Below are 124,834 nucleotides of genomic sequence, written 5' to 3' on the forward strand. Positions count from 1 at the left end.
ATAATAAATAAAGAAGAAAGTTAAAGTGAAATACTGTACATTGTATAATGGAAAGATACTGTGACATAAACGGTATGTTATATATAGACAGACACATTAACAAGAACAAGCTAATGAAAAGGCCAGTGGGTGGCTCAGCAGATTAGGATGCTGTGATCAGAAGGTTACTGGTTCATATCCTGGGGTGGGAAGACTGTTGACACCGGGGGACCCAGAGCAAGGCCCTTTATACTGGTTGCTCCCAGTGTTCTCAGAAATATGTCTGTTGTTTCATGTAAAAGCATCTGCTAACAAAATAAGAGCTGCATAACCTGTATGTTATATGCAGAGAATCACACTATCATACACTTTGCAGTGAGAGCTACTCTGACCAAACTGTATTGTCACTGTCCAATGAAAAATACGTATCTCCAAAAATCCATAATTTCAGGAGCAAGAAAAGATGCGCAGAAACTGCTAAAAAAATACACAGAAAATAATGTAATAAGAAACCATTAGCACCACAAAGGGAACGCTATCTTTACACAGCCATCAACGAATGGTTTAATGTCTTAAATGGACTTCAGTGGATTGTTGTTCGTGAGGCAAATATGTCAATACCAACAAGATACGAAATAATCTCGCTTTATATTCCCAGTTAAGGATGATGTAATCAATATAAACAACCATTCCGAGTGCAATAAATAAAAAATAAAAAATGACTTCATAAAACATCTTTTCATTGGTCAGTTAGATGTCAAATGTGATTGGTTGGGGTATTTCAAAAAGTCACCACCACACGTAGTTTTTATCAGACAGCGACAATATGCTATATAAGGAAAATGACGTGATCACGCACTGTTTCATGAGAGTTGCTCAATCACAGAGTGCACACCATCCTAGGGAGGCTACACTGGCAGTGGGGGCTGCACTGGCAGTGGGGGATGCTGTTGCAAAGTCCCCGAGGAAGTTATCGGGTAAAAGCAGGACAGACTCCACATTTTTGCCTGCTGCTTCCATGTAAGCTGGGACTCTTGGTACATCCTGTCACCCGAGGTTTAGAAAGCGTACCTCTACATGACTCATGGTGTACTTTCACGTCCTCGCCCCCTTCCCACTTATGACTTATACCTGAGCTGCCCACCAGCTCTTGACCACCATCAGGGAAACTTCTGTAAACATGTCAAACCAGACAAAATGTCCCAACGCCACATTCAAAACAGTAGCATGAAGGCAAACCACTGCCTGCAATTTAGCCCAAAATTGATCCCAGCCGAGAGGGAGGATGCAGTGTTTGAACCGATGGGGAATGCTTTGACCAGACAGTCCACTTCCTTGCTCTTATGCCAGTTGTTTGTATATGTTTACATACGTGACAGAAGGGAGGAGACTATGAGGAGGAGGGGGTGCGGGTGGGAGGGGGGGGGGCGGTAAACTGCAAATGACAGAAAAAAACCTTCATGTCTTGTGTGTGGGTTGGCTTTACTGCTTTTGAAAGGGCCTCGACAGGAAGCCTGAGTGAAGAAAGGCCACTAACTATCTCACAGAACGATCATTCCACCAACCGCCAACTAGGTTTCTATAACAAGGCTGGACCACCCAGTCAGAAATGGAAGAGTGGAGGTTGAAGTAAAGGGAGGAGGACTGGGATGGAGAGAAGACTGAGTACAGTTACAATGCGCTGAAATCACATTCGTTCATCCATGTGTTCGTTCATCCATTCATTCAATTTATACTGCATACCGAAGTGATTGAATTTTATACATATTGAGACTTTTTATTGAACATTTTTATTGAAGAAATTCAGTGTAACTTGAAAAAAGACATTTTTAGCTAAACGACTCGTTATTCTGAGCAGGTTTGAAAGGACTGGGGCTTTATGTCACTATGTAACTATTATAGCTTCAACGTCATATTTGGTCGTCGTTTATTGGTTTGACAGGGGTGTGTGTCTGTGTTTGTGGGGTGAGACGGAACTTGGTGAGCTGTTCTCACTCAAGGAATTTTCAATTATTTGAAACTTGCAATGGAAAAACATGAAAAGAATAAAGACAAGTGACCGTAGGGAGGAATGGAGGGAAAAAAAGAAATTGGCAGAAAATGAGCCAGTCAAATGCCGACAAATGTTTGATATAAAGTGGGTAATTAAACATTGTGCACATTATCTGAAGGAAACGGCCCGCACCACAAGATTAATCTGGAGCCGGGCCCAAACACTTGCTCTTTTATCACAGCTAGTGGTGGTTCTGGCTTTCGCTTGCAATTCCCCGATGTTCATGCTGTTTGTTGTCTATGGACACTCCATCAGATCACTGGGGGTATTTTTGCAAGACGGGGAAGTATTATGAGAGAATTTGTGTGATATCGTCGTGGGTGATATCTAGAAGGTTTTGGGATTGCCACCAAAGTCTTGTTAAATTTCAGGTATGCAAAAATAGGTTATTTCTTGTTGAAAAGGCCATCACTTGTAGACTAGAACAGACTAGAACAAAGAACCAGCTTAATGGCAACGGCCCCTGTTTTTTGTCATGGCATGTATCAGGTTATATAGGTGAAACTAATATATAATGTATACCGGTATCATATTTACGTGCGTGCGTATTTTGTGTTTGCTTCTACACGTATGTCAGTGTGTATTTATATGGGGGGTTGTGGATAGCTGTTCCTGTGTACGAGAGAGAGAATCCATCCTCGCTCTCTCTGGTCAGGCCCTGAATGGATGGTACAGGAGCGAGCTATGCTTTCTTAGCCCAGTTCCTTTGTGTGTGAGCGGCTGAGGGAGAAGCAAAGCAGTCTGATCCACACATGTGGCTGGCAGGCCGGATTCTGTCAAAAACATTGCCGCAAGTCTGACACCAGCCCACTTAGCCATATGTCCCAGCATGTGTGTGTTTCACCGACAGGCAAAAGACAGTTTCCCTGTGTTTCTTTGTGTCTGTGTTCTTGTTTGTGCATAAGGAGTTATGGGATATGATAACATACATTCAGAGGTGGACATTTCAGGTCCAAAGAGTAAAAATCTAGAACAAGATTTTGTTTCAACCAAACAGTTGATTATAAAAATTCACAGTCACAGAGTACTCAACTAGTTGGTTGAACCAAAATCTTGTTCTGGAGTTTTACTTTCAGGACCTGAAATGTCCATCTCTTCATATGCTGTGTGTGTGTGTGTGTGTGGGTGTGTGGGTGGGTGTGTGGGTGGCTGGGTGGGTGGGGGGGTTTGCATAGATCACATTTGGTGACCAAAATGTCCCCAAAGTGTGATAAAACCTGAAACTTCTTTACATTCTATAAGCTCAATTTTCTAAAAATCTGTGAATACGATCGAAAACAAGCCAAAGGTCTTGTATTTAGTTTGATTACTTTTGGTTAAGGTGGATAGGGGTTAAGGGTGTAGTGATTGGAATTTCACCCCTCGAAATGAATGGAGGGTCTCCACAAAGATATGAATACAGGTCTGTGTGTGTGAGAGAGGAGCACAGGAGCTCATGTGTAGAGATCAGACGGGATGTAGTGGGAATCATATCAGCAGAGCTGCACAGCGCTCCTTGGTGACATTGCCATACCATCCATTTCTTTACAGCAGGTCAAGATCAAATAGGAGGAGCTACTGGAAGCCACTCATAGACTTCCTGGAAGACATGATTACTCCATACTTGTTTACTATTATTTTGAGGCATTTTATTTCCTTAATTTACTAGTGATATGGCCAGAAAGACCTGTTAACATGGCCACTATAAGGAAATGTATAAGGGAATGTTATAACTCTCCAAAGAAGGTCATTAGTGGGGGGGCATATATCACACAAGGTAGTAGATTCTAAGAATGCAATTTCTGGAGATGAAATTGCTTTATATTTCTAAGCGTCAGATGCCCAGCCATTTAAAAACAGCGACTTTCTAGTTGTCTGGTCCCCAGAAGCATACTGCTGTTGTACTCTTGCGCAGGGGACTTCCAGAGGGAAAATCAATCTGTAACAATGATTTATGGAAATTTATGACTGTACAACACTCATTAAAGATGGCTTTGGTCCTTAGTATTCAGCCTGCCTGCCCGGAGAGCCGACTCTTGCCTCCAGCTTCAGACAGGGAAGTTGGGGTTTATGGGGGTAGCAGAGTGAGGAACGAGCTGGAAAGTCCCACTGTCTCCATCAGGCCGCCCCCTTACTGCTCTGAGGGCTTATTTCCAGCTCCCGAAGTCTGAGTCAGGCCACCATCATGCACCCAGACAAGCAGTCAGGTGATAGCTGGAAGCAGAGCTATACTCTCCCAGCTCCTCACCCTTCCTCACGCCTGACACTCAGGCAGACGGGGAAGAAGCCATGTTCCTTTGACATACTGTTTGAAAACAAGGGAACCGTTTTGCTCCCCAAGGTACAAACAACATTAATGTGCCTCTCAATGGTACAGACATGTTCCTCAGAGTCAATTTCTGCACCACAAAAAGCGCATTTATCTACAGCTAGGGTACAAATGGCAGACCCTTGAGGGTATAGCCCCAGTGACAAGTAATTGTACCCTCAAGGGCACAGATTGGTCCTTTTTTTCTGACAGTGTATACTGCCGTCTCTTTTGTACAATTGTCATCTATAACATGGTTTAACCATGACTCTATGCACAACAGAGTATATCAAGATTGTTTTGTTTACCATAGCCCTCCGTCATGTGTTCTATAGGCCGCACCAGGGATTCATTGAACCCCTTAGCAGTGTGTTCTTGAGCAGTGTTTCTCAGTCTGGTCCTCCAGGACCCACAGACAGTCTACTTTCTTCCTCCCTCCCAGCTGCCTGCCAGACAATCCACATTTTTGCTCCCTCCCAGCTCCTGTTTATGTTTTGCTCCCTCCTTTGGGGGTCCCTGAGGACCGGGTTAAGAAACATTGCTCTAGAACCTACATCCTGCTTGTCCTGTTCATCATACCTGTGTTTCGCAGTCTGCATTGTGTCATTGAACTGTTTATGCTCGTACCGTGTTTGTTTATCAAGCACTCCAGGTATGAGCTTTAGGTCATAGGTATCTTTTACTTCATATATGATGCGGATTTCCTCATTTGCAATCTGTATCTGTGACTGTCCTTTATATTATGGTTCAGAGTGATATATAAGACATTCAAGACTCTAGACAAGACTGAAAATCCACTGCAGTGTACGATGCAAATGACTACCTGTAGTGGCAACCTGTTGCTCCATTATGCCATAAAGTAGCTTTCATTATGTATTTCTAGTGATTTGTACTCAGAAGCTCCTGTTTCAAGATTTAAGCCAGCATCCTTTCATCCTTTCCAAGTTCAGCTTCTTAACTTGTGTATTAATGTTCTGTGGGGAGTCAGGTAACTAAGAATATTGTGTTTTGCACACAACCCTTATTTGACTGGCACGATAAAACAGTTCTGCCCCTCACCCCAAAATAAAGTCATCCATTTCCGGATGTCTAGCTATTTCTTATCACTGAGATTCTTGAAATCAGCACCCATACCCAGGATGTGTGCTCTTATTTTGTTTTTATGTTCCACTGCTGTTTTATGTTAATCCTGTTGTGTTCCACCCCTGTAATCCTGAAAGGAGAATCCCTTTCTCTAATACATCGTTACATTGTTCTGTCTGCCATCTTGACTGGAGCTATTTTGACACTCAGGCATATTGTTTCTGTGATGAATGTAACTAGTCAACAGTTCCCCTATTGAAAAACAAATAGGTTCTTTTGTGTCAAATTTGTTTAACCAGTCAGAAGCGAAGCATCTCCAAAACAGGTAGCCTATCAGAGGAGGCCCCTCTGGTTAGCTCATCGTACCATTTGTGTGGTGACACATCCCAGCATGCACAGGGCCCAGGAGGGATTACCACCCGAGTCGTTTCTCCCCTTGGGCGAGCCGACACTGGGCGTTTGCCAACACTCTGGTACTGTTGAGTTTCGTCACGCTTTATGGGCTGACGAGTGAAAACTAAAGGGTTCCTCGATGCGTATGGCCTGTCGCAGGTGTGGGACCCCTGGAAGCTGTGAAATAGGCTGTGATGCGAGTTCTCAATGTGCCCATCCTGCTTGGGAAACCTTGCCTGAAAATGAAGCAAATCTAATACGTGAGTCAGGCTTCTAGCAGTGTTTCCTCCAAGTTGTAATGCCAAAACTTAGTTGCAATCGGCGATATCTTATGATTGCTTCTGATGTAAAGAAACAAGTTGCGACACAATTAAGCGAGACGCAGTCAAGCATTCCGTCTGAGAGCATGTCAACATCAAGTCTTGAAGTGAAAATTCGTTCCTTGTTTGTTCTGTCGGGAGGCAATATTTTGAGGCTTAGCTGCCACTGTTGCGCAGTTACGCGTATGAATGCTTTAATGCCTCTCAGTTTATACGCAATATAAAGGCACAAAAGCAGGAAAGTACCGGGACGATGCCGTCACCCACTGACATGACCCACCGTGATGCTGAGGATCTTACATGTTTTTTTGAAAGTGAAGGAAATCAATTCTCTAGGCAAAGATTCTGAAATGATAAAGAATTTAAAAATGGGTTTTCTTGGAAATTACCATTGAGCGCAATACGTAGGTTTCCATAGTAAAATCAGCTGAAGGTGGCTTATTCTAACATCCAGTTGATGGGTAACAGTGTGACGACCTTTAAGAGAGGTCACATCACCTTAGCGAGTATGATGTCCTCAAAATCAACCAGACTGAGGTATTTTCCATAAATTAAAAAAGGCTGGAAACGATCCATTTGCACTGGAATACGGAGTAAGTTATGGGCTGGAATTCACCTGAACTGGTTTTTGTTGGAAGTTGGCCTTCAGGTGCTAACGTGTTCGTTCACTCCTGTTACAGCTGTGCTCGTTCTTCTTGTACTTTGATATCTGTCCGTGTGGATGAGCAGCTTCACTACTGAGTTTTGTGACTCGCATATCTACGTATTCTCAAAATCACCGGAGTTTCAATTCCAGCGTCATTAAAATTTGAGCCACTAAGAAATTAACAGCTGTACCACAGGTTGTTTCTGACAAGTTGGCAGAGAGGAGCGTTTTGTCTACGTGTGTATTGTCAATTGTTTTGATCAATGGCTTTAAAAAAAATATGTGTTGAGTACATATGGGTTTAAATCTTCTGAATCATTTTCAGACAACTGAAGGTGGGATGTGTTATTCATCTTGGGAAATCAAATTATAACTGAATAAGTGACACATGTGGTTGCAAAGCATAGGAGTGGTAAATTTCCTGGAACAGAACAGTACAGCTATGTAAATGGTGCATTCAATTGTTAACCTTATTCATTTATTAACATATGTACTAATCAAGACCTATACCTACATATTTGTTGGTTTGTTTAACCAGCACATACCCTCACAACACATTTCACCCTAATAATTACTCTGTACTGTCCCATCCTCTGAAATAAACATGACTGCACCTCGCAAGTCCAAAAAAGAAGACTTCCGTTTCTTGAATATAATTATGTTTTAAAAAATAATAATTCATCACTTGAAAAACATTTAAATGAAATGAAAGACACCTGTATGTTTCAGAGGTTGCCTTACTCGGAACTATAAAACAATACGCGCGAGAATTTGCCACAGTATTTAGAAAGCCACATATAGGCATTCGCTCATTTGTAACACGGCTCACGTTTCATATCGCTTGTTAAATAGTTCGGTTTGCTATGAAACTCAACATCCACCCTTCGCGAGACAGTGTGCGTGCCGCGCAGCACCTGATCCAGTGCCAGCTGGAGTGTGTCACTGCGCTGGGGCAGTGGCCTTCTGGGCTTTCGTTGCTTTTTTCTCTGTTTGGGAGGACAGGGAGGCGCTCGCCTCGTGACAGCCGCTCACCGTTCAGGAATGTAGACGGCGGTGTCACAAGTGAAACTGCTGCTTCTCCAGGAGAAGGTGCTGGCAGCAAGGAATTCGCCCCAGGTAATGATGTTTGCAGAACGCGGGTAGAATGTTCACCTGCACAACTGGGTGAAATAAAAACATATAAACATGTATTAGGAGAGATTTAGAGATGATTCTGTGGCTGGAACAGGTTCCTGACGGTCTCTCGGCATGAGTTAAAAAAGAGAGGGTGGTGGGGGGGGGGCGGGGGGGGGGGGGGCGGGTTGTGATTGTTTGACTTCCGAAATCAGGCATCAAACTATTCAAGTGATGTCAAGTTATGCCTTTTAATCAATCAACATAACCAGAAATGAGTTGGCTGTACCTTTGAAGACTCTGTAGAACTTAAATGAGCACCACATTTCAGTCGGCTCGGGCCATGCACACTTTGGAAGGACTGTTGTCATTTTTTGTAGGTGGAACCAGCTCCCTGTTACTTAACAAAATCCCCCGAACAATGGGTGTTTTCCAATAATGGATTCATGGACTGCCGCCCTACCTCAAAACACATAGACTCTTAGCTATTATCAACACTGAGTAATTGTGCCTGAAAGAGCACAACACTCACTGTGTTTGTTGACTATGTTTGCTCATTTCATTTGTTGTTGGGAAGTTTTAGAGCGCAGGCCTGGCAACCGTTACAACGAGAAATTAAACAATCACATTGCATTCCAAAACAGGCCTTTATGTCACTTATTAACACTTTCATCCAAAGACACTTATGACGCATAATTGTGCTCTCTACCTGGAGCTTTTGTTCAAAGTTCTTACAAATTGACCAATTTATACTAGAGAAATTTAAGTTAAACATCTGGCTCAAGGGTACAAGAGCAATACTTGTCTTTGTTATGTTTTTTACATCCTTAATTATCATGCTATTATTGCAATATGGATGTAAATGCCGTTTTCAGCATTTATTTAATTGTATAAATAATGCCAAAGACTTTAGTAGCTTTCGTCAGGTTCGTTCATAGGTCTCCGTAGCTCATGGACAATTTTTTGTGCATGTCTTTCTGCCTGGACGTGTGCGGCCACTACAGTGTTCTGACTTAATGACAATACTATGTATTAGCTTGGCGCATTGGAAGCTTTTGTTCAGCTTTTGTGAGTTCCGGAAACGTGCATGTATTTTATGTACCCAGCAATCAATCAGTGAAACAATTAATCAGCAGATAAGCAGCTAGATAAATGTGATATCATTTAGAGGGGATAATTGTGGCCCTAGTCTGTCACCTTGGCAGCAGTTCACCACATTGCAGGTTTTCCTTCCTCTGTGTAATGCAAACCTCCTTTCCCTTTTCATAGGAAGTGTGGAAGGTTCAACAACTGGAACATGAATCCATTGAGAGCAATGTGACTGACTAGCCCCAACATGTCAGAGAGTTCAACAGCCAAAGATGGGATGGAACAGGTTCTGTGATGTAGTATTTGGTATATAAGGGCTACATGTTTTGTGCTGTATTCATGTCTAAGACCTCTTGGTGTGGGTTATCCATGGATTGGGTCTCTCTGACTTAGGTGTCATGGGATTAGGCAAATATTTTCTTTTATGAAACGTGCACTACCATGCTTACCATTTGCATAAAGCTATGATCTGTCACATACAGACAGCCATCATCCACAGATGGCTTATGAATCCAGAATTTGCAGCACCAGCTGTGAGCTGAAGTTCCAAAGAAGAGTAACAGGTATACGATAACCTCCGACACGCGAAGGTGACGCACCTGCATTCAGGAGCCTCTCCATCTGACTGGAGGCCCGCCATCTGTACTGACGTACTTCTGTGTCACGGGCTCCTGCTGTGCTCGTGTCGCGAGTCTCTCAGAAGCTCTAGAAAGTTCCCCCTCTCTTATTTGTTGTGTCTTGTCCCAACTGTGCAATTAAGGAGCCACCTCTTTCATCCTCAGAGAAGGTGTATTGAGGCTGGCGTCTCTCCGAAAAACACCAGGCGCACCTGTATCTTAAATTACGGGTGTCGTCTTGTGCCCCCCTCCCCCCCGCCCACTGCAGCCCCGCACGCTTCCGCTCCTACTTCAAAGCGCACAAATCAAACACGCCAGACAATGTGGCCTTTTGTCGCGGGAAGACAAAATATAGTTTACTCCAAAGAGACGAGTTTTCTGTCCCTCACCAGGAGGCTGGATTATCACTGTCATCTCCGTTCGTACCTGTGGGACTTCCCGCAAGATACTGGCCCACACTTACAGCCTCTGAACGAAGGAATCGATGAGTGAATCAATCAGCCAACAAACTGACGAGCGACAGGATGACCCAGTCAATTTGTTGCAGAATAAAAATATGAAAGTGTTCCCCTAGAAATTCAGATTTGGCTGTACGACTCACATTCCTTCTCAGTTTTATTACTGAAGGCCATTTTCATCATATGTGGGAGTTTTATGTGTAACTTCCTTCAGATCGCATTACAGGTGAGGTTCGCCAACTCAGCTGAAACGATCATAACCGTAAGCGTTCATCAGCATTGTGCTTAAAACACGCCAGCTAATTAACGACCATCAGCATTTAACCTAATAAATTAAATAAAATCAAAATCACCTGACAACTTACCCTTAACTGCAGATTTTACTCAGCTTTTATAGTTTATATAATCAGAACGGTGACAATATTTCGGCATTTTATGGGGCTACCACCTCTCTGAGGCTAGATTGCATCATGTGTTTGCATCGTATTCTGAGGTGAAGCCTGCTGTTTACCACGTGCTGATGAGTGATATAGGAGGAGCTGCTTCACTAGTGAAATGTGGTTCAAATGCATTGTCAAGGAGGACAATAACTTTTTGAAATAATAGACCCATATATGGCATGACATCAATGAGCAGACACACCATGCGCGTGCATGAACTTTAGCTTGCGAGGTCCCACCTGGACGTTCACAGTTAGCAAGGTACATGAGCAAGGAGGGGTGGATGAATTCTCAAGAAAGGTCATGGCCCCTTTAAGAAGAACACTTTTGGGTCAAAGTTCAGAACACTCTCCTTCACATTGACAGTGTGCCATAAAACTACCCATAAGCACCGTAAAACAGTCAATAAACCTTCCTATAATTCAACATAATTACTTACTACTGCTACACAAGTCCTAAAATTTGGATTGTCTGCTAAAATAGTAACCTGTAAACACTGTACCCCAAATACGTCAGAAAGTCACCATGAAGAACAACATGTACCCATTATTATGAGAAACACAATACTTATTATAATCAGATTTATCATCATGACTATGAGTATAGACAAAAGATAGAACATTTATAAACAACAGAAGAATGAATGCAACTCTCTGAAGTGGTTATAAATAATCGCATGAATTGACACTGACCTTCAATAAAATCAGGCACGGTCATTTTACAAACAGGCATCAGTGATTATATCGAGCTGAAAAGCATGACCTAACTTGCATAACAAAACCTCAGTCAAACTAGTGACAAGCACGCAATGTCACCACAAAACAGACTCTGTCTCATGTTTCTAAATCACAGTTATGGAAATGTGATGTTTGTGATGTCAGCACTGTTTGGTGAGTGGTAGTCACAATGCACATCGCCGCTACAGGTTTCATTAAGGATCAGGTCATGCAGGCTGTCCAATAAAATTGCTATTTTGGATCCGCTTAGATATTTCTCAATTCGGGCTTGAATGGAAGGGTTAAAAAGTGTGTCAAAACATATTATTTGTTAGGGCAGACGGCTTCAGCACTACAGGCAACATACTAATTCCGGAAGAAGATTTCAGACAAATGAGTGATTGGTGATAACAGGCTTGGGGCATAATTAATGTCATTTTGGAACAGGCGGCAAATCGTTTCTAAAAAGCCTTCGGTTTTTTGCGAGTCTTTCTTTCTCCTTTCTTGCTGCTGTTGTTGTGTTCACTGGAAACGGTGCTGTTATAAAAGGATGGAGTTTACAACTGTAAATTACTTCTCTTAAGTGATTCAGAGCTCGCCGATGACATCGTCAGGTGCCACGGAGTCTGGGTCGCTGAGATGTCAGTCTTGGTTGTTACCTGTCGCTCATTTATGGTGGGACGGACCCTACCAGCCTTGCCACACCCTCCCCTTTCTGTCGCTTTGCTTCCTTTATTGTCTGTCCCTACTCATTAGTCTGGCCCCAGAGACAACTACATGTATCTCACCTGAAGATTAGAGAGCCCAGACACTCTCCCCTTTGCCCCCCCCCCCCCCTCGGCCTCTCTTCCCAGCCTCACCCCTGAGGCATCCTTGCATGATACACACATAGGAAGCGAACGCTGTATGACAGCATAGTGGCTAAGGATGACCCACAGTTCAAGTACTGACTATTCCAGTGTCTTTTCTTCAGTGATTTGTCTACTGATTACTCCAGCAAAGCATGCAGGATGGGCTAAAAACCAATGAACGCTCTTATTGTGTGCTGTGTGTCCCGTTACTGTCTGCAGGGGCAACGCGCTGTCGGAAGAAGAACTCAAAATTGGCGAGGGAAAGAAAATGAAAGTTGGAAACGAGCTTGTGCAATACAGTCAGTATAATTTATTACAACAGCATTTTCCTGTGTGCGTGCCTGCTCAGCGGCTTGCTGTGAAGGCTGAACTTGGAAATAAAATATAGCTGGTTGAAAGCGACAATCGGCAAGGCAAATAAATAACAGTTTTGCTGGAGGCAACTGTTCAAAGCCCTGTTCCTTTTCCCTCACAAAACCTCCAAACAGGCAAAAAAAAAAATTTTCTCCAGAGTAGTGATTCCCAACCCGGTCCTCTGGGACCCACGGATAGTCCACGTTTTTGCTCCATCCCAGCTCCCTGCCAGACAGTCCACCCAACTGGAATGGGAAACACTACTCTACAGCTTGGGATGTCTGGCACCTGGAAGATTCACACAAGCAAGATAATCTTCCTAGTGGGTCAGTATGTCTGTATGTGAATGCAGTGCAGAAATGGGTCTATTGCATTCCCTGGGAGAGAGCAAAAACGTGGACCGGTGTGGGACCCAAGGACTGGGTTGGGAAACATTGATCTACTGGAATTTTAATCTGTTACTCAATAGTTTTGAACCTGGATGTATTAAACCGGAGATGTATACATACATAGTCATCCAAAAATGGACACATACACTAATAGTCATGTGCACTGTATGAAGAGCAAATTTTCAAAATTCACTCAGTTCAAGGGATACATGGTCGGGTAAGTTTGTAAGTAAGTACAGTAAATTGGAAATTTAATGAAAGTTCTTTGTTTGGATTACATGAGTAAGTTTTCATTCCCAATATTAAAATGTTGAAGAACCTCAGCTTTAGGTAATTTGATGGTCACATCTCAGAAAGAACAAAAATGGAAGTTTACTCTTCAGATTTTTATAATCCCTGACACTTTATTCAGACACTATCCGTGGCCTGTTGATGAATCAAAGTTGCATGAATTAATGGCCAGTGCTACTTGAAGGATGTCCTGTTAGGGCTGGAAAGTGTGTCGTGTGTGATGATGATGATGATGATGATGATGGCGTGCTTTTGCGTAACTCCAGTCCGGCATTAGACTCCTTCATGATCACGTCTGTTTTGGCCCATCAATTATCAGTGTCTCTGAGCTGAGAGCAGTGGTGGCAAGGCCTGTAATTGGTCATGGTGTGGGTTAGGGGCAGGATGTCTGTGAGACGCTTCCTGGAGCTCACCTAGAGGTGCTGATGGGTGCGGAGATGAAGATATGCTGGCTGGAGGCCTGGGGCACAGAGGAATGACAGGCTCCTCGAGAAACTGCGTGCGTATGTGTGTTCACCTGTGTTTACGACAGCGTGTCCGTGCCCACATATGCATTTGGTTGATTGTGTGTATTTGTTTACGTTCATATAAGTATTTGTGGCATTGAGGTTGTTTTTCTGCAAATGCTTGGGTGTAACGCTGGGACATACTTTGCATGTTGCTTCACCAGAGATTCATTGCTGTTTCCTATATGTTGAACTCGAAGTGCCCTCACAATACAAAGGGTAGAGAGCAGCATAAGGATATGAAAATTATGGGTTCAAGTCCCACAGAAAGAGTCCTGCTCTAGGACTCTCTGTGATAAAGTTTTTAACTGAATTTGCTCTTGGAAAATGTCCGGCTATATAAATGTGTAAAATGTGTAAAACTGACAGAAGGCTCTGAGATGTCTACACACATATACAGATATAACCACACACACACACACACACACACACACACACACACACAGAAGGACACAAGACAGCACGTTACATATTCACACATCTCCTCACAATCGCTGTCCTTCCTCAGTCGTTTCTGATGACACAACTGTCACGTGGATCTAGCGGATAACACTCAGACCTCAGGGGATTTGTCTGCCCAGGATTCATTTCCATCTGGGGAGACTACTTCCTGTTTTATTCTGCATTTCCACCCTGGTTTAAACATATTCAAGGTTCAAATAATTCAGTAAAAATTACATAAACTATGAATATATCTTATATAGACAACAGCCTGCCCATTATCTGGTGTCCATAAAAGGCAATGCAAATTGTTAAAAAGCAATATATAGACAGCAGGCTATTCCTGTGTGTATCTTCTGCCTCAGAGTTATAAATAGTTTGTGTTTCATTCTATAAATAAAATTAAATAAAGGGGTGGGGAGGGGTTTAACACAGTAAAGACAGCAGTCATTAAAGACAGCAGTCATTCTCTGTGGCCTAGCTCACCATTGTGCTCCCGATGCAGGAAAAAGCTGTGGGGTCCGGATGTATGGAGAGAAAATTCCACAGCTCTGCACCCCCCACTGGGTGGCCACGGCCTTTGGCTATGGGCTCATTTAGAGTGGCTGTAGCTTTGCAAATATGATGATGATGATGATAATGATGATGATAATCCCCGCCCCCAATGACAAAACAATAAGTGAGTCGCTTTCAAGAAGCTTAATTCAAACTGCATATGTAAGTCAAAAAAGATGAGTTTTAACTTATCGAGTCACATTGACATTTATAATATGGGGGGGGGGAGGGGGGTTCATGTGGGACAAGGCCGTGCCCGTGATGTAGGACTTACTGTCCAAAGTCTAGGACGGAAAGTGGACCTGCTGATGAGGATCGGAGGGAATATCTCTGCCAGAACACCTGTGTGTGTGAACGGGTACACCTTACCTTATGGGGACACAATGTCCCCACAACGTGTTGAATACCCTTTATGTGGACCAGTTATATTTTATAAAAATCTGTGACTGTAATGAAAAAACTAAAAATGTAAAAACTCTTGTATTTTGCTTGGTTACTTATGGTTATGGTTTGGGCTGGATAGGGGTTAAGGTTGTCATAGTTAGCATTAGCATTTTTCCCATAGAAATGAATGAGTGGTCCCCATAAAGATATGTTTACCTGACATGTGTGTGTGTGTGTGTCTGTTTGAGTGTGCGCTCACGCGCGCACGCACGTGTTTGTGCATGTGTTACATAAGTGCAAGTGTGCGAAACTATTCAGCTACAAAGCAGTTATGCAATAAGTAGAAAGACAGCACCAGCGTCATTCCAAAGTAAATGAAGTTTAAATTGAAAATGAATCAGGGCAGAAGAGTAATAAAAGTATGACAGAAGAAAACAAACATTCTCATTACCTATGATTACCTGCATACTTCAATCACCTGTGATACTACAGCTCCAAAAGGCAATGCTGTCATCTTTAATTACAACAGCAAGCAGGAGGACATAGCAGCGCAGAAAATCTGTATAAATCTTCATGGATTAGATGAATAGGAGACATGAAGTGAGTTGCTATAGATTTTATGCGGTAGTGAGACGGTCCCACGTTCGTATAATTATTTCTGGGTATTATTGGTACTTAACAAACTCTAGGCAGGGCATTGCCATCTTACAGAAACCAGTACCATGTGAAGAAGGACACGGATAATTTAACCTATGATCTCCAGGCGAACTGCCAAGTCTCTAAGAAAGAATGCCTCAGTTGTTGTTTTTTTCTTTTGCTTTTCCTATGAAGAAAAATTGATTGATGGCAGTATTAAACGTATTGTTTGAAATGCTTCCCAGGAAATGTTTGTTTATTCTTTTATTTTGGGTAAATTGCAATTCGTTTCTACATGCAGGCATGTCGTTTGAAAAAAGTTTGTACCCAAAATGCCCGAAAGTTTAAGCTGCGAAGAACATTCCGGGGCTGTTTCAGTACCACTGTGTTTGAAGCTGGGTTCTCCCAGTATGTCTGTGTTGGAGCTTACCTGTTCCACTGGGCTTAGAGTTTGAGACATGGCATCAAAACTATATTTTCCAGCATCTGCCTGGTGACTGCTACTCATACGTAGCATCCCTGTCCCCAAAGCAGTCAAGGAAATGTATGGGCACTCCTGGGAAGCAGGTTACCGATGGCCAGGCAGTAGCATTTTGCAGGATGCATTTTCCCCTTGAGTTAGCTAATAATTGAGTTAGATATTCTAAATTTAAAATGCTTCGATGTGGATTTCTACCCATTGTGCTTAAATCTCTGAAGTTTCTAGAAATAGCTGCTTCATAAATAATCAGAATGAGAATAGTTTTTTAAAAAAAAAAAAAAAAAAAAGGTGTGACGAGAAAATGCGTGTGGAATCCATGGTGACTGAACATGATATTTACATCTTCTTGGGGGATTTCATGCCAGTTTCAGTCGCGGTCACATGATGGACCCTGAAATGGACTGTTGTTCAGGTCTTGCTGAGTAAGGTGATCAAGATGAAAGAACGATATTTCATCACCAATGAAAAACAAGCAACAGTGGAACAGTTAACTGCCCCAGCGGTTCATATAATAACCTCAAACTCTGTTATTGGAAAATAGATGTGTCCGCCTCCATGTTGCTCTCAGTTTTCACATTCCACGTTGTGCTAATGTTTCCATCTGTCATATGAACATGAGCCCGAGAAGAAACGTAGCTCAACAAATGATTCTTTCATATATAGGCTTTTTTTTTTGCGATATTGCCTGTCCGTCACTGGGATACGTGCTGCTTTAACTGTATCCCCCTGTTGCTGTGACTAGCGCTGCGTTTATTGTCTTCAGAGAATAACATAGTGGGCAATAAGTAGGACACAGCGCCATCTGTATTGTCGCCGTGTGTCCCCGACGGAATGACAGAGCCCTCTGACTATAGGAGTAGGCATCCTTCTAAATAACAGGACACCACACTGTCTTTGTTTCTGATTAAATAGCTGTCACGCAAATGTTCCGCTACACTTCGCCTTTGATGTTGGAGTTACTGTTTGTGTCTGCCCTGGGAGGGGCTCTGTCAATGGGAGACCAGGCATCCAGAAACTGCTAATTCCATAGCATGGAAGAATAAACTTTAGCAGAGAGGCAGGCAACACAAATGCCTGTGGCAGAAAGCGTTAAGTAACTGGACATACCTGAACTTTAAATTGATCCTATTCAGTTTTAAAGGAACTTAAGTCTCAGAAGTAGTACTTCAGCAGTGTCCTTGAGGACACTCTTCCTGAGGGCTATGGAATACATTCAGCGTGGGAAATTTGTGAATGAAAGCCTGGAATTGCTAAGCAAAACGGCCATGTCTGGGAGACTCCCTTTAGAGACATGGAATGTTGATGCTGATGATGATAGGGGAGATGGCTCAAAATTCACAGGAAGCTCTAGAAAGCAACTGTGCGTGTATCCTGCAAAAAAAACAGTCAAGCACTGCAACAATTGCCATTTGATTCAGATCGATGGAACTTCAGACTGCTACATTCCTGAGGGACACTGACACTCTGTGATTAACAGGAAAAACATGTGATGTCACAAGTGATGACCATCAAAAAGAGCGCATGATCTTCTGGGTGATTGCCTTAGACTAGCTAACGACATATCAGTGAATAGCCTAACCACACATGCTTGAAACCCTGGAGTTTAAATAGCTGGATGGTGTAAACAGTCATGTTTTTTCCAGTCGTGTATGTTTGGTCTACAGAGTATTTGTGGTCTACAGCACAGCTGTGTTTGGGGGGGGAGGGGGTTTAGTTCCACTATGCATAATACTTTACAGTCCATCATTTCGAAAGACAGTGTCTCTGAGCAGGTCTGGGCATGGAGTGGACCCCGTTGATAAGTCATACGAGTATATTAAGCAGTTCTGGTCCCTCTAATGACTGTTGTGTGTAGAAATATGTCAGACTGACGTCATTTTCTGAAGTAACTCAAAGTTGTCCTCTTCCAGACAGTCTTTTATAGCAAAATGTCCACCTCACTATATTTGTTCAATAATGTTTTCATCACTTGTTAATGCTTATTGCCTTATATTAAAGGGGCCTGTATAGAACAGGAGAATGACGGTGCTGCAGGTCATTACAATATAGTAACCAAACCATAATCGCCTTTACCAAGATCTCATTCGTCATAGACCATTATACACAACACTGAAAGCAACAGGAGACTGGATGTGGAATCTTCCGACAAAGGAAACCTTTGATCTTTGATCTTCTACCCAAAATTAACGGATGTTATACCACAGACTACGTTCCTCAACTTGCATGACTCTGGACTTGGGTGAGTAGGACAGTCAGATCTGGTCTCCAGAGAGCCATTGCTGTTCTCTTTTAAGGAATGGAAAACCTGGAGTGAGCAGATTACCGTATTTTATCCAGTAGTTTAGTAACAATGACTGATGTGCTCATTGGACATTTGCGGATTGCTCATGACAAGCTGGTCACTACACATGACCTGAAAGTGACGTTTCTGTGTTATTTATGGCATAATAATTTCTGTTTCTACTGCAGTGTGAGAAAATCCGGTGAAATACTACATGTAGCAGTGATACAATATCTCCATTGTTTCCTGTAAAAAGCCGACATCCTTCCTGGTCTTATTCTTCTCATGAATAAAGGGAGATTGGCTGCAGGAGCATGGCCTGGAAATAGTCTTGAGTGGGGAGAAAGTCCTCGAGTGGCCCAGCAGAAGGCAGTACTACTGGCATTTCATGGAAGGTTCATCTACCATTTTGTTTGATTTGTGGACTGAGACAGAAGGTCCAGTTGTGAAACCTGACTAAGAGAGTCTCTGATAGGCTGACCATCGGCATAAGTCTAAAGAGGAGGACACCTGTAACCAGAGGAGGACCAAGAATCAAAAAGGAGGACATCTGTGTCCAAAAATGAAGATTAGAGGTCAAAAAAAAAACACCTGTTTTCAAAAAAGGAGGACTAGGGGTCAAAAAGGAGGACCAAGGGTCAAAACACAGGAGGTCTGTGTCCAAAAAGGAGGACTACGTGTCAAAAAGGAGGACCAAGGGTCACAAAGCAGGAGGTCTATGCCCAAAAAGAAGGACTACATGACAAAAAGGAGGACGAAGGGTCACAAAGCAGGATGTCTGTGTCCAAGAAGGAGGACTACATGTCAAAAATGAGGACCAAGGGTAAAAAATCAGGAGGTCTCTGTCCAAAAAGGAGGACTACGTGTCAAAAAGGAGGACCAAGGGTCAAAACACAGGAGGTCTGTGTCCAAAAAGGAGGACTACGTGTCAAAAAGGAGGACCCCTGTGGAGTGAAAATAGGACCAAGGGTCACAAAGGATGATGCCCAAGTTAAAAAAAGTCTTGGTCCAAGGTCCAAGGATCAAAAAACAGGATGCCTGTGTACAAAAAGGAGGACCAAGGGTCAAACAGGAGGATACCTGTGTCCAAAAATGAGGACCAGGGTTTAAAAAGGAGGACACCTGTGTCCAAAAAGGAGGTGCAAATATCAAACAGCAGGAGACCTGTGTCCAAAATGGAGGATCCAGGGGCTCAAAAGTAAGACACCTGTGTCCAAAAAGAAGGACATCCATTACATCCATCACACACACTACAGAAGTCAAGAATTATCTCATCATCCCGATAACGGCATAACAAAAAAATTATAATTGCAAGCATGGCTTGGCTTCTGTAGTCTGCGCTTACTCTTCCAGGGAATTAAATTTGCTTCTAATTCATTACACTTAAGAACAGAAGATGAGGGAGTGAATGAGGCTATTGAGTTGTAAGCTGAAAATGGCTCTAATACCAGTAGGACATCTACAGAAGCACCTATGAACCAGTAATTCAACCCAAATAGTTTCATCTCTATACATGGATAACAATTCTGAATGTACACAGGATGTCCCGAAACCTCCACAGCTCGTCTGGCACCAGAGTCTGATGGATTTTAATTGAAAGACTTATTCATTGTTTAAGTTTATTTGTGATTAGCAGTTGTTTTGAGATCAGGGCACAATAGAATTTAAAAGGGTAAAAACCTTATAATCTGGCAAATGATACGACAGACTCTTGGTCTGATATAAAGTCACCCCCCCCCGCCCTGAGTGTGTATTTTAAAACTTTTCTCTGAAGTTCTAGAGCTATTTTGGAAAAAAATATATACTCTGACACATGGACTGTGACATCATAATGTCACAGATACACAATATCCATATATCACTTTAGGGTGGGATATGCACTGGGAGTGTCCCTTTATGAGAACCACAGCCTTATCCAATTGTGGTGAAATCTGAAAATAACACAATGATCCGAGCTGAATGTTTTGGTGATGCAGTTACCTGCATGCAGTTTCAGTTACAGTAAGGGTTCATGGGGTTTGGTGAACAGTACCTCAGGGCAGAATTTATGTTGAGATAATTCGTCCAGCCAGCGGAAACCGCAGTGACTCACCTGTAATTACCAGTGTCCCAAAACGCAATTCTCAAGAAATCGTACCTGGAAAGGGCCGGGTAAAACCCCACACTGTCTCCACCCAAACCTGAGCCACGCTATTGCTTAGCGCGTCGGGCACAAGCCAAGAATTAATCAGCCTGGTGGAACAAATCACTCATGCATTATAATCAACCAGTGCTGCTCATCTTCTATCTGTCCTTATTTATCGGTAAGACTAGAAGAGCCAGTGATTTTACACCAAGCACAGCTATTAGCTATAATGTTGTCATTAGCATTATAAAGTCTGTCAAATCTGTCGTTCAGCTGCCTAATTTAAACTTAATGATTTGTAAATGTGAGTTTGTGGGAAAAATTGCAGAATACAGACCACTTAGATTTAAGTAATAGTTTCTGAATATAGTATGATGCATATTTTGACTTGTTCAGTGATTGTTGCACTGGGCTGCTGCTGTGTTTTTATTCATTTCTGCTGATTAAAATCCAAGGGCGAATTATACTGACATGTCTTAGGGGGTATATTTGTGTCGTAGTTCTATAAGAAAAATGTAAAAGAGTTGACGTAACTGTATTGTGGTACATTATGACAGGACAGGTGCTGTGTGTATGCATGCTCTGAAGGTCACTGGTTTGAATCCCGTGACTAGTAAAATGATTCCACTGTTGGGTCCCAAAACAAGGCCCTTTAAGCCCTAATTGCTCCAGGAATGCCTGCTGGTGCTGCTCTCATAAATGCACATCACTTTGGACAAAAGCCTCCGTTAAATAATGATACACACCCTTAAATTGCTGAATGGTAGATACTGCTCACATATGAACCAAGGTGATGCATTTGATATTTATTCAATAAATTTCATAATTGCTTCCAAAAGATCTGTCACTTGATGTTCGAACATGTACAGTATAGTATATCATGTCAATCAAATCGTGCTAAAAACTGTATTCATATAAAGGTTGTTACTAAATGCAATATACACCTGTGATTTTTGTCATTCTTGAACCACGTTTTATTAAATTTGTCATTTTTTCTGTGGGTAATACTAGTATATAGATAGTATGTAAGAAATAAAAGGTTCATACATCTACAATAGAATTTAATTATGGTCAACTTAAGTAAAAAAAAAAGAAAACTAATCTAATCAATTCTGAATAACCTGAGTTATTGATGTCTATTACTGTCCTATCAGCACCCAAATTGCTGTAACACTTGCATTCACAAATACAGCTTATAACAGCATTCAGTCTCACAGACCCTATTTGTCACAGATACTTAGAAATCTGGAACCTATTTGCCTTCTCATCAACTTCGTATTGTAATACACCTTCAATTCACAAGCACCGATCAGGCTCAGTCCCTGCCTTGTCCTGTCCTGCCTGTTTCTCTATTTGGCCAGCAGGTGTCGCAGGCCATCCTGTTCCTTCCTCAGTGTTGTAGCTCCTTTCTTAGTTCCTGGTATGTTCTTTAGCTCCCTGGACTGTTGTGTTGCTGGATAGGCTAAGTGAACAGCCAAGAACCAGGCAGCTCCCCTATCTTGGGCTCAAGGCTGGACACAACTGGATACTTTGGATAGACGGCTCATGGAAAATCTTGAGGCATTTGCTTGTGTAAAAATGTTGCAAATTTATTGGTTTCATAACAAAAGCCCATTGATAAGCAATGTTTAACATCTTAAGCACATATTTTCTGCACAGACATTTTATTTTTGTTAAGTGCCATGATTTTTTAACTACTGTCATTTTGCTATTAATTGCAATTGTAGTCACTGGCTTCAAAGGGATACTAAATACAAATGTTTGGAGTTTAATGTTATTGCAAAGGTGTCACTAATTAAAAAGCACCCAATAAGACTGCTTGTCAAGGAACTTTTTAAATCGGAACAACTATTTTAGAACAATAATTTTGGTAATTAATGTTTTATTTAAAACTACTGGTTGTTTGTAATGTGGTATATATTTTTAAAAACAAGTGAATAAAGTAATGTTTTTTATTATAAAGCCAATAAATTTTCAATATCTTTTACTAAATTAAGGAAGCATCTCAAGGCTTTCTGTGAGCACAGTACCTTGATAACTGGGGTCTTAAATTTTTGTAGGATCCCTGTTCTTGTACCTTTGTAGTTATCCCTGTTTACATCTAGTTTTATGATCGTTTCAACTTAATTCCCTAAGGCTCCAGTGCAGCGCCGGTGCCTAGTATTTGATTGTAACTACCCACACCTGTTTCTTATTACCCATAATTCATAGTGTTTGGTTACTTGTGAATGGTTCTCACCTGTCTCTCGTCTAATCTTGTTATCTGTGTATATATGTGCCTGGCCAAAATCAGTTGGTCATTGTATGTGCTGTTTGTGTTACCTGCCTGTGTATTAGTTGTAGATGATCTATGTGTTTAATATTTGTTATTTGTTTGGTCCTGCTGTTTCCCTGATTTGAGCCTGTATGTTTCCTCGTGTTTGGTTTGACTTTGTTTTAGTCCTTGATTGCTGCTGTGTTTAGACCCCTCATGCTCCTTTTGTTCCTTGTTACTTTTGCATTTAACTTATAATAACTTCAGATGCTTTTTTTTTTGCCTGTAAGTCGTCCCACCGATTGTCATCTGTCATGCCCTGCTGCAACAGCATCACAAATATCCAGCACTATTATGGTAGCCAAGTTTATTTGTGCATCGCCTTGCAAGTCCTTATGTAGACCAAAATACAAATTCATAGCATCTGTAATCCATATATTTTACTGTAGGTTGCAGGTAACTCTTATAGATGAATGTACCAAAGGAAGACGCTTGTGCTGTAAAACAATATGTCACTAGTGCATCGCATACCCTGCAGGTATCATGCACAGGTTAAAAATGCTTTTAAAATGTAAGTCTTTTCATGATGCTATTAAATAAACACGTCTGATTAAGTTTAAGTCAAGAGATCTGTTGTGTTCTTGGACGCCACCAAAGCTATGCTAGTATACTTCTACAGTACGTGTCTCAATGAAGCACAAACATACATGTACAGGCTTGTGATCTTGGCTTGCACATATTTCAACATGATGACATCAAGCTTCCCAGAGAGCCAGAAAGTGGATTGACTGCAGTGGGTGTTGTACACAAGATCCCGTAACTCGCTCCGCTTGATAACCCGAGGGGTCTATGTCTGTTTCATTCATGTGCTTCCCACGATGTCTATGCCTTCCAGTAAGCAGGCTCTGCAGATGTTCCACTCAGTTCCGGTGCAACTCCAGGTCTCACATTGTATTTATTTGTTTACTACCCTCAGTGACACAAAGCACCTGCTTTCCATCCGCCTGGGTCAGACAGCAGACACATTCATCAAATTTCTATTCTCCTGCAAAGTGCAGGAGTCGGGACTGATTCCGCCTTCCTTGTGTCTCTATTTATTAGTGCGGCGTGCTGCTCTGTGTCTTTATTAACTTGCATGAAACAGTGTTTCACAATCTTGTCCTCGAGGGCTGACAGACAGTTCACGTTTTTGCTCCCTCCTACTGGGAGCTGGGAGGGAGCAAAAACATGGACCGGCTGTGGGTCCCCAAGAACCAGATTGTGACACAGCATAAAAGAATGCACATCTGCATATTACAAAATACTCATGCTCCTTTAGCACGCAAAGATAAAAACAGTCTTGCTATTTTGGCACTGTAACTGTCTTCCTGATAGGGAAGATTTAGTAATTAGCGCAAACTATCTACAGTTCCTGCTTTGATTTTCACATGTCCTGTGCCAACCCAGCTTGAAGGCACCAAAGCAACAGACTTTTTTGTTCTGTTTTTGAAAATGTCTCCACTGCCTTGTACTGGATAATATGCGTTTCGGGCTTTCTATTAACTATCTGAAGTTTTAAGCTGCTCTTTAACGTGCAGAGTACCTGAGACATGTCTGTAACTCTATCCCAGTGTACCAATAACTTAATAAAACGGAGATGTCTGGATAACAATGTCTGATGAGTAAATGCAATGGAATGTAAATATAAATGCTATTGTAAATTTTATGGCTGTTTTGCTTAAGTCCTGACTAAGCTTACCCTGTGTTATTTTCCCATGATGCACTGGTAGACATCCGGCTTAGAGCCAACCATCAGTGTAGCCCAGGTCATTTGATGGCCACCACAACAACGTGGTCATTCTTCTGCTCGCTCTTTGCTTTCCCTGAACCATGGGAGACAGGCTGACCTCATGTTCTCTGAAAGTGTTCCTTATTTTTCCATCCACACCCATCACGCCGTGACTCAGACGTGCTCTGAGTGCTTGTGTGTATCAGCTTGTAGGCATAATCACCTGGCTCTGTGTGAGGATCACAACAAGAGTGTGGTTGATGAGAGGCGTGAAGGTCGGACCTGTTTAGCTGCGGGGTTCCGCTGTCATGCTTGCTAATTTCCTCGCTCAGTGACGCAAGTAAAAACATCCCGTCCTGTTTGTTGGCTGAGGAGAAAGATGTGCGAGTCCAAACTGTCACACAGCACGTAGTGACCACACGGGGGGGTTGGGGGCGAGCTCCCAATGCGTTTTCGCATTCTGTCCTCTCTCAACCCTGCCACCTCCACCCTAAAAACTCGCCCTCTCTCCCTCTCTCTCCCTCCGTCGTCTCCTTGTTGTCTAATGAAGAGTCCTAAAATAGCATCTGAGGGAGAGAGGCTGAAATGGGGGAGAGGATTTTTGTTGTGGTTTTTTGTTTTGTCGCGCAAAAATCCTGCAGACACAAACAGCTCTCCAGGCAGTGCTTCATCCCTCTCTGGACCGTAACGGGATCGCCGAGGTCCGTGAGGCAGCCAGACCCCCAGCCTGGATGGCCTTTAAGTCTCATAGGTGACCTGTGGAGAGGCTGAGAGTGGGATGTCCAAAACAAGTTTAATTTGAGGGTGTTGCTTGCAGGCCCTGGGGTCCGCAGACTCCTTTCCTCTTCCCGCTGGTTCTTGAAGAGAAGTCCTGCTGATGGAGCAGCAGAGCTGCCAAAGGCCTCGTTTGGGTTCATCTGAAGAAAACTGTCAGGGGGGAGGACCAAGGAAAGGAGAGAGCTGCCAGCAGCGGTGCGGCATGCACAGTGACGCAGCTCCGCAGGCTGCCCGTTTGTTTGTTTTGCTTTTAGTTGTCATTGCGGACGATCTCGCCGCATCTCGGCGCCCTGGCGCTAACGTTCACACGAGTGACCTCATGCCTGGAGGATCTGGCCCCAAAGGCCGCGGCCAAACTCCGCCATACCCTAAGCCCCGCTGCGCTAAGCCGCGCTGACCACGCCAGAAAGTACAGCGACGGAGAAAAACAGCTTAAGTGTAATCGTGAGAACAGCGAACTGCAGCGCTGCAGCCAGCTTTTCTTCAAAGATGTACAGTCGCTCTGTGTAGCTTTTCATTTTTTGATAGGGCAGCCAGATGAAAAGCCGGCTGACATCTTCAAATCTCACCCAGTCTGGGCTCCATTTATGTACTAAGCTCAGTGCTGAATCTTTGAGGTAAACAGGTTTTATTTTAAGGGATGGAAAGGCTGACAGTATCGGGACTCCAGCATGATCTGTAACTAAAAGTATGTTCAGATCCTTAAGCTTGTAATGCAATGCATCCCAGTACTGCCTATGCTGGTTTTCGGTCCAAATGAGCTATTAAATGACAAGACTTAACCAAATGACTAAACTTACATTTCAGATTTTAAATGCTTATTTATTTAAATTCTTGCAAAATCAATTAGCTGTGAACTCACCAGATTGCTGTTGGGAAATGTAATGTTGAAGAAATTACCAGATAATTACCAGACAATTATGGGTTTTTCTCTTTAAAACTATTAATAGAGTGTTTATTGATTTTAAATGAGTGAATTATCAATCTCTTTCAGCCCTAAATAACAATGAAATAAAGGACTGATCACGTGAATCAAATAATAAATTTATTCTCTTTTCTGCATATTCAGTCTTATGATAATGGAAACCTTTAATGCAAATTTAATTTCATTTCATTTCATTTAACAATTTTATAAAAATAAATGCAATCATTTGAGTTAATCTAGTATACAGTATAAATAAAATTTATAGCAAGTCCTCGAGTAACTTTTTCAGTCACATGATTTTAAGTTTGCAAAGCATTCGGTTAATAGCTTGAAACAAGTCTAATTATTGAAGGGCTCAGCTAGAACAGAAATCAGAACACACAATGGGTCAGGAGGACCAGGGCTAAGAAGCGTCATTGTATGGAAAGTGCCTTGAGGAATTCAGCTATTCCACAGCATTCTGAGAGGGTGAATAGCCTGTATCCAGGCTGCCCTTAGTCCTGGTTTGCTTTGGGTTGTTCATAGCCTGAAGGTGCCCTCACACGCCTGCATTTTCATTCTGAGAGCTCAGGGATGGCTCTCCGTCCCCTGTGGAGGAACTGTGGCCTGGAGGCAGGGGTCAGTGGGCGGCCAGGAGACCCAGGGTGGCTAGAAACAGCTCAATGGCCTAAGGCAGAGGGGGCAGTCCAGCTCTCTATCTGAAGGACAGCGGGACACACACCGGTGTAGGAAGCGTACCGTTAATCTGCAGAGTTAACTGCTTCAGATCCAAAAAGAGAAATGATGAATATGCTCTTAAAGCATTTGGCTCGGATATAAGCAGCTGCTAAGCATTATAATGACAACATAATTCCAATATAATAGTAATAACAATGATAATAATTCACTGCAGTGGTCCGTAAGCCAGGAAGTGCAGATCCGCTGGAAAGAAGGGAGACTGGCGGGAGGGGGGGGTTGTGTGTAAGACAATCGGCCAGAGATCTATGTCCCAGCCTTGTAAACAGGAAGAGATAGGAGAAGGTTCCAGAAGGGGGTTCCCAGCAGTGGGCCACGGGTTGCACACTTCCACCGGGAAGACAGAAACACTTTCGTCAGCTCCAGAAGGCGGCTGAACAATCAGGTTCTGCTTGCCACATCCTATGATTGTGAGTGAGAAAGCGAGCCCTGGACGTTTCTCAATCCGCCGCACACCTGTCCCTGCCGCTGTGTCCTGGTGAATTTCCACACTGCTCCGAGTCACCAGGGCCGCCGACTCACACCCTCCATCCCGAGAACACTTACGATTAAACAGGCTCAATTAATTACTCAGTCCAGGATAAGTTATTAAAATAAAATAAAATGATTAGTTTCAATAGGGTTGGCAGGTGAATGAATGAATAGATCAAAAGAGTAAAGGTTCAAATCACAGGAACTTCTATTCTATTGTAAGAACAGACTTTGTTTTTTTCAGCTTCCTTCAATAGATGATCCTATGCCATAATGCATTATAGTGTAAAAAAGGCCCTTTGGAAAACCAAAGGCAAAACAAGGCAGTAATATCTATCATTTTTGTTGACAGAAAGCCAATATTTTTAATTTCAAATAAATATTCTGAACAGGTTTAGAACAGAATGTCTAGCTCAGCTGTGTTCAGTTAAATGCCTTTGTAGTCAGCTAGCCTGTCCTTTCTTATCTTCTGAATTTGAACAATTTATTTTAAGCTTACCTTACCTTAAGTGGCCCCAACAATCATCGACCAATGAGTGCAGAACTGTGCAATTTCAGGCTCGGTGCTGTTCTATCTTTGCTGGATTTTAAAAACTAACAGCCTCACCATGAACAAATTATTTACTTGGTTAGACTATGCCACTGGAACGATGCAGGCTAGAACCCCCCTGCATTTCCTTCTGGGTGTGCTAGGGGGCGATACTTGCCTTGGTGAGCACATTTAATTAATGTAAAATGTCTAATTAATCCTTTGTGAATGCTTAATGAAACAATATTGGTATAATCCGCCTAGAGCTCAATAAACATTCACAGCATAATATAATCATGGGCTTTAATGAGTGGTCCAGTTAATTAACCGGTATTACACGTCTGCTGTTTTCTCGGACGTGTTGATTGTGGCACTGGTGGGTCCACGCATGTCGTCTCTGTTGCTACAGAAGCATTCAGAGGGCTGAAGGCATAGGCCAGTCACAGCCGGGGGGGGGGGGGGGGGGGGGGGGGGGGTTGACGAAAACAAGCTGGAGGATGCTCAAAATAGGCCCCCGTGGAAGGGGAAGTCTAAATCAAGCCCGGGCAGGAAGAAAAGTGTGTGAGCCATGTAAACAAATCAGGATATCCTACTGTTGTGAAAGGCCTCACATCCCAGCCCTGAGTTTACACGCTCACCAACTTCAGAATGCATTTATTGTGTAGTTTACTTGTCAACAAATAAGAGATAAATGACACTAATATGACGGAATTTCAAATTAGATCAATTCAATTCGATTCGATTCCATTGTTATCGCGTATTTCAGACTCCATTATTAACAAAAAGGTGATGCCAGGCCATGCAGCGGAATAGTGAAAGTGACGCGTTGTGGAGACATTAAAAAGCGAAGGAGGGTAAGGACATGGTCAAAGGGCTTAGAATATCACTACATCTTGATTTACATAAACTGAAGGTGATGAGGGATGAAGAACCAGAGCAGGTGCAAATGCCTGGGGGGTGCCTGACCATCCCGTGTGAGCTCCCAACGCGAAAGTCAATTGTATGAGCCAGTTATTAAAAGTTCATATTAAGGCATGTTACCATGGTGATCTGGATCCCACCTGAGACACTGGAGAGTGCCGAACGTCGTTCTTTCCCAGGAAGGCAGAGTGACAGCTCCGGATCCTGGTGCCCACGTTGGGGCAATGTTCTGGGCCCAGATGTGGCCCTTTTGGATGTGGACAGGAAACAGGTGCCTTTTCTCAGCTACTCTCCCTCCGTCACGCTCTCTCTCTTTTTTCCTCCCTCCTCTCCATAAGGCAGCTGGCTTTCTGCACCTCGCTTGTGTGACACCTGCATTGCCCCATTTGTGGTTCTTCCTCAGCCTTCCGGCCACAGCCGAGTGTGAGGCCATTGTTCCCGGCCGGGGGATTCAACTTGTTCCCCTTCTCCCACCACAAAAATCTCCATTCACCTGCGGACCCGAGCCCCCTCGATTCCTCCAATGAGGGCCGCTCTTCAAATGGGCTTCGATTTCCCCTACAAATGTCTCTATATCCTTTGTTTCCTCAGCCTCCAAGCCCATTGTGATTTCAAATGGAAACCTTTAATTTACAATCACAGCACATATTATGTTCACATTGTGATGTATTCTCCTCTGGCTGCTTCAGAAAATCCCTCATAGAGCAGTTGCCTGGCAGAACCAGAATCCTCTGGTGGTGCTGAATACTGGCTGAATTAACAGGGTTAAATAAGAAGCACCCTAATGGGTATAAATTGCATAACGTATCAACTGGTTTGGGACAGTTAAACTGCTCTGCATTACTTAACTGGTTAATCCATGTCTATGGCTACTCTTTCGAACTGAAATCTGTACTGATATTTAATGCAAACCATTTAGCCCAAGTAAAAGCTAATGCATATTCTTTAAGGTTTCCAACCCCAAATTAATTAAATTACCAGACTGTTCTTCAATGAATGGTGTGTTTGTTCTGTGTCTACATTTTGTTCCACTAATGATATCGAGAGGGTGTTTCATTATGGGTGGTTGCTCTTTTTGATCTATTTCTGACTTGAATGACCTACCCCTTGGTTGTTTGTGACCATAGTTCGGTATTCTGTTCTTCTCTTGCTTTATTGATTGTGATTGTTCTTTAAGGCAAAAGATATACATACGTGGCTTTGGAATTTTTTTGGTGTTTAAGGGAATAAGTTACATTGTCATTCGGTGTTTTTGTTTTTTACTTCTTCTGCACTGCTTTGGTGAAAATGGGCTCCCTATCTATGACTCTGTGACGGTAAATTGCAATTGATATAAATACTTTTCCCAGCTTTGAATAGAGATGAAGGGATTCAAAATCAAAGTGCTTTATGTGAAAATGGCAAATGCTAAACACACATTCCCACACAGATGCATTTTCTCATAGAATATAGAGATATGCATATAATATATATATTTTTCTGTTTCTATAATTTATGAAAGCAATAATAACTAAATCATGTCACTTGTGTAGAAATTTTTCCCAACTTGTTGCCACCTATTGGTCAGATGTGTGCATTGCAAGACCCAAGACAGCAGCACTAAGTCACACAAAGCTTCCCTACCTTCACAGGTTCTCCTGACCTACTGCGGTCACCACATCTTCTCAGGCTGCTGAGCCCCACCGATGATCTGCTACCGAAATGGAGAGCAAATGCAATAGCAGCCTGGAGCTCTGGTAAATTAGGCAAAGACACTTCCATTCACTCTGAGGCCAGTACAGTACCAAGAAAAAAAATAAGAAACAGCCTCTTTAAAAAGTGAATGTTTACGCCTCTGACAGAGTCCATGGCCTTTCTGGACATCCGTCAGGGTGTTTAGGAGCAGTAGGTTCTATATTCATCAGCATGCCTTCAAAACCCAGATACATGACTTTCCTGGCAATTTGTCTCATCTCAAGAGCGGGTGGCCCCTAAAGGTTGTAAAGGTGACAGGATGGGCCAACACCAGCTCACATCAGCACAAGCCATTCATCAAACTTTACCGCCGCTGACTTTATTAGAAGGAAGCAATTACGACAAAGCTGGCCTCTCCTTGACCTCACAACTCAGATTAAATTGTTGTCAAAGGTCAGGGTGGAGCCTTCGCTTTTCAGCGCCGAGTTTCAGCACCCATGCACTCCTCAGGACTCTGCGCAAGGCGGACTTGAGGGTACAACTGAGGTTTGCAGTTCAGGCGTCCATGTGCTTCAACATATGTGCACGTTATGAGTTTGAGGCCAAGGTGACATCATCTGCCCATCCATTTTCAGTGACAGTTTATCCAGTTACGGTCATGTGATCTTATCCTGGGAAACCCTGGACTTACGGCTTTGTGCCAGTCTGTGGCAGGGCACTAACACAACAGATGCGAGTCACTGGTTCGCTTGAACTGCATGTCTTTGGAGTGTGAGAGGAAATGTGCCAAAACACAGGGAGCACAGGCTTCAGACTGCGGGCTTGGCCTGAAATGGAACTAGCAACGCTGGAGGTGACAGGACAATGCTGTCTAATGAGCCCGTGTGTCACCAGCGAAATCATGATTTATTAACAGATAATGGTAGTCATCTATTTCCACAGAGGTGGAATACAAAGGAGGAATAGTATACGCAGAGATCCTTACGCCCCTATGGATCCATTATAACAACAACACTACAGAAAGACCTCAGACTCAGAGGCGGGTGCGCTCAGAAATAGCCTATAAATTAAGCAAATTTCAAACGCCCTATTTTGGTGATGGGGGGATTTAGCATGAAAGCCTGTCTGCTCTTTTACAGTGTGCTTCTTTCATCATATCTACTTCACTGTTGTGACAATCCCCTCTCAACCAATGACATCACAAGACCCAATATTTACAGTTCAAAGACTTCAAGCCAAAGTATCAAAGGGGAAGAACGGCGGAGGCAAAAAGAGGCGACTCCTCTTCGGTTGTGTTTGCGAAAGACCCTTCGACGTCCTGACCTCCTGACCTTCTGGTACCTGAAATGCTGATGTGATCCCACCAGCTTTTAAATTCCATTTAAACTGGTTTATTTAATTTGATTTTAACTCAAATGAGTTTGTGCGATGTTATCACGTAAACAGGCAGCACACAGGGTTTAGTTTGTTCTGTGGCATGATGTTTGTGTGGGGTGTAAGCCAGCAATGTGTGGGAGATGCAGAGTAGCGACTGATTTTGAGCTGGAGGTCGATCCACGGTTAAGAGGAACCGACCCCTGAGGCAATGGACCTGGGTGAATGGGGGTGGGGGGCTAAGGTGATGATGCTAGGATCCGGCCTGCTGCCCATCTGCCCTCCTGCCCATGCTGCCCCATCATGTGGTGACCCAAAGTTGCAGTTGGGACAGACCTGTGGATGCTTAATGACCGAACTCTGACCCTTCGCCCTCAGAAACTCGATACCCTTTCAGAGACGAACCTCGCAGTCATGGAGAGATTATGTTCGGGGGAGAGTGCATGAACAGGAGCACCCTCACCTCGCCCCCTAGTGGCGAGTTCTTGGATGTACAGCTCAGCCCATGCCCGTAGCTTTTCAGCAAGACGAGATGAAACCGGTCTCATCAATACGCTCTTTTGTTTCCTGGTGCTCATTAGAACCCGTCCCAGTTCCAGTCAAACCTTTCTGGCAGAGAAAGGTAAGATCCTCAACAAAGACATCTAGGAGCAGTCTGATGCTGTCGTGATGCTATGCTTTGCTTTGAGACATATTAAACCTGTTCAGTGCTTTGTAATTTAATGCCGGTTGAGTAACTTTAGGCAAAGTTTCATCAACATTTGTTTTTCTGAGCGTGGCTTTTTTTTCGCCCTGCCTCATTAGTGCAGGAGTGTGGCAGTTTGATGACGCATGATTCCCTTTATTTGTTATTCCATTCCTGCGTTCCTCTACTAATTCATCGGCTGCAGGTTCTGTTACATTCCCCATCTTACGAAATGCTGGATGCCGATCCCAAGACCCAACGAAAGGGAGAAAAGGATGAAGAAAAGGGGAGAAAGCTCAATGTGAGAAAGGAAAAGAGGGAAAAAGAGTGGAAAGGAACAGAGAGAGGGCAGGATGGAGAAAGGTAGAGAGGGATGGAGAGAGAGAGACAGGCAGAGGGAGGGAGACAGGGGCAAGGGATAAGGGAAGACAAAGAGATTCTGTGTGGTTATATGCAGCCTTGGGGGGCAGCGGGACAGCAAGGCTATTTTCTGTGGGTCCACAGTTGCTACCCCCCTCACCTTGCATTCCTGCTCTCCTGAGCTGGCCATTGTCTGCATTCTTGGCGGTGGGGGTGGAGGGGGGGCAAATGGAACATCGTTGTTCCAACTGTTGGTGTAAATTCTTCGGGGACAAGCTGCACCCCCCCATCTCCAACAGCCCTTAGGGCTCAGATGTATCAGGGCCTGTGTGGGGTACAACTCAGTGAAGGCTTCCTTACTTTCCTGAAGTAAATAGAAATCTGCTCATTAATTAAACATTAACCACACCCTGATTTTACTGCCTGAGTTATGTCACGGTGGAGAGAAGATTAAAATACTTCGCTTCAGAAAGGAAGGGTGGACAGACGGAAAGAGACAGAAAGAGAGGATGGACAGAGGGAAAGCGAGTTGGAAAGAGAAGATGAACAGAGGGAAAGTGAAACAGAAAGAGAGGATGAGGAGAGGGAAAGCAAGACTGAAAGAGAAGATGGACAGAGTGCAAGAGAGATGGAAAGAGGATGGGTTACACTCAGCTTTCAGGAAAAAAAAGTTGTAGACTCCGTCAAGCTGCTTTATGAGTTATTAGCTATGAGTGTCCCAGCACAGTGACTCTGGGTGGAGGGATAAATATTTTCCAGCTTCCTTCTCATCCAATAGGAGCTCCTCTCCCTTCCGTGAGTGGCTGCTTTAATGCCCCTTTCAGGTTCTCTGTTCCAGGAGGCCCTTGAGTACAGAGTGTATATAGATGCCTCTATTGTGGAAACTGACAGACCTCTGGATCAGACACTAGTTATGTCTTGGATCAGCCTGATCTCTTATTAAAGGCCTTTTATACTGCATATCCCTAAGTAAAAAAAATGTTTGACCTTTGATCTTTGTCCATCCTTTTCTTCCAGTCAAATTTCAAATGTATTGATGAATGTATCCGGTTTCAGTCTAATTCTGCTGTAGTAAAAGGTAGAAACTTCAGTAGAGAGAACATTGGTGGAGAGATCCTGATTGCTGAGAGTGTGTATCTATGGGGATTGGGGGGGGCTGTTTGGCCATGATGAATGGAGCTGGTGACGGAGCTTCCTGATGGTACTGATAGCCCCTGTGGCAGGGGTGGGCAGGAGGGCCCAGGACACTGGGGTCCCTGTGAGGACAAGAGGAAGGGCCCATGAAAGAGAAAAAGAGAGGGAGAGAAGCGCTGAGAGATGGATCACAGCCTGGGGGTGGGACAGAGGCGCCTGAGTGACCGAGGAAGACGAAGATGCTGCTGAATTTCCCTGAGATGGCATCGTTGATGCTCAGAGACCCATGACCTTTCACCTCCTACAGTACAACCCAGCCTAACAGATGGACAGCCAAGGGGCGAGCGACGTATGTAGAGATACAGGAAGGAGTAGGGGGGCTTACCCTACTTTCAATTTACCTCAGAGGTCAAAAGTCTGAGCTGGGAATGACGTCACACCACAGTTAACCGTGATCCAGTACAAGAAGTCAGAGAGCCGTTTAGCAATACCAGGGACCTGTTTTCAAAAAGCAGGATTTCTTGCTTAGCCAGACAACTTGCTGAATTTAAGGTACCCCGGTTTAAATCTCCCTTATCTTCCTATACTTACATTTAGCCCAGACTACCTTAAATCCAACAAGTTATCCAGCTAAGCAAGAAATCCTGCTGTCTGAAACAGGCCCCAGTTCTAACCCGCGTAATTGTGAGCCATTGTCAGCAATATCAGTTGTATTTGTATTTTGAGCATACAAACACCATAGCAGCACATCCACAAATAGCGGTCGGACAGTTCTATGTCTATGGCCAATTTAATGAGAAACAAATAAGACATAAGTGTTAATAAACAGTTTGACACTACAGCTTTCACTTCTACTGATAAAGTCATCATGAATTCTGAGGTGAGGGCTGCAGAGGTTCCTCTGACTTTCCGAGTCGAAATTCCAACTTCGAAGTGCAGAAGGAATGCAGTGTAAAAGTTCAAGAAGCATGATTCATTTTTCAGAAATGAACGCAGGTATTAGAAAGTTAGAACGGTAGGGAGTCACCACCCAAAGCATGCAAATACAGATACTGCATGGAATACATAGAGTCGTAAGAACATAAGGTCTCTGTATTCCATGCAATATCTATGCCAAAAAGTGAGGTCTGACTGCTCACACATGTACAAGCAGGCTGTAGCTGGTTCTGAGCAGGCCACAGTAACTGGTGTTCATCGCACAGTGCATGGCTCTCTGACGCTGCCACAACCGAGAAGCAGGCTCTCTGCATGCGAGCGGTGAAAGAGAACCTCCAGAAGAAAGGAAACTGTGCTACGATGATAAGAAAAGTGATAAACAAACAGCCGCATGACTCTGACTGCTGCTGAGCGCTGACAAGGCCCCCTCCGAAAGCGAATGCAAACAAGGGACTTGTGCAGCGTCGACATCCACGAACTGGGGTTCTGTGGGGCACCAGGAGGCCCTTCCGCGATGTGGGAGAGTCATGGGGGCTGAGGGGGATATTAAACAGGGAATAGCAGGCAAAAAAGGATCAATACATCGAAGGTTCCATGAGAAAGCCGACGGTACGCATTCTGGGGCCACTCATATTTAAAACATCCACCCAGTGATGTTTAATAGCTGTAACAGCTTGTTACCCAGATCATGGGGAATGCATTCAAGAGCCACCTTTCATATTTCAAGTCTCAACTCTTGTTTCATCCCATTAATAATTAGGCAGCCACCTCACAATGGTATTCAAAACGTCTATGACCAAAGGGGACACCACTGTCTTAGAGTTGCCACTATTTTGGTTCAGTGTGGTTACACTGTATGACAAAGGGTGTATTTTCTTTGATCTTGAACTAATGCTGGCTCCTAAGGGGTGAGTGTTGAATGAGCAAGCTCTCAAATCTCAATGAAATTTCATTAAATTATGCTACTGTGAGCCGACCTACCTGGATGCTTACTGGATCAATCTGAGAGACCCGTTGGCACCCCTGCGTGTTGCAACACAATGCTGACTCCCACATGTTTTTGTCTGATTTCAAAACCCCAAATGTCCACTCCCCGCAAATGCAGAATGGCTCTGCACTCAGCTGATCTCTAGCAAGAGTTCAAGTAATGCGACCAGTTTTAAAATCCCATAATGTGAAATGCTGTCACACTTAGACAAAAAGACCCAAGTTAATGTGTAGTTGTGTGTTTAGAGTTTATGACGGCAGCATTGCCTGTTTGTTTATCATGGTGTTGGGGGGGGGGAGACTTTGGTCAGGGTCGTGCACAGATAGGGGTACTTAAATACCACTTTATTATAGAATAACGTTTTTCCCTGCACTAACCACACGGGAGACACACATATCAGTCATATTTCACCAGGGAATCAATTCAGTTTCAGGTGGATGCTGTTGTTTGCATAAAACACATATCCAGTTCCTCTTTATTTTTAATACAACAACATGACGGGCTGTCATTCTTTATAATCCCTTTCGGTATTTCTCTGTCTGCAGAAGACATTCGTTATGAAGCGAATGAATAACAGCGTGTATTCATTAGTTATATACTTATATAAGTCAAGTATTTCATTATGTACTGTATTATTGTATATCGTTGGAACGACAATAAAAGCCACTTGGCTTGTATTTATATAACTTATCAAAATATATTACGCAAACAATGACATTCATGAACAATACCAAAATGAAAAAATCCTTCTAACCGCGCGCCGCGTACGCTGTTTACGTAAGTGATTTTATCCAGGAAAACGCATTGGCTCCATCTTGTGGTGCTATGTCACTTCATAAATTAATTTCAGATTTAACGTTTTTGTATAGTTCTTCACCTTTCAATACATGTTTAATATATGTTGACTGACTGATAAAAAAAACTGTATATTTTCGAATCGAACAGTCCGTAGTTAAAGTGGATATGAATATTGCTACTAAGATGACATCAAAATAAAATCTACAGAAATAAAAATGTATTAATTTCGACATTTTTCATAGAATTAATTAAAACAGATAATCTTCCCCTTTTTTGTAGTGCCTGGTTGGACACATCTCAACTTCAGTATCAATAAAGTTAAATGATTATATATGCAGTACTACAACCGTTGTTTCGTTATTTTAGTTCTTGATGTTATTTATATAGTTTTATGTTTATGTTCGTGCCTTTCTCTATTTACGATCATTTCCACTTATGTCATACTCGTCGTGGGCATAATTTGAGTCTCGTTTAGGACGTTTGATAAGCTGGCGAATAAAGTGCTGTGAGGTTACACCGATAGGGGGCGCTGTTACATTCCAGGAGAGTTTTTGTCCGTCAGGAACTCGTCTTGGTCGCACTCGCTGACTCCTGTCCCCCGGCAGGTCCTTGTCATACTCGCTGAGCGGCTCCAGGGGCTCGAAGGAACCCGAAATTTTACTGTACACGTTGTTCACGTCCGGTTATTGCTTAGTCCACTTCACCGGATCCCGTTTTTGCTTGTAACATGGCTTTCCAATACCCAGACGTATACCGTGATGAGTCCGTAGTAAGTAGCAGCCCTCTCCTGCTCGGTTGGCTGCAAGTCGGCAGATGTGAGAGTGACTCATTTGCTTTGTTTCCATTTCATTACCAGCCATGAACACTGGTTACTGCGGCAGTTTATACAAAAACCGGGGTGTAGCTCACACGCAACAGTTAATGTTTGCGTCCTTTCGGCATTTTCTAAATTCAAATTTTAAAAAGACCAAATATGTAACATGTTATTTGAACCCTTTTAATGAATTTTGTATTTGATCAGGAACGCATGACTCGTTACTTAACATGTTGTTCATGTCATTGAGTTTTTCGGTAACACAGTTATCTTTAACGGTGTATATGTGGCAAATTTGACAATTTATTTGTGGTAATTATTCAGTTTTCAGTCTAGTTAAAGTTCAAATACAGAATCACCATGTTAATTGGCCAAGAAAATCCATGCATGTTGACTTATCTGAAGTAATGCCTCTGCGGTGTTTTGGGGAACTATGTATGGTATTTAGGGTATTGTGGATGTAACAATTGACTACAAGCTATTAACCCTAGCGGGGGCTGTGAGACAATGAAATCGTAGACTCTGCGGGGACCGGATCGAGAAACACTAACCTAGACGTTCAGGACACCTAAACTGTTTACCCGATGCACCGTATCACACAAACGTAGAAGAGAGAGAGATGAAAACCTGAGAGATTTATCACTTGGACTGTCCCAGGTGGATGACTACCATGGAGAGAAGATAGCTGACCCCTATTGCTGGCTGGAAGACCCTGACAGTGAGAAGACACAGGTGAGAGGATGCGGCACCATGTGGCTGTCTGCCTCTAGGAGGCGTTCTACCTGCTATAAGCGGTCATGCTGATCATGCTTTTACAGAACACTCGTAAATGTTCATTATGGTTCTGTGTTTTGAGCAGGACTATTCTTTTAATAAAACCACCTTGAATCTCAGTTGGTTGTATGTGATTGGTTAATACAGTAAATCAGTGGTGTTGCGTAGCAGTGTTTAGTTTTTTGTGGGCTGCTGCTCTTGAATTTTTTTTTCGTTCTAGGACTTTGTGAACTCTCAGAACCAGCTGACCGTGCCGTTCCTCGAAGGCTCCTCTGTCAGGGAACTGTTCAAGGAACGCATGACTGAGCTGTATGACTACCCCAAGTACAGCTGCCCTTTCAAGAGGGGGAGCCGGTGAGACTGGCAGGCCTAGGATTGACGGCTGCGTGTTGTGGGAGTACCTGCAGCTGTGTGCACTCGGCTGTTGTTGGCTGTGTATAGGGCTGCATGATATGCCAATGTAATCGCAATTATATGGCACATGCGCAATAATCACCAGGGCTTCAGATGATGGGCATAAACATTTGTCCGGACACTGGCTTTTCAGTGCTATATGGACATTTACTTACAGTCACAATTTGGTAGGCAGATTAGTTGTACGCCAAAAATATTAATGAATGGCATATCGTGACGCCCAAAAGTTAGTAATCTTTATGAATTGGCATATCCTTGTGTTTATTAAATTCAGTTAGTGGAGCACGCCACATACTACTTTTTGGGTAAATCATGGAAGCAATAAGCTCTGAGTTGGCGGTGAAGAAAGGGAGAGCTCACCAGCCACAACACCTTTTAAAGGAGCAGATATTGTGGATAAACAAGGTGTGGTAGTACTTTTTTCAGTTTAAAGTCAGACACATTTATTAAACATAAAGATATGCCGTATTTACACAGATTACTAGCTTTTGAGTGTCACAATACGGCTCTCATTGATATTTTAGGCATACTATTAAACTGCTTAACAAATTGTGGGCGTAAGTAAATGTCCGTGGAGTACCGAAAAGCCAGCATTTGGACGAATGTTTAACAGCCTTCATCTGAAGCCTTGGTGATTTTTGTGCATGCTCCATGTGATGGCCATGTGATATCATGCAGCCCTAGCTGTGCTGATGTCAGATCTAGACAAAGTTCATGTAGTGAAATGCTTTCCTGTTCTGGTAGAGAGCCTCCATATAGGCATGCTTTATGTTGAAATGCTGGGGGTTGAAGCCTGTTCTCTAACTCTAGTTTTCAGTGTGAGAGTTCAGGCATTTTTATAATATGATGCCCTCTAGGTATTCAGTAAGCCCAGCTGACTGACTTAACACTGAAACGGCTTCCCAACACAGGTATTTCCATTTCTACAACACGGGCCTGCAGAATCAGAGTGTGATGTATGTGCAGCAGTCTCTGGAGGAAGAACCTGCAGTGTTCCTTGACCCAAACACCTTTTCAGAGGATGGCACTGTAGCTCTGAGAGGTTAGTAGTTCCTGGGAAGGAACATCAGACCATTTGTACCCCACTTCAGGCCCGACACTTCTCTCTGACTATCACAGCTGCAATTGCTAGGGTAAGGCTGGCTTTTGTACGTGCCCATCAGTCTTGCTTTGTCCACAGGATGGCATCATATGATGTTCCTTGGGCATTGGGCATTTTCTCGGGCAGTGTTTCCCAGCCCCATCCTTGGTGACCCACAGATAATCCACATTCTTCGTCCCTCCCAGCTCTCTGTCAGACAGTCCACATTTTTGCCCCCTCCTAGCTTCTGGGTATATTGCGTGGAGGTCCTTCTGGTGTTTCACCTTCCTCCTGCAGAACAAGCACATGCACTTAGTTCAGTAGTTCTCAGTCCTGTTCCTGGAGGACCCCCCTGCCAGACTGTTTTCATTATAGCCCCACCTTAATCGGGCTTATATGGTCTTCAATAGGCTAATAGTGAATGTGGCAGGTTGAAAGCAGTGTGGGTTGTAATGAAAATATTCGGGCAAGAAGCGTGCCAGGAACAGGATTGAGAACCAAGTAGTCACTCTAAATTGTACGTAGAGTATAACTGTGTCAGTGTATGTATGTATGTGCCCTGGCATCCCATCCTGGGTGTTCTCCTTTGTGCCCTGTGCTGCCTGGAATGGAATGCAGGGCCTTTCTGACAGATGAGTGGATGTATTGACCAAAGTTTTAGAAATTTTGGCATATTGAAATTTTGGCATGTTATCTGTTGTTATGATATTAAGTTGTGTGTTCTCTTTATGCTAAATTAATGTGTGTATTTTTTTGCACTATTTGAGATGATGCAGCACCCCCTGGTGGTGGTTTTGTGCATGCTCTTGTCACTTAGGTTATGCATTCTCTGAGGACGGTGAGTACTTTGCTTATGGGATCAGTGCCAGCGGTTCTGATTGGGTGGAGATCCGGTTCCTGCGTGTGGACGGAGCCGTGCTATTGGAGGACCATCTCAAACGGGTAAAGTTCAGCTGCATGTCATGGACCCATGATGGGAAAGGGCTCTTCTACAACTCCTACCCCACCCAGGAGGGCAAGAGTGACGGTGAGGGGGGGTGACGTCCTCAGCTCCTACAGTTTGACTCACCAGCTGCACTTTAACTATAGAGACATTCATCAATGACAACATTTCAGTTCAAAATTGATAGTTAGTCTGTGTCTTCACATGATGTGAATGCTTTTCTAAAATGAATTTTTGCAGTATTGTCACCAGGTCTTGCGTGCATTGCTCTTTATCTTCAGTGCCAGCTTTTATCTATTCAGGAATTTTACCTCTTACTTCAAACCATTCCTAACAGCAACAAAGCGCTTAACAAAGATTTAAGAAATGGAGTCACTTGCTGCCATTTAAACAGCTTAGAGGACAATAGTAAAAAAATAAAAAGTATTAAAAGCCAGAACACAATAGAGGAGAGGAATGAGAACATTGATTATAGGGAGAAAACCTCTGGTTGTCCAAGGTTAAATATCTACCTAACACCCCTTGGTCAGGCTACACGTTATTTAGATCAGAAGGGTGTTTGTAACTGAAGGTATTGCATCTTCTGCAGGTCAGGACAGTCTTCAGCTCATTATCGCCCAGTAGTTCAGCCGGGGGGTGTTCTATATTTGTATTATCAATTCCATCTTGTTAGTGATGCTGAAGTGGTTGCTGGACTCCTTAATCAATTACGTATATCTAATGTCTGAGTGTCTGTCTGTCTTGTGCATTAGGTACTGAGACGTCCACGAACCTGCATCAGAAACTATACTATCATGTTCTGGGAACCCCCCAGAGCCAGGATGTCCTTTGTGCAGAGTTCCCAGATCACCCCAAGTGGATGAGTGGTGCTGAGGTGGGGTGTGCCCTGGTTGCCTGTTTGTTAGCCTGTTTATTAGCCAACGGGATCTTCATGAACCATTTGCGATATGTTTTGACGCCACTAGGTGGCAGTCTTGGTTTCCATTGGGGCATGACTAGGGCCTTTTATTAACCCATCTAGTGGGGCCATCACCGCTGTTTATGTGGACAGCCGTCAGAATGGTGGCTCCTAATGTCCTCCAGCATGTCTTAATAACCAGAAGTTGTTACTATTTCCTTCTTACTCAGTATCCCAATTCTGTATGGAGCCAGTAGAGACCGCTTAATTTCTCCTGCCTGTAATGATGGCCAAAATTACACTTCAAGAAACATTTGCTATTTTTTTTTACCACACTAGATGGTGCTTTCTGTTCAGAAAGGGGCTTAAAGCAAACTAAGAGCACCATGTAGTGTGGTGAAAAAATACAACAAATGCTTCATGAAGTGATGTTTTGGCCATCACTAATGAACTGTGTACACTACTTTCAAAATGTTCTGGTACAGTGGACCAGAACCACTCTTTAGTTTCTGCCAGAGGATAAGCCAGTTACCCCATCAACATTTGAGAATGAAATCTAGTTTGAATAACATTAAGTTTATATTCTGTTGAATCCATGGTGCTTGGTGGTACCTTATTATGGCTTATGTTTTTGACGATGGAGTTGTTAAAAAGTTTAAAGAATAATAGTCCTCTAGTATGTGGTCAGCCGGTTCAGTGTTTGTCACTGGTTCCTATTTACAGTTAAGATAACTAATTTTTTCATTGACCTATGATTGATATATGAAAAGAATGTGCATTAGTTTAGTTTGTTAATAGAGCTGTACTACTACATAAACAGTTACAGTGTCCAATTGAGAGGGTAATAATTACAGTAATTTGTGTAGGAAATAATTGACGCAGGTGTGTGTGATTTCTGTTTCTACAAATTGTTGATGTCAGCACCAGGGAAGCAAATATGAAAGGGAGCAGAATCGAGGAAACTGTATTAGGACAGAGTTTTGGTGTTCCAGCAGCATTCCAGTGTTGTGTGCTGCCATTTTGATTATTATTGCTCTCGGATGTATGAGGGAAGGTTTGTTTGTCGTGTGTTGTAAGCCAGCTGTGTCACCTCTTGGCAGATGAGAGGGAGTCAGCCGCTGTTGGGGGCACCTCTGACCCCAGTCTACCTTTCTCAGGTGTCGGATGATGGGCGCTACGTGCTGTTGTCCATCCACGAAGGCTGTGACCCCGTCAACAGGCTCTGGTACTGTGACCTCCAGGACGTTCCACAGGGCATCACAGGTACCGTCACCTCCTTCTTGATACGGCCTCTTCAGGTTTGCCTCGCTTTAATTGTGAAGGCTATTAATGTTATAAAAAATGATAGATGATCAATTTCTTGTTGTTCCTCTTGGCAAAGCTTAATTGTCCTTATTGTATAAGACATTGTTTGTGTACTGATATTAGATTACAATCTTACTATTTTTTTAAATCGAATTTAATTGAATGGACTGCTATGTAATATTCAGTGCAATTATACTTGTATAATGACTTCCTCAATAATGTCTAGGGTGCAATTGGGCTGTACGACCATCCAATAAACAGGCAACATACCTTCAAAAAAGTGAAACTGTGCAGGAAACTGTTTAATGTGAGCTCCTTGAAACCTGTATGATAAACATCGTTATGCGGCAAAGGACTTGGTGGATTTTGAGGCTGCATTATCTGTGGGTGTGTGGTGGTGCTTGGCTTGCGGATTGAGGGCCCTTGACTTCCGTGGGATTGACTCTCCGCCTGGGACCGGCTTCTTCGTGTCACTTGAACGCTGTTCTCAGGCGTCACTGTGGGGACGAGGGCCTTGTTAATTTTCATGCTGCACTCAGAACTTGGTCAGAAACAAGGCCTCCCCCCCATCTCGCAGATAATTACAGCTATGACTTAGTCCTGCTCATTAGATATGCACATCTTTGATTTCACTTGCCACGAATTAAGGACATGCTTCGTGATTATTGGAGCGCGAGCTTCCTCCTGGCTCATGCACGGCTAAACTAATCATGTTTTTGAACTTTCCCCTTGAAAGCATTTTGTATTCCGCCTTCTTTCCGGCCATTGCTGGTGTGAAGGCTGTTTAGTCACACTGGAAGGAGAATGGGTCATGATGTGTGGTAGGGGGATCCATCTTCCTACTTTCATCCTAAAAGTTAGCATGTTCCTGTTATCCTAACTGCTGTTTTTCAGCAGCCACTGAATAGTCAGGTCAGGAATTGTTAGAATAACAGATCATGGCAAATAAATGCTTAAAGAACGTATTGTGAGTCAATGGGCACTTTAGCTGTTGTGTTGTTCTGTGATCCTATATGGAAAGCACATGTACGTACATCTAAACAGTTTGTCCTGTTAGCTATGGGGCAAGTTTCGCTGGGTTTTGGTGGCATACATGCTGTTTAGCCAACTTCTAAAGTTAGCTTGTTATGTGGCTATTATATGCCATTAAATTAGGCTTGATTACTTAACTTGTTTGTTTACTGCAGCTACCTTTGGTCCTCAACAACATTGGCTGTCTAGCTAGTGATTTCCTCATTGTGTTTGGACAGGTGGCACCTCTGTGCTTATTGGCCTGTGCCTTCATTGCCCTGACTGTCCATCTTTGGCTGAGTGCCCCGTGAGCTGTTCTACTGTGTGCTATTCCCATCACCTGACGAATGTCGGCCTTTGTGTAATTTGTCTCGCCACTTGTGGGGACAGGTTTGTTGCCATGGGTGAAGCTGATTGACAACTTTGACGCGGAGTATGAGTATGTGACGAACGAAGGGACTGTCTTCACGTTCAAGACCAACTTGGACTCTCCTCGGTATCGCCTCATCAACGTGGACTTCAGCAACCCTGATATGGGCAACTGGATGGAGCTGATCCCCCAACACGAGAAGGATGTCATTGGTGAGCCAGACTGTCGGCGGCCCGCTTTACCCCACTCTGTCATGAATAACACAGCTGATTCCTGCCCTGCCGCTCTCTCTTGACTTTGCATGTTCTCTCTCTGTGCATGCAAGTCTCCTCCATCCAGTGACATGCAGTGAGGTGGATTAGCGTTTCTGTAATGTGTGCCCTGCAGTGGAGTGGCATACTCGCCAAAGCACTCACTTTTTTCCTGGGGTGGACTCCAGATTTGGCACAATCCCGCCATCGAGTAAATACAGCTAGCAGAACAAGCTAATGTAGAAAATTGTTTTTTTTTTCGAAATACATCTGCAGAGGTGTATGTTTTATATAATTATATGCTGATAAGTTATTTTTTACAGTAATGTTTTTCATTTTAACATAGAATAAATAGTGTTGCATGTCAGACGTGGGTTTCAGTATGAACGTGCTGTCTGGGCTTTGTGCTGTACTGGGCATATGGACAGTCTTACTTTTTCACTTGGATCAAGAAGAGTTTTTTTAGCCTTAAACTCAACTCGGAGATAGTTTTCCGGATTTTGTGTCACTTGTAGTAATCAAATGCTGCATAAATACAGAAAGTGTCGACTGCACTGATAAGCGCCCTGGGGTATAAATGTAACGTAATCGCTTACAAAGATGCTGAACGGCCAGTGATTACTGGGTTATATTTTGCTGATGAAATTGAAACGGGAGAATTTCAGAAGAGAAACTGGCCGTTGGAAAATTGCCCTTAGTTCTTAGTATCATTGTGGTGTTTCTAACTAATGCTCAAGTAGCCTTTCCACCACATTGCAGAAATATAATATTTTATTAGTTATTGTTGTTGATGAGGGGTGGCACGGTGGTGCAGTGGTTAGCACTGTTACCCCACACCTCTGGAATCTGGGTTCGAGTCTTCACCAGGATTCCATGTGTGTGGAGTTTGCATGTTTTCCCCGTGTCATTGTGGGGGTCCCTCTGGGTACTCCGGTTTCCCCCCACAGTCCAAACACATGCTGAGGCTAATTGAGGTTTCCAAATGGCCCATAGGTAAGTATGGGTAAGTGGATGGTGTGTGTGAGTGTGCCCTGCAAAGGGCTGGCACCCCCATCCTGGGTTGTTCCCAGCCTTGCGCCTATAGCCTCTGGGATGGGCTCTGCACCCCCCACAAGCCTGAACAAGATAAACAGTTTCAGAAAATGGATGGATGTTGTTATCTCATCGTGTTTATAAATTAAGCTCTATCATAGGTATGTACGTACACGAAAAACAATTATATATGATATTTGCTACTATCGCTGGACAGGGGTAGGTCTTGCAGTGTGTCCCTTGCAGATACAGGGACACTACTGTGTATGTAAATATGATGCATGATTATCATTCCTTTATAACTGTTGTCTTGGTCCCTGCTCCTTTTCTCTCTCTTGCTCAGTAATTCTTTATTCGTTATTCTTTTCTGACCAGTACTTTTGGCTAAACTGGCCACTGCTTCATATCTGCCTTCTAATGCAAGCATCGGGTAAAGATGCCCTTTTTTCGGACAAGGGATGCCAGGAAAGGCTAAAGGGACCGGAAACGGGATTTTATCAGCTTGTTACAGAGCGAACCAAAGTTTCCCTGACTCTCCTGTTGGACCGTGCGTCTGTGAAATCTCCTGCAATATAGAGGGTTATTTTTCTAAGTGCATTCTTTATATGCAAAACACAAAGCAACCGGGGATTTAACCTGCCTACAACTTCAGAGCTTATCTGGAATCAGGATTCACGTTTATAGGTCAGAATGATATGGTTGTATTCAGAGAGGAATGTTTCTGTTCGGTATTCTTTATTCAGCTTTGAGCAGCCATTGCCTGGGTGAAGCCCGTCTTAGTTAAATACTCTGACTTTTCCTGCTATAGTGATTCCTCTTTGTTCTTCAGCTTAAACTGAATATTGATTAAGCCCTATTTTTGGTGTAGTTTGATCTGTCACCCAGGGGGAATAAGTGTCTGTTAAATTCAGCTGTTTTGCTTGGGTCCTCCAGAGGAGGAGCTTCTTTCCTCCACTTATTTTCTTCATCTTCATTTGTTTGTCAGGTGCTTCTGTAATGATTTGTACGGATGTTGCTGCAATTACCCAAAAAATAGTAATATATGATTTTTTTTTGTGAGGGTAATTTTAGGCAGTTGTGTTTACGTCACGTTCTTTTTGTCATGCCCAAATGTCAGTTAATCCATGGAACACTTACTTTACAGAGGACGCACAGACCTTTCGTTAAGAACTATCGAGGAGGATATCACCATGGGAACAGAATACGGTGCAATACAATGGGGGTCTACCGGCTGCTAAATCTGTGCTCCAGTGTTGCGCTTCTTGTCTAGGGCCATGTTTGATGGCTTGCTCTGGTACACTTGGCTGTGTTTTCCTGGTGAGTCAGCTCTGTTGTGACAGCTTCTGTCCTGCGGGTAGCAGTCATCCAAAAGGAGCACGCACTTAGTCAGATTTACCACCTCGGGGCTCGGCTTACATGTACCACTCTGTGGAGTCCCTTAAAATACAAAGCTGTCCCTCTTAAGTAATGTCATGGTCTTCAGGGATGATCTCCAGTACCTTTCAAAGGGTTAATTATTTATATTCTTAAGTTATTTAGAATATTATTTAAACCCTGTTTTTCTCAGTCCCTGTTTTGGTCAAGTAACGGTGATGCTGTACATGTAAAATAGTGATGTTAATTGATATTTGAGAGCAGTTTTGATGTTTGCTCCCCTGTCTCTCTCTCTCCTCAGTGTTTGCCACCTGTGCTTATTCCACCTGCCTGTTTGTCTGCTTCCTGCACGACGTGAAGAATGTCCTGAAGATGTATCGCTTAGGCACGGGCCAGGAACTGCGTACTTTTCCCCTGGACGTGGGCTCTGTGGTCGGCTTCACAGGACGCAAACGCGACTCCGAGGTCTTCTATTACTTCACCTCCTTCCTCTCTCCAGGTAGGAGATCATGACTTCCTGTGCATCATAAAGTCTGGTTGTGTTCCTGAGGTCACATGCAAACCTTACACAAACCAATTCTGCTCACCCTTCCTGGAATTCACATCCTCAGGATCTCATGTTCGTGCTATTGTTTTGTCATGGAGATCTAAAAACACGCACGTATGCATATAGATAATAGCTAAATCATAGACCCAGATCAGGTTGCTTATTCGTACAATTCTAGTCAAAAATTTGGACATGGAAAGCCTCCTACAAATGAGAGTGATCGTGTCGTATCACATGACCCGGCCACCTGAACTAAACACCTCATAAAAATGGCTTAGAAGAGAATATAGTGCCAAGGGCCTTGCACAAGGACCCAATGGTGAGATCACTCTGCCGAACCAGGGATTTGAACCAGCAACCTTCTGAGTCCCAACCCACAGAGCTACAAATTTAGAGAATAGTGCAAACAAGCCTTTCTATGGGTAAGTACGTCCAAACAAAGGTGATTATGATTTCAGAAGTGTTCAGTTGGAGGTGAACATGGACACCTGCTGGAGTGTAGTGGCAATCCTGAGCAGTCCTTGATGCAGCACTTGACACTACAGCAGCTGCTTTCTCAACAAACGACACTACATCCCTTTGCCATGTTCTCCATCCTTACCTGCTGCACCACCCACACCACATCTTCTGTGCTGTGGCAACATCATTCTGTTTCTGACAGCACTGCTCAGCTAAAGAGAATCTTGGGTTCTGGCCAGTGTCTCAGTAGACCTGCTGTTAGTGGGTGGGAATCTTCGAAGTGTAAGGAAAAAAATTAGGTGATCTCTACTGGGATACCATCAACCTGCAGGCTTTGAACAAGAGCTCCTCCAACAGCAATGAATCATCTAAAACCTGTGGGAATCTTACTCTACTTGAAAATACACTTGAACCATAGGTACTGAACAAGTAACTGCTTCTCATGTAGCACATGACAAATTTCAGTAGCTTCATGTTACCATGAAATCAGATTTATCCTCATCATGATTGTTTGCCATAATTTTCCTGCTGCTTTTTCTGACTTGTGGGTGAGGGTTGTGGTAGCAGCATACTGAGATATCCATGGCCACAGACTCTAGCTCATTCTGCAGGATACCTAGATAAAATCCCTTCAGTCTGTCCTGGGTCTGCCTCACGGCTTCCGTCTAGTGGGATGATCCTGCAAAAGCTCCCTTGGGAGTCGTCCAGAGAGCATCCTTATAAGATGTCCGTGCCACATCAGCTGATTCCTTTCGATCCAAAGGAGCTGCTGCTCTATTTTAAGATCTCACAAGGTCTCTGAACTTCCACCATGTGATGGACAGTGACTCCAGGAACCCGGTGGCGTAACCTTGTTTTGACTGCTCATGCTCATATTTGTTCATATGGTCATAAACTACAGTTGGCGACCATAATGGAGCATAGGGATGTAGATTGACTGATAAACCATGGTTTAACTTCTGCTTCACTACTGACCATTACTCACAAAAAAGTTTCCTAAGAGCAATCCAGTGTTTTCTGAGAGAGTACCGAAGCCTCATATTTGGATGTGCCAATTCTCATCCCTGCTTCTTCACACTGACCATCGACTAATTCAAGTACAAGTTGAAGGTTGTGGTCAGCCGAGATACCTTCTGGCTGCAACTCTTTGCAGCTGCAGCAACAACTGTCTATTCGTCTGGGTCATCCTCTTCCGTCTGGCCTCCTCCCCGAATGTCTAACCCAACTCCTTACCAAATGGTGATTGATTGATAGCTCTGCCACTCTCGTCACTTGAATGTCCAAAACATATGACATCAATTCAGATGAGATGACTGTAACACTAGTCTTTCAATTACTATGATGTACACTTATGAACATCCAAACATGCTGTTCATCATGGATAACTTGTGGCTTGCACAAAAGTCAAATAAGAATTTGCTACCGAGGTTTAGATCTGGGATGCCGTTCTTCCCAAAGACACCCATCTTGGTATCACCATGATTTCCCATATCAACACTGAAGTCTGCCAGTAGGATCGTGGAGTCTGTCAGCAGTTCCCTTTAGATCACCTCTCCCACTTTGTCTAAGTTGGATTCTTCAAATTAGTGACTTATGGAGGTGCCCCCCTTGTTCACTGGGGGAAAACTCCTGTTCAGACTTATGTGAATATCCCCACTCCAGCTTGAGGCCTTTCGACATGAGGAACTCCAGAGTAGAAACACTCCCCCTGTGCTTATTACTTGGTACTGCACCTCGCCTTGGCCTTCCTTCTTGTGGATTGTAAGCCTGTAAGATGGCTCTGCATACCCATTCTAGGTTAGCTCCAGCCAGGCCCGCCTCTAGGGGTGGCTCCCGGTAACTTCTCTTTTTGGTACCTTTCATTGGGGGTCTTTATTGAATAATAGTTTGACTGGCATGTCCCCACAGATATGCTCACCTTGGGATGTCCTACCTGCATCTTAAAATCCAGATGCAATAGCTATGGACTTTAAGGCACACAGTCCCAGGGGCGCCGCTAGCAATTTTGGGCCCTATGACAAAATATGAGGTTGGGCCCCCCTACCACACCCATTCAGATCTCTGGGGGCCCCTAAAGGGCGTGGGCCCTTAGAATTGTCCCAACTTTCCCCCCCTTAGCGGCGCCCCTGCACAGTCCCCTCCACTATGTTGTCATTATACTTGCAAGGGAAGTTGGATTTCTATCCATGATCTCTGAACATTAAAACATAGTAATCTATCTTTTTTACAACAAGATTTATCATTATTTTTGTTCTCTATGTGTACATCTATGTCACCTTGGTAATGAACAGGTGTCTGCGTGAATGTGCTTTAAAAAAACAGCCTCCTTGTTTTAGAAGTGGTCTAGCACATTTGCAGGTAAAGTGACAGGTTGGCAAATGGAAGCTATCTTTGTCAACAAAGGTGTTGCATTAATTAGACTCCAGCAAGGTCTCGTGAGGCAGATCTATCCTGCATCTGACCCCTCCACCCATGCCTGTGGGGGCGTTGCACACTTCTCAATCGATCTTTAAGATCTCGATGGCTGGTATGAGTACAAGTCAACAATATTGCTGTCTCTTTTTTCTTGGCTAATTTTTTTTAGTGTGCATCAAATAATTTTGAGCTTGGCTGTTCGAGGGTAATTGCAGTAAAATCACTCCAGCGTATTTATTTCCAGAGAGAACTTAATTTCAGGTCATCCTTACCAAAGAACGATCTTTTCTTCCTCATTCGTTACGGTCTGCGTTTCTCGTTCTGTCTGGATGTGGAGCCCTAGTTTCAGCACTCGCCTCTGGGGAGGTCGTAACAGCATGATGCAGACGCCTGGGTGGCCAGCACTGGCTCTTCTGGCACCTCTACTCCTGGCTCGGTTTCCACTTCCTGCTACCTTCTGTCCAGAAATTAAGCTCTTGAGCCCCTCTTTAAAAAAAAAAAAACTACGGCGATGCTAATCAACAACTTGGAGAACTATGGCATAAATACATCGGCAGGTATTAACGGTTTTGAATTTTAATCGTGGATGGATAAGGCGGAGCTCCCTCTCAGATTAGGTGTCTTTTTCATTGATGGTTTATTTCTGTCCACATCATCATCTGGGCTCAGAGTCAATGCTGAAGGCCAGCGAAAGCACGCCAGGTGACAGTGGGTTCAGGTCCCTGTGCGAGACACGACAGCTGCGTCCTCTGTTTTCCAACCTCTCCAGCCTGACCAGGCCAGATGTCCCAAAGCCTCAGGTGTTGGTTGCCATGAGCCACACAAATGTCAGCCCGTTGGGTTCCCATGTCCCACCATGCATTTCTGCCACATGTTATATACTGGTCGTAATGGTGAAAGGGGTTTCATCATTTCCTGTCCTTTCCTTCATCGTCTCCCCCTTTTCCTGCCTCTTCCTCCAGCCATCATCTACCACTGTGACCTCACTAAGGAGCCATTGGAGCCACGCATCTTCCGAGAGGTTACAGTCAAGGGGTTCAACCCTGCTGACTACCAGACGACGCAGGTATGCCACCCTCCCCTTTGCACCGTCCCTGGCCCTCAAGGATGCAGGATGTAGGACAGGCAGGGGGTGCTGCCGTCGTTTTTGTCGCACGTGCAGGAAAGCGAAAGCCTCCGTTGCGGTGTGACTGTTACCGCAGAAGGAGGGCAGGTTGGCCATGTGGATGACGCCTGAATGTACAGTATATCTGTATGCTTTTACTATTGAGTTGTCCTCCTACCTGACTTGCTGGTATTAGCTTTACCATTAAAAGGTTCTCCCTAGAAGAGTTTCTTGGTGATATAGTCCAGTAGGGCTGCATAATATTGAAGTTCACATCATTATAGTTGAAATTTTTGTAAAATTTATAATCAGAATGGCAGCTGAAAATGTACCCAAAATAAACTATAGCAATACAGAACTTATCTACAAATAGTCTGTCAAATAAGTTGTAGGTGATTCAGTGAATTGTGCCAACATAAAGCTGTGGTGGCAAATCATGGAATGCAAAATATTTCCATACAGAGAAAGGTCAATGTCTTTAGATGATCAGTTCTTGTTCAGTTTTCTCCTCCTCACAATTTTTTGTTAAATTTCTCTCAAATGCACCACACAATCTATGAATAGGTCCAGCAGAAATGGTTACGATTGGCTCAGAGTGCATGCACAGCTCATGCCAAAGCAGGCAGTAAATGTAAACTTCATTTTTAACATGCTAGACAATCATTAATTCTGAAAAAGTTTGCTAAGCTTTGTTTGTTTGTTTGTGTGTTTGTTTGTGTGTTTTTGTGTGTGTGCGTGCGTGCGTGCGTGAGAGAATTATTTTTATATTACATTTTGGGGACCAAATGTCTCCCACAGTGTTATAAAAACCTGCTATTTTCACATTGCAGGGAACATTTTTCATATCCCCACAAAGGTCTGTGAATGCAATCTAAAAGAAATTACGAAAGTCTCGTATTTTGCTTGGTTATCTATGGGTAGGGTTAGGATTAGGGTTAGGGTTTGGGCTGCGTAGGAGTTAGGGTTGTCATGTTGAGATTTGAGCTTTCCCCATAGAAATGAATGGAGACTCCCTACAAAGATATTATTACACACTGTGTGTGTGGTCTCAGCCCAGCTGAATATTGCTGTCCTTGTGTTGTGACAATTGCATGTACTGAACATGCGATGTCGAAATTAAAATCACATATTGTGCAAGCCTACATTCCAGGAGAAGATACAGATTACCATATAAATTTCAGTTACTTAACAGATGCCCTTGACTAAAATGACTAAATTAAAACTTGACCTATTTTCACACCTGTATTGTTGCAGAAAAGAATTGAGTTGCTCACCCCTCATGGGATTTGATTTTGACCTCGTCCTTGTAGAGTGTGACTGCAGCTGTGCTTTTAACTATACTTCCGGTGTAGGTGTAGGTAGGCATGTAGACATACTGATGGGTTGTTTGTGAGCATTCACTGCTGTGTGTGTGTGTGTGTGTGTGTGTGTGTGTGTGTGTGTTAGTACAGTGTGTGATGTGTTAGTATAGTGTGTGTGTTAGTACAGAGTGTGATGTGTGTTAGTATAGTGTGTGTGTTAGTACAGTGTGTGATGTGTGTTAGTATAGTGTGTGTGTTAGTACAGTGTGTGATGTGTGCTGTGGTTGTGTTGAAAAGTGTCCTCCTGACATCCCATTTGCCAATCTCTACATCTTTTGCCACTAATATGTTACCACTTTGTTTCTGGAAAAACCTTTATAAAAAAATAAATAAAAAATCACCAAAATCCATGTTTCAATACCAACCTAAAAACCCCAAACAGTATTCGCAAATATGACAAGAACGATGAAAAAAACACATACATGTCTACACATACGTATGTGACGCGTGTTTCACCAAAACATGGCTCAGTTCTCATATTTATTTCATGTGACATTCTTTGACTGTAAACCAGGGGTGGCCAGTCTTGTCCGCAAAGGGCCGGTGTGTATGCGGGTTTTTGGGGTAACCCTTAGGTCAGCTGTTCACACCCAGGTGTGATGCCTTTTCAGCCAATCAGTCCTCTAATTAATAATCTAATTAGGGAGTCGCAGCAAAAACACACACACACACACACACACACACACACACACACACACACACACACAGCGGCCCTTTCTGGGTAAGACTGCCCCCACCCCCCCCCCCCCCCCCACCCCCCGCTGTAAACAGTTGCGCTTAGAAAACCGGGACACAATATATTTATTTAAAATTTTGTTGAAACCAAAATTACCCTGTTAATCCAAATTCCAATATTAAAATGGGAGCCCGTCATGGAGAAGCAACATTTTTATAAAAAATATTGCTGTAGTTGTCTTTTGCTGATTTTAGTTTATATCTACACATCTATATTTTTCCGGGAGATGCTTTTGGCTCAGAGTGATTTGAAGGCCAAGATGTGCTACACATGTAAATCAAACCTACCTGAGATACAACATTGTTACTTTGTATTGTGAGTCCATCATGGAGGTGTAAATGAAGTGTCTGGTTATATCTGCCAGTTGCTTTTACTGGCGTTTGTTTTCATAATTGGTCAGTTCAGCGCTACCGTGCCAGTGGTGGGTCCCAGGCGATTTTAACTGTAGAGGCACCTTCTGGGGCCTGTGAACAAAAATAAGGGAGAATAAGCCCAGCCCAGATGGTTCTGCTGGCGTGCAACCTTCCTCTCTCCCTATCCGTCTCCTGGGAAGAGCTAAGAATAACAGCAGCCTGTCTGTGACACGGACTTTTGCATCAGGAAGATCGGACCCCTTACCCACGAGGGACGAGAGTGGGTGTCTCTAATTGGCTTATTGCATGAGTGAACCTGTGATGGACTTGGGGGAAGGGGGGGGGGGCTCTCAGTTCAAGGTTGTTCTTTGTTCCACAGCTTCAGCTTCCACTCCGACTCTCTTTCTCCCTCTCTCTCTCATTATCATAGTCGGGATGAAAGCTGTCGCGAGCCTTCTGATGTGGTCTGAGAGTGGATCTGTCAGGCATGCATAGCCTCTCTTGCACTTCATCACCTTGGAGTCACAAAACTGGCCACAGATAAGCAGCAGCAGCTGATTAGGCAGGGAGGTGTCACAGAAAATGGGATATACACAGATCTTGAGGAAGGTGTGTGGAGGTTTGTGCGCACTGCATTGTGGGTCATCATAGTTGGAATTAGGGTTATGCCCATAGCAATGAATGGAGAATCCCCACCGTGTGTGTGTGTGGGGGTCATGTATATATTTCACTGTTGGTTTGTCACCACAGTGACATAAAAAAAATTAAAATCTGATAAAAATCTGCTATTTTGACGTGGTGGGAACCATTTTTTCAGTCCCCACAAACTGAATTTTATGAAAATCTGTGATTTCAATGAAAAAAATACAAAACTTTTGGCATTTTTATTTAGTTTGGTAACTATGGTTAAGGTTAGCGGTCAAGGTTGTCATTGTTGGGATTAGGGTTTGTTTGTGTGTGTGTGTGTGTGTGTGTGTGTGTGTGTGTGTGGAGAGATGGAAGCCCTTTTCTAAATATGGATGACATACAGTTCTGGCTCATGCTGTTTGCTGTTTTTTTGTAACAGACATGGTTTTCTCTTGCTGGCCATCCTGCAGTGTGGCAGGCTGTACAATCTGCTCGCGGTGCCCCTGCACGCTATACACTGTTACAGGATTCTTCACCCCCGCAGCTACCCCCGGGTCTCCTGTTGGGGGGGGAGCTGCTGTCCTTGGAGGCTGAGTGACTGGTGATGTCAGGGACAGAGCCAGCATTAGCAGGGTCTGCTCCCGGTGATGCCCCAAAAGCTGAAGGAGAAACGGAGCGTGGTGCCGTTTTTCCCCCACAGCTCATTTACCAGCTTGTCCTTGAGATCAGTACTATAGGGGCCAGTCAGACCCCGTGTGTGGCGTAGCTCTGTACAGTCACCGCCTCTCACCCCACTCTGTGGGTTTGCCCCCCTCCCTTTTTTTTAAAGAAATGCTCCAGTTTCAAGAAAGTTCAGAAAAATGTGCTGGGTGTTTGTGTGTCGGGGTGTTTGTGTGTGTGTTTATAATGTCATTTTTAGAGTAACCCTTAACCCAATAAGAGCAACAGAAGGTGGAACTTTATGGATGAATAGAATGATGGTAATCATTATCATAATAGCGGAAATAATGTATCCTCCATGATCTTTTTGGATCAGGTACCTGATTCACCGTTTCTCTGTGAACGTTATGTCAGGAGCGCTGACCACGCTTGTCCTTCCATCGCACATTGGAAAACATTTCATTTCCTTAGCCCTAAGAATCCAGCCCCAGCTGTTTTCTATGGATTAATCTGGAACACGTGTCGCCTGTTTGCTTACATTTCCCCAGGTGTTCTACCCAAGTACGGATGGCACCGAGATTCCTATGTTCATCGTCCACAAGAAGGGTATCAAGCTGGATGGATCTCATCCGGGATTTCTCTATGGATACGGCGGATTCAACATCTCCATAACACCTAGCTATTGGTATAACCTTATTTTTCATAGTCATGCATATTTCATAACTCCTTGCCACAGTATAGCTGGTCATACCGAGTGGTTATTTTGTCGCTCTTAACTATACATTCTTATACAACAGTTAGAAATCTGCGGCACTCCTGTATAACTGCACTTGGACATTTTACATCAGATGTATCACTCCGCTTGAGTGCTAAACGTACAAATGCATTTAAAAGATGCAAAGTAGTTGGGAACGAGTGAGCTGTGCTGCATTGGAATGTTTGTGTTGCTCGGCAACAGTCAAGTTCTTTTATTTCCCCCTTTTTCACTGAGGCCCATAATCGTTTAAGGAAATAATCAAGCAAAGTATTATCTGTTGTAGCTTATTACTGTTAACTTATAAATGCTGCTTGATGAACTGCTGTGTAAGAGCAATAACATACTCAAAGTTGTGCAGTTGTACTCCAATATATCACGGCTGTGGTTATCTTCGGCACTCGGCTTGTAGACTCATGCCTACGACTGAATCAGCCGTGATATGTTGGAGTACAATCTCACACCATCGTGTATATTATTGCTTAAATGATTACACCCATAATATAATAATAATCCTTTATTCACCATTGCACAAGTATGAGTGCAGGTACATCGGAATGTCCCTCTTTGCCTACCCTATCTTGCTCCTCATGGCTCAGAGGTCACATGACAGGGTCAGCCAATGTGCAGCACCCCTGGAGCTGGGGGTTAAGGGCTTTGCTCAAGGGCCCATGGACATGTGACTCTTCTGTGGGCTGAGGCTCGAACCAGTGACTTTCTGATCACGGACACAGAGGCTTAGTACGCCGAGCCACTCATCACCCCTAGCTACAGATCTTCTTTGCTTTTAACTGCAGACGATATTTGGATTTTTCCATAAAATCCACTATATTCATTCTAGCTGCGAGGTCACCCAGGTGACGTCAATAACAGTAACATATAATCGCATCTGGCTGAAGGTACAGAGAGGCTCATTGTGTCACCTGCCCTAAAACACACAGTGGCAGATGCTTTCCTTACACAAATGCCAATAAAGGTAAGATGTTCGGTTTTGCTGCCTTCAGGTGACGTTTCCTGGCCTCAATCTTTCACTCAGCTTTGGTGTTTTTTTCCAATAGCTTCAAATGTCACCTTCAAAGGCGACAGAGTAGGGAAAGTCCCCTATGACATTACAGCCCTGCAAACCACTTCTTATCGCCTGGTACTGTCAAGTTGAGGCTGACTGTCGGCCACCATATAGATAGTAATGTACAGCACTTTGTGTCAGCTATGGTTGATTTAAAGTGCTTTATAAATGAAGATAGTATGGTATTCTTCTAAAACAGGGGGGTCTCAGTCTGGACCTCGGTCTGGATGTGGATCCAGATGCAAGTTGATCTGGACCCAGCCCATAATGCACCTTATGAATCAATATGGTTAACATAAAAAGACTGAATGTGGTTTGATGTACAGAAATGCAGTGTGGAACTACCAAATTTCACGTACACGTAATTTGTGGTGTGTCCCCCCCCCTCCCCCCAATTCCAAGTGATTAGCAAACATTAAGAAGGTCCCATTATTGGTATATCATGATGTCTTTATTGAAAATTATTGCTAATTCAGTAAAGTTCATGAAATGCTATTTTGTAATTGAAAATATTTCCGGACCTCTGACCTTGAGCAAAAATCTGATGCAGACCTTTGATCAAAAAGTTTGAGATCTCCTGCTCAAGAATATCTAGGCACAACACCACCTACATAATGAATATTTAAAGATGGCATTTAGTTCCTGGTTCGACGGCCGGTGTCATAGAGGCAGCCCATAGGTTCCTTAATTGATGTACATGCTTCTCTAATCCAGACCGCGGTGCCCCCATCTCTCTCTACCCCGGAGGGGGACTTCCCTGTTACCTGTGTGTGTGTTGAATGGATGTTCCAGGTTGCCATGGTTATAGGTGTCCATGACCCCGTTTTTGTTTCAGTGTTTCACAGCTCATCTTCATCAGGCATCTCGGTGGATTTCTAGCTGTGGCTAATATCCGAGGAGGTGGCGAGTACGGGGAAACTTGGCATAAAGGTAAAATGGACATGCCTAGTGCTTATACAGAGCTGAGGTCTGCTCACTTGCAGGTTAAAACGTCCTAGTGCAGAAGCTAATGTAGCCTAGCTTCCACCCACCCTTTACACGCAGTGACACCTGAGTATTAAACCGCAAATACACTTTGGCCACTTTATTTGGGACACCCTTCTAATAGTGGGCGGGACCGGCTCCCACTTTGCTGTCAGAACAGCCTGCGTTCTCCATGGCATGGACCTCCACAAGGTCTTGGAAACATTACAGGGAAATTCTGCTCCATGTTGACATGATTATGTTATGTCAGTTGACCATTGATGTAGTGAATCTCCTGCTTCACTTCGTCCCAGCGGTGCATCGTTGGGTCGAGATCTGACGACTGGGGAAGCTGTTGAAGTTCACTGAACTCATTATCTTGTTCATGGAACCAGACTGAAATGACTTTGTAACATGGTGCATTATCCTGCTGGGTGCAGCCATTAGAACATCGTAAATTGCGCCCATGGGATGCATACGGTCAGTGTGCAATGCTTAGACAGGCAGTGGCATTTAACTGGTGTTCGATTAATATTATGGGGCCCAATGTTTGCCAAGACAACATTCTCCACTGCATAATTCCATTGCTGCCATTCTGGACTGTTGACCCGAGGCAGGCTAAATTCATGTATCGTGCTGTTCATGACAAATTTTGACCCTGTTTTCTGTTTGTCACAACAGAAATTGAGGTTCATCAGACCAGGCAATATTTTTCAAATCTTCACTTGTCCAGATTTGGTGAATCAGTTTGCTATTCTTAGCTGTCAGGAGTGAAATCTAATGAGGTCTACTGTTTTTGTAGCCTGTCCACCTCAAAATTTGACGTTTTTGCAGTCAGAGATGCTTTTCTGCTCATCACTGTATTAAGGAGCCGTTGATAGAATTATTGTAGCCTAGCTGTCAGCTTGAACCTATTTGGCCATTGTCTTTTGACCTCATGCACAAGGCCTTTCCATCCACAAAACTGCTGCTCGCTGGAAGTTTTTTGCACCATTCTGTGTAGAAACACTGCACTAAGAACTCCAGAGACTTGTGTGTGAAAATCCAAAGAGATCAGCAGTTTCTGAAATATTCAAGCCACCCCATCTGACACCAACAAGCCACGGTCAAAGTCACTGATACTTTTCTCCTATTCTGATGTTTGATCTGACCATTAACTGAAGCTCTTGTACAAAATCATGCAGACATGGACCATTAAGTTGCTTACATGTGATTGGTTGTTTAGATTAGATTGCATGAATAAGGTGTATAGATGTTCCTAATATAGTGGCCGCTGTTTGTGTATCCAACGTGTACAACCTGTATGACTGTAATAAACATTCTCACATTCCCGTATGAACCCTGCTATTCTCCTGCCCCATTCTCTAAACTCCCTGCTTGTAGGCGGAATGCTGGCCAACAAGCAAAACTGCTTCACGGATTTCCAGTGCGCAGCCGAATTCCTCATCAAGGAAGGTTACACGTCACCCTCCAAGCTCACCATCAACGGGGCATCCAACGGTGGCCTTCTTGTGGGTAGGTCAAAAAGCCCCCCCGGTCTCTTTTAGATGTCCGACAACATTGACATACTCACCTTACAGTTTGGCCATTCCTGATCGATCCAAGATGGCTGACATCACAAGGGTTCAAAAACGGCACATTGTACATATGCTGCCCAGTTAGTAAGGTAGTGTGTGAAAAGCAGGAGTATGGTTCCTGTTTGTGTCGTGGGTCCTGGATGCCATATTTCATTTACTGGAGTGGATATTATTTCCTGTCTTGAGGATTTAGCAGTACAATAGTTTTAGCTGCTGTCCACATTCAGTGATCAGCTGTAGCCTTCATTATACACGGGTGACCTTTGTGTGATAATAGTTTAGTTGGTTGAAAAGCTAAATTTTTGCTTGACACTCATTGACAGCTTATGTTTGGTAGGGGGCGGTTGCCTAAACATAAGCAGTAACTGAGCCGAGTTAGAAAACCACATAAATAATCCAGGTTAGTATTCGCTAATGTTAATGTAGAAGCCTTTTAAACTCAGTGCATGGGCCAAAAAGACCCTGCATGAACTTGAAATATTTTATTACCATCAATTTGTAACAGACTATAGTGGAAAAACTGCCAACATATTATTTTACAGAAACACTTTGAATTGTAGGGAGTTACTTTGGAACGCAACTAAGGAAACTTACTTGCTCCTATTAGCTAACCATTGGATTGCAGTTAAGAATAAAATTACTACTAAGGAAAATGTTCTGTTATTTTTGACCTGGTCTGTACAGTAAGTACTCTGACTGGGGTCCAGACAAGTCTGCTGTTTTATATTGCCCTCAGCCAGCTGTTATTAAGTCCATACGCCAGCCTGTCACTGGTGTGATCTGAGTAATCTCAACAGCTCCGTTGAATCAGTTTTCATTACCAGCGTTCAAGGTTCATCATCTCTGCATCTCCTCTCCTCCCTCCCTCCACCATACCCTCCCCTCAGCGGCTTGTGTTAACCAACGACCGGAGCTGTTTGGCTGCGCTGTAGCCCAGGTGGGGGTCATGGATATGCTGAAGTTCCACAAGTTCACAATCGGGCACGCCTGGACCAGCGACTTTGGCTGCGCTGAGGTCAAAGAGCAATACGAATGGCTAAAGAAGTGAGTCGACCCTGCCTGGTCAATGTAGAAGGTCACACAGTAAACAGACATTGCTGTAGAGTACTTCAGTATGACATTTTCCAATACAGTTTCATAGCGCAATTTGAGCTATTAAGACTTATATGAATTTCATTACTGTGGTTGTTTGTTTCTTGTACTTTGTTTTTGCTTTTAGTTAGCATTCGCACGTAAACTTTTCCTGCACAATGTCTTAGTGTTGCGTGCAAACCTGTTTATGTTCATATGTGGACACATTTTCTTTTATGTCTATATACAGTCAACCATTTCACATTGTACACGGGCCCCAGGCGATCCAAAAAAACGTGTGAAATTTTTTTTGCTCCCCTTGGTAAGAGGAGGGGAGCGAAAAGATACGAGAAACATGAGATACAAAAATGACTGAGATTTCACATGAGAGGATGCTATAAACATGCTTTGCATCCTCCACGCCAGCGCCGTACATGTTTTATGTATTTGAGTTATTAAACCTTTTGTCGTCTGCTAGCCTTCGCGTGTCTATGCCTTTCGCAAAACTCCCAAGAACTCCCAAAAAGTTCTTGTTGAATTTCTTATGCTGAAACCGCAATGAGGAGAGTCACGATGCAGAAGGGTCGACTGCGTACAGCTGTGCGTGTTTTCCTTCCCCTGACCCGGTAACCTGCATCCCTCCAGGTACTCCCCACTCCACAATATCTGCACCCCTGAAACGGACGACGTTCAGTACCCAGCAATGCTCCTGCTGACCGCCGACCATGACGACCGGGTGGTTCCTCTACACTCTCTGAAGTACATCGCGGCCCTGCAGCATGCCGTCGGCCACTCATCCAAGCAGACCAACCCCCTGTTCATTTACGTGGACACCAAGTCTGGCCATGGGGCGGGGAAGCCCACCAGCAAGGTCATACAGGAAGTAGCAGACATGTATGCCTTCATAGCGCGCTGCCTGGGCCTCTCCTGGATCAAATAGTGTTCTGGCCGTATTTCTCTTCTCACCCCACAACCCTCCTCCTCTGGCTCTCATCTTTTTCCTGACTTTCTTCCTGCCCACCTCTCCCTCCCTCAAGATACAGAAATAAAAACGTTACCACACTCTACATTATGCTACCTGTTCAGCAGTAGGATTCAGAGGTAATTCAGTGTATTTCCGCTGCTTTGGCCTAGTGGGCTGTTCCAGCAATGGCCCATTCGGGTCTTTTGTACTTACACATAACCCTCATTTTTTTATTTTTCTTTGCTGACTCTTGGACATTGCCCCCCACTCGTGCTCTTCCTTGATTTATTTCATATGATGAGACTGAAAGGAATTTTTTTAATCCATCCTAGGGCAGCCCAGGCCCGTGATCCAGTGAAAACATCCAGAATTATTAGCTAGTAATGACTAATTAGTTAATTATTGGCTAGTAAGGACTATTGTAATTCGTTTAATCTGTCCAGTAGCCTGAACCAGTTACATGATGCCACTGTGCTTTGGCAATTTTAGGACTTTCCTGATGGCCAGGCTTTTCGCAGCATTGTGTGTTTTCCACTGCGTGTGTGACACTGCAGTAAATCCAGTGTTGCAGAGAGAACCTGTAAATTACCTCTCACTAGTAGTATTTTTCTCACAAAGAGCATCACTTGCATGTTCCACAGTTTAAGTGTAGGGAGATTCAGCTTTTATGGAGATCAGCGTTAGTGATTAGGTGCATGTCTGTGTGTGTGTGTGTGTGTGTGTGTGTGTGTGTGTGTGTGTGTGTGTGTGTGTGTGTTTGAGATGTGGATGGTCACGTGGAAGAAATAACCTGTTAACATTCAACCATTTGCAACAGTACCTGGATAAAAATGAGGAGCCATTACATACCTCTGCCATCAGTTAATATCTGGCTATGTGTGAATTTTTTTCCCTCATTAAATCAACAGGTTGGGTTTCATAAAAGTTTCTACCTCTGGAAGTCTCTGTTCATTTATTAATAGTAAAAACTTACCTAATAAAAAGGCCGCGTTTCAACAGATGTTATACTAGTGTTTTAATAAGCGAAAAATTTCTTATCTCCAATAAGACATTTTAGTGAGTCTCACAATGTAAAACTGTATTTATAAAGAGAAAAATTGTACGCTAAAAAATTACAACTTAAGATTCAGACAGCTTATGGAAAGCCAAAAAGATGATTTCGTTTATGCGTCATTTCGTACAATATAAAAGGGAACGACATACTATACAGGATTATATTCTATTACGTAGACGTTTATAGGTCGAAATCTGATACGAATAAAGTAACATAGATCAAGATGTGATTGCCGATCAGCGAGGGTAGAACCGGTGAATTTCTAAATACAACCAAGTGCGTGACGTTTGCCGAATATCAGGAAGAGTATTTCTAAGAGAAAACTAATTTATTGGAACCATCATTTTCTCTATATCGTGTCCCGTTCATCCTTCGGGCATAAGGACCAGGCGGAGCGTCTGGCAATGCGTAGATGGTATTTTAGAGGAGGATAAGAATCGCAAACGCGTGACATTACATGTCAGGTTCGGGGTAGGCTGTCACATTTTAACTGGTCCCGAAGATAGACTGCTCGGTTCTGAGCTTCATGTAGAGAATGCTAATCCACTCGGTATCTGCTGTCCTCATTTGACTAGAACCTAAATATTACTTTAACCATGGATCCTCCGGACTATTTCCAGCTGGAGAACTTAACTTTGGACAGGGGAGCAATCACATATCCTGTCTGCATGGAATGGAAAGAGAAACCGGAGGGATCACTGTTTCATCTCGCCAATATATTCTTGGTTCTGGGTTTTATGGGCGGGAGTGGATTTTACGGCTCGCTGTATTTGTTCTCCTTCCTGGGGCTTGGTTTCTTTTGTTCCTCCATTTGGGCTTGGTCGGACGCCTGCACCACCGACACCTTCTCCTGGAGCTTTGCCCTCTTCGCCATCTGTGTCCTCCAGATCGTCCACGTCGCCTACAGGCTGCGAAGTGTCACGTTTGATAAAGAATACCAGGATCTCTATAACTACATGTTCAAGAGACTCGGGGTGTCACTGACCCACTACGGGATGGTGGTGGCGTGCAGCGACGGGGTGATACACACTATAGAAAACGACCACTGCTTCGCAATGGAGGGCAAGACGCCAATCGATAAACTTTCCATTCTCCTCTCCGGCAGGTACGTGAACGTCAGGCAATTAACAATTTTCCTCTAAAGAAAAGAAGCCAATGAAGTGTTATCTTTCCTTTTCTACAGAGTTCGGGTGACTGTAAATGGGGAGTTTTTGCACGACATTCACCCCTACCAGTTTCTCGAATCGCCCGAATGGGATTCCCTTCGGCCTGCAGAAGAAGGAATCTTTCAGGTGTGGTTTCTTATCCCTTGATGAATGGGATAACTGTGAGACGCATATCTCGTATATACAAATACTGGCAAATCAAAAACCTAATTTCCTGTTGTCTTTTTAGGTGACGCTGCGAGCCGAAAACTCCTGTAAATACGTCTGCTGGCGGCGCAAGAAACTTTATTTACTTTTCGCCAAGCATCGCTACATCGCAAAGGTGTTCGCCCTCCTGGTCAGAAACGACATCGCGGAAAAATTATTCTCCCTTAACGATAAAGCCGTGGGCGGCTGCGGGTTTCGTTACGATCTACGGTTACCCAGCTTCTGTTATGTCGCCCCCCCTGAATCAGAGCCGACAGACGTGTATTTACGGGTCCCGGAGAAACGCACCCACCCACCGCAAACACCAACATGAAGGACTTGTAGTCTTTAACTATAATTTTGTTTTGTTTATTTTAGCGTTCCCTTGAAAAGCCACGTTTTTCTTATTTTTTTCCAATTTTTTAGATTCCGTTTTATTTACAAATTTTCCCCAGAATTTTTATGATTGTAAATAAATTTTGTATTTAGATATTAATAACAGCGTAATAAATGTGAACACGGGGTTGTTAGGACTGTATAAACACTACATCCTTACTTAAACTTTGTGTGTGTCATTCGGTCGCAATAGATCTGCACTGCGTGAAAATCGACACTCCGCAACCAGGGGCAAATTTAGCTGCAGAACCAACTTTTTGTTACCAGTTGGTCGTATTGTCGTCCACAGAAGCATTGGAACTTGTATATAAACATCGTTTCCTTTCAGATCAGTGACTACCACAGCATTTCACAAGAAATCGTCGGTGGGGAAAAAATATGTCCCCTTTGTGTCAGGACCCTGAAGGGCAAAGCTCGCACTTATACATTCTCATGCCCCCATATTAGTGGTATCTCTATTTATAGAGTAGCTGAAACTGGCAGCAAACTATAACAGCTGCTGTTCTTGCTGTCCCATACACAGCTCCCATGTCGTTAACACATCAAATGACCGCAAACACTCCTTGTGACAATCTTCGCACGGACAGATTTATCTAAAATGCTTAAGAATTACGTGCTTAATTTGTTGTAGACTTTATTGTATATAGGCAACATACATTGTAATTTACGTTTTTAATTATTTTGGGTGGTATTTATATTAATAAGAGCCTAAATGCAGGGTTTATCCTGGAGCCACTCAATTTGTTTACATTCGTTTGTTTAGTTGTTCAGCCGCACACGATGTACCTTCTGAAGTGCTGTAACTATTTGTTTTTTATAAATACACGACGCAGAACTTTAAATATGTGCATTTTGTTTTTATATTCATTTATTCCCCGAAATAAACTCACATGCAATCCACATTTCCCTTAGAAAAGCTAATGCTGTCCATAACGCTACAGCACGCTTGCCGCTCTGCCCCCTCCAGAGGCACCACCACCCCCCCCCCCCCCCCCCCCCCTCACAGTCTCTGAGCCCAATCGTCCGAGCCCTGGTCTGGTTCTGTGGTTGAGTGCAGGGGTTTCTCCAAATGGCTCAACCGAGCCAAGGTATTCCCAGACGTTGCTGTCATGTGAGAAGTTGTACCCTATACAGCAGAAATGCAGTTTAGAATGTTCACCTGGTGCTGTCCACGGTGCTGACTGGAATGTCGTAACCTGTCTTGCGTAGCAGACATTAAAAAAATACGATGGCTGATTTAAACCTGATACTTCCTGCCGAAATAATTGCTGCCATGGGAGCAGTCGGGCTGGGGGGGGGGGCTCTTTGCACGTTTGCATAAGCGATTTGTTTGGTATCCCATAGGTAGACGAAATTGGAATTGCCAACTTTCGTCAGCTACCTGGAGTGAGATCTTCACACACATGCACACAAATTTATCTAAACGTAGCACTTTTATAACTTTGTAAATAGTGTGAGTGGTTTGAAAAGTGCTCCAATGCTTTTGATGTAGCTATTTTTAGGGTCATCATTGAAAAATACAGATTTGCCGTAAGATTTCTTGCGTGAGCATGAACGCCTGCAAGTGTGAGAGTCACGCCAGATACGTGCGAGCTGGCAACCATGCAAAAAATTAAGTGTGCATCAGTGCCTGCTTTAACACGTCAGGTAAGCAAGATGGAGTTTTTATCCCCCCCCCCTCCCCGAACCGAAGCAATAACATTAAAGCTTATGACTGCTGCTCTCACTGTACAAATGAAGCCCATGAGATACATAATTTGTACAATGACGTCCACACTTAAAATTTCTTCTTTCGTATCTGCTCATTTAACAGTAAATGCCGGGTTTCACAAGTAGCATGATTTTTACAACTGTCATCAGGAAAAACTAAATTTATATCGATTAGCTGTCAAACGAGGTTTTATCTCACTACTTACCCAAATAGCCTTATTTAAATAAAACGAATTAGGGCTATCGCAACTATACAACCCATAGACAGGACATGTACGATCTTATTACTTACTATGATCAATATTTTTCTTTAAATTATTTATTGGATCTAGTACATATTGCAGCCTCCAACGGCTTTACAAGTTATTGTCGATAAACATTATTCCAGGCGAGCAAATTTTGTTAATTTTTGTTTCGAGAAATGCATAAAGTATTGTTTTCCACAGATATGTGAACATGTTATCAATATTTGACTTTTCATTAACGCTACACTATCAATAAAGAGTATTGCGGAGTTCGCTGCCAAATAGATCATACGTTCTCTTTGAACACTTTAATGATAAGTGTTATCTGGCAATTTGTGCAGCAACCACCGAGAATAAAGGCCCATTGAACTTTCCCTTCCATAGCCACCCAAACCCCCGCGTTCCGGGTCTTACAGTCCCCATCCTCCACAATCATTCGGCCCACTAGCAAGACGACCGAGAAGAGCAACAACAATAGCAGCCACGACAAGGGAATATTTACAATAAAACTACACTACCTTCCCGAAACCGGGACAGTACAATGTTCAGCCCGTACCGCGTCGGCGCAGTACCTCTGTCGCCCCCTGGTGTCGCTGACTGATAGCGCAAGTGGCTTGGGCGGCGCTCGCGTGAAGCCCCCGCTTTCTTGCCCATTTTAGTCGATGCCTGTCAGCTCGCTGGAATGCGCGGCTCACACTGAGCAGCCCAGGCACTCACCGATTTACATTTATAGCTCTGAAATCCTGGACCAGAACTTTTCTCTTTTAATAACAACATCTGTCTTGTGATTTCCAAGGAGAGTCCACATTTATTTTCTACCTGTGAACGGTAAGTTTAAAGTCTTTAACATTTTGTCGATCTATTGCTTTACAAGGTCGTAGACAAGTGTTTCTGAACTGAAAATAAAAAGTTGTTGCTTAAGTTTATCTCGTAGTCCTTATTCAAGACGTGGTAAACATGTCTGATCCCCCCAAAAATACGCAGAAGCAGAGAGAAGTTGTTTAGAAATGAATCTAGTATAATGCACATTATGTATATGTGATATTTAAGTTTAACGATAATATTTGAAGTGAGTGAATTGAGATTTATTTAAACACTGGTTTAGTGTAGTTGCATAGGGTTTTCAGATGCCGATGAAGAGCGGCTGGGATTGAAGGTGCGCCCGATGTCCTCGGCATGTGGGGCTCAGGCGTGCGCTGTTGGGGCGACAGTATGTCGCTTTTCATTTCCATGCCTAGTTGAAAACATCCGAGCTCATATCTTGCCTACGTGTTGTTCGGGCTACTTGAAAATGCAACGGACGGGCTGCTGATCCTTTTATAAATAATGGTTGTCTTTCTGTCACTTTATTAGAACAACATGTTCATTGTCCTAACGTCAAAAGAATTAATGTTAATGCCATAAAAATACGTTTATCCGAAATAAATTTTACATAATAACACTAAATAACAATAAAATAATTTTTATTGTCGCATAAATATCAAACACCATGTAAGACAATAAAGGTTATAAAACGTGCACAATTTAAGACATCATATATTATAATTGTTTTTTTACCTCTTCTCAAAGATAAGGTTCTGTCTAAATAGTATGTTTTGATAAAGTGTGTTATCAGAGTTTGACTGGCCTGGGTGATGCTGAGTGAAAGATACAAGCGGCATGCATAATTACAATTTAAAAATAATTCTGTTTACTAACTAAAATTACAAACCCAGCAGAAAACTTAGCATCTTGCTTAACAATAAACCTTCTGCTGGACTATTACTTCATATGTTTACATATATATCCTAATTAAAATATAAAAAATAACAACAACAATATCAATGAAAGTAATATATTCAATATTGCCAATATCTTTGCTGTTCTGTTCTGTTTGGCATATTCAGCAGGATTACAACAATTGAAAAGACATAATCACCTTTTATATTTATAGGAATTCAGGAATTCAACTTGCAGACCCATTTTAGGAGTTTAACCTCTAACTCTTCCCATCGTCCCTATTGCGAGGTTCAGACTTTTCACAGTGTTCATACATTGACATTTTTACATTGATTACAGTACACTTTTGTCCAAAGTGATGTACAAATGAGGCAAATAGCAGATGTTGACTAGCCATGACTGCAGCTAGGCTGAGCTTCCAATAAAAGCGCAGGTACAACGTCTAAACAAAGTGAGAAGCTAGTAAGACTACTGTTCAGTTGGGGGGGGGGGGGGGTGCAGATCATTCAGGGAACATACTGACACACATACTGACCACATACTGTGCTAGCAGGTCTTCCTCAGGTCAACTCCAAAGAGTGGGTGGTTATCATGGGCTGTTCAGCTGGGGATATTATATTCTATTATTTTTGGGAATGTTTATGAGGTGGGCAGGGTGACCCAGCGGAGGCACTGTTGCCTCATGCTGCCAGGGTAAGGTGTTAGTGGTTAGCGGGCTGTTTTAAGCCTCACTATTCTGGCTGTGAGGTACTTGAGATACAGTGTTTGTGCGTTGGATGAGCCTCTTCTGCAGGCCAGAGGCGTGCATTTAGGCTAAAGGGCATCTGTTAGGGTGTGTGATCTCCAGTCTGTACCCCAGCCTTGTGCCCTGTGCTGCATGGGACAGGCTCCAGGCCCTTCATGACCCTGACCAGGTTCAGCAGCTGAAAGACAGATGGATTGTTTTCTTATTTGGGACATTATTTTTCTGACCGAAGACATTATCCCTTAAGCTTGTCTTCTGCTTTGTGGTATAATCTGATTGCCCATTTTTCTTGCAGTCTCAGAATCACCCATCTGTCTGTTTTCCTGACTGTTTATTCATTGCATCCTAGTGACCTGACACAAGGCACAAAGTGATTTCCGCACTTCAGTTTACCTAAATCACATACTTTTGGGCTGTATGAGGAAGCCTGCAGAATGGTGAGGCTCATTCACACACAGAGAGGACATGCAGAACGCATGAACTCCAAAGAGAAGGGCAATCGACCCTACAACCCTTTAGCTGGCAGGTCACTGTTCTCCTATGGATGACATTATCTTTTAAAACAAAAATATTAATGTGACAAGTGGCACAGTGGTCTGGGCTTTGGATCCCACCGCGGGGTCTGTGTGTGTGGAATCTTCAGGTTCGCCTTGCATATGGGTGCTCCGGTGCACTGGTTGGATGGATGGATGGATGGATGTACAGTTGGATGAGATAAGGCTTGGACAAGTCTGCAGATTTTTTGTGCTATATCTGTACCTTAGGTGGTGGGAGCAGCAGCAACAATACAACAAGAACATTAACAACAAAAGAGATCAACCCAAGGTCAGGCATTGACAGCTAGTAGTGCCTTTCCATCTTTCTCCACATCTCCTCTCACTCGCTCTTTTCACCGTGGGTTGAGTATTTGCAGCAGGGTCCCTTGGTTAGCCACCAGCTGTGGCACGTGTAGCCACGACCTGCACGGTTGTCAGTTACCTGCATGGCGCTGACTGTTACACTCAGTTGAAATTAGCATGTTGCACTTTTTTTCTGAGATATTTTCATGGGGAACTGCTTGTCTTATGTATAATTCATTTTGCCGATGCTTTGATCCAGTGTCACAGGCAGAGAGTAGCTTACATACTTGTAGACTTTGAATTGCTTGAGATGTGTGATGGCTGCCACTCGACCCACCTGACGGTCTGCTGATGGTCCTCTCTGACTCCAGATGCGTGAGGTAACATTCCAGCAGAGACTGGCACAGAGGTTTAGCGTCACACCAATGTGCAGTTTCCTCCCTCCCTTGTCCACAGACAAAACTAAACTGAATATTCTGTTGTAGTAGCTGTGCTTCCACATCTCAATGAAAAATCTTTCAAGACTGCAAAGATCTTATTTGTATTCTTGACAAGAGCAGTCTTGCTAACTTGCCTCCCAAAAATGAACTTAGGATGCAATGAATCATGGGATTTGTTGTTGTCGGTAACGATGCACCTAATGTATCCTTGATATCTGGAGCGGGGAAAAAATGACATCCAGGGATTCTTACTGTCCTCCGTAGTTCTGTTTCTGAGTATTGGAACAACACTTCGGCAATGGGAAATGATGTCAAACAGCTATGTGAGAACATCGGAGGAATCAAGTATGCATATTGATAAACACCCTTTGTTTCTCTGTCTGTGAGCACAGGCAAGTACACAGCAAGACGATGACCCCCCTGGACGCGACCACATCATTCGACATGCTGGCGCCACGAATCCAACATGCTGCACATGATCTGGGCTTGGAGGAAAATGTCACTTCTTGCAAGGCCTGGGAGGAGACCCACCACCTGGTGTTCCACCTGGCCAATGCATGCCTGGCCCTGGGCATTGCCATCCCTACCACGCTCGGCCTGCACATGATCCTCTTAAGGATATTGCTGATAACCGGTTAGTCCACAGCACCCTCTAGTGACTGCATGCCTTCCATTTAAACAGCAAATTTAGAAAAATACAGTGTTTGGGAGGGATTTTTGCAACTCTTGCTATACACAGGCAAGTAAAATTTATATCAGAACACTGGGTAACTTCTTGGAAATGTTTCAGCCTGCTTGCAGTGTTTTACAGTACGTGGTGTATGTGCATATTTGTATTTATGTATTGTATGAATTTGTATGTATGAATTTGTATTTGTGTAGGAAGATCCTGACTCCGATTGGTTTACAGATATATATATATATATATATATATATATATATATATATAAATTATTTTTAATAATTGAATATGTTAGCATAAATAATTAGCACAATTAATATTGTAATGATTATAGATCTTGTTTTATTCATTTAGCCTGTCGTCTACCACGAAACATATCTAAACTCCAGCATAATGTCATTGTTTATGATAGTGGAAGTTATTATTATTGATCTGACAAAAGGTAACTTTGCATGGATTGCTATACGGGTGGCGCTGAATTTAAAGTTAAGAGTTCTTAGGGAACCTCTGAGACGGACTAACTTTTACCTCTAGTATTTGTTTTTCTGTGGACTAATCTGTGAATTAGAATCACAAGATAATCTTTTTGTTGTTACAATTGTACAGAAAGGAACGTAAAATAAAATGCATCAGTGAGTATCTCCTTTTTCACCGTCCTTAACAAGGTCTAGCTGTTTGTCCTCAGCAAATAGGCACTAGCGATATATGTGATGGGTGTTAGTGCCCCGCTGTTGTCACTAGGATACCTGTATTTGTCTCCTTCTGTGCTGCACCAAGGAGCTGCCATGAACATCTCGCTAACATCTCATCCTGCTTCCTCTTTCCCTTTGCCAGGATGCTCCCTCTTCATTGCCTGGGCAACGCTGCATAGGTGTGCTCTGGACATTATGCTGTGGAATGTGGTGTTCCTCATCATCAACACATTGCATCTCTTATATCTGCTGTACAAAAGGAGACCGGTGCGTAATGAGAGATCATTTTCCTCTCATAAGGGGCTTCAGCACATATGTAGTCATTCTCTCTGTCTATTTGTCACGCTGTGACTAATTGAGGGAGGGGGGTTGATTACGACTCTGCTGGGGCCTAGAAAAATATCCCATTCAGTTTTCTAAATTGTAACATTCCTTCTACTGCTTACAATGAGCTCTCACTGCCTGTATTAAAAAATATCTTCCCTTCTCGTCAAAACAACACTAGATCATGCTGTTATGTTTTTAGTTAGCAGTTGTTATGTTCACTAGTTATCGCCTTGATGTATGGGGCAGTAGGAGAAAAGTCTTTTTCATAACAGCATAGTATTTTCTGAAAGCTGTTTGTAATTATTGTTTTATTCTCATTATTACTACTGGATTATCCTCGACACTTTAAATGTTACTTTGCAGCAAAGCAATATAATTCTTATGTTGTATCACTGAAATGAGTTTTTGTATTGTGTTTTTGTAGTGTAATTGTTTTTTGATGTGGTCAGTTGTTTCAATAATAATAATATTAAATGGACACTTATCTAGGACCTGGTAGGATCTGTGTTTCCCTCCAGAAACACTTTGATGTAGATTGTGTTGTGTAAGCAGAGTTGCATTTCTACATAACTTTGGACTTGTGGCCATTTTGTGAGCTGTAACAAATCTGACCATTATTGTCTAACCTTTCTAACAAGAGCAGTGTTTTTGACAACAGAGTTTTCTGAGGTATTAGAACCACCATGCATAACACCAGCAATCATACTACATTCAAAACAGTCTAAGTCATTCTAATAGTCAGTCAAACAGTAAGAGAACCTCTTGACTCTGGCTGAATACAGCATGTATTAGATTACAGCCACATGACTGTTTGGAGACTGTTAAATAATAACTGTTATATAAAGTATATATTCTTACTAAACTGGAATGATTCTGGACAAATTGACCATCATTTTTATTTGATTCCATGAACATTCCCAAAAACTAAATGGTACTTTACTTGCATCCACACAAAATTTTAATCACTTCAGTATTTTCCTTTAGTCTTTTTTTAAAAGTTTCTAAGAAATTTATTATGTGTATTTTTCCTTAAAACTGTAAACAGATTGAATATTAGTTCACTTCAAAATTCAACATTCAAAATAAACTACTATGTTCTTCCTTTAAAACAACTGCAAATATTAAAGATTAAAATCTAAATACCTCAAAGACAATGAGAATATGTAGCACATTTCTGGTTATTTATGGTTAAACCTGAATGAAATTCTAGAACAGTGTTTCTCTTTCCAGATCAAAATCGATCGGGAACTGCAGTCAGTGTACAGGAGGATGTTCGAGCCCCTGCGTGTGCGGGAAGACCTGTTCCAGAAGCTAACTGGACAGTTCTGTACCATCCAGACCCTGAAGAAGGGCCAGGTGTACGCCACAGAGGACAAGACCTCTGTGGACGAGCGGCTCAGCATCCTGCTGAAGGGGAAGTAGGTGTTGCTGGGTGTTGCCAGGTGTTGCCGGGTGTTGCTGAGTGTTTCCAGGTGTTGCCAGGTGTTGCTGAGTGTTTCCAGGTGTTACCAGCTGTTGCCGGTTGTTGCTGAGTGTTGCCAGGTGTTGCTGAGTGTTGCCAGGTGTTGCTGAGTGTTGCCAGGTGTTGGGTGCATTATCCCATAGCTCCTGTTAGCAGCTTACACAGTCGGACACATTTAGTTGAAGGTTCCATCTATGTAAGTCACTAATATAGTTAGCACTACACTTTTGGGAAAGGCACTCGTTGCCAGGTGCGGCCAGGTACTGATGGGTATTTCCTCAACAGCAGAGAGTACCACAGTGAATATTGTACTGTGATCACCTCTTTCATCATACAGCACATTAAAATAGAAGACTTTGTCATTTAAAATGTTCGATCACTTCGAACACTGGTCATTCTGAGAACACTGCAGAGCTGATCACTCCTCCAGTCATACTCTGTCTGTGCTCCCTGTCTGCTAACCCTTAGTACCACACACACACACACAGAGGTTTGTAGTTATATCTTTGTAAGGATTCCTTTCAATGGGGAAAACTCTTATCCCAACATGATGACCTTAACCCCTACCCAGCCCTAACCGTAACCATAAGTAACCAAGCAAAATATGAGACTTTTGGCATTTTTAGTTTTTTGATTGAACTCCCAGATTTTAATAAAATTGAAGTTCCCCTTGTGAGGACAGAAAAGACGACCCCCGTATCAAAATATGGTCCCCACAATGTAATATATCCCTGGACCACACACACACACACACACTTTCTCTCCACTGCTAGTTTATGGTTTTTGACTACATCTGTATTCTTTGACAGAATGAAGGTGTCATACAGAGGGCATTTCCTGCACAATATCTACACCAATGCCTTCATCGATTCTCCAGAGTTCAGGTCCACCCAGATGAGCAGAGGCGAGAAGTTTCAGGTGAACTCACAGTCAGGCCTTGCTGACCTACTTTGCCGCATGCTGAACCACACTGGTGTGTGACCAGTATTCTTCTTGGCTATCTTACTTACATCGACAGCCCCCAGCATTATCTAATGCATTTTACAATGACATTATCAATGTCACAGTATATATTTTATATGTTGACTTTATATAATTAAAGTACATTGGTTGTACATCATAAAACATATCCTTATAACTATATTTACATATTAAATATCTTTATATATTGCTGCTACCCATATTGGCTTTAATCATTTAAGCGATGTCTAGCAGATAAATGCCAGAACAATTAAAATTTAATAACCATTTTAGCATTTTTTTCTGTTACTATTGTTTGCACAATGATACTAATGACATGACATTTCTCTTTGCCTCCCATGTGACCATTGATTGACAGGTGACCATCACTGCAGAAGAAAACTGCAAATTCCTGTGCTGGTCCCGAGAAAGGCTCACATACTTCTTGGAATCGGATTCTTTCCTGAATGAGATATTCCGCTACCTCATTGGCAAAGACATCACCAACAAGCTGTACTCCCTCAATGACCCCACGCTGAGTGACAAGGTAACCCGCCATCTCTATGTTCACTTCAGCCTTATCCTGATCACATGAACATCAGACTGTTACTTAAATAAAAGCTTTATTTTGCTTGGAGACTCTCCCTCCCTCCCTCCTCACTTAACACTTAATGTCTTTCAACCCTTCAGTGTTTTGCTAGTGAAAATCTCACTACGTATGGCTGCTTAGGGAACAGTAAACACTATGTTAGCTTCAGTGGCACTTTCTGGCTGATTGTCCCAGGGGTTTCAGGATGTTTATGCTGTTTTCCCGTGGCAGGCGGTGAAAAAGATGGAGCGCCATCCCAGCCTGTGCTCTCAGCTCTCCATGATGCAGATGAGGAACAGCATGGCCAGCACCAGTGAAAATGAAGACGTACTTAACCAGTTTCTGCGTAGCAGCTCAGCCGGTTCCTCTTTCCGTAAGTACTGCCTGCCTTGTCGCCGCCTAGTACCATGCACCCTGATTGGTTCTGGAGTCAGTGCCTAACATCCTGATTGGCCCAAGTAGCAGTTCTCCTGTGGTGACTTGTCAATGTCTTATGTCTTTTCTTTACAGTCCTCATAATTCATAGCCTGTATCAAGTGGTCTTTTTGTCCTTCAGTGTTTCTTTTGCATCTTCTTTTTGGCCAATGCGATAATCACATCCAGAATTAGCTTCACTTCACAAAGGGATGTAACCTGAAAACGTTGCTCATGGACGAAATTTATCTAAGGAATCACCATCCATCCATCCATCCATCCATCCATCCATCCATCCATCCATCCATCCATTTTCCAAACCGCTTATCCGACTGGGTCGCGGGGGGTCAACAACCCAGGATGGGGGGCCAGCCCATCGCAGGGCACAGTCACACACCATTCACTCACACATGCACACCTATGGGCAATTTAGCAACTCCAATTAGCCTCAGCATGTCTTTGGACTGTGGGGGGAAACTGGAGTACCTGGAGGAAACCCCACGACGGCATGGGGAGAACATGCAGACTCCACACACATGTGACCCAGACGGAGACTCGAACCTGGGTCCCAGAGGTGTGAGGCAACAGTGCTAACCACTGCACCACCCTAAGGAATCTCATCGTAGCCAATTTTGATTTTTTTTCCCCACTTTTGCTTGTCTGTTTTTATTAAGATGCTGGGATTTTCTTTCTGTCTGGTGAATTTTCCTTCTTGCATGGTCAGTGATGACTGAAACTGTAGGGCGAAGCAACCAGCTTATCTCATCTTATCTCTTCTTCTTGAGTCATGAAGAACCACCATGAGTCCCAAACCTCCCCCTCCATAATGTTCCTCACTTCCCCTGCAGTCCTTGCTGTCTCTCCTCCTTTTCTTCCTCCCCTTTCCTTCTCCAGGTGTCAGACTAACACACCCCCCCCATTGCTTTCTGACTTAGGGCTGACCTTCTGCTGACATTATGTCCCCTTCTGTCCCCCTCCAGCAGTGATACAGCCCATTCCCTTTGACCTACAGTAGCCTCAGGTGTCCTGACAGGCACATTGTAAGACCAGCCTTCTCTCTTATTCCCTCATTTAATTTTTCTCTCTAAATACCATGGTTTGAAGTCATGCAATAATAATTCAAAGAAAGCATCAGTGGTTTGACAAAACATCAAAACAACCTGAGCTGATAACATCACATTCCCTGTGTTCCATTTGACTTTAACCAAGTGTCAAATTCACCATGAACAATAACCATGATTTCCCCTGCACTTGTGGTTACTGTAACATTTAGAATGCTAGAGTGTTGAATCAAACCAAACAAAACCATAACATCCCTTGCATTTTTTCTTACTACAAGACCTGCAAGTACTGGAAAACATAATGGCACCCCCCCCACCCCCTATTCTTTATTAAAGTTACAGCTGGAATGAGTGTTGAATCAACGCAAATTGAAAACCTACGCTCCATCATGGCAAGATTCTGAATGAGCACGGAATTCAGCCAAAGCGTAACCGTAATACAAGGACCATGTACTGTGTACTCTGACTTGCCACTTGTACCTTGGACTGGAATGAGCTGGGTCCTTGACAGAATCCTGCAATTCTACAGGATTCTCCTCTAGAGGCATGCTTTGTGTGTCATATAACTGCATTATGTGAACTATGCTGTGAGTGTTTAAGTGTGCAGGTGCAAGCCATGTTATAGATGTACAACCTTTTATGATTTTATGTATATATTGTATTCTACCACCATTATATATGAACATGGCTAATATTATCCACAATTAAAGAGACAAAATGCTTTATGACCAATAAGAATTCACACACTCCATTTAGTATTACTTAGAAACCACCATAAACAATAAAACAATAAATAAAGCATTCATAAAGCATTATAAACATGGCTATAAATATTTATTAAAAGGCATAAGCCATAATAGTGATGTGTATTATGCATTATGAATGCTTTATGAAGCTCTCATGTATAATGCACTGTAGATACCCTTACAATGCATTAAAATGATTAGTATAAGCATTAAGGATGCTTTGTATTGCATTGTAAAGGTATCTATATCACATTATAGATGAGAGCTTCATACGGCAGTCATAATGCATAATAAAAATGGTTATAATGTGTTATGTCTTTTTAGAAATACAGACGCTCCTCTATTTACGAACTTTCAACTTACAAACTTTCAGACATACGAACGAAGAGAACTGTAAGCCCAAATTGTGTTCATTGGGCTCCCATTTCCTGTCCGCAACATCAATTTTTTTTTTCTGTGTGCCAATTCTACGTAGTACGACTCCTGGGCGCTACTCCCGCCGCGCAGCAGCGTAGCGTGCGAACTCCCAGCATCCTGGTTCTTTGTACTTACGTATACCCTTAGAATGATGTTAGATAATGACTTCCAAGCATTTCAAGTTACGAACAGCCGTTTGGAATGTATCTCGTTCGCAAGTAGAGGAATGTCGGTATTTATAGCCATGTTTATAATGCTTTATGACTGAATTATAATGTCTTATGAATGTTTTAGTAAATTACTAAAAACCTGGCCTTAAGTGTCGCTGTTTTTTCCTTTGTTCCAAAAAGTCCCCCTATTTAAATTTACACCAAAACTTAAAAATGTGAGACCCCCTGTAATTTTCTGTTTTTCATGTGCAGCTTATGTTGCATTTTATTTAAACATTATCTACCTCACTGCAGACAGCGCATCACCACGTCAGAAGCTTGCTGTACTTAACCTGCATCCAGTCTGGGATACACTCCCTGCATTCTGTCTCATCCAGAGTCGGCTTCTTTGTGTGCGTTTTCCAGAAAAGTCCCCGGTCACTAAAGCCTCCCCAAAGATGAAACCCATTGCAGAAGCCATGGAGGATGACGTCTTCGAGTCCGACTCCCCGATCAAAAAGCGACCTGCCCCAAAGATGTCTGCTGAGGACCTGGACAAGGTCTAGGGTCAAGCTTTATGACTTGAGTGTTGGGTTTTTCACCATGTATAATTCTTCAGCCCCCCCCCCCCACCAAATTAACCATATTATCCCCTCACCTTCCATGTTTGAAATAGAGGGTGTGCACTGACGTCACTTTTCCACCAGATCACGCCCCCTCAGACCTCAGAGTGGCCAGACATTCTGGAACATGGTCAAAGGAAACTGCAAAACAAACAATTATCTGCTTAAATTAAAGGCAGTCAGACTCGACAAGGATCCGTATGACTTACAATGGACCAGTGGATCATGGACACTGATATGTGGCCAGGAACAACATATTTTTTTAGAGACTTTTAAAGTTTTCTAGCTAACTCTTCCTCCCCTTTATGTAAATAAATGCTGACAAAAAAATTAGTTACACAGAAGATGAATGATGTAAATATTTAATTGATCAGTAGTCAATACAGCATATAACTTAAGGTACGAATTTACCGAAAAATCCAACATAACTAACGCGAAATGACAACCACAAATTCACGTTTCGGAGCCTGGCTTCCAGTTGTTTATGCAGATTGCAGTGATTCAGTTGATTCTTTTCTTGTTAAATCAATTTTTACCATCAATCGCATGACAGCTCTTTCTCATTTTTTACGACATCCAAACTGGACACTAACGGCGCCGCTCAGTCTATTTGATACTCAGTGGGTGTAGCCGCAGTGACCTCCGCTTATCGTGATGTCATGTGCAAACCCTCTATAAGACTGACTGAAAACTGGGCTTACATTTTTCAGGGAAATGGAATCACATTCTTTTGGTTGATAATATTTGGTCTGCACAGAGAGTCTTAGTTTGCACCGTTTCGGTTGATGTAGACTCAGGTGTCAAGGCTTAACGGACTGTGAAGATGGAGGAACATACTATGAAGGAAAAGTGAGCGCGAATAACAAACGGTGTCACATGTCATATTGACACAAAAACGTAAAGCTAGCTTCATTTTTTCATGGGTCTTTATAGTCACCCCGCAAATGTAAATGCAGTCCCTCCTGTTTTCCTGTGGACGGCATCTTTTGTGATCTGAAGGTTGCATGCAGTATTGTAGCATTCAGAAATGCTCCGTTGAAGTGATTGAGACTGAAGGTGAATGTGAAGAACTGCTGAAAACCTTCTTCAGCCCTTTTGTCACGACTGCTACTTCTGTTTTCATTCTTCCAATTTTTATGAACATATCACAGCCTTGATGGCTCTAATCTATGTGGTGCCTAAAAGACATTGTAGTATGTGAATCTCAATTGAATTGACCTTTTTCATAATAGTCAGTCTACTCCACTGTGGCCAATCTGTCCTTCAGCTGAACTTTTTGTTCAAATGCAAACACAAATAAGTAAACATACAGTATTCTGGCTGATGATTCTTCTGAGAAAATGGGTTTGTGTCAAATTTTCTCATTTTGACATGAATTGATATCTTAGAATTAGTATCAAACCAAGGTGTTTGCATTGCTACTGAGTCGGGACTAAACAAAAATTTCAGATGAAAGAATGATTTCCTCTCCTTGCCCCATTTTCTTCTGGAATAGTGTTTCCCAATCTGGTCTTCAAAGACCCACAGACGGTCAACATTTTTGCTCCCTCCTGTGGACTGTCTGTCAGGGAGCTGAGAAAAACATGGACCGTCTGTGGATCTCAAAAGACTTGGTTAGGAAACACTAACCTAGAGTAAACTTTAAATACCTTGAAAAATGGATTAACTTTGGCAAATTGCATCTTCAGAAAACATGACACTTTCTGCCCACAGTATCCATAGCTTTACCCAAATTACGAACGATTATATTGTGTTATATACACTTATTTGTAATTTATGTACCCCATTACTACCAACACTTTGGTCACTAAATTTGCACTGTCCCCAATTTTTTACCAATGCATAATGTTTTTTTGTGAAAAAAATTGTCAAATGCTTGTTGATTGTCCAATCTCTCTTAGTACCATGTGGAATTTTGTAAAGCAGTGGTTCTGAAGGGTGGTACTGGCTATTTTAATGAGGGTGTTCTTTTTGAAGAACCTTCAGAATGAGATATTCCATATCCAATCTCAATAGTAACATTCACATATATAAAATTCACATATTTAATGTCTCACAAAAGATTGTTTAAACAATCTTTTTTAAATTTAATGATGAAATTACCCATGATTGATTTGTGAATTCTGTTTCTGCATGAACAAAGAGTAAAAAGGAATAAAATATTTATAAAAACTGTTTTGACAGCAGTGTTTAATTGTTTAATTGTAATGAAACACTTTAGAACCCCCCCCCAGCATTGGAGTATTGTTATAGAAAAAAAGTGAAATGAACCAATATGATTTCATTAGTTTGGCTGCAATTAATGTTTGGCCAGTGTGGAAGCTTGTTCATTTTTAAGTAGCGCTTGCAAACAAGCTCCTCCCACATTTCTGAATAATGCTTTTTATATGGTAGTATAACAATATTGCTTTGCTCTCATTGGCAGATAAACTCTAGAACTGCATAGGCATGAGTTTATTACTGTCTGCACAATGCATCTTGTCAACACTTACATTGCACGGCTAAACAAAATCTGGGTCGATTATTAGTAGGACAGAAACAACCAGTGAAACAAGAAGAGATGGCAATATAATTTTTTTTATTTTGATCAAGTAAAACATTAAAACCTCTTAAATTCATGATTCACAAAAACAAAGTAATTAAAAAGATGTTATAAAATGTGATATGCAAACAACGACAATGAAAACAACAAAAATAACATCATCATTCAGTGCTTTACATTGACATAAAGACAAAACAGCATGGACCAGCTCTCTGCCCTATCTCCTCCCAAATGGGAATGAGAGTGTATTAGGGTGAGTGAGATTTAGTGGGCAGAGATGTCAACTATGTCATGGTGTTTCCACCACAGGAAGTGCACTGAGCCTGCCTCCAACTGTCATCACAGGGATTCAAGCCTTTTGTTTCTCAAATAAAATAAAATAAAATAAACATTTAATTATGAGGTAGCTCTGGCGATCTTCCTGCCTTTTACATTCATTCACCTATAGTATGTGTTCCTGAGCCCCTCAAATTAAACAGAAGAAAAAAATAGAATCAGTAGTTATATTAATCTGAAAAGTAAATAAAAATATTATCAATATACTTCACAGGAAAGCATTACATTTCTTGTTCGTTATTTCATGTAAACAAGTGAGATGGAGGTGTTTGTTGTGTATAATATATTGCTGTTAATTGGTTAATAAAAGTGGTTGGTTTTCATTTCCACAGAACAAAGGAAAACAAACAATTCAGAAATGATATCTATATATATTTATATATGAGCTTTAATAATTACAATAGAAAATACTTTCTACTAATGCCACATAAAGGCACACACGTCCACTAAATCTCTCTTTGAAACGTGGATTCTGCTGATAGTACTGTAAACCAAGCAACCTGAATCTTTGCAGACAGGTCCACTGTTGTTCAGTAGCTTATTGTGTTACCACAAACCTATGACACAGTACTATGAACAGCTGTGTCAGGGATACTCAGCTTTATTACTGCATGGTGACAGAAGCACTATTTTCAGGCAATTCACCCAAAGGAGAATCAGAAGCAAAAAGCAAGTGGGCGACTAGGTTGAGGGTAAATACCATGCTTTCAGTCATCTCCACACACATTTTCCATCTGAGGCCGAGTTTCTTTTAAAGCTAGCTACAGGGACAGGCGTAGACCAAGGTCACAATAGGCAGAGCCGACTGAACCAGGATATTTACACAGACTGAAGGAGACTGCATTGAAATTTGCAGGTGTTCCAGTTCTTTAAACTCCTTTTAAAGTCCTTTACATTAAAATCAAGGATTTTTGGTTAATGACTTCTGAAATATATAAGGGATCGATTTACAACAGAACAAGCCAGAATCATTTGCACTATTGGTATCTCTCATCTTTGCCTTTAACTAAATCACTATTTTTGAGGAAAAACTTATAGTCGTTATTCCCGAGAAGAATATCAGGCCTTATTTGTCTCTTGAATGTTCTATTTGTGCGATGGATAATCAAACTGCAGTATCTATAGTCAGTGGTGCCACTATAGATTTTGGGCACCATGAAAGCATATCACATTGTGCCCCTTACCCATGCCAATCGGACTATGTTCCAAATTATTTGCAGTAGTCCTAACATCCCCCCCTTTAAGGCACTCCCGCCTACAGTGAGCACTGCGACCAAACAGTTCTAAGCGCCCAGGGAACTACAGAAAGATGGGTGGGGGAAATCAGGCATTTCTGAAGCAAAGTTCCCAGCTGTGCTACACTATATTAAGTCTGGGACTAGCAAGCCCAACTCCAGCTGTATGCTGTAAGAACAATAAAGAAGCTTGCCTTGACCCGGTAGGGCTGCGGGAACAGTACACATTTACCTTCAATCTACAGCTTGTGCTCTGGGACAATACAACTGTGCTCTTACCCATGTGGCACCACCAGAAGCGGAAAGGTCAGGGTCAGAAAGTACGAATCCAGACCAAGATTTTCTTTAAACCAGCTAGCTGAGTATAAAGAGTCACAGAGAACTCAACTGATTGGTTGAGACAAAATCTTCGTCTGGGTCTGATCTTTGGAACCTGAATGTTCCACCTCTGGGTACCACATCCATCTGTGTAGCAGATCTATAACAGTGTTATCCGGCAGGGTCCCTCAGTCTACCCACCCGATTTGAGAACTACACAGGACCGCTAGGCTTAAAAACACCGGGTTTGCGACAGTCGGACAATTAGTATGGCTTGGTATTACTGTTCTTTCTCTTTCTGCTGAATATGCTAAAAGCCCTGTTGACAGTGGCCCTCATAACAACCCCACAGCTGCCCTTTGGTCCTGATGCCGCCAGTGACAGGCATCATATATATGGACATCTGTGGAATGCAGATATGGGGTCTCAGGTGGTGCGGAGCCACTGTTCGCGAAGGTGAGCGACGGAGCCTGACTTTGCCCCAGTGGCCCCCGGGAGACAAGGGCCAAGCAGGGCAGTAATGAGGTAGGCTATGCTGTAAACAGAAAACAAGCTATTTGTCATATTAACTCTAGGCCTGTGTAGACACTACAGCAATCAGGGCTTCAACATTGGCACATAGGTTCAGCACAATCCAACTCAGTTAATCTTAACAGAAAATAATAATAATAATAATAATAACAACAACATACAAGTCATTTGATTATCAGAAATGTAAAACTATCTAGAACTCAGAGGTAGTTACTAATAACAGTACATAAAAATATGCAGATAAACACTAAACTTGTGAATGCTTTTCCGAGTACATACGCATCTGTAGACAATTCCCAAAAGGAAAAAGTACACTTTTTTTGGTATATTCCCTGAGAACAGTTCTTCATCCTGAGATGCATCGTGGGTAAATATACTTTATACAAAAAGGTTTAAACGACATTGAGGGATCGGGTTTGGTTTGTGCTGTAGTTTATCAGATTGGATAGAAAACACACAAAATAGCTGCATTAGGAAACAAAATCTTACTATTGAACCTTCTGCCTTTGAAGTCACAGGGAACACCGTTGATGTACTGGCCATATAAATTCCTACAATAAAGCCAAGAAACTTTGGTATAGGATTTGGAATACTAACTGCAAGTCTTATACCAAACAAGCGGTCTTCAGAATCACATCATTTAAGGAAATGTCTTTTGATTTGTCAACACACATTAAAAGTGGCCCTTCCTCTGGTATTGTGAGGATGCATTTTCAATATGCAAGTTTCACATTCAATATCGTCAGAGCAGAGTTCTTTTGTCCTTGGAAAGCTTTCAAGGTGACCTTTTTGAGTGTCCAGGTGCGGACACACAAAAACCCACATCCTTGAGTCAAATATCCCATCTTCTGTAAACACAAGCAGCAGTAATCGTTGTGGTGTGCGTGTCGACAGGTGCAATGGACGTAAAAAAAAAACAAACAGGAGATTTGTGGGTAAATAGGAATTAGTAACACTTCAAGCTATGCTCAGTTCATAATAATTCAACCACTGCACATGATACGGTGCAGCCTCAGGAAAAATCTACTACATTAGTACCTTTGATATGTTTCAAAAAGGTAATAAAGATATATTAATTTACTTAGGAATTAAATTAATTCTTTACAACTGCAGCATGGATTTACTAAATGGCCAATCATTCATTTTCTTACTTAATGCGAACACTGAGAAAGATTTTTCTATTTGCAGTTCTAACTACTTCCTTACCACACAATGTCTTGTCTTAAGCCATGCACACACATTATTCTGGAAGTGAGAAAGCAAGATACATCAAACAGCTTGGAGAGGCCCGGGCGCAGATGAGTGGGTGGGGCAATAACGCAGCAGAGTTTTAACTCTTCGCTGGCTGCGTTTGTATCTGCAACAGGACTGGAGTCCTGTTGACCCTTGGTCAAACCTGCCCAGACATCGTTCAAGAAAAGCATACTGACGTGGGCATCTGATGTCTCAGATTAAAAAAAAAAAAAACCCACTTTGACCAATTATAGCAAAACAACTTTCCAGCTTGTATTCACAGCCTGCAGGGTGGGGCGTGGTGGTGAATGGGCGCCTTCGCATATTTAAATATATTAGTATTGCTGTAAGAGAGTTCATCGCAATCGGGCCATGTCAGACTGAAGACGCAAGAGGAATGCTTCACCCCATTGCTATGCTGCAGGTACAGGGATACTACAGCAGAGTCTATGAGAAATTACATGAAGAAGGAATGCCTGAAAAAGTTTTCGCAGGGAAAACAAAGGTAAAAATTGAAGTGTGATGCTAAGGATTAAAAATGTAACGAGCCCACGGACAGACAAAACCACGGTCAGCTCCCAATGAGGTACGTAAAAGATAAAAGACCAAATAAAAAGAAATGACTACAATTCTGCAAGTGGACTGTCTCCCCTTCTGCCATGGAAGTTTGCAGAGATGTTAATGCCCAGATTCCTACAGATAATCTCAGTCTTTAAGCCAGTAGTTGAGTTGAGATGTAGCTGCTGTTCTGAAGATTGAGGTAGCTGAGGGGCAGGAGAAGGTGGAGGTGAAGTGGGGGCAGACACCAGCGGGCTGGCGCACACGGGAGAAGCAGGGAGTGGTGACTGGGGTCAGGTTTTTTTTCGCTTCTGTACCCGGGGGGCGGGGTCTTCCGGGGACCCGGAGGACTTGCTGTGCGGAGAGGCCTCATGTAAGGAATGCCCTGGCCAGTCACTGCTTTCTGGGGGGTATGAGGGCGGAGCAAAGGCGGAGGTAGAAGGCTGCACATCGATGTCATGTCTTCCCTGAGAGCTGGAGGTTGCTGGGGCTAACGTCTTGTGGGGGCAGTGAGCCACCATGTGGGTAATGCTCTGGCAGTAGTGGCACTTCTTTGGCTGAGGTGGAAGGTTACACTCCTTGGCATGGTGATCCAGACCCCCACAGTTGTAACATCTGAGAGGAAACAGCAGGGTATTTTTCAACAAATATTCTATGTTCTCATTTAATCTAATTAAACGTTTCAATGCATTTTACTTTTCAGGAAAAAAAGCTTTAGTACAACGCTGATTTGTACTAAGTAGTATTAACCAATTGAGTTCTTCCATCTTTATAGAAAATTTTATGAAACCCAGTGTAATACCCAATATTCACCCGTAGATGACAGCACAACGTCGTCTATTGGTGTTAGATCAATGCAAGAGCAATACGGATATCAATTTGCTTTTTAAATATCTGAATTCAGGTACAATTTGTTGGATGTGTCGGGTTGATTTTAACTGTATAGACTGCGAAAACGATTTTTTTCTATTGTATAAGAAAGTAGTGGTCTGGTATGACGATGAACCCCAATCTTACGAGGTCACCTGTTTTCAATGATTTAACGATGTATTATAAATTAATTCTAAATACATGGTTGGGTACTATAAAATAAGAGGGACACAAAAAAAATACATGTCTACCAACAAAACTAAAAGGTAATAATGCAGGAAAATAAATGTGAAGAAAACAAATACATTACGTTAGTTTAAATTTGTTGCGGAAATAAAAATCCCGTCCTTTTAGCGTCGCTATTCTCGCCTGGTCCCGAGTGGTAGCTGGGTCTGTTCGTAGCATCGCATACAGACCGCGCACAACCGGTCATTGGATATCGGGCAAAACAAGCAGTCGGTAATTCGCCCTACGGACCGCGCAGCTTCCCTTATAACGCACGTGTTAACGTCACACATTCACGCGCAAGCATTCGTTTGTAAGTGCGCCCTGCACTATTTAAATATCAATGAACGCTCGTTTAATGTTTAGAGCTGGTGCTTGTATTTTAACAAAAGGGTGCGAATTTCAGCGGCAATTTTTGAAATATGCCAATTATTTTTGATAAAGTGATGTGAAACATTAAAATCCCGTTTCAAAATGTCCAAAGGAGTTGTGCACTTTATAAAGAATCGGTAGCGATGCTTATGAAAAAGAGCAGCTCTACTGAGACCTCTTGGGTTACTAGGGGACTTCCTGTTACCACGGTAATGTGGTGTACAATGGTAACACGACTGACCTTAGCATTATCCTGCACCTATATGTAGTCTTCTTCATTTAGTCCAACCTTAAGTGCTGCTTTCTGAGAGACGAGAAAACAAGATGCTGGACTCTGCCGATGCCATGCATAATATATTTTATACAAAGACGTTATCTTGTAACCTATATGTAATACCATTCAATGTATTCCGCAAAAATGTTAAAAAGCGTTTAGAGGTAGCACCATCAATAAAGATAACAATAACGTGGTGCTGTGTTGGACACTTTTATTTATTAACGATGATATCAAGGTTGTGTGACTTTGTGGAAATATTCCAAAGTGCTCTGGACAAAAGCGGCAGCTAAACGCGACTTCATGAGAATGTGACGTAAACGTTTACATCCGATGCATGCTAGACCGAAACACCAGGCATAAATATTCTAGCATCCAAGGTAAAAAAGAAATCAGTCTCAGCTGATTATTTTGTAGTAATTTTTCGTGTTATGAATTCAGTCATTCACAAACGATACACCCATTTTTTCTAAGGAAAAAATAATTTAAAAATGCATGGGATCCAAAGGAAACGTGATCCTCAGAAAACACAGGCACACACAAATTACGTAAAGGCGGAATAAGGTGGACAGTGTAATTTATTTTGAATACTGATTCATTAACCTAATTAGCTTACTCCTGTATTTCGAGTTCCCCAGATTTCTAAAATTCCACAATTCATAGAAGTGTGTCACGTGGCTAGGCGCCAGGGGTCACGTGATCTACTCTAACGGCCGAGTCGAATGGGGAGCGCCGCTCAGCAAACCTTTGAACAGCTTATATGGCCACATTGTGCAGTAAATGCCCCCTCATCATTTCTTATTCCTGAAAAGACTTTTTGTTCATTTTATTGTCTTGCGTCACCGGTGAAACGATGGTTATGTCAGAATATGCACCTATATAAATCCCTAACTATAGGTACAATAGAAAATATAATTTAAACGTCATCAAGCAGAATAACTGCTCTTTCAACAATGAGCGGCTTTGCTGTCGTTTATTTCTTACATCCACATTTTGCGAAGAACAACGCAACCAAATATGAATAAGCACTGCTAATATTTATCAGCTGTTTCTTTTCTTCTTTTTTACCTTTGTCCTGTCCGGCAGCTTTAGCCAGCAGAATCATGGTCTGGATGCACTACTGTGCCAAACATGTTTGCTTTACCATGAGGGGCTCTATAAACTCAGTATTTATCGATTTCTTTTTACTTTATTTATTTATTTCATTTTTATCAGCTGTTTCTAAAAGAAACAAACTTCCGCGTGACTAAACGCGAGGCGTGCAGGGGGTCCAGCACGGTGGCATCTTCAATTAGAGCTCGCGAGGGGAAGGGGGAAGGGCACAGGAATTCGGTTTTCATCGGCGCTCACTTGCTTGGGGCCGTCCACCTACCACTGCCCAACCCCACTAAACCCTTCCCTTCCCCCACCTTCAGCCCCCAAACTGCCACCCATCAAGGCGCACAAACCGCTGCTTCCCCTAGCAAGATCCATCTCACACCAAATACATCTTATATGGACAGTTGCCGTCGCACTCGTTTTAAAATCTATTTTGTTACTAAAACCCGTTTAACATGACGGTAACGTGACTATTAAATAAGTTGTTAAAATTTAATATATTGAAAAACTTTTTCAATAAGTTAATTTGCCATTATTAATTCACTCGATTATTTTCAGTAGCTCTAGTTCAAGTAGCTCTCAAGGCAACCGATTAACAAAAAATAAATACAAATTCAGAACCTCCACCTTACTCTTTTTACAAAAAAAGATCCCAGAGGTACAAAACTCACACACAACCAGCAAAACAACTGCATTTTATCTAAAGCTGTATGTTTTAATGAAATATATCCGTAAGTTTGGTATTTATTAATATGGTCGTGAATAGGCTTACATCTTTTTCAGATGTAAGACAAATTGAGGATGACTGCATTGTACAGTTACAGTTGTAAGACAGTTTGTCTTAACAGAAAAAATAAAGTCTTTTTTTCTGGCAATAAGCTTCTCATAAGAATTTCAGAATCAGTTACGAAACTCAGTAATTATATATATAATTGGGATTAATTATAATGTTTTGCTGATAAGCTATATAAAGTTTGATTACTTTTAGGAAAAAAGTAAAAGAAACAAAGAACAAATAAATCCCATGGGCTCCCCTCCCCCCCCCCCCCCCCCCCTTAATTTTCATCCACAAATAATTGTTTTCTTTTATAATTTCATTAAAATGATAAAAAGTAATCAGTACATCACAGGGAATCAATTTATATGTTTTTGACAAAAAAAATAATCAGTCCATACAATTTATATTAAAGTTCTTTTATATTTATTGCATATTGTTGAAAGGCATAATTTAAAGAAGGATTATTGTACGCCTGAATTAAACACCCCAGCTGTACTCTAACAACTCACTTTCACCAGAAATATAAATTTAGAATGTAATAATTTTTTTCAGCCAGTTGCCATTTCGATGTGGAAAAACCACATTTCTGTGCCGGGCAGTCAGAACCATTAATACAAAAACAAAAGATATTTTATATTTAACTGGAGATGTTTAAAAAATTGTTAATGTATTTCGCAAGGTCTTATTCACTTGCATCCTAGTTACCTTTCTGTTATTAATTTAAAATTAAACAAAAGCTGAGCAGTACATTATGATAATTCCTACAAAGGCTTACAAAATAAATCATAAAATATAAATTGGGTCCTTTTAAAGTTCTCTTTTAGTCTCACAAGTCAGTTCATTCCATTTAGAGCTGGCTTCTCGTTACCATCATGTTCCACCCACTAACCCCAAGAAGGTCAGGGGCCAACCCAGAGCCCCCAGAAGATGTTAATTCATAGCCAAAGAGGTTGTTGTTTAATAAAAAATGCAGTTCCTTAAAACAACACTCCAGGAAAGAAGTGCTTTGTGTTAAACCTTCAAGGATACAAATTATTTATCAGAACAATAAAATCAGACTTGTCCTTTTCCTCTGTATTTTTTATGGTGTTTTCTAAACTTTAAAGCACAAATGATCAACTAAATAAATAAATAAAATCAAACAGTGTATATTGCTAACTACCCTAAAAGGACGATGTATGGGAAAATCCATGTCTTATCAGAAGGATCATGTTCAGAATGTGTTTGCTGCTTAAGGCTAGATTTAATATGCTTTTAAAAACTAATATTACTAACATATCTCAACTAAACAAAATTCAACATGATAATAAACAATTTTCACTAAAGAAGGCCAGTTGTTGACGCAGTAACAGTCATTCGTAGAACATTATAATGCAGCTGTATTAGCAACCTGCAACACCTGAATCACATTTCAGCTGGGGGGAGGGGGGGGGATAAAACACAAAATCTTACCTCTGATGCGGTGCAACTGTCATTGTGACAAATTATTACACAATAATTGCAATAAAAATAAACACGAATATCAGCTACCTAAATGGGTTTTTCCCCCCTGCAAGAGTGTTTTTTTTTTCAAATGCATCCACCTAACACAAAGCTGAAGGCTGAGTAGACTAACAGATATAAAAATAGCTGCAATTTAGAGAGGTAAAACCTTACTCACACAACACTGCCATAAAACCATGGCAACCACTGTAGACTCACAGCGCGCCCGCCTCATTGGAAAGCCTGCCTCACTCACACCCTCATGTTCTGTTGATATTTGTAATATCTGCACAGCCACTGTATAAATTTTCAATGTTAATCAGATCTCATACAATAGAAACCTAAAGAGTGCCCTCCACCCCCCCCCCCACCTTTATGCAGTGGAGCTGTGTGAACAAGGCAACATATTTGATTCTGAACACAGTGCTTGTGGTACCGTTCCTTAGGCACACCCACAATGCCATGTGCGCTTAACAAATACTGGCCCACCCCCATGGCCACGGCACCATGACTGTCAGCAAGCCGCTCTGCCCCTCCGCACTGCATCGCACTGCGCTGCATCGCACTGCGCTGCGCAAGCCGCCACACGGCCCAGCTCATACTCACCGGTCTCCCTTTGGCTTCCGCTTCTGCACCATGGTCTTCCCTTTGGGCCTGCGCTCGCTGCCGGTACAGGGCCCCCCCCCAGGGCCCGTCACTCGCAGCGACTCCAGGCCCTTGGAGGACTTCTTGAAGGTGAACTCCACGGGCTCGCCCTCCTTCAGGCTGCGGAAGCCCTCCATGTGCAGTTTGCTCTAAAAACATGGAAAGTTCTGGTCAGGGCTTTGGGGCTATCCTCAGACTGGGGATTCCGGCATAATCTTAGTACTTCTGCCGGCTGAGATAATAGTTGTGGTTTTTGGACAAGGGAGCAGTGGCACACTTGGAAATCTAAAACTGACTATAATTTCCGTTTTTGTTTTTTTTATTTATTGATAGAGGATGGACTGAATCTGGAGGCGTGTATGTGCCAAGGAGCGACAAACGCTAAACGCCCGCCCGCTGTCTGTGCCTTCTGCAAGAGCAGCATCTCGCTTCTCCCCTGTGACCAGCAAACTGAATGCTTATGGAAGGAGGACAGTATCCCTGAGACGGGATGCTACTCTCAGACCAGCGTCAGCCAGGACTGCGCATCACTATCCAGCACACAGCCTCCGGCGCTGCAGCCACTAATCTATGTCTTCCTGTGTTTGGCAAATGAGCTAAAGACCCATTTCCGTTTGATTGTTTATATTGATCCTAACGAAAGATTGTAAAGATATTTTTGAAGACTATAAAGATGTTTTTAACTGTAATTTCAAAATACAATTTGAAGTACAAAACATGATTACATGATTTGGTAAATTGTTTTGTTACTTGAAAGTCATGCAAATTAAAATATTTATTAAAAGCTATCACAGCATCTATATCACACAATACATATAATTTCATTTCAATTATTAATAATTAAATGACTTTTAGTTATTTTATACAATTTAAAAATATCTTGTGCTTTCATCAGTTCCATAATTTGATATCAATAAAATTCATTCTTTCTTCTCCTTTAACATGCATATAAAACTGGTTAAATAAGTTTAATTTAATATGACCAGTGTTACTAATAAAACAACACATGCATATGAAGAATACGGTCAATTAAAATGAAACATTTGAGCACTATCAATATTAAATATAACAAATGACACCATATTAAAAGGGATGGTATTACCAGATAATGTAAAATTTCAGTTTTCTTTGAAACCATTTATGTTCAAACAGTTGCATACGATTGCCTGCATCTCACCATATTCATTAATTGAGTATTTTTTTTTTATCTTTTCCTCAATTTTCTGTCTGTCTGTCAACCCATCCAGTCACTCACCCACCTGCTTAGGATATTTCATAAAATTAGACATATTCTTAAATTACAGGCTCATGGATCTTCGCGACTATGTAAACATTACTGAAATCACAAAAGTATTTCTTTCTGAAAGTTAGTGGCAAAATTTCTGTGCAAAAGGTCATATGCCCAAAGCTACACACGATATATAGGCCTGAAAATGATAAACATACACACACATATAAAACAATTATTTGTTTAGCTGACCATGTCATCCAGTATAACTTGGGATTCATGGCTTCTGTTGGGAAATACACCCAAACAAAGTCACATGACACAGCAACATCAGTCGAATCGTCATACGCATGTCTTAAGTGTGCTTAACTCGCAAAGCATCTCCGCTGAAAAGAAAGTGTTCTTAGTATAAATGCAGCCTGTGTCTCTGCAAACAAGTAAGTAAAGCAGGAAAGAAAAACAAGGAACCTAATAAACACCATTCAGTTAATGGTAGTACAGCGGTGGCCTTTCCTGGGTTGGCGGTATCATCTGCCTTTAGCCTGCAACGCTCCTGACTGGCAGCCTGGAGCTTGTTCCACCATAGAGGGTGTGCTGGAGAAGGATCGAGCCCCAAAGAGCAGGACATTCCTTAGAGATCATAGAGCAAAGACCCAGTCTTGCTAGAGTATAGAGGCACTAATTAAAGTAGAGTGATAGAATGTCTGATTCTTCTCTGTAAATACAATATGCATTTACATCAAATATCTAATCATCGCTACAAGTGTTGATACAAGTATTTTCTATAGCAAAAGGTCTTCTTAGATTACGTATTACCCTTTCCCTAAAATTAACATAAAATATACAGCAGAGGACTGAGATTGCAATACTCAGTTAAATGTGCTCTCGTCCCTCCTGTTATTTACAAACCTGTAAACGCCACAATCTCTCAGGCTGCATATAATCCCTGGAAACACGTCAGCTGTGACCCCATTGTCACATGGGGCTTTGGTATAGTGGACATAAAGCACACAGGGACCAGCGGCGACCACAATGCACCTGCCCCCCACCCAGTCATTGCCCCATCAAAAAAAAAAAAAAAAGAAAAAAGACCCGCCCCACCAGAAAGAAACAGGAAGACTGCAGTGTTGAGCGGTAGCCATGAATAATTCTGCCGAATGCGGACTGACCAGGGCGAAAGCCTTCGTCACAGCAGAGGAGCTACATCAAAGCCGTGCTCATTAAATATCACGAAACATTTAAATTCAAGGGATTTCTTGTTTACGGCAACATTTTTTTGTTCCATTCACTTAAACCATTTTTCAGAATGGGTGGTAATTAGCTAGCTGCCATTCACTGCAGGTTCCACCTTCTGGAACATACCAGTAAATGAATATTGAAACTGGGCAAACCAGCCTAATGTTCATTTGCATACAGCTGTATATGTAACACTGAAGCCTATATTCCCTCCTGGTCCACCACCAACACAGACCACCTCCAACCCCCCAAGCACCTCCACACCTTCAGTGGTCCAGGCCAATCTGCCTCCTGGTCCTTTTTTAAACAGCCTTTTTTTGTAATAAATAACGATCGCAAGCACAAAAACCATTCAGGCCCAGCCAGCTGTCTCTCGCGTGGGGGTTGTGGTTCTAAGAGGCACTCGAGCGGCACGTGTGGGGGTCAGCCCTATGTGGACCCGCACCACACCCAACCCCCCTACCACCCTACATCCCATCCCTACCAAACCTGGGTCCAGGAACCTCTCCTTCTACCTGGCTAGTTTTCCCATTTTGCCCCTGTTCTCCTCATTCCCTGCTGTGAAGGAAAAGAAAGAGAAATAAAAAGAAAACAGAGAGTGACACAGCGAGATGGCGACTGAGGGGAAAGAGTGAGTGAGAGGGATGGTGACTGAAGGGGAAGAATGAGTGAGAGAGAGGGATGCCGATGGGGGAAAAGTGAGAGAGCGAGATCGTGACTTAGGGGGAAGAGTGAAAGAAGGGGAATGATGACTGTGGGGGAAGAGTAAAAGAGAGGGATGGTGACTGGGGGAAGTGAGTGAGCAAGTGAGTGAGAGAGAGGGATGCTGACGGGGAGAAGTAGGAGAGTGAGATGGTGCCTTGGGGGGAGAGTGAAAGAAGGAATGTGACAGGGAGAAGAGTGAGAGAGAGGGATGGCGACTGAGGGAGAAGAGTGAGAGAGAGAGGGACGGCGACTGAGGGAGAAGAGTGAGAAAGAGAGGGACGGCGACTGAGGGAGAAGAGTGAGAGAGAGATGGACGGCGACTGAGGGAGAAGAGTGAGAGAGAGATGGACGGCGACTGAGGGAGAAGAGTGAGAGAGAGATGGACGGCGACTGAGGGAGAAGAGTGAGAGAGAGATGGACGGCGACTGAGGGAGAAGAGTGAGAGAGAGGGACGGCGACTGAGGGAGAAGAGTGAGAGAGAGGGACGGCGACTGAGGGAGAAGAGTGAGAGAGAGGGACGGCGACTGAGGGAGAAGGGAGGCTTCCATGGTTTTGTATGGATTGATACAAAGAGGCTGATTATGGACTCTACCTCTGGGCCTTCTGGTGCGAGAAAGGAGGAGAGGAGGAGGAGAACGGAACGAAAAGGAAAGACAATGCCAGGGGGAATGGGAAAAGGAGACAGGGCTTAAATGTGTGCATTTGCAATACTCTTATTAAACAAGCATCACCTGATACTTAAAGAAACTAAAAAAGGACAAAGATTCAAGAATAGTTTACATTAGGCCAAATTATACATCCATCTAACTATAATGCATTTACTAAAAATATCAGAGTGCTCCCTCGAATATTTTATTTAAAGTATTTATACCAGCATGAAGTCTGTGGAGACAGCAATGTCACACCAAGGTTAGAAAGCGATGTAACTAACATTTTTTTTGCAGACAGACAAATTGTGTTCTTTGAGAGCCTAATTATCACAATAACGACTGGACACTGTAAACATTTGGTATTACATCCACACAGCTCACATTAAACAGAAATTGTAAAATATACCTATATCATCATTGTTAAAATATCTAAAGGTTTTCCTGGCAGTCAGGTGTATTAATCAACTTGCATTCTCCGTATAGATTTTAAACATCTATACTCCGTATAGAAATGTAACACTGAATTTATCAACCAAAGGAAAAATTTCCCTAAAAGCATTCCCTTGTGTAACAGTATAACACAATTCGGTTATTTTTTTCCTCAGAACTGACACTAATTCTTAGATCAGCTTCATTTAATTGGAAAAAAAAAATCATAACAGGAATGGAGACATCTACAGTATGGGGAATGATTGCTTGCTGCTCTTCATATCCGAAGCGTGACAGTAAAGTGAAATTAATTTGCTGTTCAACATAACTCACATTAAAATGACATTATTTCATTATTACTTTATTATCATTCATGTTATTAAATTGTCGCTTTTATAAAAATTGTTCTGATATATAACAATGTATATGTCAGAAACCGTCCAGCAATAGCCTTTTTGAGAATGAAATAATTTTGGACAAATTTCCACATAAGAATACAAATAAAACAAAAACCAAAAGCATTATTTTCATTAGGTATTATTAATTATATCAACAATTACATTTAATCACTTATTTGTATACTCGATAGTAAAGCTAAAAATAATTAATATATTATTTATATATTAAATATAATATATATTTTATATATTATATAAAATAGCACTATAAAAATATAATAAATCATACTGAACTATAGCTAGTATCAAGAATAAATAGAAACTTAGCTACACTGAATATTAATACTCTTAAATCTATTTATTTAGTCAAAGATTTTATAGCACAATTATCAACAGCAATAATGTTACCAAGACAATTATAAACTAAGAGTAGGAGATGCTTTATTTTTGCTAGCCGTCATATTCAGCAAAGAGGCTGTGGACAGGAAATAGAAATGGGGGGAAACAGCAGCATGTAACGGCAGCTGCTTCCGTAGTCACGCAGCATCTTAAACTTGCAGGAGTGGACCCACTTGCTTTTAAAATGCATTGCTTAGCTGCCCCCTAACCCTTGCAGCATCCTTGCAGTGTTTACAGCAGTGTTTCCCAACCCAGTCCTTGGGGATCCACAGACAGTCCACGTTTTGATCCCTCCCAGCTCCATGCCAGACAGTCAACATTTTTTCTCCCTACCGGGAACTGAGAAAGCAAAAACATGGACTGGCTGTGGGTCCCCGAGGATCGGACTGGGAAATATTGGATTAGAAAGCTTCTTAGTGCTCATTCCGGTCCCAAGGGTCTTATGGTGCCATTATCCAAATGTGTTTTTGTTAAAATGTGTACAAACTTCCTTCAGCAATAATTCAGTTAGATATAGGTGCTTAAATTTAACAGCAATTGAATTCTGTGCTTTTATGTTCATTTATTTGCTTTTTAGGAACCATGTGATTTTTTTCAACAGAACAATCTTGCTTTGCTAAATGTGACTGAAAACAGTGCACAATTTCATAACTCAGTATAAAACAATCTCAACACACCAAGCTGTCTTTTCTGACAATATCAACCTTCCTTTTTCCAGAAACATGCAGCACACGATAGGTATATTGAATACTGTCAAGTCATTTTGTCTTAGCAGCTGTGTGTAGACTGATACATATAACCGTTGCTCTGAGCAAAAAACAAACACTCACTCTGAACAAAAAATAATCCAATTCAATAAAACAAAATCACCATTGTGGATGTCTAGTGGACACAAGTGTGTGGTTTTGTGAAAATTGCGCTCCTAATAAAAAAGAAATAAACTGCACTTGTGAAACTGTACAAAATTCATTAATGCATTATTTTCTAAGCACAATCCCAATTTTACAAAATAAAGAATAGATCAAGCCTTCCCCTACATCACTATGAAATATCTTTCAATGGAAAATAAAAACACTGATTGATGAAATCAACAACGGCTTCTGTAAATACTAACGATGATCAAATATCCTAATAATGTCACTGTTATTTTATGCTTAATTCCAATTCATTCATTTTGAATACATATTTTTTCAAAAAATATTTCATATATATCTGTCAAAATAGTAAAGACAGAGTCAGTTAAAACATTTAACCAAAATCCTGGTTTAAATCCACCAGATCCTGTCATGCCTGTTATTCTAATGATGGGAATAATCAGAATCCACAGGCATAAAACACGCAGAAGCGAAGCACAGAGCCCCAAGCATGAGCCCCCTCCTCACACGCACTCTTCTCTTAAACTGTATGACAAATCCTCTTCCGCCATTGTTGCCACGGCAGCATGGACACAGATCCCTCCCGGCTCAGCTGTGCGTCTTGGACTCCCGTGGCTAGACGATCCCAGTGCCGGACTAGTTTCTGCTTGCTAGAAGCAGCCATCTTGCCCAATACGGGCTGTGGGTGGCGGAGGGGGGGGGGGGGGGGTTGGGGGGGTTGCAGAGCACTTGGAAATGTAAAGGATTGGAGAGACAGAAAGGGAGTGCGTGGTCAGGGATTCCTGCCCCCGGCACAGTGCTGTGGACACTGGGAACCTGCAGTAGTACAAGCAGAGGAGCTTCAGAGGCGACTGCTCTACCGCTGAAGGAAAAAAAAGCAATCAAACAATGAAAACAATGCTACCTCATGTGGTTATCTTCCCCAAGTGATTGCAGATCTCCCACTTTGTGGACTGTCTGCTCCCTGTGGACTGCTGCGATTACTACAGGCCGTAGTGACCATCGCCAGAGGATGACTCCTCGTCACATGTGCGCCTGTGTGTGTGTTTACAAAGGATTTTTTTTTGCCACAACAAAGACTCCGTGATTGGAGGAGGAAAATGGTATTTTCTGTCTCATTTGTGTTAAGCCAAGCCCGTCTACATGCCAGCAATCCCTGATTCAAACTCAGGACAATGGCTGGACATGAGTAAGCAGTGATCTATGCTAGCTAATTCAGACCTGTCTGAATGCAAGCATACCACACAGACGTTTAATACATCGCACACTTTGCAGCAACTAAATATGATTGTAGTTTAATATCTTTTTGAACTGGCGTGCACTGCTTTTTGTTGTTAGTGACAAATCAAAGTACAATTAAAAAACATCCATATCCATGCGGGACGGCTGCACATGAGTTTACTTAGTAATTATTTTTCTGGCAGCACGGCACATTGCATAGCTACCGGAGTCACTAAAACAGGGAACAAGGATAATACTCATTAGTTGTAGACTGGAATACACCAGCTTTCTGTATGTTTAGCAACCATCTGGATAATCCCAAGACACCAATAAAAAAAAAAAAAAATAATAATAATTACGACAATAATAATTTGTTGTTGTTATTTGAAAAATCCTCCTACCACACAGATTTAATTTGCATTAAATGTAATACAGAACAAAACATCAGTTTAGTGCACTGCAAAAGCTCCAGGTTTTGCAGTCTGTTTATGGACTATAAACATACATAACTATTACTACATAACTATAGGCAGCTAGCTGCAGATGAAACCTGAAGAATCATTACAGCTATTAAGTAAGAATGCATTTTTAAAAAACAAGCATTAATGTCTAAAGTCCTTGTTTGGAAAAATTTATTATTTATTCCATTTAAAAATGTGTATGAGGCATAAAGTGTTGAAAACATTGCATATATTACATACATATATAATTACATCAGCAACAATCAAACACTATAATAACTATTCATTAGCAAGGAAAAAATATGATTATTATTAATGATGATGATGATAATAATAATAATAATAATCATCATCATAATAATCATAAATGCAATAAGTTACATACGAAATGTGATGTTCTAATGCAGGTTTGGGTAGCCATAAAGATTTCATTTTGATACCAGCAGCATGTAGTTTGAAGCTGTACAAAGACCTACATTTTTCACACAAATGAAAGGCATTTAAAACACAACAGGTTGATGGTAAAATATGCAGAGAAGGGTTATGCTACCGGAGCCAGCAGCTCTTCTGTGCTTTGTATATTTGGGAGGAACTTCCTTTCGTTCTACACACAAACCACACCCCATCTCATGTGAGGATCTTTGCATTTCTGGGTCAAAGTTCATAGGTTCAGAAGCACACAACTAGAAATGTAGGGTTTAGAGAGGGGTTACAATGGAAGTAATTTCTAGTTTAATTTCTTTAAAAAATAGCATATGGTTTTGTTGAAGCCTAGGAAGGATACAAATTTGAGTAGTCATTGTGAAACACTGGCAAGAAAACCCTAAGCTAAATGCTGGGATCAAAATCTGGACAATAGGCTAAATATTTAGATTTAATAACATCTACACTGAATATAAATGCAGCTAAAAGATCAAATGTAAATGATGAAAATGAATTGCTGATTTAAAATCCATCCATCTTTCATACTGATTATTCAATACCAGTATAATTTAGAATAATTATTTATTAAGACTTTCTGAAATAAGCAAATCAGCATTTATAATAATAATAATAATAATAATAATAATAATGTTGCTGCTGCTGTTGAACATACTGTTGTTGTTGCTGCTGCTGCTGCTGTTGTTTATCAGCCAACAGAGTCAGAGAGGACTGGTGGCTGAAATGGCATGTTCAACTGCGCAGCTTCCCAGTTTACGCTGCTGGAACCCCTTTCCCCTTTGACCTCACCGGTGTTTCGACTGGTGCACCAGAGTCGTGGGGGAAGGGGGATATGGGGTTGAGGAGAAGAGAACAAAATGGACGAATGTTTGGGAGGCTGACGTAAAAGGAACAAGAATTACAGCCCTTCGCAGAATCACTACAGAGAAATAAAATCTGTGCATTGATTTTACACCCCTGAAGATAAAATAAAAAGGAAAAATCTGTGGCTCTTAGCAACCTGCGTTTTATCATGTTCATCACAGGAAGTGAGGAAGAAGCTGAAAGATGATTCCACAAGATTTAGAAAAATGTTTTGTGTCAGCTAACAAAAAAAATAGGTTGTGTTTTGGAGAAATATTTGTTGTAAAAAAACAATAATAACAGAATCCAATGGTAGCTACAATCAGCAAAAGAATGCTGTTATTCAGACAGGAACGTGTTAACCGATGACAATTCATTCAGTAATGTCTCAAATGTAGCATATTATGTGGATGAAGCTAAACCATATGACTGTAAACAGTCTATTTTCCTTTCATTTCAGACATTAGACACCTGAAATTAATGTGGTCAAAATGACTCACTTCCTATCCAAAACACAGATTATCGATGGATATAATTGCTGCTATGTGATTCACGCTTAAGTACTGGCATTTGAAAGAAACTTGATTTTAATCTTATAGATGCAGAATACAAACTTACACCAAAATTACACCAATGTACTAGGGAATTAAAACAATACATAAGGATACCTACTACAAACACTAAAATCTCAGAGAACGTGGTATAATTTGATGAAACGAGTATTTAATATTAGGAACTACTCATCTGATGTACTCTGAGAATTTGTTATTAAAATGCTATTTACTTCTCTTCAGAGAAGTTTTGATTGGGTTCGAGAGCCAATACAACACAGATATTATCCAACACGAATGAACACTAATGAACTCTCTTGCGAAAAAAGGCACTAATATTTTCTACACCTTAAATGAGAAAGCACTTGAATCTATAGAAAAACAACCGTGAAACAGAACAACAACTGGTTATAGTGATTTTACAAAGAACATATATGCCTGCTTCTTTTTTCCTTTCCTGGGATCCAAGAATGACTTCCTGTTAGTCAGAAGTTTGTCATCTTTCAGCTGCACTTCATTATTTAACAAAAAAAAAGAAGCTGCAGTTAACATGACAGAAATGTGTCATTCAGTGCCTTTACGGTACTTCAGCTTACCGAAAAAATGTTCCGAGATTAATTCGTCAGTTGGCCATTTTATAAAGTTCACCATTTTTTAAGAGAATAGACCAAGCAACTGCTTTAAAATTTATTGATGAATTAATTACTTCACTCATCTAGAGGTAACAAATACACAAACAGAAACACCATTTCTTTGTTTGAGCGCAGGGCCTATGTCGGTAGCTCACAATTTGTTCATCATCAGTATATGACCCATTCGCAGCTTCTATGAATGACTCACTATAGGAAGTCACATGACCAGAAGCTACTTTTTTTTCTTTTTTTGAAGGCAAAGAAAAAAAGAGACCCTTCTGCTGGAGAAACAAAGCCTGGTATTAGCTGTCCACAGGCGGAGAAGGGTGGGGCTTGCATGCCCAACGGTAAAATGGGCTAGGGTTAATCTGACCAGGGGCCCACACTGACCTCCTGATGCACCAAAAAAAATAGAGGAAAGACTTTGCAAACCCCCAGTGAACACCAACTCAAACCAAGGGGCCCTGTTTAGTGAGCTGGGGATGAGTCCCGGAACCACAGGAGAGGCAAAGTGGGGCAAACCTGGCCAAAAATATTGACTCCTGTCATTTTTAACATCACATCACTTTTAAATATGAGAAAGGTCAGGCTCCTTGGCCTTTGATATATGACACAAAAAAATAATAATAAAACCAAACAAGAATGATGATTTGGTAGAGGGATTTTTTGTATTTTCTTTGCCACACAAATGAATCCACTGACCATTCTGCCTGTACTACACATAATGTTTCTTGAGAAAGCATGTATGGGATTCGGAAACATACTAAGGTTTTGCTCATTCTACATAAGACGTGCAATTTTCTCAACCTTAAAAATAGATTAAAAAATAGCATTCTGCAATGAAATGCATGCATGGACACACATCTGCACAATCCAAGCTGGCTCGAGGAAATGATCAGCTCTGACCCCTGGTTCCCCAATCTGATCAGCGGGAGCAGCAACCTGAGCTGCCCATTCACTAGTGCTGAATAGAGGTGGGGGGAGGTGTGTGTGTGTGTGTGTATGTGTGTGTGTGTGTGTATGTGTGCCTGTGTATGGAGGATCTCACAGAAGAGAATAATAATAATAATAATAATAATAATAAAATAATAACAACAATAATAATAATAAAAACGCTGTTTGCATAAACGCTGGAAATGCACAGCCTGGGTGAATCTCCACTCTATGCAGTATGTCATGAAAGGTACACCACCGCGTGCCTGAAAAAGCAGCTCATTCCTACCAGAGCTCAATCATTGTTTGTCTGGTTGTGATTTACCTGATGAATCACTTTCTAATGCACTCTCCTTTCCAATGCAAACACGATAATATTTAAGCGTAATGCAGAACATCAAATTGTGGGGGGGGGGGGGGGTTTGGTTTTCGCCAAACGATGTCTAACTGCAAAAGGAGAAAGTATAATTTAGAAGTGGGTACACACGTCCGTGTGCAGGAGCATATTCGTGCTTTGCCTCCAGGGGAAAATGGCCTGGAGTGGCCAGAAACCCGAAAAGGCATTTCAAAGCTATCTATCCCGTACATTCCATCCAGCTTGGTCAAATCTCGCAAACAAACGTCAAAGGCCATGAGGTACCCCCCCCCAACCCCCCCTACACCACCCGAGCCCAAAACAGAGACACCGAAGCTCCAAAAAGCCACATAAGCACCTCCACTAAACATCTCCTTTCTGCTGCAAACAGTGGACTGTGTGCTCAGGGCCAGGCATGGCTAATCAATCTACCCCCATGCGCAGGAGGGCATCTAGTGTGATCCGCATCCACATAGACATTAATGGGGGGACTTCACTCCTCTGTTCAATACAGTCAAGGATTCCTTCTAGAAAGGCATAGTACACATATCATTTGGTACTCATGGCAAGAGAAGCCCATGAACCAAAATAAAGCAGAACAATATACATCCTTAACATATATTCTAACCATAATTACCAAAGACAAATATGCTATCTTTTGGCATGATGAAACCATGCACATCCCATTACTTTTCTAATTAAATACATCTTCGACTCATGTAAGAATATTAACTTCCATTCATTTGTAAGTCCTTAACATGGCAAGCAATTAAAAGGAATTGACCATAATGAATTAAAACACAATACAAGGTAATGTACAACCATCTGACATTTCATTAGTTTGTCTAATAAGTAATATATGTATGCAATTCTGTATTACAGTAAAAACCAAAAATCAAGTAATGAAAATCCCATTTTAATAGTATCATGGTTAAAAAAATCAGCCATTCCTAAATTCACAAAATGCTGGATTCCAAGATCGTATTGATTTTGGTTATAAGGCAATGCTCAACAGCAAATGAGAAATTGTTTACCAAATATGATGCTTTTTTCCATTATTAGAAATCACTCATTGCTGACTGTGACTTCATAAGCCACGTATCTCTCTAAAAAGTTAGTTTCATAACGCCAGAAACACAAGGTTCAGTGTCCGGTTTTACACCACCACCACGTCACACGAAATTAAAAGCCAGAAATCTGAGGAAACAATTACACTGTATGGGTAGTTCTCAGCAAAAATACAAACGGGACCAAGTCCTGTTAAACAGTCCATTTGAAATTAAGATTTTTTTTTGTTTTACATTTGCAAATAAGGTCAAAAAGAAGATACATTTGTAGTGAAACCAAGCTTAAGTTTACAAATACACAGAACAAACAATGCCAGAAAAGCTTAAAATGTTCATTTTAAACAAAAACAGATACAAACAAAAACATGGGTCATGACTCCGTGATCTATTTCACTCATCATAAGCAGAGATAGCAAGTCAAAGCTAAAAATATGCCCAGTATTAGATCAGATTAATCAATCATTACTGGAAGATTAATTAGCAAGCAAAAAGAAACCTGATAAGTCAAAATAATTCCAATCACCAAAAATGACACTCAGAGATTAAATATTTTATTCTGTTAAGTATTACTCTTTCAGGGTTTGCATTTTCTTGAGCTTTCTATGTACGTTTGTTTGCTGGTATGTAATAATAACTGATTAGTTTATTAATTATAGGTGTTATTTTACATTTCTAGCATCCTGCTTGAAAAAGAGATACATTGTGATACACCGCAATATACTTAACGCAAGAGCGATTTTACATTATAGTTCTCAGGATGGTACAAGAGCACCAGTGTTTTTAAATGTTAAAATATTTACCTGTGATATTTGTTACACAATGAAAGTGGCCTTAACACTATGTAAATACGCCAAGCTACTTTTTAAAACGCAGTTTATATTATCTTTGGCACACTGATATTACCAAAGATATGATTTTGTTGTCGTTGTTGTTTGTTCCTTTTAAAAAATGTCGTAATGTCTTTTCTTGAGGCATCTCAAGCGATACTTGAATCAGGCTGACGTTACAATAGCATTAACTGTTTCTCTAGCGCGTATGCAGTTGCTTTTCAACCGCCTTAGCTTGTTTGCATGTTTGCCAGTGTACCATCTGAACCAAAACAGCTGCATTTGGGCCCTACGCATTGGTTCGCCAATTCTCAGTAAAACCAGTGACACCGTTTCTGAATAAAATTGAAACGTAAAGATTTATTTCCAAACCATAATACTAACTTTAAAATACATTGATCTCTAAAAAGTGTTCATAAACATTTATTTTCCTATTTGTATATCGATATAATAAAAACTTACACTAGATCGCAAATAGAAATACACGTTGTTTAAACGTGAGGATGTCGTTCTGTAAATAAGGATTTGTACAAATGAAATGTTTGAAAATCTAAATACGCTAAGGGATACATACCAATGCACACAAATGGGTAGAAGCCTACATTCACCTTGGTAGACTTATTTTCGTAGTACCAGCAAACTTCACAACTTTTCGCAACCATTTAATCGGATACTATGTTTTTTTTCCTACTATCAACTCAAAATTCAAATCACAAACATGGACCTCTACATAGAACACTACATGCAAATGATCAGATTTTGAAATTGGAAAAAAAAGAAAAAGAAACGTACACTCCCCATGTTTCAAAGCGTTTAGACATGTAAATCATGTAACTCCTAAACTCATGTAAGATATTGCACATTAACCATAGTTAATCGGACAGCAGAAAGAAAACACCAACAACGTGTATTTTGTACAAAACACTGGATACTGCAGGCTAGGGTATGAAGTACAAGCAATCGGTCTAAAAAAAAAAAACGACATGTTCTCCACGTTTTCATGCATACCCATAATTTCAGACCGGTAGGTTCATACAACACAAACAACGCGCTTTCATAAGCTTGATCAGTCTCATTGTACTTAAAGAAGCCATGTGTAGCACATCACAATTCTCCATTTCTCTGTAAGAAATGTAACGACTTCTATCTCCGGGTGAACTATTTAGCCCGCTGGCTTTTTTTCTAGCCAACAACAGCTAAAGTCATCAACTGACGTGTGTCCTACCGTAGCCGAGCCAGAACAACAAACAGTGCATGTAGTGTTTTCTACGTTAGTGGAAGGGAACCTACTTGGTGTACGAAGACATCCTGCGGAGAATCCAAGGGACGTCCCCCGCGGCTGGTCATTGATATAAATCCGAACCCCATTCGCACATTGAACCACTTGCAGTGGCCTGCCCCACAGAGGACTTGGGGCTGAGCCTCTTCCTGCTCAGGCGACTTCCCGGGGTCATCTCCGCCACCTTTACCCACCCCTCCTGCAAACAAATTTTCAAAACGTTTAGAAGAATACGTATCAATGAAAGTGTTGCGCGTTGGCGCTCATCTCAGCGTCTGTTTCTACGCGGAAGACCACGCATTAAGACCGCCACGTGAAAATCTTTATCAATGGAAGCAATACTTATGTAAGCCTTTGCCATGAATCACGAGAGAAGCATCTTAAGTATAATACTTATACATTGTCGATTTCTTAACCCTCGTAATCCATGAATGGTAAATAACAGTATTCGTAGTAGCAGCAGCCTAATAATAATAAAAATATGTATTGCTATTATTATTATTATTCAGTATACTGCGGCACTCGGCGATAGCATTGCACAATTCACCCTTGCACATGCCTACGTCCAAGGTTCTCTTCAATGGAACACCCGCTAGAATAACTTGATACCAAACTCCCAGGACAGGTGTAGTCTACAGGCGATCCGTCTCGTCGACCACAAAATATACTAGCTTTTATATAAGAGTATATTGGAGAAATAACTTAAACTGCAGTCCAAGACATCTTTTCTTATGAGAATCACTGGGGGCGGTACGCAACATTTAGAAGGTCTACAACAATAGCTTAGCGCAGCCCCCTGTGCTATCAGGTTAGAAAGTAAGGCAAAGGGGATAATGAAAACATAAATAAAGAATATGGAATAACCTTCGGCCATGTTTTCCCGCCGACCCTCTTTTCCGAAGTTCTGAGATAGAAACTTTTCCTTTGAAATAGGGTATCTTCTGCATCAATCGAACATCCCGATTTCCAGCGATGACAAATTTAGCTCGCATGGTCTAGCGTGCTTTCCCCCTTTTGATTTTTTTTCTGTCTCTCCCTCTCCCACCCGCTCTCTCTCCCTCTCCCACTCACTCACTCACTTACTTACTCACTCACTCACTCCCTCACTCACTCACTGTCTGTGGCCCCAGAACACACGTGACTTTGTCAATTACATGCTTTCTTGGTACTAATTTCACTTCGGATCTTGCAAAGGGGAGGGGAGAAGATACGTTTAGGGTTGAGGCAAAGGCAGCCAATAGTCGCTTTACGGATCCGTCACTCAAAACAATTTCAGACTAGCAAAATCTTTCTTTAACACGTAGTTCATTTTGAAACTACTTCGGTAACATCGGACATCATCTATATGCTGGTGAACCACAGCAGTTTTGTTATGGACCGAACAGAGGTCTTTTCATTTTCCCAGTATTCTTAAAGGGTACAAAACTGTGCTGGTCCACATCGGTAAGCCTCGTAGAGTTGAATAGCGCGTGGCCACTAAAATAAAGGCTACGTTAATCTTTCTTTATTTTTAAGTATGAACAGAATATATTTATTTTTCGTGACGATATACAATAAAACAATTTTCTTTCATTCATCAATTACATTAATTTTATTTATTTATTGTTTAACCCAAACATTGTTTAAAAGGGTATGATCAAAGGCATGCAACGCTAGATCTGTGTCGTTCAGTTGCTATTTAACAAAGACCCGGTTCCAAGCAGAAGGCGTAAAAGAAATGTATCTTTTTAAACTGCAAATGATGTCGAACAATACCACGAAGCCGTCTTTAAAAGAGAACGAGGTTAATAATTCCCTAAGTGTTACAAATTATTTAAAACAATTATTCACGTTTTATACAGTAACAAGACGCGTTGTAACCAACCTTTCCAAAACACATGGTGCTATTTTTAGAATGAAAAGAGAAACAACCGCATCACCAAGTATTTGAATAAAACTGCTATCACAAAGAATAATTTATCTTGACGCTAACTCTTTTCTCATAAAATTTCTGACTTGGTAGTATGAATCCAAAATATAAATTCTTGAAAATATTGCCTACCGCTCAGATTTGGAAACACTGAAGGTGTATGTTATATTTATGTCCTAGAAAAGAAGGTAATTCTGAAATGTATGATGTTATTTTAAAAACTTCTATGCTGGTCAACCACCAGCATTTTATCGAATCCCAACAGCTCTATGGCGCCCATTTGTCTGGAGTTCTGTGGATGTCTTTTATATTTAAAGGTACATGTTTACCCCACCCCCACCCCACCCCTTAGCTTATGGTCAGTCCTCGCGCAACGTCTGCTCAAATAAAGGGGGAGCATTGGGATGGACCTTTGGAACAAGAATCGTGTAAAAAGAAGCTAAAACAATCTAGCAAGTGGAGCAGAAGGTCTAAATCCTGAAATTCCTTTGCCCTCTTCAACCGTAAATTTCCTATAGGTTATTCCAACAAAGCCAAACTGGAGGTCAGGTCAGAAAATACAAATGATATACCTAAACATTCAAAACACAGGCAAATGAATGAAATACCGAACGACCTAAAGGGACCACGAACAGAATAAAATACCCGAAGACACATCGCATCCTGAATTCAAACTATTAACTGGCTTTGCAACAGAAAGTATCTTTTTCCCTAAAAAATAAACATCAATCCAAAATGATTAGCTTAATGAGTGCTAAAGATCATTGCGCATTTTACTACGCAAATATGAGTGATTTTACAAGTAATGAACAACTGAAATATCACTAACAACCGTGGAAGATAAGAAGGTGGTTTGTAAAAAATTCTATTCAGGCATTGGCGTTTAGAAATGTCTTTGACTGCGGTATGCCAGGAAGCGAATGGTGAGATGGTGAATTGCTTTGACGAAGAAAAACACGTCGCAAGGATGAATTCACAATCCTCAACTCAAAAGCCCACCCTCCGGAATTCTCTTGTCGATCCCAGCCCCCTCCCGCTCACAAATTCTGTTTTTGAAGATGTTGTAAAGAACCTCCACAGAATTAAATCCAGGGTCAGGGGACTACCCACTAGTGTCAGATGTTATCGACTCATTCATTTCCTGTAAAGAGGCATTCCTCCTCCGTGAAACATACCTAGCAAAAAGTCTCTAACTACCTGTATCTATTTCATAAGCCATGTCGTGCTTTTCGTTATACAACCTTTTAGCTATTAGAAGTTTAAACACCCAGCTGCAAACCAATGAAAACCATTTAATCCCAATATGTTTATCATTTTAATTATCAACTTCAATTGTGAAAACAAATAACATGTACTGCCTCATTTTAAAACGAAGTCCAGCACTTAATATGCTTGCCTATTAAAAATACATATAGCCTAAGATTCCAAGTTTACATTATTGCAAGATAATGTTACAAAAATTTCTGAAATATATCTGTATTGTTTTAAGTACTGAGCTCTTGTGCGGTTGCAGACTAATCTAGGTAAATGATGCAACTTGCGAAACACAACTCGCATCCGTTTTTCAGTAAACGTTTTAAATCCCGCGTTTAGTTAAACCCACAATCCCACGCATGGTCTCCTTCCTCCACTTCCAGTGATGGTATCTGTAAAAGTGCACAAGCGCCTAAGCGAGCTGTCTTGAAACAAGATGCCTAGACAACCTTATTTCCGCCCCTAAAATCCATATGTAAACACCTTACAGTCCGCAGTTTAACACTCTCCCTTTTAACCCTTCAGATACAAAACAAATTACCATGCACGCTGTCCTTAATTACATGTTTGTTTGACATGGAAAAACAAGCAAATAAAAATGAAAAAAAAAAACAAGTTATGCAGGGCAGCAAGCAAACCAGCCCACTCACATTTTTTTAGGTACGTCGCAGGCACAAATGCACAATCAGCAGGTATTAGTAGACTGCCTAGAAGACGTCTCGTGTGTTAATTGCTAGTAGATTGTAAGCAGAAGCCGTTGGAAAGTAAATCTCGGAAACTCATGTATTTCATTTAGGTTCAACTGGTTCAATGTGTTAGTGTTTCTTTTGTGTTCAGGGGCTCATTTGTTTGCCTTCAAGTATGTTTAAGGGTACTGTCTGCACGAAATTAGTAAAACACCAGAAAACCATTATTTCTTAAATCTACGATATAGTTGAAATTGAACGCATCCGGAAATTTACCCGAATCTATATGGCTACATCCAGTAATTCGTCTTTTTATGGCTGGAGGAGGCGTATGTTTTTGAAACTGTGACAAAGCAACTTTTAAAACAAAAACATTGTTTTAATTACACAAGGATCTGTTTAAAAGTAAAATGGCAACAATGTGCGCGAAAACAAGTTTCTAAAAACGAAGGCGAAATAAAACGCAATAATAAATAGTGATTGAACATCATCATTTGGGGCCAGGATGCACAAACACTATTGCGTGCCTTTGTTTTGAATATTTCTGTTAACTCGGGCTATCCAGGCAGATATACTGGTCCGCTTTGCCACATTTTCTATGGTTAAGTTATCACTGAAGCATATTGCTGTTATTTTTATATATGTGAACTAGTGGGGGCAGGGTAGGTTTTCATTGCCATCGTCTTTTCTAGCGTTTTGGTTATTATTAACCTTTCTCCTCGGTGTTGACGGTTCCTTCATTTGATGCAATCATGCATGTTGGAAACAAACACCATAGCCTGAGCGGTACGTCAATACATTACTTATAACAGCAAAATAGTACATATTTACAACGGTAGAGACACATGGTTCCTCGCTTGTGGCAACTCCTTAATAGATTGACTTAGGTTAGCAAGTTGCGCTTTCGCGATTCTGGATATTCACACTCACAAAGTGCTTAATGTTAAGAGTTTGTGTTTAACGTGAAAAACTGAAATAGGGTCCACAGACGATGGACGCATGTGAAGATTAACTTGACTGGGGAACAATGTAAATTGGGCAGCTTTTGTGAGGCGTTACATACTGGCATGCGATGTGAATTTGCCACGCGTTGTCTTCACTAATAGAGATGCACAAAGGACATATGTTGTAAACGTGTAAGGCTTTATAAACTTCAATCCAAAATGATCAGATCTACTGCTTATACCAAATCAGACAAAGCCGGACAACTTAATCAGCTAGACACAGAAGAGGAGTGTTAGGTTCTTTAGTGGTATCATAACCACCGTGTTGGATTTCAACGATAAATGTAAGGAGATACTGGAAGACACGTATTTTGGTGAGTCTGCAAACCATGCATCCGTCTTTGTGTTCAATTCGAAGTTTGAATAATGAACATGATCATAAACCGAGGAACATCTTTTTATTCTAATGGAGGGATTGGCTAGCAACCTAACAGAGAGACGCAGAATAAGCGTGTCGTTTCACTAGTATTACTAAATGGCAAAATAACCTGATAAAACACAGATCACAAAATGCAGCTTTTCATGCGTTGTTTCCACAGGCCGCTGCTATATCTATATAACCTACGTGTGATGAATTGCCTGACTGGCACTGCAAAGACAGGAAAGTACTCTAGACTCGAAATATACACGATAATTAAGCGGCTCAACATACACAGGAATCACTGCCCAATTTAACTCACAAAACTAAACTGCATGTATGTAAAGTAACACCACGTAAACAGTGCATTTTCTATTCAACTTCACGACAAATACTACTGGGAAGCAAGCTTTTAGATCAATTATCTGTATATCTGGCACTTCGGTGTTGAAAGTAATTTAGACCAAATTTTATAATTAAACAATTTGTACAGCTAAAACCCAGTGGGCTTTCTAACGTGGGCCTTCTACCGGAAATGTCTTAATCACCAGTGACTTAGTTGCCAACACCTGAAGCTAAGAACATAGGTTCATTCTCAATATGTGCATCCATATTTATCATAAGCTCTTAATAACTTTAAGCGCATGAAAATATCAAAACGTCAGATTCAACAACCAACATTCGCCGAGAGCCATAAAAAACACGTGAATCGAGTTGGCTTCATTTCCCAAGTTGAACACAGCTTGCAAACCATTCACACGAAATTTGGCTGTTAACCGCTATCGTCTGATTTCAGATGTATTACTGAGACTTAGGGCACCTAACCATAAAACAATTATTTCGTAACTACAAATAGAGTTAACCAGGATAGCAATAATAACAAAAAAACCTGCGTGTATACGTACATGATAAATAAAACATTTAAGATGTTCAGATATATTTTAACGCAAAATAATCAAATAATAACTGAGTCATATTTAATGTGTGTTACATTTTCAGTGGTATCTGTAATGTTATTCTATATCCATTTTATATGGTTACCACGTTTGTAATCGGTCGTTACTGAATATTGTCATTAACACATTTATACAATTATATGCACGGACGTATTTTTACGTTGTGCATGATTCTTTTCTAATGATTAGAGATTTTTAAAAAGATTTTAAAAGAATTATCAGCAACAAAAAAAGACGGTGACATCACTAAAGGAACCCCCTGTTTTGATCGATGACGTCACAAGGCGGCATGCAAAGTGCTCCGGCTACGACGGAAATAATGTGCTGTAGGGACACTGGCCAAAATTGGGGCACAGGAGCAGCACAACAGTTGACCAGCATGTCCGCGTTTTAAGTAAGTTACAGTCTGATTACACCTTATTCTACACCATTATTTTTTAAATGCGTATCAATTGTTAAAAAGTTTGTCCGGTTTATGTCCGAAACAACCGATCGCTCGCTGATGCTTTTGTTTGCTGAGTAGCAAGCCGGACCACGCTGAGGGAACCGCCAGCTATTGTTACCCCATAGGTAACAATGCTTTATAAGTTGAAAGTGCTGTTTAATTTTCTTAATTATATTAAAACACTGTGCTTTATAGGATGTGCTCTCTTTTAAAATACGTTTTTTAATTCGCATGTCCACATTTAGAGTGAAAACAGTTGGTGTCTAAATCGTCTTAATAGCTCTAAGCAAACGCTATGGACTCAACGAAAGTGCAGTATTTTTCTAGGGCGTTAAGAAATATGAGAACAGTCCTCTTGATTTTCGTAACTGACGACATGGTCAGTTTAATTTGCAAAATGGCATTATGAGCTGTTGATTTTAAAGGAGCGAAGGGTGATGATGTACTGACCTGAGCATGTCGGGGTAGTCTTCCCTGCGCTCATGCTCTTCTTAGCAACCTGTAAACGGCAGCAAGAATGTTGAGGAAAAATGGAACACCTCTGAAACGATAAGTGAAACCACATAAAATTCTCCAAAATGGTGCTTCGTGGACCCCGAGAAGTCTTCAGAAAACCGATCGCCACGTAAACAGTCACCAGCGAAGCAGATCGGATTTTCTCTTATTATTATAATAATAATTATAATTATTATTATTATGCCGTTGCTATTGCAGCATTTTCCCAGTCGGTTTCAAGTAGACGACTTCACGGATTTTTTTCACCATCCAAGGTAGTCTTTCCATTAATTAATATTTAATTGGGATGTAACTTGAACTCTATGTCCTGGCAACTTGCTAAATTCCCCTGGACACTGGTACCAGCAGACAGACAAATAATAGGCCTTGTGTGCAATATTTAGGGAGTGATGTGGGATAATAGCTTTTAATATATTATGTATATTTTAATATATAATGAATATAATATATATGAACATGTATATGTGTGTGTTAATATAAGAACGTAATTTGGTGAGAAAACTGGAAAATGCTGTGTTCTTACTGCAGGTTAGATATAGAAATTTCCAGTTAATACAGGTCCTTGTATTGTTTTCTACAGATCATTCACTAAGGAAAGCATCTTAACTGGCAATGCCATTCCTTTTAGCACAAATGAAATACGGTTCAAGAACTGTTTGATCACCTTAACAATTTAGGTGTCTGGGTTGCTCAAGTCAGAGTTCAGGCTGGACCAGCAGCTCCACAGGCTCTGATTGTGGCAGTCTATTTTAGGAGTTTTATTCTTCTGTGGACCTGTTCCATTATGCAAATTGGTGGAATTAATTAGGCTTGAAGGGAAAAAAAAACATATAGGAGGAGCATTAGTTTGAAAAGAGAAGGTCTGGTTGCTGCCTTGTCAGCATGTGTAGCTGGTAAAATCAGACATTTGCACTTCACATTTCCCAGTCACAGATTAGAGCGAAAAGAATGTCACAGATAAAAGCCGAGAGCCTGGATTATACTGCATTTTCCATAGCTGCACAAGAAGTGAAGTAACATAAGATAACAAATTTCCGTATCATTGCAAAGAAATGTTGGAACAATTGTCTAAATTCAAAGCAATTATAATCAGTTTTAGTAGGTTTAAAGTTGATAATAATCAACACGATGTGTTTAATTTAATAATACATATATCATGTAATAATATATATATATATATATAGTTATAGTCAGCAAGACATGCATCCAATTTGGACAATTAAAATAAAAAAGAATTCTCATGTGTTCAAACTTGTTCATTATAAAAAATACTGAGTATGCAGGGTAGTATGTACTGGGTAAGACTGGTTTTCAGGGATTGACTTGTGTTCTTTTGCTATAGGGATTTCAGAGGTTTCAAAGAGAAAGTGTTTAACGCGAGGTGATATCAAGATATCCTACAGCACTGTGAGCATAATGTGTCAATGATTGATGGTGTTACATTAATGCAGGATTTTACACAAATATGACTGAATTCCTACCAGACAGATCACAGCCTTTAACCTTTTTCATGTTCACATCAACATACAAACATCAAAATATTGCCTCAGAAGTGAATGTAAAAACACTGATGTGCCCATATGATATGACATGTAAAATATTGAAATACGATGACATTTCTAAAAATCTTCCTATATTATATATTTTATACTCTATCATTGAGGTGCCTGTGGTCATTAGTGAGACTGTTGCCTTTTCGAATTCGTTTGGTAAACATGTTCCACAAGTAAAATTTAATTATACAAATTTAATGCCTTGGTGATGCAATTCTGCATATATTTTGCAGTCAGATGTGGAATTTCTGGTATTTCTGCATCATAATCCCTCTGATCTTTTTCCATCAATTTCTAGTTCACTCAGTTCATTTTTAACCATTTGATTTTTGTCCCAAGACATCTAAGGTGTCTCATATAAGAGTTATGTTTATATAAATTCATAGACAAATCATATTTTCGTGCTTGATTGTGTCATGAAATGTAGGGCTGGAGATCAACATGCAGGTCCATGCTTGATTTCAACCTGGATTTGAAGTGACAGTGCATGAAGTAGCTTGCCTGCAGTTTTCTATTGTCCTGGTTCATAATAAGCCAAGCTTTGAATGAAAATTTGTGCAGATACAGACAGACCGACACACATATATTCACACACAATTAAAATCACTTGAGCTAAAGTGGTAGTTTTTTTTCTCAAATCAGGGCGTTTTCAAGTGTAATTATTATATGATAATTATCATTTTTAATTATTACTGATTTAGAGTATCTTAGAATTTTCCCTACACATTCACACAGCATGAAAGATTCTACATATTGTATACCTGTAATTAAAATATACTTCATTTATAATAATCTTCATAATCAAGCCTTGTTTTATAGTATGCAAACAGAAATACTGAATTCAATCTTGTACATTGTAATTGAGGATGCATTTAAAACTCACATTTACATTGCATTACACACATTACATTTAAAAGTTTAACTAAAGCAAATATCAGTGAACACACAGCTTGAATACGTTTTAATTACACGTGTCTTGGTTATTTTGATTTATCATTGTTATTTAATGTCATTGTGACTTTTTATGTCTCTAAAGAACAAATTTTCATTTAATCTTCATGGTTGGTCTGACAGTAAATCACACATCTGTTAAAACCTTATTTTTATGTATTTTTCCACCTTCATCTCTGGATGTAATGCTTATTATTTCATAAACACTTATTTTTTATTTATGCTTGTTTATTAATTTGTATTTCATTATTATTGGAGCCATTGCTACTATGTAATGAATAAGGGTGGGAACCTGGGCTGATTACGATGAGCTTGTTTTGGGCCATTGAAACAGGTCACCAATTCTCTGCCTTAATGACTTGTAGTGGGCAGTAATGGCCAATCATCTGAATCTTCCACCCCTAGCCCACTCTCCCAGTCAGTGTTTTCTGATTTGATTACTATACATATATTTGTTGTTAGCTTTTATCCACGGGCTATGCATAATGTTCACTACTATTTTTCTTTCTTCCCTTTTTTGTTGTTCCTAAGTACAGCTTAGTGATAGGTGGTGTAAAGGGCTATGTGGTTAGGGCGAAAGTCTTGGGGGAGGGGGTTAGAGGATATACTCACAAATGTTGTAAACATTCTTGGAAATAACATCAAGGGACCTAAACACAGTCTTTCCAAGAATGAAGGGAAATCGCCCTAATCTGCTTAACTGCTCTCTATGTGATTACTTATACATGTATGATATAATTTAAACCTGGCAGCTGTTTACACAAAGGAAGATCGTTTCACAGAAATTAAGAAATGAAGCATAAAGAATTCAAGATTGGGAAAAGACGAACGTTTTGTTCTTTAAAAAAAAAAAAAAAAAAAAGAATCAGACACATGAAAGTAAGTAACTCACCACGTGGAATTCCATGGAATTACGGTTAGTTTTTAATCGTAAGAAAGTTCGAATTGAGAAAATGGATAAACTCAAACTCGGCAAATGTACTGTGAATAAATTCGGGACAATCTAAGTAATCAATAAACTCGCTTGGATTCAGCACTATGGCCAGCGACAAAAGCACATTTACGATTGCTGAAAGACCTTCCAGTTTTCGGAAGCTTTTTTCATTATTATTTTTGCACTATAGAAAAGACTTTAAATTACATAAGAACTACAACGGTAGGGACAGAAATAGCCAAGATCATTTCTTTTTAGGAAACAGCTGCAAATTGATACAGGATCGCAAACTTCCAATTCTGACGCCGAACTTGGAAAATAGTTCTAGATATTATGCGATCAAACATTTTAAGAAATAGGGCATATGTGTTTCAGATTTCTCGTTCAGTAGCAAGAGTATTAACTATTCTGGAAAGTCCCCTTCAATGAGTATACATTAACAATGGGCTATACATAATACAAACATGCTGAAACATTAATACCTGGCTTGTGATGTCATGCCTTATATATAACACGGGAGAAGTATAGTGTATATATTTTTTTTCAGCGATGTATTGCGGTAACCTTCTCCTACATGGTTATGTAACATAACCCATATACATGTATCTAAATATAATATGTGTAGTAGTCCGTAAAGAAACACTTTTACTTCGCCAAATACAGAAAATGATCAAACTTTGGAAGTCGTGACAGTCAAGAGAACGTAAAATAAGACTCATTTCATAACTCATAAATAACATTTATATTTATTTTTACAGGTATTTACGTTTTAATCCCTTAGTTTGTCACACAATTCAATGCGAACTATTTTGATATATTGTTGTCTAGTTACATCGTTTCGTGCAGAATATGGTAGATCTTATTATCTGGCGACTTGATATTGTTTATGCGACACATATAGGCCTACCTGTTGAGCGTGTATAATAAAATTATTTTGCCGTCTAAGGCTAAGATTCCTCGAATTCCATCTTTGTTGTTCCCGTGGAATAGCTTACGATTCTTTGAAAAACTAATTAAATCTTACTGTATGTCTCCGATTCTTGAGATGGGCCTGATTGTAGGTTGTTTAATGACATTCGACATCAGTGCTCTCCGCTGCAACCTCACAAGTCCTTATCAAGCACGCTCTCTCTAGTCAGATGTGCGATTTAACGATGCCGGTACACAATAACCAGCAAACTCTGGTTACAAGTCAAATTACGCAGTCGCTGACGTCTGCTGTGCATTTTTATGAAGGATGCCCCTCCGACCTGATAAGGATGCTCAAGTTTCAGCAATCAGGGAAATGTTAGGAGTTAATCCTCCCCTGTGCTATTGTGAACGTACGACGCCCTCTCACGCCTGTAGTCGGCCACTCGTTTAAAACTACCTATAGAGCGGGTCGTGGTCTGGTAAGAGTTAAAATTTCAACGGCTTCAAATGAGTTTCAGAGAAAGAGTTAAATCCCCAGTTTCACAGCACAAATCTACCCTAAGACGTTTTGTGGCGTGTCTTTAATAAATAATGCGTTTTAAAATTACACTACTGGACATCTGCCAATGAGTGGCGTTAACTGCATTCAAAACCATCGCATATGAACCCGGAAGAACAAGAGACACATTACATCTTCATCATGGCAATATAGGGAAACTCCGACCCATGATGGCTGGATGTTCAGCACACAATGTAACTCAAATCTTTAAAAACATGTTACTCTGTAACGTGGGTTAATCAGCTGCATTCGTTGTGTGAAACGAGGAAAAAAATGCGTATGCAGTAGCTTACCGATGTTTCGCCATCGCGGGTCGATTAGTTATATCTGAGACTCGAGTGTTTTCACTTCCTGAGTTGAATAACCTGATGCAGTAGCAGTGCAGATGGCAGCGGGGCTCTTGATGGTTTTGTGCCGTTATGAACAGCGCGGTGACTCGCCATAGCGTTTCTGTCTGTGGCCTCAGCGCACGCTCACCTGCTCCACGCGCCGCGGCGCGACTGATTGGATGCAGTCACGAGCAGCGCCAAATTGGATCCTTATTTCTAGTACTACTTCGCCCCAAGCCATAATTTTGACTACAACACTTGCACACGTCAAATAATTGCGTAACTGAAATGTATAACGTTGCAACCTACCGAGCTAAAGTGATAGTACGCGATATTTGAAATGAAGATGATTTACGGATATGCAGCTATTTATCATTGAATGAAGGATCAGCGCGTTCTTTTTCAATAACATGCAACATAGTTTACAGTGGTATCTGTATCTTATTTAAACGCCGTTTAAGTTGACCAGTAACGTCAGTGCAGTATTTGCTCAATTGGTGCAAATTCTGCAAATTTTCAATATCTGGAACTTTCGGTTGTTGCCTAACTATTTAAAATCTTATTCTCGACGAGACAAATCATTTACCAGGCAATGTCCCGACTTAAAACGCTGTACTAGTAGAAAAGTGGAGAAATTATTTTTGCCACCTAGTGGCTGTAATGTGCAACAGCCGTGCTTTGAGTTTTTATTGTACAGTCGGATTCTTCAAATGACTATTATAGGAAATACTTAGAACAGCAAAGTCCAAGATTTCATTCTTCTTAAATTGCCATTCCGAACGTTCAGTTTTAGTGTCAACTTTCTGCTTGGTTTGCTTTATTAAATGGAGAAGTTCAAAACGATATTTTATCTAGAGCATATTTTTCGCTTCAGTCACAAGTATATTACCGCTGTATTTTCTTTCACAATTTAACTAGATTACTAGTTTAGTTTAATCTGATTTCAAATTTTAATCGCATTAAGTTTAAACGAAAAAGTAGTACTGCCGTTAGTTTGTTTTTGAAAAGTACGTTTCAGTCAAGCGTTATGTAGTTTTTATTGTGACTTAGTCCAAAAATATATTTTAAAATAGTACTTTTTCATTTGCTATATTCATTTGTGCTAGAGATTTAGAATGATGCAATTAACGTAGAATTTGAACTGGAATATATTTTGGCGTGAGCTAATCATGATTGTACATTATTAGTTGTGTTTTCCGAATATTTTTGGAACAATTAGCTTTAAAAATAGTAATTGGAATGCTCGGGGTCAGAGATCGTCAAAAGATAACTTTAGATTGTAATGTACGTATATAATCCCGCCGCAATATTATTCAAGTGACTATAACACGTTTAAATAAAATGTCGTTCTGATTAGCATTCAAAGATTTCCTTCATTTTTATTTAAATATTAATTTGGACGTGTAAACTACATATTTGTTTGGTGTAATGATATACTAGTATAAATAAGATACGGGGAAACATAAATATATATGTTGTATCATTGCTCTCCTTAACTAAGAGAAATAAAAAGATAGAACCAGAAGGATCACATTTACTGGGTTCCAGTTTCTTTGCTCATCTGTATTAGAAAATCAAATTGAAACTTGTTACATAATGTCTGTATTGTTTATTAATATATTTGAAATTGTGGGCTACATAGCTAAAAAAAAATAACTATGCTGCATTAAAATTTTCTTCAAATTATTTAGATGAGTTTTTTGCTCATGTATCAGCTCAAAACCTTTATATTATTCTGCAAGTATGTGTTTGAAGATGGGAAATGTTGTTGCTTTGGTTTTCTCAGAAGTGATTGTAACTAGATCAATGATACTAAAGGTAAGTTAAAGATTAAGGATACAATTCTTGACCAGGTTAATGGAACAGAAAATATACAAATGAATGATTCACGTTAAAAGTGAATATCTTCATTATTACACATATTATCCAAATTCATAATGCTACGAATAGATTTGAATGCAAACACAACGGTATCTCTGCATGAATGGCAAAAAAGGGTTGATATCTGTATATATCGGAAATGAAAACATCCCAAACTATATTCTTAGTTATTTATCTTTTTGGATAGGACGGACACTTTTATTATAACTAAATTTAAAAGCATTTCTGGGATGCACATATTTTTCATCTTCATTCATTTGAAATAAAATCCAAGCAAAACATTTAAGGATTTTAATATGATCACAGATTCTTGCCTGTTATTTAGGTGGTAAATGTGAGTGAAACATCAGTTCCTTGAAAGAATTTGTTGAATGTGAATGCAAATTGTGTTTAAACTTGAAATTTAAAATTTTGATTTTATGATTTCTTTCTTTGTCTTTCGTCTGACACTCTCAAAATTTCTTTATTCTGTTATCAAAACAGCGTTTCATGGTAAATCTGAAATTAAATGATTTAATGCATTCAATTGCAAGAAAACCATATCATTGCAGAAAGAATATCAAATAGATTGCACTCTGACACACAGGGGTATTTGAGAGATATATCACCTCCACCCCCAGATTTGAGTGAAATGTTCCCTCAAACTATCAATAATTTTGTAAAAATCAATATTTCATTCTCATTGTATGATATTACATTGAAATAATGGTGCCTAAAATTTGTTTGCCATAAGGAAGACATGAGTGCTAAATACAGATAATTTAAAAAGGGCAATAAGGAAAATGATCTATTTAAGGAAAGAGAAACATTGGACTGGACATATGTTAACATGCACAGTTGATCTTAGGAAGCTCTAACTGGGTGGAGACACCCTGTTGCAGTAGTATGCATAGATCTTACAGGATACTCCATGTGAAGTTTACTTCCTGCGCTACATACACCCCAGCAAGCTGAAGAATGGAAATGATGTGAAGAAGCACGACATTCAAGACAGACACAAGGTTAGTGGCGAAAGATCACCAGAAGACATGAATTTCAGGCAGCATTTTAGATGCATTCCCCAGTCCTGTTAATCACTATGTAGAATGTTCAGTGATATACATATATTAATATTGACTGTTTGATGGGGTCCCCAGACCTAAAATAGACAATGAAAGTGAAGAGAAAAAACAAAATGCAAACATATTTTAATACGTTCACATAAAAATGCATTTTTGGAAGGCGCATGTGCATGAAAAAAAACTTTTCACGTTATATGTTCATTCTTAATTAAATAAAATGGCTATTAATGTCATAACCACACACTCTGACCAGGATTAGTGGTTAGAAGGTGGATGGATGGATGGATGGATGGATGGATGGATGGATGGATGGATGGATGGATGGAGGAAGGAAGAGATGGATGTGATAATCTCCATTGTATATCCCAGGATGCTACATATTCCTGTACAATCATTTAAGTAGGCATAGAATGCAAATGTCAATAAAATGGAAATATAAAGAATCTGTCGGTGTGTTTCCTAAAATTTCTAGAATCTTCGATACACTTCTGAACTCTAGCAATATCTGAAAAGGGTTGGGTTCTCAGTCCATGTGCAAGTCCCACAATGCTGCAGGACCTCACATAGCTTACCGAAATCCCAGCTTCCGTGCTGTGCTACTTCCTTGTTTCACACACATTGAAGCTGCCTGCTTTTGGATAGAAGTATCATATTATGAAAACATTGAACTTGGGAAACTTGTGAAATGTAACTTGTAAAAGAACAGTTATATAATGTGTAGATTTGATTTAAATAGCCCTCTGCTGTTCTTGAACACCAGGTAATTGCTAAGGTTGTATGCATAGTTCCAAATGTAACATTCTAAAAAAAATGAATGAAAAATCTAATAAAACTGTAGGTAATTTTTATAACTCATTTCTGGGTTTTATGGAACTTATCTGAATTTAAGAGGTCACAGAACAGTGGTGTAGGTTTTCACACAAAATGTAACAGGAAGTTAAACATAGAATTATATGCTTTTCAATATAAAAGTTATATTTTAATAACCATTTTATATCATTTAGAAACAAGCAGTCTTTGTTGGACTTCCAAGTGGAAAATGAGAACATTCGATGGAGGAATTAATCACATATACTAATAGTGATTAAAATAGTGATTAATAGTTCATATGGTAGCAATAAAACTGATTCATTAATCTTAATCGTCTCAGTATTAATTCATCATGAGGCATAAAACAAGGGCACGTATTTTACTTTGTTAGTATAAACTGCTTTTTCCCCAAGATCCATTGTTTGTAACCTATATGTCAATCTATCTCTTAGTATCATTAATTTAAAGTGCAGTACGAGGTTTGCCAATTGTCGAAGACGAAACGTATAATAAAATTATATTAAAACGACAGAATTATATAATAATTACATAAATTCCAAACTCTTAAAGAAATAACATGACAAAAGAGAAACTTCATTTTGGATACGTTTTCTAGTAGCTAGTTTGAAAGTACGTATAAAGAGGTGTAATGCAGTTCTTAAATGAAAATGCGTGGCCTGTGTTTACAATTTCAAAGAATTGGTATAATACAAAATGTAATAATCGTTATATAAGCTAGGCAACTTATGGCAAGACCGTGCACTAGACGTCAATATAAAGCAGCAAAGTTAATCCATCCATTACTAGATTTATACTCTACGGGGGGAAAAAATCACAAGAGATTTTATAGATTAGTCGTTTTTTCAAACATTTAAACCAAACCGTAGTTTGAGTCGAACTTTTAACTTTGACCTATTAACACCGAATCGTTGCTTTTGTTTATTTCCCGTTAGTGTTAATTTGTTCAGTTTCATTTGTTTTCTCAGTTTACAATTTTATAAGTATTATTTCAAATAAAACTTGTTAATAATAATAAACCGTTTTCACAGTTCATTTATTCATTGGCTAGTTCGATGTATTTTTTTTTAGAAATATTTATTTCTAATTACATTTCAAGATTTCATCGTTGGATGACACTTGATTGTGGGGTTTCAATGTCAGCCCCCCTCCTCCCCCAATGAGTTTAAAGCATACCATACATCCTAATGTGTTTCCGACGTGATTTGTGCCAGAAGTAATTTGGAGCGCGACAGAGACCTCGGGTGGCCGTTATATGTTGTTGCCTTTTCACATGGCTGTAGGGAAGTGAAAAACAGCACGTGTATTCAGGTCACCTAATAAAATAAAGTTTACAACGCTTAGCGTAATAAAGTCTTTTAAAACTCTGTTACAATCATATCATATTGTCATAAACAGGTAGGATGCATGTCATGATGAAAAATTGACAAAACGAAAAAGACAATCCAATGTCACGCTCAGCATCATAATGTTTTATGTCGCCTCACGTTACACAAATCGTTAGTGTCATAATCCATGTTATCTGATGATAAATGCTTTTTAATTTTTATGTTACTATTGCGATTGTAGGTTCGCGTTAGACACATATTGGCGACATTCGGACACAGACAGTAATGTGTTTATAAAAGCACCAATTACACCGTCTAAATATAAAAATAAAACACAAGAAGTACGCAAATGGACTGGAAACTTCCAAGCGGGGATACTTATACTTACACAGGTCTGTAATAATCAGTGCTCTCTAGTCACTTCGAAATTTATAGATTTTAGTAATTATGACTCCAACAGACTGGATGGAATAAATCCCTTTAAATCCATCACAGCAGTGCGGGTCAAACCCTAGGCAGGCTTCACACAGGCGCCTCCTCCTCCCTGGGCAAATTTCACTGTCAAATTTAACTTTTTTGTCAGTTTGCTAAGTCGGCGCTCCCTCAGAAGATGACGCCCTAGGCGGTCGCCTATGTTGCCTGGAGGATTGATAATATGGTCTTAGTCTACAGTAATAAATACAGAACTATCTATTAATTGTACAGAGCATAAATAACGTTGGCAAAAATGCACAACATTTTAGAACATTTATTGAAATAAAAAGTTAGTAAATGATTATTTTATTGTTACAATGTTTTTTATTGCTAATAAATTAATTTTCACTTTTTTTGTGGTCATTGTGATTCATATAATTGAAAAAGTGCACATTTTTTTATGATGTGGCGCAAAATGTAATAAATATTTTTATGCAGGAAATATTTCCTAGTGAAACAATGCCTAGCTTTTATCATAAGATAATTAGAGTGGGAATCTGTAACGTTTATTTAGAGGTAAATGGTTTTTTTTATAAATAAAGCAAGGTAAAGTTCTTTAGATATTAGAATGACCTGTTTATAGCATGACAGGTAGTCTAATTCTTGTTAACAATCACACAATGTATTTTCCTCAATTTGACGTGCAGGTAATATGCTGTCACTTAAACATGCTGTATGGCCTGTGTCTTAAGATAATAAAATCGTCTGAAACTGCTGAGTTACGTGTGTGATGCCTTGAAGAAGGCGTGGCGTAAAGCGTCACGTTTGGCTTCTGAGTGTGGGGCATGCAGACTCTCCTACTCTCCATGAATACAGTGTCTGCTAGATCGACTGGTTTGTAAGACTGGTATGATTGATTGACAGCCTTTCTCTGCCTACTGAACCAAGAAAAAAAACAGCATATTAATCATTATGACCCACCTTATCAGCCACACAATGTCATAAAGTTTTGTAATTAAATATGCACACGCACTTTTTTGTTCATATCTGTATAATATTGGTATCTGTATCATACCTGTATTAAAAGCTATTAAATAAATTTTTTTATGGACTGTTTGTGCTCACTATGTGCTGATTCTACCTAAAATACTTCACCATAGTTAACATACTTTAGACATACCTTATTATATTTTAAAAGACATCAAAAACAATGTGAATCATTACACACTAGCCTTCTCTCTATTCACATCCCTCCCAAGGTCTCCCCCACCCCCTTCCGAGGGACGTCTTCCTCGACAGTGTCCCTCCAGGCTTTTCCCTGGGGCCCTGAGCCCAGGAATATAAAGTGCTTTGTGACAATGCTCATTATTAAAAGCGCTATATAAATAAAATTGGACTGCGCAAGTCACCAAACCTCTTCTCTACTAGCACGTAATATTAATTAGCACATACCTTTGTCTCATATCCCTAGAACATCCCTGTGGGAAGTTACTTTACATTTAAAGTTATGCAGTTATAGTGAGGATGGATATGGGGTGATGGCTAAGGCGTGTTATCCTTTGGGT

At 41.1% G+C, this 124,834-nt stretch overlaps 4 protein-coding genes across 8 annotated transcripts; 3 read left to right on the forward strand and 1 right to left on the reverse strand.

Annotated features, from left to right (window-relative positions):
- The first annotated feature begins 37,368 nt into the window (after positions 1-37,368).
- LOC125749073 (prolyl endopeptidase) lies at positions 37,369-62,666 on the forward strand. Of its 2 annotated transcripts, none has more exons than XM_049025945.1 (15): positions 37,369-37,586; positions 38,289-38,363; positions 38,626-38,759; positions 39,731-39,861; positions 40,718-40,927; positions 41,596-41,717; positions 42,899-43,004; positions 44,448-44,639; positions 47,386-47,583; positions 51,468-51,571; positions 55,896-56,032; positions 58,003-58,097; positions 59,514-59,645; positions 60,595-60,751; positions 61,424-62,666. In XM_049025945.1, the coding sequence occupies exons 1-15, from the start codon at positions 37,545-37,547 to the stop codon at positions 61,716-61,718; spliced, it is 2,130 nt and encodes a 709-aa protein (XP_048881902.1). In that variant the 5' UTR covers positions 37,369-37,544; the 3' UTR covers positions 61,719-62,666. The 2 variants fall into 2 exon arrangements, with proteins under 2 accessions (XP_048881902.1, XP_048881903.1); XM_049025946.1 differs by lacking the exon at positions 37,369-37,586 and adding an exon at positions 37,799-37,943.
- A 148-nt stretch (positions 62,667-62,814) lies between these two features.
- popdc3 (popeye domain containing 3) lies at positions 62,815-65,386 on the forward strand. Its single transcript, XM_049025947.1, has 3 exons — positions 62,815-63,901; positions 63,980-64,088; positions 64,192-65,386. The coding sequence occupies exons 1-3, from the start codon at positions 63,393-63,395 to the stop codon at positions 64,480-64,482; spliced, it is 909 nt and encodes a 302-aa protein (XP_048881904.1). The 5' UTR covers positions 62,815-63,392; the 3' UTR covers positions 64,483-65,386.
- Positions 65,387-67,148: 1,762 nt separating this feature from the next.
- On the forward strand, positions 67,149-80,539 carry bves (blood vessel epicardial substance). Of its 4 annotated transcripts, none has more exons than XM_049026495.1 (9): positions 67,149-67,327; positions 70,635-70,876; positions 71,759-71,883; positions 73,174-73,361; positions 74,215-74,323; positions 74,745-74,912; positions 75,186-75,327; positions 76,349-76,408; positions 78,168-78,371. In XM_049026495.1, exons 2-8 carry the CDS (start codon positions 70,654-70,656, stop codon positions 76,381-76,383), a joined length of 990 nt encoding a protein of 329 aa, XP_048882452.1. In that variant the 5' UTR covers positions 67,149-67,327; positions 70,635-70,653; the 3' UTR covers positions 76,384-76,408; positions 78,168-78,371. The 4 variants fall into 4 exon arrangements, with proteins under 4 accessions (XP_048882452.1, XP_048882450.1, XP_048882451.1 ...); XM_049026493.1 differs by lacking the exon at positions 76,349-76,408 and adding an exon at positions 69,728-69,788 and having other exon boundaries at positions 67,150-67,327; positions 78,168-80,539; XM_049026494.1 differs by lacking the exon at positions 76,349-76,408 and having other exon boundaries at positions 67,150-67,327; positions 70,630-70,876; positions 78,168-80,539.
- Positions 80,540-84,835: 4,296 nt separating this feature from the next.
- On the reverse strand, positions 84,836-118,360 carry LOC125749678 (protein lin-28 homolog B-like). Its single transcript, XM_049027151.1, has 5 exons — positions 117,722-118,360; positions 112,454-112,502; positions 105,403-105,590; positions 90,823-91,010; positions 84,836-85,732 (listed from the first exon to the last, which is right to left on the reverse strand). Exons 2-5 carry the CDS (start codon positions 112,485-112,487, stop codon positions 85,411-85,413), a joined length of 732 nt encoding a protein of 243 aa, XP_048883108.1. The 5' UTR covers positions 112,488-112,502; positions 117,722-118,360; the 3' UTR covers positions 84,836-85,410.
- Positions 118,361-124,834: the final 6,474 nt, after the last annotated feature.

This window comes from Brienomyrus brachyistius, chromosome 9 (assembly GCF_023856365.1).
Source record: "Brienomyrus brachyistius isolate T26 chromosome 9, BBRACH_0.4, whole genome shotgun sequence".
Classification (NCBI taxonomy): Eukaryota; Metazoa; Chordata; class Actinopteri; order Osteoglossiformes; family Mormyridae; genus Brienomyrus; species Brienomyrus brachyistius.

What these genes read in the sequence shown, in the direction of transcription:
- LOC125749073 (XM_049025945.1), top strand. Translation starts at nt 37,545, where the DNA reads ATGGCTTTCCAATACCCAGACGTATACCGTGATGAGTCCGTA. An exon ending in TGGCACTGTAGCTCTGAGAG is followed by an intron (nt 39,862 to 40,717) that starts GTTAGTAGTTCC and finishes CTTGTCACTTAG; the next exon opens with GTTATGCATTCTCTGAGGAC. An exon ending in TCCATAACACCTAGCTATTG is followed by an intron (nt 56,033 to 58,002) that starts GTATAACCTTAT and finishes TTTTTGTTTCAG; the next exon opens with TGTTTCACAGCTCATCTTCA.
- LOC125749678 (XM_049027151.1), bottom strand. Translation starts at nt 112,487, where the DNA reads ATGAGCGCAGGGAAGACTACCCCGACATGCTCAG. An exon ending in GACTACCCCGACATGCTCAG is followed by an intron (nt 105,591 to 112,453) that starts GTCAGTACATCA and finishes ATTTGTTTGCAG; the next exon opens with GAGGGGTGGGTAAAGGTGGC. An exon ending in AGGATGTCTTCGTACACCAA is followed by an intron (nt 91,011 to 105,402) that starts GTAGGTTCCCTT and finishes CCATGTTTTTAG; the next exon opens with AGCAAACTGCACATGGAGGG.
- popdc3 (XM_049025947.1), top strand. Translation starts at nt 63,393, where the DNA reads ATGGATCCTCCGGACTATTTCCAGCTGGAGAACTTAACTTTGGACAGG. An exon ending in TCCATTCTCCTCTCCGGCAG is followed by an intron (nt 63,902 to 63,979) that starts GTACGTGAACGT and finishes CCTTTTCTACAG; the next exon opens with AGTTCGGGTGACTGTAAATG. An exon ending in CAGAAGAAGGAATCTTTCAG is followed by an intron (nt 64,089 to 64,191) that starts GTGTGGTTTCTT and finishes TTGTCTTTTTAG; the next exon opens with GTGACGCTGCGAGCCGAAAA.
- bves (XM_049026493.1), top strand. Translation starts at nt 70,654, where the DNA reads ATGACCCCCCTGGACGCGACCACATCATTCGACATGCTGGCGCCACGA. An exon ending in AAGGATATTGCTGATAACCG is followed by an intron (nt 70,877 to 71,758) that starts GTTAGTCCACAG and finishes TCCCTTTGCCAG; the next exon opens with GATGCTCCCTCTTCATTGCC. An exon ending in GCAGAGGCGAGAAGTTTCAG is followed by an intron (nt 74,324 to 74,744) that starts GTGAACTCACAG and finishes ATTGATTGACAG; the next exon opens with GTGACCATCACTGCAGAAGA.